The sequence below is a fragment of the Loxodonta africana genome, chromosome 3 (assembly GCF_030014295.1).
Source record: "Loxodonta africana isolate mLoxAfr1 chromosome 3, mLoxAfr1.hap2, whole genome shotgun sequence".
Classification (NCBI taxonomy): Eukaryota; Metazoa; Chordata; class Mammalia; order Proboscidea; family Elephantidae; genus Loxodonta; species Loxodonta africana.
In genome coordinates, this window is record NC_087344.1 from 193,186,067 (window position 1) to 193,330,245 (window position 144,179).

At 38.6% G+C, this 144,179-nt stretch overlaps 4 protein-coding genes and 1 non-coding gene across 5 annotated transcripts; 1 reads left to right on the top strand and 4 right to left on the bottom strand.

Moving 5' to 3' along the window:
* Positions 1 to 6,777: 6,777 nt before the first annotated feature.
* LOC100657263 (olfactory receptor 10Z1) lies at positions 6,778 to 8,461 on the top strand. The gene has a single exon (XM_003414970.2). It carries the CDS (start codon positions 7,508 to 7,510, stop codon positions 8,459 to 8,461), a length of 954 nt encoding a protein of 317 aa, XP_003415018.1. The 5' UTR covers positions 6,778 to 7,507.
* A 2,664-nt stretch (positions 8,462 to 11,125) lies between these two features.
* Positions 11,126 to 118,670, bottom strand: SPTA1 (spectrin alpha, erythrocytic 1). Its single transcript, XM_064282773.1, has 52 exons — positions 118,653 to 118,670; positions 112,713 to 112,952; positions 111,113 to 111,238; positions 108,801 to 108,941; positions 107,921 to 108,067; positions 105,972 to 106,105; positions 105,262 to 105,406; positions 103,580 to 103,734; positions 101,119 to 101,254; positions 100,928 to 101,029; positions 99,652 to 99,789; positions 98,932 to 99,042; positions 97,260 to 97,337; positions 96,956 to 97,111; positions 96,390 to 96,594; positions 94,641 to 94,822; positions 84,504 to 84,747; positions 83,046 to 83,168; positions 73,188 to 73,405; positions 72,206 to 72,298; positions 70,218 to 70,355; positions 68,600 to 68,751; positions 67,740 to 67,926; positions 66,973 to 67,074; positions 57,910 to 58,001; positions 56,873 to 57,017; positions 55,874 to 56,055; positions 53,773 to 53,872; positions 53,463 to 53,660; positions 51,578 to 51,721; positions 49,319 to 49,422; positions 48,821 to 48,983; positions 48,421 to 48,552; positions 47,703 to 47,840; positions 45,383 to 45,487; positions 44,069 to 44,277; positions 42,934 to 43,054; positions 42,221 to 42,342; positions 41,276 to 41,408; positions 30,517 to 30,615; positions 29,733 to 29,895; positions 29,074 to 29,150; positions 28,032 to 28,241; positions 25,573 to 25,869; positions 20,326 to 20,438; positions 19,112 to 19,129; positions 15,742 to 15,793; positions 14,441 to 14,628; positions 13,990 to 14,043; positions 13,462 to 13,608; positions 12,566 to 12,710; positions 11,126 to 12,023 (listed from the first exon to the last, which is right to left on the bottom strand). The coding sequence occupies exons 2-52, from the start codon at positions 112,947 to 112,949 to the stop codon at positions 11,898 to 11,900; spliced, it is 7,227 nt and encodes a 2,408-aa protein (XP_064138843.1). The 5' UTR covers positions 112,950 to 112,952; positions 118,653 to 118,670; the 3' UTR covers positions 11,126 to 11,897.
* LOC111751998 (U6 spliceosomal RNA) lies at positions 79,391 to 79,497 on the bottom strand. The gene has a single exon (XR_002787025.1). It is a non-coding gene; the product is annotated as a U6 spliceosomal RNA (small nuclear RNA).
* A 5,462-nt stretch (positions 118,671 to 124,132) lies between the features above and the next one.
* On the bottom strand, positions 124,133 to 125,324 carry LOC100657840 (olfactory receptor 6K2-like). Its single transcript, XM_003414972.3, has one exon. The coding sequence runs from the start codon at positions 125,136 to 125,138 to the stop codon at positions 124,182 to 124,184; it is 957 nt and encodes a 318-aa protein (XP_003415020.1). The 5' UTR covers positions 125,139 to 125,324; the 3' UTR covers positions 124,133 to 124,181.
* A 9,451-nt stretch (positions 125,325 to 134,775) lies between these two features.
* LOC100658129 (olfactory receptor 6K2-like) lies at positions 134,776 to 136,126 on the bottom strand. The gene has a single exon (XM_010594860.3). It carries the CDS (start codon positions 135,873 to 135,875, stop codon positions 134,910 to 134,912), a length of 966 nt encoding a protein of 321 aa, XP_010593162.1. The 5' UTR covers positions 135,876 to 136,126; the 3' UTR covers positions 134,776 to 134,909.
* Positions 136,127 to 144,179: the final 8,053 nt, after the last annotated feature.

Below are 144,179 nucleotides of genomic sequence, written 5' to 3' on the forward strand. Positions count from 1 at the left end.
GGTTTTAATTATGGAGTACTTCCCCCTCTTTGGAGCCCTGGTGGTACAGTGGTTAAGAGCTCAGCTGCTAACCAAAAGGTCAGCAGTGCTAATCCACCAGCTGCTCCCTGACAATCCTATGGGGCAGTTCTACCCTGTCCTACAGGGCCTCTATGAGTCAGAATCAACTCCCTGGCAGTGAGTTTCCCCCTCTTTGGGTAAAATTAATTCTAAGTGTTTTGATGCTATCAAAATTGTCATTTTAACATTTCATATCACATTGTTTGTTACTAATATATAGAAAAATGATTGATTTTTGTACATTGAAACTATGTCCTGAGACCTTGTTGAATGCACCTATTCATTGTGTAGATTTTTTTTTTTTAATTTTTTGTAGATTGGGTAAGATTTTGTGGGTACTAAATCATTCAACTGCACATTAAGACAGTTTTAGTTACTTCTTTCAAATCATCATGCCTTTTATATCTTTCTTGAATCATTGCACCATTTAGGACATATAGGACATGTTGTGTAGAAGTGGTGAGAGTGTATATCTATGCCTTACAATGAAGTGTGAGTTAGCTTTGGGCTCTTCATAGATACAGAGATTTTATCAAGATTGGCATTTATTTTTACAAATACTTTTCCTGCAAATTTTGAGAAAAGCAGATTTTTTTTTAATCTTTATGTTGATGTGGTAAATTATGGTAGTAGATTTTCAAATAGTAAATCTTTCTTGTATTCCTGGATTAAATCCCCTTTGTTATGGAATAGTATTCTTTTTGTATATTGCTGGAAAATATTTGGTCATGTTTGTTCAATTTTTTTTTTTTTAAACAATGTTAACATGGTTGTGGTCTGTGATATTTTGTTTTCCTGTAACATGCTTGTCAGGTTTAATTTAAATTTTAGTGTTATACTGGTCACTTAAAATGAATTATGAAAAAGTTTGTGTAAGCTTGTTTTAATTTTTTCCTTAATTATTTGGAAGAATTAACCATTGACACCATCTAAATATGGAGTTTTCTTTTGGAAAGTTTTATAATTAGAAATATTTTCTTATAAAAATTTGGGCTATTCAGATTTCCAATTAATTTTATGTCTCTTTGACATAAAACGTTGTGTTTTTAATTTTATTGAAGTTTTCTAATTTATTGACATTAACTTGTTCACATTATTTCCTTATTAAACTCTAATTGTCTGTAACATCTGAACTAATATTCCCTATTTCATTCCTGCTTGTTGTAACTATTTTCTCTTTATTCTTGACTAGTCTATATTTATAAATTTAACCAAGAAGTTCATAGACCCAAAATTCAGCATTTCTGATTTTTCCTTTTTTATTATTTTCTATTCTTATCTTTATTATTTTCCTTTTTCTCCTTACCTGTGGATTAATTTGACTTTTTTCCTAGATTCTTAATTTATTAGATCTGATCATATTTTTAAATCTTTCTCTTTTTATATATAAGAATCACTCTAAACTTGCCATTAGTAATTCTTCAGCTTAACTCCACAAATTTCAATGTTTGCTTTAATTATCATTTATTTATAAATATCTTGTTATTGAACTTGTGTTTTCTTCTCTAACCATGAGTTATATGTAAGTAGAAGAGATATTTACTAGTCAGGCTTTTTTTACCTGCCCACTACTTTCTCTTTGTAGCCAGTGACTTATATATTCTGACTAGTTCAACTAAGATAAAGATATCCCTCTTGGATCTAAGTGTGAGCTGAGGAGGTATAATATTTTACCACAAGTAAAGAGAGCGAGGATGTTGGACACAAACTAAAAAAGAACGAAAGGGGGTAATAATTATGTGAAGATATTAATTGATTACTACAATAGATTACAATTATGAAATGTGGACAAAATATTAATAACAATTATTTGAAGGCACTGAAAAATTACCAAAGGCAAGCAGAAACTTGAGAAAGAGTTAATCTTAAAAGACTGCTATTTCGTCACACGTGACAAGCTCTGTGATTTTGAAGCTTTTTTCCCAGGGAGCAGTCTCCAGCCCATCTCACCCCCTGCCTCCAGAAGTCAGATAATAGAGTTCAGAGCAGCACCAAAATTGAAAATTTATCAAATTTTGTAAATGAGAGAGCTACATGAGAGACATGAAAGCCCAAACATGAGCATTATGTCTGCCCCAAAACCAGATACAACCTAAAGAGAAATATGCTCTGATAGACAGAACTGCTTCTAGTAAGATTTGTGAGTGTATCCCCCTTTGACTGAGTGTGTTCCATTATCAGAACACAGATTTCAGGGCTGAGTTGCTGAAGAGTAGAACTGAGAAGTAGTAAAGCAACCAGAAAGTTAGGGAACTACAGAATGGGAGAGTTCTGAGAACTGAGAGTAAACTTTCTCCAAATCTTTGATGACAGCTAAACTATGCACAGACAGGGGAGATACCCAGGAGGTCAGATGTATCTGGAAGTCAAACACATTGAACAAAGACATAAACTTCTGAAAGCTGCAGGTGAGAAAGAGTTTCTATTTTTATTCCAGAGATATTAACTGCGACTAGATGAACAAAAGAAGAGCCCTCGGGAAAAAAACAAAACAGATTTCAAAGTCACTACAAATGTCTTACCCAAAATGTTCAGTTTTCAACAAAAAATTTTACACATACCAAAAATTAAGGAAGCATGATCTAAACACAGAAAAAAAGCAAAAGATTAGAAATTGACTACAGGTGAACCCAAAATTTGAATGTAGTAGGTGAAATACTCCTATAAAATATTCCATGAATGAAAGGGAAATATGGTATGCAAGAGTGAATATATGGAGAATATTAACAGATCAGTGAAAACTATAAAAAAGAACCATTTTGAAATCTACACATGAAATTAAAAACAAAAACAAAAAATCATGATACAGGTTCAACAGCAGCTTGGAGATGATAGAAGAATCAGTGAATTTGAAGATAAATCAATAACAATTATTCAATCTGAAAAAGAGGAAAATTCAGTCATCCAACATATATGTAATTGGAATCTCAGAAAGAGACAAAAAGAAAAAGAGGAAGAAAAAATATTATTGGGATAAATAATACTGAAAACTTCCCATATTTTCTGGCAAACAATTAACTTACAAATTAAAGATGCTCAACAAGCCACAAGTAGAATAAACACAGACATAAAAGCACAGCTAGGCATACCATGGTCAGACTGCTCTTATCTAAAGCTAAAGACAAAATATTGAAACATCTAGAGAAAAATAGCCCATTACATACAGTGGAACAACGATACAAGTAATGGCAGCATTCTTATCAGAAATGTTGGATAACAGAATTGAAAATTCTATATTGAAAGATAAAAGAAAAAGGATCTTTCAGCCAAGAATTTTGAGGTTAGCAAAACAATACTTCACAAATAAAGGCAAATTGAGACATTTTCAGATAATCAAAAATGGAGATAATTTGTTGCTCTCAGATCTGCACTATAAGAAATACTAAGGGAAGCTCTTCAAGCTGAAAAAATAAAACTTATGGTAACTCAGGTATACAGGAATGAATGTACATCACTAGAAATGGTAAATGTGTGGTTAAATATAAAATTATATCTGTCCTATCTATCATCTATCTATCTATCTATCTATCATCTATCTATCTATCTATCTATCTATCTATCTATCTATCTATCTATCTATCTGTCTGTCTATCTATCTATCATCTATCAATCATCTATCTAATCTCTCTATCTATCATCTATCTATCATCTGTCTATCTATCTATCTATCTATCTATCTATCTATCTATCTATCTATCTATCTATCTATCTATCTATCTATCTATCATCTATCAATCATCTATCATCATCTATCTATCTGTCTGTCTATCTATCTATCTACCTACTTACCTACCTACCTACCTGTCTGTCTGTCTGTCTGTCTGTCTCTCTCTCTCTCTCTCTCTATCATCTCTCTATCTGTCATCATCTATCTTTTCTTCACCACCCATCTATTAGTTTGCAATACTGTGATGGCTTGAGGCTTTCATGTTGCTATGATGATGAAAGGTATGCCACCAGTATTTCAAATATCAGGGTCACCCATAGTGGACAGGTTTCAGCAGAGCTTCCAGACTAAGATATATTAGGAAAAAAGGTCTGGCAATGTACTTCTGAAATCAGTCAGTGAAAATGTATGGAACACAACAGAACATTGCTCAATGTAGTGCTGGATTGGGCAATGTTTTCATTCTGTTACACAAAAGTAGCCATGAATTGGAGTCAACTTGATGGTAACTAACAACGTGTATATAAGTACATATATTTTTCACTGACTTTAAAGAGTCATATGGCTGCTTAAAAATTACATCAGTGTATTAGTGGATTTATAATGTGAGGTAATATATAAGCCCACTGCAGTCAAGTTGATTCCAACTCATAACAATCCTATAGGACAGAGTAGAACTGCTCCATAGGGTTTCCAAGGCTATAAATCTTTATGGTAGCAGATTGTCACAACTTTCTCCTGTGGAGTGGCTGGTGGGTTTGAAACGCCTACCTTCTGGTTAGCAGCTGAGCACTTTAACCACTGCTTCACCAGGGCTCTGGGGTAATTTATAGATGAAAAGTGACAGAAAATAGGACTGGGGGTAAATGGAAATAAATCATTGCAAATTTTCTATATCTTTAAGGGAAGTAATTCAGTATTAAGGAACCCTGTGGTACAGTGGTTAAAGCCCTTGGCTGCTAACCAAAAAGTTGACAGTTTGAACCCACTAGACACTCTTTGGAAGAAAGATGCGGCAGTCTGCTTCCATAAAGATTGCAGCCTTGGGAATTCTATGGGGCAATTTTACTCTGTCCTCTAGGGTCTCTAGGAGTGGGAATTAACTGGACGACAACAGGTTTTAATGCAATGTTAAATTTACATAGATTATGTTAAATTAAAGATGCATGCTGCAATTCCTAGAGTAACCACTAAAAAAAAGTAGTGCAAGGAAAATAGCTATAAAGCAATAGTTATACTACTGCTGTAAGAGTTTCCACATCTTAATTCCTTTTTTTTTTTTTTGGATCCTCATATCAAATGCTGGGTATCAATAATAGTGTGGTACTTAGAGTGAGTTTTTGACTACACATGCTGTCTTATCTTTGTTAAATTATTTAATTTTTTCATATCTCAGTTTTCTTATCTGAGAAATTGTTGTTAGGTGCTGTCAAGTAGGTTCCAACTCACAGCGACCCTACATACAACAGAATGAAACACTGCCCAATCCTGTGTCATCCTCACAACCATCTCTATGTTTGAGCCCACTGTTGCAGCCACAGTGTCAATCCATATCTCCTTGAAGGTCTTCCTCTTTTTTGCTTACCCTCTACTTTACCAACCACGATGTCCTTCTGAAGGACTGGTCCCTCCTGATAACATGTCCAAAGTATGTAAGACAAAGTCTCCCCATCCTTGCTTCTAAGGAGCATTCTGGCTGTACTTCTTCCAAGACAGATTTGTTCTTTCTTCTGGCAGTTCATGGTAATAGAAATAATAAAAATACTTAAGTGTAATGGATTTAGGAAAATGTCTGTCATTGGATATGTATTAACATTTATCATTATTGTTTCTATTGAATTAGTAAATGAATGAGGGTGTATGTTGTAACTCCAAGTATTCACATCATCAGTATATTAGAGTAACACACACTTTGAAAGTGAAGAGTCAGATAAAGCTATTCTTAAATTAACCTAGGTGGACTTTCTAGACATTTTGAGGCTTCAGGATGACCTGACTGGTGGAAAGTAGATTTGAAAGCTGGGTGCAGACATTATATCATTGTGGAAAGAAAGAAAGAGGATGAAAATAAGGTAATGTGGCTTTTAAAAAAAGATGTGTCTAAAAGAAGTAAACAGATGAGGATACAGGAAGAAATTGAGACTGATGGAGATGAAGATATTCTTCAGAATGACTTTGAAACTGGACTCACACTGAAAATGGTTACCTCAGGCTCTTAAGACAACAGTAGGGGAAAGGAGAATTCCTGTTTTTTGCTAGACATTTTATAGTGTGGATTTTGAAGCATACATTCTGAGTTCTGTGATCTTAGGCTGGTCTCTTAAACTCTATTAGACCAGTTTTCTCTCCTATGAAGTGAAACTATTAACCCTATTTCATTAGGTTGTTGTAAGTTTCAAAAGCGATTTAACATGTGAAAGTAATTACTTCACACCTAAAAGACATACAAACTATTCTTTGAATCAAGATCCTAACATCTCTTTGTTCATCGTTCCTTTTCTCCTTCCCCCAAAAGGATATTCCCAACTAATGACGAGATGTGCAATTAGGTGTACTTCCTGAAACTGCACCCACTGGGATGGGGCAATCCTCAGAGAGAGAAGCTGTTTTGATGGAAGCAGATACAATTCATCACCTGGGGGAAGGGGTGTGGGAGCAGGTTTCTTGCTATCATTTGGGAATGTGGCTCTTTGATCAGAAAGGAGTTTCTGAGATAGTTCTCCAGTCCTTTCTGCTGCTTGCAGGCCTGCTAGGCGGCGGTCTAGTACATGTCTACTGAGATACAGGACTTGCCCTCACTGTGTGAGCCCCCTCAGGTGAGTGGAGAAGCCTCCCTTGCCTCAACTCCCCCATGCCTTGGTTTTACAGCAGCTGTTTTGGAGGCAGCAAACCCTGATGGCTGAGAGATACTCAAAGCCCAACCTGCTTTGAGTTCTGATTCTCCCTGAATGCTTGCCATAGACTCACATGTAAAAGGAGCCTGCCCTCCTCTGCTCAGGCAGTTTTGAAATGATAAAGGAGATTATGAGATGGCCAGATGATGTATGAATTATTATTGAGTAAGATGATTCTCATTCTGTGTCCTGATAGCGAATGTCTCACAGTGTCTGAGGACAGTTGTGTAGGGGACATACGTTAGATTAGCATTAAAGAAACTTGTTCTCTAGTCCTGGCTCTGTGTGACTTAAGGCATGTCACTTCACCTGTCTTGGCCTGTGCTGCCTGGTCTATAAAATAATTTCCATCGAGCCCTCGCATTCCAGGTTCTTACTGGAAATAGGTATGTGTGTTGTGTGTCTGATAACATATGTGTGGTGCATGTTGCTCCATCTGGTATCTAATTATACATTCATTTGTAATGTGTGTGCATGCCTGATATATTTCTGGACATGTTCAGTAATGGTAAATGTGCAAAATGTGGTTTTGAATGTGTGAAATGTCCATATTTGTGTGGGAATGCTTTGTATGTAGTATGTACATCTGCATGTCTACACGTATGTTGTCACGTGTTTGTGTGAAAGTGGTGCATAAGAATATTTGTCATGACTGTATTTGTGCATGTGTGTATGCACATCTGTGCATGTGAGAATGGATCTATATATGGGTGTGTCTAGTGTAACGAATGTCTCCTCTTTGATTGCAATCTAAATCACAGCTTCCTTTTCAAGTTACAACAGGCACAGAGAAAAAAGAACCCACTTCATCCTGCCTTCTAAAGAAGCGAGGCATCTACCAATAAGATGGAAGGAACTGACAGATCCATCAGGGGTATCACTCAGAATGGGGCAGACTAATATAACCTCCTGGGGGGGCTTTGTCTTTCTGGGCTTCTCCAGCTTTGGGGAGCTGCAACTCCTGCTCTTTGCCATATTCCTCTCTCTCTATCTCATCACTCTGGCCAGCAATGTCTTCATTATCGTAGTCATTAGGCTGGACAGCCAACTGCACACCCCCATGTACCTCTTCCTTTCTTACCTATCTTTTTCTGAGACTTGCTACACCTTGGGCATCATCCCTAGGATGCTCTTTGGCCTGGCTTTGGGTGACCAGGCTATCTCCTATGTGGGCTGTGCTGCCCAGATGTTCTTCTCTGCCTCGTGGGCTTGTACCAACTGCTTCCTTCTGGCTGTTATGGGCTTTGACAGGTATGTGGCCATCTGTGCTCCACTGCACTATGCCAGCCGCATGCATCCTACCTTCTGTGCCCAGCTGGTTGGTACCTCCTTCCTGAGTGGGTACTTCTTTGGGCTGGGGATGACACTGGTCATTTTTCACCTCCGATTCTGCAGCTCCCATGAGATCCAGCACTTTTTTTGTGATACGCCGCCAGTGCTGAGCCTGGCCTGTGGAGATGCAGGCCTGAGTGAACTGGGGATCCTCATCCTCAGCCTGCTGGTCCTCCTGGTCTCCTTCTCCCTCATCACCATCTCCTACTCCTACATCCTGGCAGCCGTCCTGAAGATCCCCTCTGCCAAGGGGCAGAAAAAGGCCTTCTCCACCTGTGCCTCCCACCTCACGGTGGTCATTGTTCACTATGGCTGTGCCTCCTTCATGTACTTGAGGCCCAAAGCCAGCTACTGTCTTGAGCGGGATCAGCTTATTGCTGTCACCTATACTGTGGTGACCCCTCTCCTCAGCCCCATTGTTTATAGTCTAAGAAATAGGGCTGTGAAAGCAGCTCTGAAAAATGCTTTCCAAAGATTAGTGGGTAAAGGATCAGAGGGAGATCAATGAGACAGTCTCCTCTGAGTAGGCTGGGAATAGGATGGAAGCCCACCCAGTAGGCCAGATATTTAGGGACTTAGGCCAAAGCTGCCCCACCTTGAAGCTCCTGGAAGAGCTCCAACCTGCCTTCTGAACTTCCCCCAGGGCTGCTTAACTTTCTGCTCTACTTACCGAGCTCAGCTCATACTGAACTCAAGATGTGAATTTTCACTTTTAGTCTTCGGTGCCACCCTAGTTATGGAAACTCAATTCCCTGAGATATTTTCTAACTGATTCAAACAAAATGAGGAAGTTTGGAACAATCCAGTTCAAGGCAAGGCTGACGGGGCGCTATCAGGAATACTATAGAAATTTCTAAAACAATTGCAAAGTTAGATTTACATGAAACTGTAAGGTTCTTCTAAGATCTGAAAGTCAGTGAATATCAGTTTGACAGGTCAGTTAGAAGTTCTTGCTCAATTAAAAAGTAGGATATTCTCTCTCTCTCCCACCAGGTATCTTTTTATGTAGTGTCCTCTCTCCTGTCTGCCTCTGGCTCATTATTACTTTGCTCTCTTCCTTTTAATTAGTTCTCCTAGCTGGACACTACATTCTATTTTCAGGAAATGTATTTATTTCCTAGTTTTCTTGATATATGGTTCTGTTCTCTGGTAGCCACATAATCTTGAGTATCAAGGATCCACCTCATTTGGGTCACTTTCCAACATGCCTTCTTAAATCTGTGGCAGGATTACCTATCCTGCCTATTTCCCTATCTGCCTGCAATGCAGCCTGCATGGTGCCAGAAATTCTTAGGAAAATACAAGTGTAATTAACTCATATAGCATCAGGCAGGAGCTTGACTCTGGGCTCTGCTCTGGAACTTACTAGATGTATGATCCTGGTAAGTTCTTTAACCTTTCTCTTCTTTGATGTCTTCTATAAAATATAACTTCAGAGTTTTGTGTTGCTGACTAAACAAGAGTGTTAATGTAAAGAACTTTGTACAATAATCAGATTATAGTAATCTCCATATATATATATTTTATTTGTAATATGCTCAGCAAAAGACGGTGCCAATGGTTCATGTGCTCTGCTGCTGATCAAAAGGTTGGAGGTTTGAACCCACACAGAGGCACCTTGGAAGAAAGGTCTGATGATTTGCTTCCTAAAAATCAGCCATTGGCAACCACGTAGAGCACATTTCTACTCTGACACACATAGGGTAACTATGAGTCAGAGTTGATTAGACGGCAGCTGGTTACTGGTAAGAAAAGTGATAGTGGCGTTTAGAGGGACAGGTTGCTCTACGTGGAAGATCAGAAAGGGCTTCATGTCTGAAAGCACTTGAACTTGTCCCTAAAGGGTGGATGTGCTGAGTGAGGAGAAAGGACATTCTGAGAGAGCAACATAACTAAAGACTTGATAGCAAGACATTATAGGCCTATTTCAGAGTGTGGTGAATTGTCCAGACAGATTGGAAATCTCCCACCAATGATGCTGAAAAGTTAGATTGGGTCAAGACTCCTTTGTTGAGGACAGGCAGTGGTCTGAATACCTTGCTTTAGACTTGGTCCTTTTGGAAGTGGGAGTTAGGACACAGAAAACCTTTGAACAGAGAATAGAGTAGCATCTGAGAAATGATTTAGGAAAATTGATCCAGCAGCAAAGAAGATGATGAGTTTCAGCAGAAAGACACCAGAGGCTAGGAGATCAGTGAGAAATCCATTGCTGTCATCCAAAAGAAAAGAAAAGCAGGCCTGAATTTGGATAGTAGTGACAGAAACTGAAGAAAATGAAAAATAAAAGAGATTTTGCAAAGGTAGGATCCACATGATTTATCAGTGAATTAGAAGTAGGTCAAGACTAGAGAGAGAGGGAAGAATTTACATCAAAAGGATTTCTTTTTTTTAGAAAAAAATCCATAATTTTCCATACTCTCAGGAAATACATTCTCTACAAAAACTTGTACACCAATGCTCACTGAAGCACTTTCTTCAATAGCCAAAGTTGGAAATAACTGAAATATTCATTAACAGATGAATGGATAAACAAAATGTGGTTTACAAATACGATGGACTATTACTCAGCCACAAAGAGAAATGAAGTCCTGATGCAGCCCACAACATGGATGAACCTTCAAAACACCATTTCAAGTGAAATAAGTTTCACAAAAGGACAAATACTTATGATCTCACTTATATTAAATAAGCAAATATTTATATAGAAACCAAAGATTATTAGTGGTTACTGCAGATGGGAGAGAGGAGGAAAGGGTGAGTTTTTGGTTAAAGGGAATTGAGTTTATGTTATTGTGAGGGAATAATATGGAAAAGGCTGGTGATAATGGTTGCACATGAAGAATGTAATCAGTGTCCTTAAATTATAAATGTAGAAACTACTGAATTGGCAAATGTTTTGTTATACATAGTTTCACTACAATAAAAAGAAGGAATAATATTAAAAAAAAAAAAAAAAGGAATTGGTCTCTGTTTGTCTGGAGCAACAGAGGAAGGAGAGCCAGGAATAGGAGAAGAAAATGATTGTGTGGCAAATTGCTTCCACGAACAATTGCCTCGTTTGCCAGGAGACCAGAAGAACTGGATGGTGCCTGGCTACCATTGCTGGACATTTTGATCAAAGATTTTGTAGAATAATCCTGATCAAAAAGGGGAAAATGTAGAACAGAATTTCAAGTTTTCATGGAATCCAGATTTTCTGGAGCCATGGAGGCTGAATGAACCCCTGAAATTATTGCCCTGAGAATCTTTAAGCCTTAAGCCAAAAATATCCCCTGAAGTCTTCTTAAAACCAAACAGTGACTTAGATTAACTAGTAAAAAATGTCTGCCTTGAGCATTGTGCTCTTTTAAGATCTATCTATATGGGATCAAATTGACAACAGCAGCTCAAAAGATTAGATAGGAAATTTAGGGGGCAGTGACTTTATGTTAATGAAGGAGGAACAACTCAGAAAAGGAGGGTGAGAATGGTTTCACAACTTGAATGTAATCAATGTCACTAAATTGTATATGCAGAAACTGTTGAGCTGGTGTATGTTCTGCTGTGTATATTCTCAACAAAAACAAAAATAAAATAAATTATAAAGAAGAAATACTTTATTATAGAATCAGGAAAAAAAATATGTAGAACCTAACAAATAACAAAATAAAGACTTGGCACTCCTCTGCAATGACTAGTTACACACAAAATAAGCCCAGAGCCCCCTCTCCTCCAACTCTTTGAACCCCTTATGTCTCCCAAGCTTGAAATTTTTTAGGTCCTGCAATAAATGCAATGAGGGCATGCGCACACACACATACACGTGCGCACACACACATACACGTGCACACACACACACCCACCCCAACACTACCATTTTCCCTCCCTCTACCCTTGCTTGTCCCCATGATCCTCAATACTTTCCACCACACTAGTCTTTTCTATTATCCATGAAGAACTGTTTATCAGTTGCCAAAGTGGGAATTGGTGAAGACAACATAGTCATAGCCGGCACGGTGGCTTCGACCCTGTGGGTCCACATATTGCTGCATACGTGAGGTACAGAATGACACTTGTTCTGGAGTTAGGGCCTGAAAAGCATAAAAAAAAAAATAGCGACCCTATAGGACATGAAAAGCATAGAAAGAGAGAAATACATACTGAAGTTATAGGGATTCAAAGAAAGCTGGTTCCTTGAGCTTGCCCAAATGCCCTAAATTCAGGGGATGGAGCTTTGGAAGGAAAAACCAGCCTGTTCCCATCACACACTTCTCTCATAAGTTTATGGTTTCTAATGAAGAAGACCAACTCAGCTGTTTTCCAAAGAATCCAATCTGACTTCGACCACACTATTAATTCCATTCCCTAAATTTGGTTTATTAAATAAAAGATAATACCTTAAAAACTGAGTTGAAGTCTTTGGATTAAGTTCCATAGTCAACAGACAACCCCTGTAGGTTTTAGAGCTGGGTCAAGACAAATGAAGTAGGGACCAAAGAAAATGATATCTCATACAAGAGGAGGTCTAAGAAAAAAATAAAATAAGGGTCTATGGCAGGCATCCAGGCCTGAGATGACCAAAATCCAGATTGTGACAAGAGCATGATGAGAATGGAAGCAACCAAAATCTGACCTGCTTCATGTCCTCTTTGGTAATATAATCCTTTCCCTCTGCCAGGGCACGGAAGGCACTCTCTATATCGTCACTGGACTTGATGTTCTCTGACTCCTTGTCGATCAAGAATGAAGTATATTCTTCCAATGTGATATAGCCCTTTCTGTGGGAGAAATGGATCAGGAGCTCTGCCCTCTCAAGACTCAGAGAGGAAAGCAGGCCCCTTTCTTCATCCTACGCAGTGTCTCAAAGACAGAGGGAAACCAGATTCTCCACGTGCCTCTTCTAACTAAGTACTCAGAGGCTATGGCCAAGTTCTTCGTTTTGATCCCCCTCTTCACTCTTCTTATAGTGAAATAAATGCTGTTTGCTTCTTAAGTTCCAGGCTCTGTTTCATATGGGTCAGTCAGCCTGACTCTTTTCATAGAGCTTTGGAATTTCCCTTCAGTACTTTAAATAATTTCTAGTCTTCTCTGGTCCTTGGTGTTAGAAAGTATTAGTCCCTAAAAGGAACTTGAATCCTCTATGTCCCAACCGCACCATGACAACACATACCAACCCCCACCTATGTTTCTTAGGACTTCAAATACATGTTCCCTCCTCCGAACCAGCTGAAATTCATAGATCAAACACAAACCATAGATTGAACAAACTGCAAAACTGATGCCTGAGTTGGAGTTAGGACCATTGCCTTCTCGGCTAATTCTGAAAGGGCATCAAGGGCTGCCCAATTCATTTATGGTAGTCTATATGAGTCAGAGTTGACTTGATGGCAATTGGGTTTTGTGTGTGTGTGTGTGTATTCTTATTATAAATGTGTTTGTTTCAGGATGTTTGGATCATTTTTTAGCATCTGTGCTTGTCCTTCCAAGCCCCAGTGGCTGCCATGGTCTGGCCCTTGGTCACCCTCCTACCTCCCTGGGTCAGCGTCACTCAGAAACTTCTGAAACATGGGCTCAGGTTCATCCTCCTCCACCATAGGCAAGTAGAAATCGAGTCCTCTTAGGCAGGACCGGAACTCCTTGTAAGTCAAACGCCCTGTCAAATTTTCGTCAACGTGTCTAAAGAAGAAGGACATTGCATCAATATCAGTAGAGAACCAGATGAGAGCAGAAAAGAACCATTCTTGTTGGACCAGCTGGGGCTTTATTAACACTTTACAAGGTTGCCTGAGAACTGAACAGAGAGGCTGCGTGTGTCTCTACGTTTCTAACATAATGGGTGGAGGGAGAAGCATAATGCTTTGAACGTGGAAGAAATGCATTTTCTAAAATCCAGAAATCTCATAGGCATATTAAAAGCCATGACTGAAGCTAATTAACATATCTGGATATTCATTCAAGGCCTATTAGGTCTCACTGAGGAAGAAGAATATTATTTGGATAATCATTATTAAATGTCTGGAAAATACAGAACCAAATCTACTATGAAGTTATACTCACTTAAAGATTCTGCTAAACTCCTTTAGCCTCTCCTCACTCACACCTATTGTGTCCCTAAAAGAAAAAAAAAAATTATTCAATGAAATAAAATGTAAAAGATTTGCAGAAAACATGGCATGTAAAAAGGAAAAGGAATTTTAGTGGACATTATGGAAGATCAGGGGTTGGCAGAATCTGGTGCACCATCTGTTTTTGTACCATCCATGAGCTAAGAATGGTTTTTACATTTTTAAATGATTGAAAATAGTCACAAAGTAACATTTTGTAAAACATGAAAAGTATGTGAAATTCAAATTTTAGTATCCATAGATAAAGCTGTATTGGAACATGGCCATGCTCATTCATTTACTTGTTATTTATGGCTGCTTTTGCAATAGTACATCAATCTCTTGCCAGCCTCTTGGTGTTAAGTTGCTAATACCTATCCTCAACCTTCTGCAGCCCTCAGTACCTGGCTTGGATCTGTTGTTCCAGGTTGTGTTGCATCCGCATACCAAGCTCGTAAAGCTGGTCCCACTGCTGGGCCAGTCCAATGGTGCTGTATTTCATGTCGAGGATCAGTGCTTCCTCCATTTTGTCTCCCAGGTCCTCAATCTTGGTCAGCTGACGTTTCATGGCTTGGATCTCCTTCTGCTTCCTCTAGATAAGAACAGAGGAAGGAAAGAGACAGTCACCCAGGGCACCAACTCCAAAACCCGGGGTAGGAGGAGAAAAAAGAAACTGATGATTTGGAGTTTCCCCTAATTGCTTCATTTCAATTATTTTTAGGAATCTTCTAATCTTCAGTGAAAATGAACTATTCAGTAAAAACACTTCACTTCTGTAGTTCTCATTTATAAAACAGGGGCTAGATAAAATGACCTTTAAGATATCTGGAATTTTGTAATTATATAAATCTAAGGTTTGATAGTTATATACTGCAGATAAAGAAGAGTAGAATTTTCAGGATCCATGTGTCATCAGCTCCTAGTGATCTATATTGTGAATTACCTGCACTATTAATTATGGATGAACTCTCAGGCCCACTTAAGTGCCTGCTGTTCATTCCTGGGCCTCGTGCATCAGACTGGGCAGATGTCCACAGCCTGCTCCCTGTCATCCAGGGATATTATATGCCAAATTTCTTCATCTAGCCCATGTTTTCTCAATGAGGAATTGTTGTCCCCAAGGAGAAGAGGTGATTTGGTTTGGGGAGGAGGGAGGTAAAAAATCTTAGATCTTACAATGGCTTGTGGCCCACCAAAGATCAACCTTACCTGACAAAATTTCATTCTTTTGTTTTTAATTTATTGTATATATGGGGGAAATTAAATTTAATTAATTAAAATTTTATCCTGGGGATGAAATCATAGAAATAAGGTTGAGAAACACTGTTTAGCATATTGCTTCACCCAGTTCTTAAAAGATGTTCTAATATTCAACACATTAAATGGTCACAGAAATTTGCCAGTGTTCCAGGTTGTAGGCTAGGAGTTTTGCATGGGTTCCCTTATTTAATCCCTACTGAAACCCAGCAATGGAAGCACAAATTAAAGTTTAGAGATATAAGTAAACTGAGGTCCATATCCAAGAAGTGGTAGCATATGGTTAGACAACAAATTAATGGCAAAGTTGGGACCAGAATTTTAAACTCTTGACTTTCAACCAGAGAGTTTACCTAACAGTATCAAGAGAGTTGTCTCTGAGTTGTTTTTCTTACATTCTTTTTGTAATTCTGGCTACATCCTCAGATAATTAACAAACATCACTTACTTTATTTGCTTCCAATTGGGACTCCAGAGTTCCTGTTTCTTGGAGCAAAGATCTAGTTAAGAACCAGAGGAAAACATTACTCATAATATCAGATGTCCATATTTCACACAGACATACCGACTCAAAGCCCATACACTTCTCTACTTCCACTTCTCTCAAGTTATAAGTTCATGTGAATTTTCGTGGTCTCTGTTATGCATTGAATTGTGTTCTACAAAAAGATATGTTGACAGAGAACCCCTGAGGGAGCAGGAGAGCAGTGGGATGTAGACCCCAAATTCTCATAAGACCAGACTTAATGGTCTGACTGAGAGTAGAGGGACCCTGGTGGTCATGACCCCCAGAACTTCTGTTGGCCCAGGACAGGAACCATTCCCAAAGCCAACTCTTCAGACATGGATTGGGTTGGTCAATGGGTTGGAGAGGGATGCTGGTGAGGAGTGAGCTTCTTGGATTAGGTGGACACTTGAGACTATGTTGGCATTGCCTGCCTGGAGGGGAGATGAGAGGGTGGAGGGGGTTAGAAGCTGCCAAAATGGACACAAAAAGAGAGAGTGGGCTGTCTCATTAGGGGGAGAGTAATTGGGAGTGTGTAGCAAGGTGTATATGGGTTTTTGTGTGAGAGACTGACTTGATTTGTAAACTTTCATATAAAGAACAATAAAAATTAAAAAAAAAGATATGTTGAAGCCCTAAACCCTGTACCTGTGAATGTGATTTTTTGGGGGAAATATGGTCTTTCTTTGAAGATATTATCAGTTAAACTATACCAGAATAAGGTGGGTTCCAGTCCTATTCCCTTCTGAGGGGTATCTTATAAAAGGGGAGAGCAGACTTGGAGAGACAGACATAGAGAACGGACACAGGAGGAAGTCAGAGGCCATTTGATGATGGAAGCAGATGAATCTATAAGCAGCCTAAGAATGCCAAGGATTCCCTGTAGCCACTCGAAATTAGGAGGAGGCATGGAGCAGTTCCTTTCTCAAAGTCGTCAGAAGGGATCGACATGGTCAATACCTTGATTTGAGTTTTTAGCCTCCAGAACTGTGAGAAAATATAAATTGTTGTTCTCTAAAGCCACACACTTTGTGGTATTGTATTGTGGCATCCGTAAGTAACTAAAACAGTCCCAAACCTTCTGTCTACTGGCAACCTTGTCAGATTGAAGAGAAGGGAATTAGGCCTGCCCTCTCGCTCTCTGTCTAGGGGAGGGCTCCCACACCTCCCTCCTAGTTCTTATCCTCAAACATAACCCGGACCTAATGGAGACAAGACTGCACCTTGCTGGGTGTAGAGCCAGAATGATATATTCTGTGTTTCTCCTTCTCACCCCATATTTTTATTTAGGCACTATTAGATTGTGACAGGATAAAGATATCTCAGTACAAAAAAAAAAAAGTACAAAGCCCTCCCTAAAAAATTCCTCCAGAATAAGACATAGCAAAATGGACATAATACAATTAAAAAATGGGCAAAAGATACTAACAGACACTTCACTAAAGAAGACACTCAGGTAGGTAAAAGATACATGAGGAAATGCTCACGATCATTAGCCATTATAGAAATGCAAATAAAAATTACAATGAGATTCCATCTCCAACAAGGCTGGCATTAATCCAAAAAACACAAAACAATAAACGTTGGAGAGTCTGTGGAGAGACTGGAACACTTATACACTGCTGGTGGGAATGGTACAACCACTTTGGAAATTGATTTGGTGCTTCCTTAAAAAGCTAGAACTACCATACGATCCAGCAATCCCACTCCTTGGAATATATCCTGGAGAAATAAGAGCCTTTACGTGAACAGATATGTGCACACCCATGTTCACTGCAGCAGTGTTTAAAATAGCAAAAAGATGGAAGCAACCAAGGTGCCCAATGGATGAATGGATAAATAAATTATGGTATATTCACACAATGGAATACTACGCATTGATAAAGAACAATGAGGAATCTGTGAAACATTTCATAACATGCAAGAATCTGGAAGGCATTATGCTGAGTGAAATTAGTTGCTAAAGGACAAATATTGTATAAGACCACTATTATAAGAACTAGAGAAGTAGTTTAAACAGAGAAGAAAATATTCTTTGATGGTTACGGGAGGGAGGAGTATTCACTAATTAGTAGATAAGAACTACTTTAGGTGATGGGAAAGACAACACACAATCGAGGTGAGGACAGCACAACTGGACTAAACCGTGAGCAGAGAAGTTTCCTGAATAAACTGAAAGCTTCAAAGGGCAGTGTAGCAGGGGCGGGGGTTTAGGGACCATGGTTTCAGGGGACATATAAGTCAATTGGCAAAATAAAATCTATTAAGAAAACATTCTGCATCCCACTTTGGAGAGTGACGTCTGGGGTCTTAAATGCTAGCAAGCGGCCATCTAAGATGCATCAGTTGGTCTCAACCCACCTGGACCAAAGGAGAATGAAAAACACCAAGGACACAAGGTAATTACAAGCCCAAGAGAGAGGGCCACATAAACCAAAGACTACATCATCCTGAGACCAGAAGAACTAGATGTTGCCTGGCTTCAAGCAACGACTGTCCTGACAGGGAACACAACAGAGAACCCCTGAGGGAGCAGGAGAGCAGTGGGATGCAGACCCCAAATTCTCATAAAAAGACCAGACTTAATGGTCTGACTGAGACTGGAAGGACCTCGGTGGTCATGGTCCCCAGACCTTCTGTTGGCCCAGGACAGGAACCATTCCCAAAGCCAACTCTTCAGACAGGGATTGGACAGGACAATGGGTTGGAGAGGGATGCTGGCGAGGGATGAGCTTCTTGGATCAGGTGGACACTTGAGACTATTTTGGTATTTCCTGCCTGGAGGGGAGATGAGAGGGTAGAAGGGGTTAGAAGCTGGCAGAATGGACACGAAAAGAGAGAGTGGAGGAAAGGAGTGGGTTGTCTCATTAGGGGGAGAGCAATTGAGAGTATGTAGCAAGATGTATATAAGTTTTTGTGTGAGAGGCTGACTTGATTTGTAAAGTTTCACTTAAAGCACAATAAAAATTAAAAAAAAACCCTCTCTTTTTAAACCAAACAATAGTTTAATTAGTAAAAAAAAAAAAAGTCTGCTTTAAGCATTGTGCTGTTTTAAATAACAATCTATATGAAATCAAATTGACAACGGCACCTCAAAAGATTAGATAAGAACTTAGGGGACACTGAGTTTATGTTAATAGGGGAGGAACACTGGGTGAGAATGATTGCACAAGTTAATGTAATCAGTGTTACTGAACTATACATGTAGAAATTGTTGAAATGGTGTATGTTCCACTGTGTATACTCTCAACAACAAAAATAAAAAGAAATTATTAAAATGGGAAAAAATATGGACATAACATAAAATACTGACCCATCCAGAAAATAAGCCCTGGTCGTGGAGTTCCAAAACAGGAATCAGAAGAGAGAAAAAGAAAATCATCTGTTAGCATGAATTACTTCAAAGATCTTATTTCCTCAGATTTATGAACAGTCTTAATCCCTTTTAGGCATACAATATGAGCCTGTCCCATCCACTGTTCCCAAAGCCTTTCCCACTTGGAGAAAGAAGCTCAGAGCCTTCTGTGAAGCTCCTTGCTTTAGGACAAAGAGCACAAGGGTTACCTCAGGATATGTCAGTGCTGGGCCCACCCTGCAGGGGATCCTATGACAAAGGGACCGAAGCCAGAGGCAAAGAAGGATGAGCTGTGCTTCCTTTGCTTTCTGTCATATTTTCTTTAGCCATTAACACAGGATTGCCTTTTGTTTATGGTCTGATTTACCCTTGTCAATAGGTATGCAGGAATAGTAAATATCATGGATTGTCTAAATCACCATTTTAACCCTCAAAACTCCACAAGTCTGATCCCCCTACTGGATACAGTGTCCCAACCCTGTCCATTTATTCTAATGCATTGCACCTGCTAAGTCTCTTTTCTTCCAGATCATTTACCCCCAGAAGATGTGACAAATATTACCTTCACATATAGAACATTTTGCATTTAATAAAATCAACTAGCATATATTATCTCCCTTGATTCTCATTACAGTTTTAGTAGGTAGGCAGCATAATAGCTTCATATTAGGTGTTCACTGTAGGCTCTGCTTCTGGTTATGCCAGTAAATGGTTATGTGACCTTGAACAAGTCAATTTATCTATTTGAACATCTTTCCTCATTTGGAAACAGAGGCAATAAAATCTCTGCTGTCCACTTTTCAAGGTTGTTCTGAAAGTTGAGTGAGGTAATGGATACGGAAGTACTTTGTAAAGTACAAAAAGGCATGCAAACATAAGGAACTGTTAATAGTTTTAGACTGTAATTACAGGAAGAAAGGCAGGAATATTCAGGAAAAATACAGAAAGATAGACAATGAGTAGCAGATTGAAATTCCCGTTTCTTGATTTTTGCCAAGGATTGATTTAGAAAACAGTCAATTCCAACCATAAGACAGATACAGCACATAGTAATTTCAGGACAGCATAAATGCAATAGAAGTCTTTCTTCACCCCTCAGGCATGTGTTCAGAAACACATGTGAATTGGGTGTGCAGCATAGGGATCATGGGCTGGGGGGTAGCACAGCACACCTGGTCTCCATGATCCATTGCAGGAAGGTGCTGGCATTCTGTTCAAACTCCTGGCACATGTCAAAGTTCTTGACCTGTCTTTCTTCCTCCTTTTGCAGCTCCTGCTCCCGTTCCTAAAACAGCAAACCACAGATAGCGGGGCCCCATTCGAAGGCCATCCTTTGGAGTAAAATAACTGGTTCCTAGCATCAGCTGGGAAACCCTGGTGGTGTAGTGGTTAAGTGTTATGGCTGCTAACCAAAGGGTTGGCAAATCGAATCCACAAGGCACTCCTTGGAAACTCTATGGGGCAGTTCTACTCTGTCCCATAGGGTTGCCATGAGTTGTAATCAACTCAATGGCAATGGGTAATGGTAATAGGTAAACATCAGCTGAAATCCTCCCTCTTCCAAATCTCACCTGTTTTTATAGGCAGGAGAATTTCTACTCATATTTTTTCCTATCCCACCTCTTCTCACCTCCAAAATGTGAAGAAACCCCACATTATTTCTCGTTAATTCTTGAAGGAGACTCTAAGACCAAGCCCAGTAACAGGTACCTCACTCATCAAGGCAGATTTTACCTCTTCTCAGATTTTTTTGTGGGTAAAACTTCATTTAAGTGAACATAAGATCAACCTTAAAGGAAGAAACAAAGGAGTTGCCGTCTAAAGATAGTGTTAGGATTGAATCGTGTGCCCCAAAATATGTGTTGTAAATCCTAACCCCTACACCTGTGGTTATAATCCCATTTAGGAATGGGATTTCTTTGTTATGTTAATGAGGTAGTGTTAGGGTAAGGTATGTTTTAAATCAATCTCCTTTTGAGATATAAAAGAGCAAGATTAAACAAGCAGAGAAGCAAGCAGGCGCCACACTATGTAAAGATCACTAAGGAACAAGGATATTTCCCCAAGGCTGACACAGAAAGAAAGTTTTCCCCTGGAGCCGGCATCCTGAATTCAGGCTTCTAGCCCCCTAAACTGTGAGAAAATAAATTTCTGTTTGTTAATGCCACCCATTTGTTGTATTTATGTTATAGCAGCACTAGATAACTAAGACAGATAGTGATATTATGGCAGGGGTTTCCTTTGTTGAAATTTTCTATTCTTACCATAGTTTCTATTGTCAACATTGTTATATAAAAAAAAAAAAATTTTTTTTTGTTATAGACAGATAAAAATTAAAAATAAACACACAAAAAGTCACCCTTAGAGGTGTAAATAAAATAGGAAATTGTTGTTAGTTACCATCAAATTGATTCCTACTCATGGCAACCCTATCTGTGCAGAGCAGAATTGAAGCATAATGTTTTCAAGGCTGTGACCTTTTGGAAGCAGATCACCAGGCCTGTCTTCTGAGGCACCTCTGAGTGGGTTCGAACTGCTAACATTTTGGCTAGTAGTCGAGTGCTTAATCATTTACACCACACAGAGAGATTCTAAAATAGGGAACAAATGCCTTGGATAAAATATACATTTTTTATATATGTGTGTGTGTGTGTGTATATAGATATACATATATATCCCACCACCACATATCTGTCAGTTTGTTGTACTGTGGTAGCTTGCATGTTGTTGTGATGCTGGAAGCCATACCACCAGTATTCAAATACTAGTAGGGTCACCCATGGTGGACAAGTTTCAGCTGAGCTTGTAGACTAAGACTGACTAGGAAGAAGGGCTTGGCAGTCTACTTCTGAAAATCTTTAGCCCGTGAAAACCTTATGTATAGCAGCAGAACACTATTTGATATAGTGCCAGAAGATGAGCCCTTCGGATTGTAAGGTACTCAAAATACAGCTGGGAAAGAGCTGCCTCCTCAAAGTAGAGTCGACCTTAATGATGTGGATGGAGTCAAGCTTTTGGGACCTTTGTTTGTTGATGTCGAATGACTCAAAATGAGAAGAGATAGCTGCAAACATTCATTAATAATCAGGACCTGGAATGTGCGAAGTATGAATCTAGGAAAGTTGGTAGTTGTCAAAAATGAAATGGAACACATGAACGTTGATATCCTAGGCTTTAGTGAGCTGAAATGGACTCGTATTGCCATTTTGAATCAGACAATAATGTGGTCTACTATGCGGGGAATGACAACTTGAACAGGAATGGCATTGCATTCATTGTCAAAAAGAACATTTCAAGATCTATCTTAAAGTACAACAGTGTCAGTGATAGGACAATATCCATACGCCTACAAAGAAGACCAATTAATACAATTATTATTCAAATTTACGCATCAACCACTAAGGCCAAAGATGAAGAAATTTAAGATTTTTTACCAGAGTCTGAAGTCTGAAATTGATCAAACGTGCAATCAGGATGCATTGATAATTACTGGAGATTGGAATGTGAAAGTTGGAAACAAGAAGGATTGGTCGTTGGAAAATATGGCCTTGCTGATAGTAATGATGCCAGAGGTCACATGATAGAATTTTGCAAGATCAATGCCTTTTTCATTGCAAATACCTTTTTTCACCAACATAAACGGTAACTATACACGTAGACCTCGCCAGGTGGAATACACAGGAATCAAATCAACTACATCCATGGAAGGAGATGATGGAAAAGCTCAATATCATCAGTCAGAATAAGGCCAGGGGCCAACTGTGGAACAGACCGCCAATTGCTCATATGCAAGTTCAAGTTGAAACTGAGGAAAATTAGAACAAATCAACAATAGCCAAAGTTCGACCTTGATATCCCACCTGAATTTAGAGACTAACTCAAGAGTAGATTTGATGCGTTGAACACTAATGACTGAAGACCAGACAAGTTGTGGAATGACATCAAGGATACCAAACATGAAGAAAGCAAGAGGTCATTAAAAAGACAGGAAAGAAAGAAAAGATCAAAAAGGATGTCAGAAGAGACTCTGAAACTTGCTCTTGAACGTCGAGTTAGCTAAAGTGAAAGGAAGAAATGATGAAGTAAAAGAGCTGAACAGAAGATTTCAAAGGGTGGCTCGAGAAGACAAAGTCAAGTATTTTGATGACACGTGCAAAGAGCTGGAGGTGGGAAACCAAAAGGGCAGAAGACGTTCTGAATTTCTCAATCTGAAAGAACTGAAGAAAAAATTCAGGCCTTGACTTGCAATAGTGAAGGATTCTACGGGGAAAATATTAAATAACTCAGGAAGCATCAAAAGAATGTGGAAGGAATATACAAGGTCAATATACCAAACAGAACTGGTTGACACATTCAACCATTTCAGGAGGTACCATATGAGCAGGAACCAATAGTACTGAAGAAAGAAGTCCGAGCTGCACTGAAGGCATTGGTGAAAAACAAGGCTCCAGGAATTGATGGAATACCAACTGAGATGTTTCAACAAACAGATGCAGTGCTGGAAGTACTCACTCATCTACTGCCAAGAAATTTGAAAGACAGCTACCTGGTCAACATACTGGAAGAGATCTATATTTATGCCTATTCCCAAGAAAGGCAATCCCACCAAATGTGGAAATTATAGAACAATATCATTAATATCACACACAAGTACAATTTTGCTGAAGATCATTCAAAAGTGCCTGCAGCACTACATGGACTGGAAACTGAAGAAATTCAAGCCAGATTCAGAAGAGTATGTGGAACCAGGGATATCATCGCTGATGTCGGATGGATGCTGGTTGAAAGCAGAGAATACCAGAAAGATGTTTGCCTATGTTTTATTGGCTTTGCAAAGGCATTTGACTACTGTGTGGATTATAACAAATTATGGATAACATTGCAAAAAATGGGAATTCCATGAGGAACCTTTACATAGATCGAGAGGCAGTCGTTGAAACAGACTGAAGGGATACTACATGGTTTAAAGTCAGGAAAGTTGTGCATCAGGGTTTTATCCTTTTACCATATGTATTCAATCTGTTTGCTGAGCAAATAATCTAAGAAATTGGGCTATATGAAGAAGAGTGGGGCAGCAGGATTGGAAGAAGATTCATTAACAACCTGCGTTATGCAGATGAAACAACCTTGCTTGCTGAAAGTGAAGAGGACTTGAAGCACTTACTCATGAAGATCAAAGACCACAGCCTTCAGTATGGATTACACCTCAGCATAAAGAAAACAAAAATCCTCACAGCTGGACCAATAAGCAACATCATGATAAATGGGGAAAAGATTGAAGTTGTCAAGGATTTCATTTTACTTGGATCCACAATCAATACCCATGGAAGCAGCAGTCATGAAATCAGAAGACACATTGCACTGGGCTAATTGGCTGCAAAAGACCTCTTTAATGTGTTGGAAAGCAAAGATGTCACCTTGAAGAGTAAGGTGTGCCTGACCCGAGCCATGGTATTTTCAATCATCTCATATACAAGCGAAAGCTGGGCAATGAATAAGGAAGACTGAAGAAGAATTGACACCTTTGAATTGTGGTGTTGGCAAAGAATGTTGAACATACCATGGACCGCCAAAAGAATGAACAAATGTGTCCTGGAGGAAGTACAACCAGAATGCTCCTTAGAAGCAAGGATGGCGAGACTGCATTTTACATACTTAGGACATATTGTCAGGAGGGATCAGTCCCTGGAGAAGGATATCATATTTGGTAGAGGGTCAGCAGAAAAGAGGAAGATCCTCAAGGATATGGATTGACACAGTGCATGCAACAATGGGTTCAAGCATAACAACAATTGTGAGCATGGTGCAGGACCGGGCAGCATTTAGTTCTGTGGTACATAGGGTCACTATGTGTTGGAACCAACTCGACGGCACCTAACAACAACACCACGTATATGTATTGGAAAACCTGGTGCCGTAGTGGTTAAATGCTATGGTTGCTAACCAAAAGGCTGGCAGTTCAAATCTATCAGGTGTTCCTTGGAAACTCTATGGGGCAGTTCTAGTCTGTCCTATAGGGTTGCTATAAGTTGGAATTGACCCGCTGTCAAGGGGTTTGGTTTTTGTTTTTTATACACTTATGTATAAAATTTATAGATTCATTTATATATTATATCTATAAACATATATGATATACATATACACATGTTTTTGTGAATAGTCTCCTGAAGATTATTTCATAACTAAATACTAGAGCCACTGATTACTTCCCTGAATCACTCCTCAACACAGATTCATGAGACTGTCCAAACTATGGGACATTTCCCAGTTTTTCTTGGAGAGCCCTGGTTCATGCCGGTTGTCCCTGTGTAATTACTAATAGTGCCCCATTCTTTTACAGAATTCCCTAAACTTGTATAGTGAATTAAGTGATCACGCTCACTATAGCCAAAGAAAGGCTCTGTTGTGTCCCAGGTTACCTTGATGACATCAGATAGGTGGTTCCAGATCCTTTCTAGTGTCTTCACTGTAAACCAGGTATAAGGGCTAGAGGGGACATTTAAGGCCTTAATCTGCTTGTCTAGCTCCAGCAAATGGTTGAAGTCAGCTTGAGTCTCTACCAACGAGGCCAAGAAGGCCTCGTGGTCCTTCTTCAGCTGCCGAATCTCATTCAGGGAGTTGCAGTGCACTGGCTCAGACAGGTCCTCCTCAGCATTCTCACACCAGTTGTTGAAAGCTGAAGCTTTGTTTGCAAATTCCATGAACAGCTCTTCTGTCTGCAGAGAGAAAAGGAGATACTGCCATCTTTCCTGGCAAAGCCCCTTAGTGGAAGAGAAGACTGAAAATAAAAATAATGACCATCATCAAATATTTGCAGGGCCAGTGCTCCAAGAGGGCAGAAGTAAGACCAATGGGGGGCTGTGTGATCAAATGGGCAGACATGTGAGTCAGAGGTACACACCCTGGTCTTGGCATTTTTTCATTGTGGAAAGTTGGTTAAGCTTTCCATCATTTACAAATGAGGAGGTTAAATGACTTGTAAGATGATTTCAGCTCTAAGATTCCAAGCATGGTGAGGGTCATTTTCAATTATAAGATTTCATGATTCCTTATTCTTACAGATTTTAGTCTGTGTTCCTACCTGGAACATGTTATTATTATGTTGTTAGGTGCCATTAGCACTTCCAACTCAGCAACCCCATGTACAACAGAACGAAACACTGCCTAATCCTGCACCATCCTCAAAATATTGCTATGTTTGAGTTCATTGTTGCAGCCACTGTGTCAATCCATCTCATTGAGAGTCTTCCACTTTTTCGATGACCCTCCACTTTAGCAAGCATCATGTTCTTCTCCAGGGACTGGTCCCTCCTGATAACATGTCCAAAGTATGGAATTTATTTCATCAATGGGTTTGGAAACATGGGTAATGAGCCCTGGTGGTACCAAAATCATTAAAAACTCATAGTTGTCCAGTCAGTTCAGACTCATAATGACACTACAGGACAAACTAGAACTGCCCCATAGGGTTTCCAAAGCTGTAAATATTTACAGAAGTTGACCGTCACATCTTTCTCCCATGGAGCTGCTGGTGGGTTTGAATCATTGACCTTTTGGTTAGCATCTGAGCTCTTAACTACTGCACTACAGTCCTTCCGTCCATAAGGACTACAGCCTTGAAAACCCTATGGGTTTGCTATTAGTTAGAATAGACTCAATGACAATGTGTTTGGTTTGGTTTTAAACATGGGGGTTCACGAGGAGAAAATTGACCTGAATGGAGGGGGGATTGCAAAGGTACTATGCTATCATTTCTCACCCTGTACTCATTTTAGCAGCCAATATGGAAAATGACGGAATACTGACAAAAGTAATATGACCTCCACCTAGGAAGGACATGAGAACCTAAAAGGTACTTCATGGTATTTTCATAATTTTAGGTATTAGGTGAATATTTTACAATTATTTTATAATAAAAATATAATTTAAAAAACCCTTCAGTTTGAAAATTAAGCAAAATAGAATAAAATGAGAACTATCTTTCTATGAAGCATTACGTATGTGTATAAAGTTGTGCATTTAATTGATTTAATTTTTTCATTTAAGATTTATTTCCATAGGTCCTATGTCTTTTGATAAAGTAGAAATTAAGTAAGGGTCTAGACTCACTTTGAGTTTTATTTATGTGTTTGTTTCCTAATTCCCCTTTCTACCCTGTGCTGAATTGTTGCCAGGTTTTTTTTCTTTTTTTGTTCTAGGAGTGCTCAATAATTTCACTGTTCATCTTGATTTCCTTTACTTATTGGTATTATTTATGATCAATACCTAATGCTTTAGCTGTCACCTCTAGAGAGAACGTTTAATCACATATACCTGTACAGATCTTAGTGGTTTAGACTGCATTTTAGATCCATTGTGTTTTTTAATTGTAATAACCCAGATAAGGCAGGCAGGGATGGTAATATCATCCTCATTTCTTAAACGAGGAAATAAAGTTTCATAGGTGTTAAGTGACATATACATACTCCCTCAGCTAGGACAGGTCAACACAAGATGAGCACGCAAATTTTCTGAATACTTATCCAATGTACCTTTTACTTGAGTTAGAGAAAAGTACAGAGACAACCATGACTCCTGCCTGCCAGTTTGAGTTCTACCATACACAGTGGTTCTCCATCCTCTTGTTCCACCCACCTCTTCCACTACATGCACTTGGCTTCCAACTCCAGTCAGCTGGAGAATTGGTCAATCGATCAAAACAAAAACAATAACAAAAATTTCCCCAAATGAACTACTTCTTGCTCACCAAGAATGTCTTCCTAATCCCTCTCACTACACTCAAATCTCTATAGATTATCCAACCAGTGCTGTTGGTTTCTTATTCTGGATTCCATAGCTAATATACAATTAACAGAGGCCTGATCATTTTCTTTTTTACCTCCCGTAGGGGCAACTGCTTCTTTTGTAGCTTCTTTCTATGGGCTGCAGCAGCTTCCAGCAGCTGTTCCCAGTGCTTCAGCAGGGCAGCATGGCGCTCCTCAATGGCTTTGGTCTGGTTGTGCTGAGCTGCCACCAGCTGGTTCTTCAGGTCAGTAATCTCTGACAGCCTCTCTTGCTGGAAGCTCTGAAGACTAGCATCCAGGGTGTCCTGAGAAAGACCCACAAAGAGGTTATGAATGGGGAAACAGTGCAGGTTTAAAGGTATCATTCACACCTGGGTTCCACCAATTTTTGGTCACGGACAAGTTAAGGGTTAAGCAAGGGTTAGGGCTGTAAGCAAGAAAATGAAAATATGACTTAGTGGTTTAAGTGAAGGTTTGGGGTTGGAATTACATTTGAGTTCCAGGTGGATGTATGTATTATGTGCACATTTGAGGCTAGATGTAAATATAATGCTAAGGAAAGATTGGATCATGATATGATATTCCAAAACTTTCCAATCAAAACTAAAGACTTCCTACAGCACATATTCTCTCTAAAACTCTCTTATATTACTTATTACATTTTGTTTTCTGATTAGTTGTAGCACACTTCAGGGACCTCAGAAATATATAAACTAACAAAAGCTCTCCTGTGGGTGCCAGGCATATAAAAGAATTTTCTGCTGAAATGTTGGTGTCAAAATTACAAAATTCAGGGAGTTTCACTTACTGCTTTAACAGAGTAGCTTGTATTAGACCAATTATCCCTTTGAGGACAACTATAAAAAATGGGATATAAGTACAAAAGTTAGATGTTTGAAAGGGAACAGAGGGGAAAGGGGATAGGAAAGGAGATAGGAGAAGATAGGAAAGGAGAGAGGCAAGAGGTGAGAGAAGAAATTTAACAATATCAGGAATGAAAAAGGAGAACATATTACAGATTCTAAAAACAATATTAAAAAATCACAAAATTCAGAAATAATCCTGGAAGACTGAGCTGTGTGTCATGTGGGTCTTAGGTTTCACTGGCATCTCTCAACAAGGCAGCCCTGTACTCACCTGCTTTGTCAGGAGAGCATGGAAGGCAGCGAGGTCTTCACCATTGCCATTGGTCTTCAGGCTTGTTTCCTTCTCAGCTAAAAGGCAAAAACAATCCATAACTGGAGAAATATATTTGGTCTGTATCAGCCCTGGTAACGAGAAAAGGAATGTTGACGATAGACAGTCTCATGACTATCAAAGTGGGTGCTTCACTGGAATCTGGGAGTAGTGGAGACCAGTGGGTTGTTTTCCTAGGTTTATGTAGGATAAAACTGAGAAACAGAGCTAAGGCCAAGAGAATAGAGTATTTCATAGAACAAAGGGAAATTGTAGATTATCCATAAATTATAGTTGAATAAAACACACAGTTTATTTCCTAGAATGATTTTCTCTGGCCCTACCTTTCTACATATCACACATGAAATCATCAATTTTCAAAAAATGCATCCTCTGCAATCATCAGCATGTTTCTTTCTGTGTGTGTGTTTGTATATGTGTGTGTGTTTATATACGTATGTGTGTGCTTGTAAACGTGATTGTAATAGCATGTAGAAAGGATTGGGGTGATGGATGCTGGAAGCACCCCTTTTCCCCAGGTAAAAGAAAAAGCCCTCAGAAACCATTCTACAAATGGGATTTATCGGCATTTCTCAAACACAGGACCCCACACGTCATACCTATCCAGGACTCTACCACATCAGCCTTCCAGTTAAATTGCTGAAAGGCATAATCATTCTCCAATTGCAACTTCCAATCAGCTATTGCCTTGGCCAGAATCGGGGTCTTTTCATTCAGAGCCTGGATCTTGCCAGAAATCTTCTCCTTGTGCTGACTTTCTTCCTGAAATACCAAAGTTGTGGGGAGAAGGAGAGAGGCAGATATACTGATGAGCATCCAGGACTAGAAATTTGGATTTCTTTAGTATCGTTACAAAATGTAATCCCAAATACACAATTACTCTCCTCTTTGTCTAGTATAATTAGTCTAGTGTCTGTCTATGTCTCAGATGGTTATTTCTTTTCCAGCAACTTAAAAGTCTTCTCATGTCTGTTATATAATTATGACTTTCTTCATTGATGTAGGCTTCAAGACCATATGGAGTCATCTCTATGTAGCGCTTAGATCAATGAGGCTTTGTAAAACCAAACATTTAAACAGAAGAATGAATTTCAAATTACAAAGAGGTTTACACAGAAATTTCTTCAGATTCCTACAGTACTCTGTGGCCAAAGCCAGTGATAGGTTTTTATAAACACCACATTTCTCATACCAGTAAGAGTGTTAAAAGAATTTAAGGAAAATTGAAAGCAGGAAAGAAAAGAATTTCTAGAAGAAAAGCAACTGAACAGGCAACTATTTGCTGAGGGGCGGGGAAAAAAAGGCAGCACAAGAAAGATTAATAAAGTTGGGCCAATCCCATTTGAAAACAGAGTTAGACCTGGAATCTCTGGATTGTCTCACCTTACTTAGAATGTCTTCTCCTTGAGCACATACTTCTTGCACTCGGGTCTCATGGACACCAAAGTCAAATTCCAAAGCCTCATGCTTCTTTAGCAAATTCTGTGTAAATAAGTCAGTGAGAATGAAAATATCCAAGGCTAGAAAATCTATCCCACCCATGTTCTGGTTGGCTTTGCTGTCATTCACCAGGACTAATTGATCTAAACTGGAAGACTAGGTGAGTGTCCATTTCCTGCTGCATGTTGCTGTTGCTGTGTGCCGTCAAGTTGATTCTGAGTCATGGTAACCTGGACAAAGTAGAACTGCTTCATAGGGTTTCCTTGAATGTAATCTTTACAGAAGCAGATTACCTCATCTTCCTCCCATGGTGCTGCTGATAGGTTCAAAGAGCTGATGTTTCAGTTAGCAAATGAGTGCTTAACCACTGCAGCACCAGTGGTCCTTATTCCTGCATAGCTCTACTAAATGCATCCTAAAATTCTTCACTTGTCAAAGAGAACAATTTTACCAAAATGAGCCAAAAGAATACAAGGGAAACTGTTGCTAACTCACCATGTGACCTTATGCCTTTCTGGATTTTGGCACTACAGTGTTGATTGAGATGATATATAAGGATACTTCCATACTGAAATTTGTGAAGGTCTATGAACATTTTATCTATTGGGAAAATATTCAGTATTAAGAATATCGTATAGTAAGAATTGGCCTTAAAAACACTGAGCTCTATTTCCATATCACTCCAAATCTGCTGTTTCTGGTGGCTCTATGGAGCTATGATTCTTATTTGGCTGGAAAAATGGAGAGAGGAGTGAGGATGAGGTATGAAGAGCAGTACTCTTCCATATTCACTAGTATCCTCTTAAGATATATCTGTAACATTCCTCAGCACCACCACCACCACAACCACTAACACTGCTGCCTTTTATAACTGCCTCTTTTTTTCTAGTTATATATTCCATTAATTTTTTTTTCCTGTACCACATAAGCATCAGGAGCCCTAGTGGTGCAGTGATGAAGAGCTATGGCTGCTAACCAAAATATCGGCAGTTTGAAGCCACCAGCCACTCCTTGGAAACCCTATGGTGGCAGTTCTACTCTGTCCTATAGAGTTGCTATGAGTTGGAATTGACTTGATGGCAATGGGTTACATATAACTCCAGCCTAAAGGAAAAAAAAAAAACCAGAATCCATATAACTAATATATCTCTTATAAATCACTTTTGATAATAAACACATTTTTGATATATCATATTCTTAGGCATGAAAATAAAGTGGTTACTCCTTTTAATACAAGATTGCCTACATTATATTTTATGACTGCATTATATTTCATCTTTATGCAAAACTATAAATGGAGACTGGACAGATGATCTCATTTGGAAGATTGAGATACTTGGTTTAATCATATTTTTATGTATGTATAATGCATGAAATGTAGTCTCTTTAACATCTTCACCTCTGTTTCCAATTTTTTTCCAGAACTTCTTCTCCTTGAGCACCTTAGACAGTTCAGGTACTGCACATCTAATATACAGTTCCATTAAATAAAATATAGTCTTCTCTGTTTAAATATATTCCTAAATAGCCTCCATGGTGCCATATTAAGGGTAAAAAAGTTTGAAAGAGCGCTAAAGGCTTATAATATGTCTATTGTGGTTCTAATAGTTATAAGCAATTTATCAGGAACATTGTTTCTCTTCACATAGGAAAAGGAGAAGATAGGGTAAATTGAAAGAAAATCCTCATTTGCACATTTGGTGAACATCACTTCTTTCTGTTATCAGGCAATCTATGTGGACCAAGAACCTGAAAAAGCAGAAGGTCATTTACTTTTTTATGAAAGATGACAAAGAAGGATTAGGTGAATAGATATTTTAGTTAACTAACAAGGATTAAAAAAAAAAAAAAGCAGCACTAGTGGCACAGTGGTTAAGAGCCCAGGCTGCTAACCAAAAGGCTGGCAGTTCCACTCCTTGGAAACCCTGTGGGGCAGTTCTACTCTGTCCCTATAGGGTTGTTATGAGTCGGAATTGGCTCGATGAAAATGAGAAGTTTTTTAATAAGGATTATTATTAATAAAGCTTCATAATTTTTTTTAGCATTTACATGCTGGACATTAAGACTTTTCTTTAAAAGTAAACCTTTGAATGTAAATCGTCTAAATATACAAATTAAACCATGGAGGTTGGCAGAGTGGATTTAAAAATTTGACCCAATTTTATGTGCTGTCTACAAAAAACTCAGTTCAAATATAACAACATGGACAGGTGCAAAAGCAATTCAGTGGAGGAAAGACAGCCTTATCAACAAATGGTACTGAAGCAATTGGACATGCATAGGCAAAAATATCAACTTGGTCTAATGAGTATTGTATACATCTTACACAAAAAGTAATCCAAAGATGGATCATGGACTAAGTATAAAATATACAGGTAAAATTTTTTGGGAAAAGACATAGGGGAACATCATAATCGAGCATTAGGCAAAGAGTTTTGAGATGATACAAAATTAAAACCCATGTAAAGAACTGCTAAATCTCAGCAGTTAAAAAACAAAAACCCCAAGCAATCCAGTCATAAAATTAGCAAAAGACATGAAGAGCTATTTCACTAAAGAGGATATACAGATGGCAAATAAGCACATGAAAGGATGTTAAACATCATTAGCCATTAGGGAAATGCAAATTAAAACCATAATGGAATATCACTGAACACTTACTTAAGAACGGTTAAAATAAAAATGACAATACCAAATGCTGATAAGGATGTGAAGACACTGAATCACTCATACATTGTTGGTGACAGGGTAAAATTGTATAGTCGACTAGGAAAAGAGTTTGGCAGTTTTTTTTTTTTTTTTTTTAGTAAAATGAAACATGCAATTACAATGCATTCCAGTTGGACTCCTTGGCATTTATCACAGAGAAATGGCAACTTATATTCACAGGGGAATCTGTCCATGGACTTTTGTATTAGCTTTCTTTACAGGTAAAAACTGGAAACAACCCAGATATCTCTTAATGGTTGAATGCTTAAATAAACTGTGGTGCGTCCATACCATGAAATACTACTCAGCAACAAAAATAAAGGAAGAAGTGTCACATGCAACAACTTGAATGAATCTCCAGAGAGTTATGCTGAGTGAAAAAGCCAGTCCCAAAAAGTTATATACTGTATAATTTCATCTTATATAACCTTCTTAAAATGACGAAATTCTAGAAATGGAGAACAGAATAGTGGTTACCAGGAGTTAAGGAGGGTATGGGGACAGAAGGGAGGTCAGTGTGGCTATAAAAGAGCAGCATGGGGGATGATTGTGGAGATGGAAATGTCATGTGTCTTGATTGTATCAATGGCAATATCCTGGTTGTGATATTGTACTATAGTAATTGTTTGATGGTACCATTGGTAGAAATTGAGTAAAGGGAACACTGGATCCCTCTGTATTATTTCTTACAGCTATATGTGAATCTACATTCTCAAAAGGCTTATTTATTTATTTTTTTAAATAAAAGCCTTTTGAGTGTTCAGTATAAAACCTTAAAACACATGACCATGAATGGGGCCAAGATGTTGGCTTAGTTAGACACGCCATGCTGTTCCTCTATAGCAAAGACCCATGAAACCACGTGAAACAGATGTAGTTGACAATCCTGGAATCCTGAACATCAAATGGTAGGATAAAGAATAGAAGCAAACACTGACTGGAGGAAGAAATTGAAAGAATGCAGTGCATGAGGAATGATACTGAGCAGAGGTGCTCTACCAGCTGTTCCAGTTCAGCATGACCATTTTGAGACAAAACCAGTGGCAACCCTGGGAGAGGAGTACAGGAAGGCAACTTCACGATATTCCCAATTAATGAAAGAGAAACTATGTAGACACACCCAGAGGGAACCAAGGTGAGTGGAACATGATCTGGATATATATCCAGCAAAATTGTCTCTCAATAAAAAAAAAAACTTTTTCTCTCAATATGACGGTAAAATTAAGGCATTTCCAGATAAACACAAATTAAGGAAATTTGTAAAAACCAGACCAAACTTACAAGAAATATTGAAAGGAATTGTTTGGACAGAGAACCAACAACATCAGACAACAACCTGAGATTAAGACACATGACAGCATCAGTCAGATAACAACTCAGATATTCTCAAAAATATAGCTAAAAGACTAAAAACAGGGTGCCAGAGACATCAATCTGTAAATGACAACAACTTCAAAACAACAAGGGGGAATGGATGGTGTAGTTATAAAACTTCCATATGGAAAGGAAGTCAAGGCAATATAAAGAAATAAAAGACTTTTAAATTAGGAAGAGAAGGTAAATTTCAGGGTAACCACAAAGAAAATTAATAAACCTACTTATCAAAAGAAAAAATCATGAAGACTTGGTAAACACAAAATCAACAACAATGAAGACAAACAAAAAGAAAATCCATGAACAAAAATACTCAGCACAGAAAATTAAGAACAAAGAAACAAGACAAAAAAGGCATAACAAAATGACAACAGTAAATTCATACCTATCAATAATCACACTGAATGTAAGTAGTTTAAATGCATAAGTCAGCATAAGTCAAGAGACAGAAAGTGGCAGAATGGATTAAAAGAAAAAGACTCATCACTATGTTATCTGCAAGAGACACACCTTAGACACAAAGATATAAATAAGCTAAAAATCAAAGGATGGAAAAAATATATCTAGTAAACAGTAACCAAAAAAGGGTAAGAATGGCAATAATAATCTTAAATAAAATGGACATTAAGGCAAAAGACAAGGTAGGGTATTATACAATGATTAAAGGATCAATTCACCAAGAGGACATAACGGTAATAAAAATTTACACATGCAATGAAAGAACTCCAAAATACATAAAACTAACGCTAACAGCATTGAAAAGAAAAATAGACAGTTCCACAACAAGAGTAGGAGACTTACACATCACTTTAGGTGAAGGAGAGAACAACTAGAAAGAAACTCAACAAAGACACAGAAGATCTAAATAACACCATTAACCAACTTGATCTCATAAACATATACAGAACACTCCACCCAACAGAGGCACAATACATATTCTTTTTCAATACACATGGATCATTCTCCAGAACAGACCATATTTTAGGCCACAAAGCAAGCCTCAATAAATTAAATAACACTGAAATAATACAAAGCATCTTCACACTATAACAATAGAAATAAATAACAGGCAGAACAAAGAAAAAAAATACATGGCAACTGAATAACATCTTGCTAAAAAAAACACTGGGTAATAGGATAAATTAAAAATAAAATAAAAAATTCCTAGAATCAAATGAGAATGAAAACACATCATACCAAAATGATGAGACATAGCAAAAGCTGTACTCAGAGGAGAATTTATAGCAGTAAATTAATACATCGAAAAAGAAGGGGCAAAATCAATACCTTAACCCTGAAACTCAAACAGATAGAAAAAGAGCAGGAAAAGAAGTTCACAGTCATCAGAAGAAAGAAAATAATAAAGCTATAAGCAGAAATAAATGAAACAAATCAGAAAAGTAACAGAAAGAATCAATAAGACTAGAAGCTGGATCTTTGCAAGGATTGATAAAATTGACAAAGCAGTGGCCAAATTGATAAAGGAAAGCAATGAGAAGATGTAAATAACCAAAATAAGAAATGAGATGGTTGATATTACACCAGAACCAACTGAGATAAAAAGGATCATAACAGAATATTATGAAAAATTATACTCTAACATATTTGAAATCCTAGAAGAAATGGATAAATTTCTAGAAACATACTACCTACCTAAACAAACAAACTGAGGCAGAAAATTTGAACAAACCAATAACAAAAGAAGAAATTGAGGAGGTCATAAAAAATCCCCCCCCCAAAAAAAAAAGAAAAAAAAAAGCCTTGGCTTAGATGGCTTCATTGCAGAATTCTACCAAACATTCAGAGAAGAGTTGACACCAATCCTACTCAAATTATTCCAGAATGTAGAAAAAGAAGGAACACTGGAATTCATTTTATGAAGCCAGCACAGCCCTGATACCAAAGCCAGGAAAAGACACAACAGAAAAAAAAAAAAAAGAAAGAAAAGTACAAACCGATATCTTTCATGAATACAGATGTAAAAACTCTCAAAAAAAATTCTAGCCAACAGAATTCAGCATCTTATAAAAAAATTAATAATACATCATGTTCAAGTGGGATTCATACCAGGTATGCAAGAATGGTTCAACATTAGAAAATCAATCAGTGTAATCCAACACATAAAGAAGAATCTCATGATCAACTCAATCAATGCAGAAAAGGTATTTGATAAAACACAACACTCTTTCCTAAATAAAAACTTCCAGCAAGATAGGAATGGAAGGGAAATTCCTCAACATAATTAAGGGCTTATATATAAAACCAACAGCCAAAATTATTCTCAACGGAGAGAGACTGAAGGCATTCCCCTTGAGCACAGGAACCAGACATGGATTATCACTATTACCACTCTTATTCAGTATTGTATTGGAGGTCCTAGACAGAGCAATAAGGCAAGAAGGGGAAATAAAGGACATCCAGTTTGGTAAGGAAGAAGTAAAACTATCCCTATTCACAGATGATATGATCCTATACATAGAAAATCCCAGAGATTCCACAAGAAAGCTACTGGAACTAATAGAAGTGTTCACCAAAGAGGCAGGGTACAAGATCGACATACAAAAATCAGTTGAATTCCTCTACACTAACAAAGAGAAGTACAAAAAGGAAGTCTGGAAAACAATACTATTTATGATAACCCCATCCCCCAATAAAATACGTAGTAATAAATCTAACTACGGACATAAAAGACTTGTACAAAGAAAACTACAAAACACTACTTAAAAAAAAACAAAGACCTACATAAATGGAAAAACATACCAGGCTCATAGATAAGAAGACTTAACATTGTGAAAATGTCAATACTACCCAAATCAATCTACAGGTATAATGCAGCCCTGATCTAAATTCCAACAACATTCTTTAACAAGATGGAAAAACTAATCACCAACTTTATATGGAAAGGAAAGAGGCTCCAGATAAGTAAAACATTACCGAAGAAGAACAGGTAGAAGGCCTCACATGTCCCAATTTCAGAACCTATGATACAGCCATGGTACCCAAAAGAGCCTGGTACTGGTACAATGGCAGACACATAGACCAATGGAACAGGACTGAGAATCCAGAAATAAATCTATCCATCTATGGGCGGCCAGATGAATGTCCAAGAGCCCTGGTGGTGAAGTGGTTAAGAGCTGAGGCTGCTAACCAAAAGATCAGCAGTTTCAATCCACCAGACACTCCTTAGAAACCCTATGGAGCCGTTCTACTCTGTTCTATGGGGTTGCTATGAGTCAGAATTGACTCAACACCACACATCAACAACAACATGGGCAGCTAATCTTTGACAAAGTGTCGAAGTCCATTAGATGGAAGAGATAGTCTCTTTAATAAATAATGCTGGCAAAACTGGATATCTTCTTTCAGAAAAATGAAACAGGATCCATACCTCACACCACACACACACACACACACACACACACACACACACACACACAAACTCAAAATGGATCAGAGACCTAAATGTAAAACCTAAAACTATAAAGTTCATGGAAGAAAACATACGGACAAACCAAGGGGCCCTAAGTTATTGTATAAGTAGGCTATCAAACATAACTAAAAATTCACAAACAAGACAATATAAATTAGATAACTGGGACTTCCTAAAAATTATATAGTTATGCTCATCAAAAGACTTCACTAAAACAGTACAAAGAGAACCTATGGACTGGGAAAAAAATTTTGGCAATGATATATCTGACAAGGGTCTTATCCTTCAAATTTATAGAAAACTTCAACACCTCAACAACAAAAAGCAAATAATCCAATTAAAAAATGGGCCACATACATGAACAGACACTTCACCAAAGAAGACATTCAGACTGCCAGCAAACACATAAAAAGATGCTCTTGGTCATTAGCCATATAGAAAGATGCAAATCAAATGTACAATGAGATACCATCTCACCCCAGCAATAATGGCACTGATCAGAAAAGAAGAAAAACAAAGAACAGAGAACAACAAATGCTGGTGAGGCTCTGGGGAGATTGGAACTGTTATATACTGCTGGTGGAACTGCAAAATAATACAACCACTATTGAAAATGGTATAGCACTTCCTTAAAAAGCTAGAAATAGAAATACATATGGTCCAGCAATCTCACTCCTAGGTATACATCCTAGAGAAGAGCTGTGACACAAATAGACATATAGCTGTGACACAAAAAGTCATTGCAGCATTATTTGCAATTGCAAGAAGAAGGAAACAACCTAAGTGGCTATCAACAGATGAATGGATAACCAAAATGTGGTACATACATACAGTGGAATACTACAAAAAAATAAAGAACAATGATGAATCTGCAAAATGTCTTACAACATTGATGAATCCGGAGGACATTATGTGGAGTGAAATAAGTCAATCACAAAAGGTCAAATACTGTAGGAGATCACTATTATAAAAAGTCAAGAGTAGGTTTATACACAGAGAAAAGCATTCTTTGATGGTTACCAGGGATGGGAGAGGGAGGGAATGAGAATTGCTAACCAGATAGTACACAAGTCTTAATTATGGTGAAGGGAAAAGCAATACAGAATATAGGGAAAGCCAGCACAACATGACCAAGGCAAAGGAAGACACTGAGAGGTACCCAAGAATCAAGGGCAGTATGTAAATTCTGTAACATATACAAACCTGCAACAACCATAATAACAAACATTTTGTGAGTAGATACATAGGTAAATATGCTAAATAGGTGAGGGAAGTCGTAAAGGAGTACACCTGCGTACATACATGAGTATGGTTGTGGATATTTCTACATATAAGTCTGTAAATGCTGCATGTAAACTCAAATATATAATAGAGCACATAGGAGGCACAGTTATAGAAACTACTTAGACAAAGGGACTGAAGTACTGGACTTGAAGGCTAAGGACCTTAGTCTTGGGTGTCATCTAAGTCAACTGGCAACACACAGTGCATAAAGAAAACGTTCTACATCTTAGTCTGGTGAATAGCATCTGCGGTCTTAAACGTCTGTGAATGGCCATCTTAGAAGCAACTATTGGTCTCTTCCTGCCTGGAGCAAAGGAGAATGAAGAAAACTGAAGACTCAAGGAAGCAATTAGTCCAAATGACTGCTAATGGCCCACATAAACCACAGCCTCATCTAATTTGAGACCAGTAGAACTAGATGGTGCCTGGCTACCACTACTGACCAACCTTACCAGGACCACAACAGAAGGTCCCAGTTAGAATGGGTAAAAAAATGTAGAAAAAAAATCAAATTAGAAAAAAAAGAAAAAAGGACCAGACTTATTAGTCCGAAAGAGACTGGAGGAGCCCCCAAGACTATCGTCCTAGACAACCTTCTAACTTGAAATTGAAGACTCTCCCATAGGCCACCTTTCAGCCAAATAATACAGGGGCCCATACACAAAAAAAAAAAAAAACATGAAGAATGTGCTCCTTAAAACTATCAACTGTATGAGACCAAAAGGGCAACATTAGCCCAAATCCAAGGAAGGGAAGGCAGGAAGGGACAAGGAAACTGGACGAATGGAAATGCGGAAACCAGAAAGGAAATGGGGAGAGTGCTGACACATTGCAGGGACTGCAACCAATGTCACGGAACACTTCGTGTGTGAATTACTGATTAAAAACTAATTTGCTATGTAAACTTTCACCTAATGCCCAATAAAATGTTTTTTTTTTTTTAAAGCATGAATACATGCAGCCATGTTCACATGCCTTAAAAGATGTTTGTAACTAGAAGGAGTTGGTAGGTTGAGTTTTATGCTATAAAGGTTTCAAGCTTTCTTTTGATAGTCTAATAGCCCTTTCTTATATGTCATGAAACAATCTTTACAAAGAAAACCCCCAAGTTTTCTGGTTATTAGGTATAGTTCTCACGGTCCCTAGAGCAAGAGTGTTTTGCAATCACTCTCAAAATCTGTCAAAATCCATATTAACCAAATATCACAGAGAACTTGTCCATTTCTTTGTTGGGAAACACAATCTTGCATTTAAAAAGGTATCTCTAAATGCCGGACTGTATCCAGAAGGTCCTTCCCCTAAAATTATATTTTCTAGAAGCCATAGCTAATGGCCATTCATAGATTTTTTCCAAATTACTGTTAACATCAGGATTGGAGGAAACTTTAGAAAATCTAGGCTTTTCTGGGTGCTGCAAATGGTTAACACACTTGGCTGTGGGTTCAAAACCACCCAAAGGTGCCTCAGAAAAAAGTCCTGTCAACCTTCTTCTGAAAAATTATGCATTGAAAGTCTTATGGATCACAGTTCTATTATGACACACATGGGGCTACCATGGGTTGGAGTCAACTCTATGACAATTGATAAAAATGATACTTGTTATTAAATCTATCCCTATGAGGAAAGGCCTGCCCATCTTTAACCAAGATGACTTTGACTCATAGATCATAGGAATATGATTTGAGGCTTGCCTTCACACCTGGTTGGTTCCATGACCTTGGACAAGTCACTAACATCTTTTCATCTTGATTTTCCCATATTTGAAATTGGAAGAATAATTCATATTTCCCTCATCTCCTTCCCCACGATGAGAAAAGTTCGGACTTCTCAGGTGAGAACACTGACTGCTTAAGAAAAGGCCCAGATTAAAGAGAAGAAAATTGATCTATTCAGACTGTTGCTCACCTCAGTAGCAGCCAAAGTATCTCCAGAATCCCCTCGGGCAGCCATAGCTTGCTTTTCACTGATCCAAGCTTCTTCCTCCTCAGCATTCTCCATGAATTCCAAGTATTCCTTGGACTGTTCCAAACGAAGCCCTCTATAATGGGGTAGGAGTAGAGGTAAGACCCAATACAGAAAGGATAAGGAAAACTGGTAGCCAGTGAGAGTGTAGCAGGGCAACACAATCTCATCAAAACAGACTGGCTTATTGCAGAAGCCAGTCACAATGGAACTAGACCAGAGCCCAACCTGATATGTGCCTAGTGGCCATCTGTACTGATCTCCTGTGCAGCTGAGGAGACACCAGCCCAAGAAGCTCAGTTTCATAGCATTGTCTACTCTCTAGGAAGCTTTAAGGAAGCGCCTAGATTTCAGAGTTGAAGAATATCAGCAACTAAGCGGTGTCCCCCTCTGCTCTGATCACTGCATTCTTTATTATATCATGAAGGCACCACAAAGCTCCAGAAGCTCCTTCTTACTTCCCCAGGAAGAAATGTCTTCCCATTGCAAACAGACATGGAATAATAGGCAGAAATTGTTCAATCTTGGCTAAATGCTGCACACAATTAAAAACACAATTTTAAAACAGGAGATAACACAAAGTAAAACAGATAAGTGGCTAATAAACTGGTATGAAGAATAACATGTTATCAATGATAAAAGGCAGATAACTGCAAATAATGCAGGAGGAGAGGTGTATTCAAACACAGAGGTAGTGATCACTATTGGCTGGTGGAAATAGGTAAAAGCTTCATGGAAGACTTGGCATTTGAGCAAGGACTTAAAATATATAGAGGCACAGGTGACTGGGTAGAGGATCAATGCTAAGCAGACACTTAAGTATTCTTCTAACACCAACCCGATACCAGCAACCCAGGAAGAGCACTGAGCCTTTTATCCCTCACTCACCTAGCCTTGGCCAACTCTTTCAGTTGCTCCCAGTGTTGAACAAACTGAGCCAGCCGCTCCTGGATCTCTTCTCGTCCTACAGCAGCCTTGTCTCCCAGACTCTCTGCCATATCCAGCACATTCTGAAGAACATACCTCTTTCATGTTCTATCACCCCACAATCTCTCCCCATTTAGCCACAGTCCCCTGGCAAAATATCTATCCCTTCCTACTTTCCAGATCACTTACGAACTCCACGTGACTTGGGGTGGTCCTGAAAATCCTGGTAGAATGAAGAAGATCTATCATGCTAAACTTGTCCAGGATTTTTGGTAAATATCTCAGCACTTGCACTAGGCTGCCCTCTACAGAATGTTCTATGGGTTATTCAGGGTCATATGTTGACTCTGCTGCCAAGCCAGGTCGAGAATTACATTTTTCCCATATTGCTCAAGTACAACTTTCCCAGTCGTCCCAATCTGCATCTTAACTGTCAAGATCTGGCCCAGGAGTATTACAAGTGTTTTCTGCCAAGTAAGACCATTGGTGTACAGAATTCTTTTATTCATGGGAGATAAGATGTGGAGGAGAAAAGAACACTTGTAAACTCTATACCTATGTGACCTGCACAGGCTACCTTCACATCTTCTAGCCCCATCCTATTTATCCATAATAAGAAGGACTGGTACTAAGTGATCTCTGTCTATCCAGCTCAGATATTCTATGATTCCTACCTGGATGGCGGGCTCATGTGCCACCAGCTCTCCTTCTAAGCGTTTGTGTTTCTTCAGTAAGTTCTGAACGCCCTGCAAATCCCTCCCGTAGTCTTGGGAGCTCACTCTTATCAATTTCTCCCTGGAACCAAGGAAGAAAAAGGAAGCTGTCAGCCTAGAACAATTGTTTTCTAAGTGTGTGTGTATGTGTGGCTGGGACTCTGGGAGGGGTAAATTCTGCAACAACCCAGTGTCAATAAATAAAAATATAATTAGTGGCTATCAGCAAAACTTCTGACTTATTTCATTATGAGTTAAAATAACATGCTGATCTCTACCATATGCACACCATCCTAAATAATACATTTAAGTAAATATGGCAGGTTGATTTGATAAGAGTCATGGCAGTTGGGATGGTTCAGAGCATAAAAAGTGGAAATACTGTCATGAGGCACAGTCAGAAACTACGCAGAGAAGATTATCTTATGGTTTCTAAAATGGTTTAGGATTGTCCTACTTGCTGCCCTAAGAGTAAAGTTAACAGTCAGAGGGGAAAGCTCTATGTACTGTGCTTCCCTTAATTCATTGTCAGTAGCAAGAGTCAGCAGATTTGTAGGAGAGGAACATAATGAGGAAGGCTAAATAGGAAGTAAGAAAAATAATTTGATTTGCTAAGATATTCCCAATCATATTTTTTACAACAGAAATACAGTTAATAAGTAAACCAGGGCAGGTACTATGTAGTATTCTCTGTCCGGTGACCAGTTCAGAATCATATAAGATATATTTGATACAGACAGAATAATGACAAGGATCTCATCAACTAGGTGAGTGATGTAAATGCCCAGCTGTCTCCATGAGTATTACACAGTTTATGAACTATCTAGAACAAACATATATGGCCTTTTCATTTTGTTCCCAACATGTATGAGCAGTTCTCCAGTCACTGTATGACCATCTCTCTGTTTACCTGCATCCAGTGAGGAAATTTGAGAAAAACAAAATCAATGTTAACTTCAGGCTGAGACAAACATGATGAAGTAATACCAGCTGCATCCAATAATTGCATAGTTCATTCCAGCATTAAATAAATACATGTTTGGGGGATTATGTACTGTCTTGGATTATTCTCCCACCATGAGTTGGTGGTACATACTTTATCCAGGATTCCTCATCATCCAGGTTCTGGAAGAACTGGAACAAGGCATAGGTTTCTTTCAGGTTTTCATGGTGTGCAGCAGCCAAGTTCTGGACATTCAGGAAACGCTCATTGACACTATCCCTTTTCTGTATAATCTGGTCCTCATTGAAAGACACACTGGAGAGCAGTTCAGTAGCCAATTCATTCAGCTCCTTGAGCACTTCCTAAAAAACCCGAGTGTGCTCAGTGAACAGTACAGACACAGTAAGTAGACCCAAGACCTTTGACAGCCTCTAGTTCAGGTTCAAAGACTAAGTCAAATAGATTGCTTTTGAAGATAGTAAATACCATGTTGTATCCTGAGTTATCAGATTGGAGAAGGGGCAGAGCACAGAGCAGTATGGATAGCATTACTCTGTTACCCAAATTGCACATTTGGTCTTACATGCCTTGTTCTATCTCCTGATGTTTTCAGCTGTATTAGCCTTCTCTCCTCAACTAGAAAGTAAGATCTTGGTGAACAAGCACTCTGTCCCCGTATATGAATTTTTTCTCTCAACAGCAGTGAATTTGAGAGTCACAGATAGAAGGATTGATTGAAATATTCAAAAAGAACTACTCTATTGGCAAATTTTTTTGACTGGCCATACAACACACTCAGGAATTTTACAGCCTCTTTGGTATCTATTCCCATTCTAATCCTGTCACCTAGTGAAGTCACAGGGGACATCACCAAGTCCTGAAGCCATGTACCTAGAAAGCTTTTGACTTCCTGTCTTTCTGGTGTATCTGTATAATCTGTATAATCAAATAAAATTGGTGATATAAAAATTCTAACATGAAATTGGCACCTGGCAGCATGTCCTTCACTCCTCCCACCACCAATTTCTGGTGGAAATCAGGATGCAACTAAAATCCTTCATGAAATTTTCAGAGCGTATATATAGTTTTGAGTATACTTTACAACTTCATTTCATACATCTCCATCTGATTTCATTTTTCTATTAAATTCTGTAAAATAAACTTTTTTTTTCCAAAGACAAGGTCAAATAGCTTTAGAAGATAGTGAGTTTATATGCATGTACCAATTGAAAAAATAAACAGGATAACCATAGGATCCACCTTTTTATAGCTTAATGACGACTGGTTAATAGTGACTGTTAAAATGACTGAAACCCATGGATTTGACCTCGTTATAATGACTGCTGGCTGAGAATGCTAAGGTTAGTTTTGCGAGGCTGTGCTCTCAAATAGTCTCTTACAACAGAAGAGAGGAAAGTCAGAAGAACTTTCATTTTGGCCAGGGAGTGGAATTCCAGGACTACTGACCTCTTGAGCCAACATATCAGTTTCCAATAGCTGATGCTTCTTGAGCAGGTTGCCTGCTGTAGCCAAGTCCCTGGCCTGATCTTTCATGGCCAGCAGTGTGTCTGCCTGGTAATGGAAGAAATAAAACTGTTAGATAAAAACTGTTTTTAAGGAGAATATGATTAGTAACTATGTCCTCAAACTTTTCCCCAAAAAGGGTCAAAGAAAATCATTCAGGCATGCATTTGTTTACCTGACAAGTATTTATTAAATGCTTACTAGATGTCTGGCACTCTGTTTATTATTGGGGATAGTATAGTGAACAAATTTGATACCTTTCTTATGTAAAATCTCACGGATTTTACGCTTATGTTCATGCCACACCCCTGTTTTGGTGTTCACTTCAAAAGGCCATCATAAGGTACTGATTTCGTATAAAATTTTCCGTTTGAATTTCTAAAACAACATGCTCCAAGTAGTCCAAAGCCATTTGATCATTAAATATTTGGTAAATTATTGAATCAGTGGAATAAAAGACTTTCGACAAAGCCTATTTTCTAAATACTTAAGTATTAAAGCAAAGCTGGTGGTGAACAGCAACAGAAGACATGATTACATTTCTCAACCCCGGGAGAAGAGTAGTATGATGTAAGGCACATAGGCATTGGAGCCATACTTGATCAGAATTCCAGCTTTCCCACTTGGAATATTTGAGTTTGGGGACCAACTATCTAACTTTTCTGTAAGCATTCGTCTCCATATCAGTAAAATTTGGGCCTCTTATTAGGATTAAGTGAATTAACATATATGAAGTGCCTGGCACATAGTGATTGCTCAGAAATCAGTAGCTGCGTTCCAATGTAAAGAGTATTGATGTATTTTAAAAGAGTTTTGGAGAATAATGCAGCAGATTCCCAAGTGACACTCCAGCAAAGACAAGAACAGAAGGACACCTGGGCCTAACCTCCTGTCTCCATCAAGGGACCAGCAGTGATGGTAAACTAGACAGAGCTGTGGAACCCTCAAAAACTCTTGCATATGTTATAATTATGAGATTAGTAGACTTTGGAGAGACATCTTAATAGAGTTGCGAATTGAGTTCAAGAGAGTATAAGATGGAATATATGAGAACCTAGGGGAAAACTGCTCTAATTTAAAACTGGAAGAAGAAAAGGAAAGAGTTGTCTAAATTTCTTGATACCCATCTGAAAAATGAAGTTGTGAGATAAGACCCAATAAGATTTTTTAGAATCAACCAGACCTGCATTTATAACCTGGCTCTACCATCCACTAGCTGTCATATTTAACATTTCTGAGTTTCAATGAAAGATTGCTCTGTGTCTCTGTTTGATAAATTGCTCGCAGTGGTGATGGTAGGGCTAGTATCATTAATATTATTAAAATCCCTTCCAGCTTAGACACCTTAAAATCAACAAACATCTTGATGGGATACTAGTGAGAGAAATTTAGAAGGACCTATACTTCCATTTTATTCCTCAGTATGGAATCAAAGTTTGGATCTGGGCAGAACAGAATTGGAGCTCACTTTTTCCTAAGGTGAAAACTCCACTTCCCATTTCAGCTGATTTGTCTTTTTCCTAACACAACTTCTCTTTCATTAAGCCTTTATACTGGATAGATGTTGTCCTGTCACATTCCACCTAGCAAAGGAGTCACCAACAATCTGAGGCTAATTTGTATAAGGAGGGTATTCTGAACACTGAAAGAAATAGATGACTCTATCGTCCACTGATACTACCGCCTTTCAATATCAGGCCTAGTTCTGGTCACCATCCTTGGAGAGGTAGAATGAATTAAGCATCTTCAGAACAGAATAATCAGGAATGTAAGTGGATTTGAAACCAATCAATATGAAGAAAATGTTGAAAGAACTGAAGAGAAGAGCCAAGAAGAAAACTAGACTCATTAATTTATCCAGGGAAAATGCCCCAATGGTGAGATCTTCCCAAAGGTAGAATGATCTTCCTTCAAAGGTAATTGTAATGATTTTCCTGCCATTTGAATTATAGGCCAAAACCTTTCTTTATAGAGATTCACAGAAGGGATTTCTGGATTTGATGGATTATTGAATTAGATAATCTTCAAATTTCTTCCCAGTCATCTCATGATTCCCCATGACACAGATTTCCCCATGAGATCCTGGCATGGATTCCCACCATTTCTGTTGATTTGCCTGGTTACTGGGTAGTTTAGTGGATTACTTACATCTTTACTGTATGGAAAGACTTAGATTCTCAATTCTGTCTTATTACAAAACAAGGATTCCTCATCTTCACCTGCCTGAAGCTCCTGCGACTCAAGCATACCTAGGTGTAATTACCTCTGAGAGCCAGAATTCAAAAGCCCGGATTCCTGTGTTGAACCTCTGCTGGCGACTGGCCTCATTGAGCTTTTGCCCTTTGTCAATTGTTTTCTCAAACAGATTCTCCCAGTGTTCCTCCAGCTTTTCCAGTTTCTCCTAAACCAAAGAGAGTGAGGAATCATTTGAGTGGTTAAGACTCTGATGCCAGTGACAACCAGAGAGGACAGTGAAGGGAGGCTCTAGAGAGAAGAACGAATCCAAATTTGCTGGTACATGAATATCATATGTGTTAAACTAGTTATGCTTAACCTGGGAAACAACAGGGGGCATTGGAAAGACGGGAACATTTTAGGACATTGTCTTGGCCTGATTACAGGGATTGACCTCCGAATGTTAAAAGACTCTTGACAGCATAGATAGAAAATGTAAAACAAGCATTGCAAGACTTAGAAACTACCAAGCATGGTAAGAATTAGGAATTAAGTCTAAAGCTTTCTCGGAGTTCTAAGTTCTGGGTATGATGAGAGCAGAAGATTTGAGCATCGCTGTTTTCCTCCTTCTTTGTGCAGCAATCAGAGGAAAGGCTATTAACCACAGTATATGTTCTTTATCCCGACCTTTTGGTCAGCGGCCTAAGCTCTTAACTCAGGGCCCCACACGTGGAAACACTGAAAGAATAAAACATTTTTTTCATGTGCCTTTCTGGACAGAGCCTAGTCTGAGCAGAAACCCCTACCTTCACAGTCTCTTCATTGCCATCACATGCCCTTCGCTCAATCAGGGAGTTCCCCAGGTCGATGACTCCTTCTACCAGCTCAGCTCGGCCTTTGACCTCATTTTCAAAGGCCTGATGCTTCAGGTATTTCCTCTGAAGGCAAATGGAAACAAAGTTACCTTCTCATTTAGGAAAGCAGGATAAAGTAAATGCTGATGAAAAGGAAGAGTTAATACTTCTGTCATAGCATTTCTCAAGGTAGTGATGACTTCTGAAGGACCCACTGCACATCTGACTCAGAAGTCCATGCCAGCAGGGTCAGCAGCCTCAACAGTAAAGGAGTGGTCAGTATAGTGGGATGCCCATTCAACCAACAATCTGGGTATGGTGAAATTTTCTGAGATTTCTATTTTGAACTTACCTGAATGTTGGTAGGATCTTTGTAGGATTCATCACAGGCTGTGGGCAGCATCTCACTGATCCATTCTTCTAGTTCCTCAAAGTCAGAGTTAAATTTTTTCAGGTCAGCAGAGTCTCCAAGTTTTGTTTTCTCGGCTATTAGCTGAGCTTTGAGAGCATTCCACCTAGAGCGGGGGACTAGATCACTCTCTGCCCTTTGCCTTTCCTCTAAGCTCTGATACCATATCTATGAATCTTTCCATTCACCAGCCTGTCCCTTCCCCTCTCACACAGTCTCATTATTTTCAAATATAAAATGCAGTGGTTGAGCCAGATAATTTCTAAGACACTCTTCAGATCTTTCATTCTATGAGTCTAGGTCAAAAAGTTTCCCAAGGTGTTAAGATAGTTTTAGGCATCTGGAATGGAGAAGAAGCCAAAGTGTCACCTCCATTTTCTATCAAAGAAGTTTTTTTGTTACATCTTCGTGTAGCTCACAAAACAATCAATCAGGTCTGACCTGTCTAGCACCTGTTGAAGCCGAGCAGCAATCGCCTCCTTGGCATAGTGGTCATCATCTATGAGCTGCTTAGCAAAATGTTTCAGGTCAGTGATCTTCTCTTCCTAGTGAAAGGAAAAGGAAAGAGTCCAGATGTCTGGAGATTAGTCCCTTGGTACAATCCCAGATTCTCTCCGACAAAAGGGCAGACATGTTCTTTGTGGTCTGGGGGGCAGCACCAGGACCAAAGGTTAAATGTTTTTACAGCGAGGTGGATTTCAATTCAGCAAGAGAAGAAAGATTTAATAATCAGTGCTGGTCAACAAGTAAATCAGCAACTTGTGTGGAACTGAGTCCTCTGGAGAACAGCCATTTCCCAGGGTAATTTTAGAGGGTTATTCCTGCAATGAATGTTGAAATAGTTTATAAAATCTCTTTTAGTTCTGAAAGTCAGGGTTTTTTTTTTTTTTTTAATTCCAAATTCTGCCTATCTTTTGAAATTTTCTAGTATAAATATCTTGAAAGGTAAAACCAATTCTTACTCTCCCCACCTAATTATTGATCAAATATTGAAAGTAATGTTTCTTAAAATTCAAGCCTATTGTATGCTTTCAATGCTGAGTCAATATTTGCTTGTTATCTGATAAGACTATACATTTATGAGAACACTTCTAAAATACAACTGCTATATTTTTTGTGATCTGAATAACTTGTGTGAGCATCTTAAAAATGAACAAACTTGATTTTAAATTTAGGATGAGAGATGGGATAAAATTGATTACTGGTTAAGAGTCATTTCATAGAATCTTCTGTTTCATTTATTAATTTATAAGTACAATAAATAAAAATTATATTGAATGATTTATAAACTTTCACTTGAAGCACAATAAATAAAAAATAAATAAAAAGAGGGGGGATATGTTGAATGAAGTCCTTTCAATGAACTTGGTACAAATGTTGTCTTCCCTACTTTTTAGCTAAACAATCAGTCATGTGATTTCTCTGGGACACTTAGGTTCCTACTCTATAGACTGAGGATGACACTAATCTACAATCTAGAGTTTTTGAAAGAATTATTTGAAATATGTTTGTGAAACTGATGTATAAGCTACCATGTGCTAAGTGATCATTAGTTTTTGTATTCCTATAAGAAAATAAATTCATCTGTCTCTCTGAACCTAGAGGAGATGGAGACCTGTCTCTTTCTATCTACCTACCTACCTACCTACGCACCTTTCTGTCTATCTATGTATCTACGTATCTATCTGTGTATCTATATCTATCTATCGTCTATCTATCTATCATCTGTCTATCTATTTTCTAGACTTTTTTTTTTAGAGCAGTTTTAGGTTTACAGAAAAATTGTGTAGAAGTTACAGAGAGTTCTCGTATACCTCTCGCCTTGTACATGGGATCTTTACTTGTTAATTTTATTGTCACTGACAAATTTTGAAGCATTGCACTGAGCATTCATATAAGATGGTCACAACTTTAGGTTATCTATAAGGAAGAATAGGAAAATAGAAATGCTAACCCTTTAGTTTAAGAGGTAAGCTCTAGAGAAATCCCTTTAGACTGTGTACCAAACAGTTATAATTTTAAACATACGCAAAAATAAACTTCTTCACACCTCAAGCCTTGCAGGTTAGTGTGGCTCACTTTGGCAAATGAAGCTGTTTTAATGGGTTTAGCCTGGGGTGAATCCAGCTTTTGTGATATCTGAAGCTTAGACAATTTGAGGGCCCTCTTTCATTAAAAACAAAATGAAAGAAACCCAAAGCCTCAATTACAAAATTATGTACAAAATAAGTATCTATTTAGGTTGAGGAAAAAGGGGGCCTTGGTAAGGATCTGTGCAACATGGGGGCTCATTAGCTTCCCAGTATATTCACTGCTGGGCTCAATTGTTAAGCGGATTAAGTGGTTTCCACTTAATCCAGTCTAAGCACAGAGCCCTTTGAAGCTGCTTGTCTTTCCATTTCTGCTAAGCAATGAGCCCAGGGAATATTCATCACTATTGCACCACTTCTATAGCATATCTATGTTGGGTTTGGAGTTGAAGCCTGAAAAATAACAATACAAATTTAAAGTGAGAAATGCACGTGCCACATGTGACTTGGGCAAGACTAAACCACACTGCAATGCTGCCCTGTCTACCTCAGTTTTTAGGGAGAAGAAAATGAGTATCAAAATACTTATAAATCGTAAAACCACACAAATGTTGTTATTACTAATAGTTATTATTGGAATAATTATACTCATTATATTAGTTGTTATTACCTGGTCAGTGATTGCTTTGTCCAAATCATCACGTTGCTTGCTCAAGGCCTCCAGGCTATCTAAGGAGCCCTTGTCCTCTGATCTCAAGAAATTCTCACGTGCCACCATCCAGCTCTCAATTTGATCACAGTCCCCTTGGAACTCCTATGGGGAATGAAGTTAGAGGTATATGGTACATTCCACATTCATTCCGGGGTGGGGGACAGAGGAAATGATTTTACCTCTCTCTCGTGATATTGTATTGACATAAGAGATCCTGCAGGGGGTACTTATATTCTTCTAAGAAGTACGTGAGAGAGAGAGAGAGAACGATAGATTGAGAATTAGAGGGTGGGGTGGAGTATAGACCATCAGGTACTTAATCCCACCTCTACTTACCATTTCAATACACTATTCATCTTACTTAGGTGGCCATTAGTTCCCTGGGAACTTTTTCTGGGTTCTGGCCCCATTCATTCATTCACGCAATTGTTCAATATACACTTTTACATATGGGTATTTACCTGGAATAATTAACAAATGCTTTTAATTGTTTTCAAAATGTAACAGCAATATTTGTTATTGCCAGACTAATTCTTAGACAGGTAGTAAGGTCTTCAGAGAGGAGGGTAGGTTATTCCTAAGGGTCTCTAGGGACCAGAGCTTCAGAATTCTCATTGGTGGTTTGGGGGCTTTAGGGATAAGGAGAAAAGTCTCTTTCACCTCCTGGAAGCCTCCACTTCCAGGAAACTTTGACATTCTCTATTATTTCAAGCATTTAAAATTGGCAGGTATATCTGAGAAAGACCTGAGCTACGTAATTCTCAATAGCTGCTTCGTAGTAGTACCAGTGGCGAAATGAGCTGTGGACTTTTAAGAACAAGAAAGGGCCCGTGAAGCTTTGCTCAAGAAAAGAAGACTTTATTTTATGAAAACCTTCTAGTCATCTCTCAAGTCTCCGCAGGTCAGAGACATGTGAAATTTAGATGAGTTTGGGGAAAGTCTCCTCTGACCTAAGGTAATTTAAAGGTATTGAGATGATTAGGAAAATTAGGATTTGCCCTGTGAAAGACGGCCACAAATGAAAGGGAGTCACTGAGAGGTTTGGAAAAGAGAACAATTATCTCCATCAGTCAGGAACAGACTGGAGCTTGTGTGTTTTTATAGCCAAGACCCCAAATCCCGAACATCCATGGACACAGACAACACACACACACACACACACACACACACATACTTCATAGCATCCATACCTTGAATTTTAGCTATTTGGTTCTTTCACTATTCTCTAAACATGCATTTTAAGTTTTTATATAAGCTATATACCATTCTTGGGATGCCCTTCTCTATATTCTATACCTGGTGAATACTGGCCAGTTACTTCTTTAAAACTTTGGTAAACACTATCCTTCAGGGTAGCCGGTGACACTTCTACTCTTGATCCCTTCCCCGCAAAAGATTATTTGCTCCCTCCTCGTTAGTCTCCAAGCAAATTTTGTACATTTTGTTTTATTAATCATCATACTGTTGTACTAGAATGATCCGTCTACATGTCTGATTTCACTACTTCGGTAAAGGGATCCTATCTTACTAATCTTTGTGTCCCTAGGGTGCTAAACACAGTAGGTTCTCAATAAAAATAAGTCAGTAAATAAATGACAATGATCGTACTTAATGCCCAGAGCTCACCTCTATCGAGTTTGGCTCTTCTAACAAGGGTAAGAGAAAAGAATACCGCAGCTATTAGTCTACGAAACAGAGAATCCCGTATCAGAGAACATAAGATGCCCTTCTGCTTATAGCATGGAAAGGCCAGTGAGTTGAAAACCTGTATCATGTAAAACTGCATAGAAGAAACAGACTGAGGTTGATCCTACTTAATAGGATGATTGAGAATTTGCTGTACCTGCAACTTCAGACATTGTTCTAGCATCTTCTTGCGTTGTTCCCAAGCTTTCTCCAAATCATCTCTCTCTTGTCTGACATCTTGAAGCTTTTTTTCAATGACAACGCTGGCACGGTGTCTGCTGTCTATAAGTTCTGCACCGGAGTCCTCCAAGGCCTGAAAGGTGGGATCCTCAGCCTTCATGTCAGCATGTTGTTCCTATGGGAAAAAGGGGCAGAGACTGCTGAGGCCAATCCTACTGCTAAAAATTGCAAAATGAGGGGTGTCTGTGAGGTCCAGTGATCCATGGCTATGGCTTTTGTAGCTATACCTGGTGTCGCTGCAGTAAGATCTCTGTGCCAATTAAGTCCTCAGCCAGCTCCTGTGAGGATACCATGTCATCAATGCCACTGATCCAATTCTGTAGTTCCCTAGAGAATTAGACAGAATAATGGCATTGACAAGAAAACCTTGCAACTTGCTACACGACTGTCTACCTATTACTTTTCTCTTTCTAGAGAGGGATTGATGTCTATCTGACTTTATATGCTTTACGGATCTCAGGTTTGCTATTTGCACTGTATTACTTAATGATAGCAATCCCTTGCATTTGAAAATCTCTTCAAATACATTCTCTCTTTCACTTATTATAATCCTGTAGAGAGCATGAGTAATTTATTTGCTTCCATTTTAGAGATGAGAAAATCAGACCGGAAAAAGTGATTAGCCCAATGTGACATAACTAAAAGGAAATATCTGACTGGAACCCAGACTTCTGGCACCCTGAGCCAGTATGTATTTCATTTTATTAACTCCTCCCCCTTTTAAGTAACTTCTTGGGTTTAAAGACCTGTTTTATTATTGAGTCTCAAGGAAGGCATGTCTTTCCTTTCATTGTTATTCACCACAGAATTCAGTACGGGCTTCTGCTCACTAAACACACGATGTTGATTAAGTCATGGGTCTGTTTCCCATTCTCTTAGCAGTCAAGAAGAAGAATAATGCAGACCTAAGGTCTGTCCTCCCCAGAAGACAAATGTCAAGTAGCTATGCATTAACTTAAAATTATATATAGCAGTCCAATTAAACATAAAGCGTGCCCTGACCCCTGTTTGCTGAATAGAAATCATTAGCTTTGTTCTAGGGCTGTCTCCTATAAAATCATCCATTTATTTATTCAAGCAACTAAGTTTTATTGGCATTTACTAACTACCTAACATTGATAAAAAAGACATATTCTTGCCTTCTTGGAGCTTACACTTTACACTGAAAGAGAAAAAAAGCAAACAAAACATAGACAGTAACTAGCTATTAAAAAAAATAAATAAACCCTGGAAAACATAAGTGGAAAAACCAAGATTTTAGAGTTTTCAGAGGATGGGAATATTAATTTTGCAATCTTGAAGAGTAATGCTTCATACAGGAAAGGACACAGTATTTGGTCTGGAACCTGAAGCCTAGATAGAATCTATATCTGAAGAAACATATGCATTCGGGGAATGGACGTGGGTGGTATTTATTTATACTACACGGAAGACTACAGCTTTCCAGAGGTGATGCATGGTGGAGCAAGAGGCCAAGAGCAAGCACAACAATTTGCCAAAATGTGCCTTCTTTCTTCTCTAACATCATTGCATTGTGAGCTATTCCCAGACTCCCCACTCTAAATGCTCCTTCTATAGACTAATATGATGGGGCAGAATATAGGAATAGTTCCATAGATAAAGTATATATTTCCAGGTGGTTTTTCAACTCTATCTTTAAATTATTTAACAAAGCTTTCAAAATTCTCCAGAATTTGATCCCAATGTTTTAAAATCTCTCTCTTGCTACTTCTCCTTACCCTCTGACGTACAAGCTTATGCTCTAGCTGCTCCTGTTCCATGAACAACATTCTGTGCCTTTCTTGTTGTGTGGCTTTGTTTGCATAGCTCCCTCTACATGTGTATCTTCCTCTTCTGTCCCACTTGTTAAATCCTGACTGATAAGACCCAGTAAAATGTTACATTTTCTACAGCGTATCATCTGTTCTCCCCACCTCCAAGTTCACACTGTTGTTTGTTAGGATGTGCGTTTGGGGCCATATTATATTCTACCATGGTTCTTTGTATTCTCCTCCGTCTCCCCAACAGAATGAAGTCCCTATCCCCAAAACTCCTGACACATTGCCATATACATGCAATATATACTCAACAGAAGCTTAATTAACTGGCCTATATGGCCTCACATTTTTTCCAACTTCAATATTTTATGGTTTGGAGTATTGAGCCTCACATTTTTGTGTTTTACCAGAACTGGACATAGTGGTGTCCACAATACCCAGCAGTGAACAGCAAAGCACTTGTACCCAGACTTCTCCCATAAGCGCTACTCAGGGGACAAACATGGGGCTTACCCACTCCATCTGTGGAAGTCTACCTTTTAAGCTTTACCTGGCCTTGCTGAGGAACACGTGGAGTTTCTGGGACTCGTCTAAGTTCTCCTTACGATCCTTCGTACGCCCCAACAGGTCATCCCAGGCCTCATTCAGCTCTCTTCGCTGCCTCTGCAGGTCGTCGGTGGCATTTGGATGGGACTCACTGAGCCGCTCTGCTGTTTCGCCCAAGTTGGTCACCTGGGGAGGTGCAAGAGCTCTGCTAATCAGCCTAGAGTAATTACAGCCTAATTACAACTGAGTCCTAGCAAAAGAAGTGACCTGAGCCTTGTTGTTCATCTTTCAAAATAGATATCACGGATATAAAAAAGCACATCTTGTTACTTCATAAAATAATAATACTAATCCTTTAAGTTCACGCAATAATTCTGTGAAGTAGTCAAAATTGATATCACCATACTTCTTTTTAAAATAAGAAGGCAATGGGGCAGGGTAGTTAAGTGATTTTGCTGACTAGTGGCCCTGGTTCTTAATGGAACCTGAGGTACACATTCTTAATGTGAAGATCTTTCCAGTATAGACATCAGCACTTTTTGTTCTGCATGAAAATGCCAGGTTGTGCAATGCCTATGATTTATCCCAGAGTATTGCTGGTAAGCTCAAGAATTTGCTTTGGAGTTGGGACAGGATTGGGAAGCTCATGTGAATTCCGGTTGAAGAAATTCTGCACCATTCTCAGGCATAGGCCTGGCCGTCCTGGGTGTGGCCTCCAAATAGCTTCAGGCAATTTCTTGTCGTTTGTAATTCACTAAAGTGGCAAGGAAATATGGCAAGTAGGAGGTTTGCTTCCAACGTGATTTCCCTCTGTGTTAATGGTTGTGGGTCGTGTCCTTTTAGTGGCCTTGCCTTAAGGAAATAGTACAAAGAACAAGGATAGAATAAGATAAAGAGAAATGCGAGACCGAGAAGCTGGGGAAGAAAACTAAAGAAGGACATTGGTAAATGTAAACTTGAAGAGGAAAGTATTGGAAAAACCTGGGAGCACATGCTGTCTCACCTTTTCCCCCAAGGGCTTAAGGTCTCTCTCGAAGCTCTCGTGCTGTCGCTGAAGGGCCTGAACACTGATCAGGTCCTTGCCAGGGTCAGCAGCACTAAGGGCCTGGCACTTCTGCTCAATCTGCTCCTTCGTGTCATCTGCTTCTCTGGTACACAGGACAGTAAAGAGTGATTTTGCTGGTTAGTTGCAATGATGTGTGCTGTGTAGCAAAGGAAGACTAGCTGGGCTCACATGTAAGTCACCCCCACCATAGTTGTGTTTGTCATTGTAGTCAGCCTTACCCTCATCATCATTTAATCCTTACAACAACCCCCAGAGGCATACTTACTATTGTCATTCCCAGGCTTAATGAGGCTAAATATTTTCTCAAAGTTATATCACTGACAAATGTTGGAGCCTAAGTTTGAACCAAGTGGTCTGACGGCAGAGTCACATGCTTAACATCACATTCTATAGCTTCCCATTTTAAGTCCTTTTGAACAGCCAGACCAACCGACTCTCAGTTTTCCCTTCCCCAAATCTTTAAAAATGTATTTATATACAGCGAAGGTATTTGGCTTCTATTTTGTTTGTTCATTTGCTTTTTTTTTTTTTTAATGTAGACACAGGTTTGGAAATCAGATATAAATAATTGTTGAATGAACAGTTAGAGTCAATGTGGTATTTGTTGCCCTTTACTATCCATTTTTGGTTAAGCAGTGCAATTCATTAAACCACTTGTTTCTACTTAAGTTTCATTCAGTATAACTGGAAAATATATATATATATATATATTTATACACACATAGACTACCAATTATGTTCCAGGGGCTAAGCCTAGACAATAGAAAAATTGAAGTTGATAGTTGATTGTCTTGGAATATCCTATATGCCAAGTAAGGAATCTACTACTGGAACACCTGTTTTCCTACTGGCAAATTGTCTCTGTCTCAGGAAGAAGGGTTGCACTAAAAGCTGTGATTCTACCATAGTAAATAGAATTGGGGTCTTCGAGTGGGTATTAGAGCAGCACCACTTTCTGAGGTTAAAATTCTCACCTGTGAAACATCTCGACAGCGTGGGCACTGCCCAGCAGTTGGCTCTGTTCCTCTGCCAGCCTCTGCAGGGACCCCCAGCGGGCATTCAACTCCTGAAAGTGGGCCAACACATCAGACTTTAGCCAAGGAGATAACTCAAATAGCTCAGTGATGTCTCAAGACCAGATGGAATTTAAATCATGTTTGGTCTCATGTTACCTCCTTTAGAAATTGCATAGCTTAACTTCTTTCTTGGATATTCTAAGCTTGGGCCTCACTTATTCCGAGGTGGTAGAGAAAAGGATTTCTTTTCTTTTCAAACTGATGTTCCAGATTGGAACTACCAACCCTGGAGCAGCAGTCACTGAATGCTGCCAGAGACTTCATTGCAACCTCCAAAAAATGAGTGGAAGTTTGCCCAGGTAGTTAGAAGCTATCACATTTCTCTAGAAAAAAATCCAATACTTTTAGGCATCCTGAATTGAAGAAACCTAGTGACCCCTTAAAGGCCTACTTTCTACACAAAGTAAGTAAATTTTTCACATGCACACTCCTTCTCCTTCTTACCCCATGATATTCACCACAAAATGGAGCAGAGAGTTTGTTCTCAGTGGTTATGACAATCTAGAGAGCTGGACTGGACATTTCATAAATGTACATCAGACCTGTATAGAACCACAGTCCAGATCAATGAATCAGACACAGAATGCTCCCCCCTGCTGCTTCTACTAACCTATATTCATGTCTTTTTCAGTATGTTTATTAGAAACCACATCTTCTAGCAAGCTTTCTTGGATAATCTCTTTCCACTATAATAGTCCCTTTATTTGTTGGTCTATATTTTCTTTGCATTCAGGCATTTGAGCACTGGATTTCTTGTGCTTGTGCATCAGTGGTGATGGGGTGAGTAAGTATGTGTTGCAATTTAAAGTTTTCTGCTCACATTTCAATTAGAGAGTTAGATTTGGGGCAGGCAGGGCCAAGACGGTGGATTAGTCAGATGCTTCCTGTTGTCCCTCCTACAACAAAGACTCCCCCAAAAAACAAGAGAATTAATTACATATGATGATACAGGAGCCCTGAACATCAAAGGCAAAGTTGAGGAATCAGACTGAGGAGCAGGGGGAGGGACAGACAGGTTCAGAAGCAGCAAGGAGTTGCCAGACCTCACCTGGTGAGAACCAGCACCCTTCAGGCCAGATCCGCTGGCATGAGCGCAGTAAGGCAAGCAGTGGCATTCAGGACACATTTTTCACATCAGGAGAGACTGAGCGGCTGAGAGTCCACTCATGCCTCCAGAATTGGTGAAAAGCGGCACTCTTGGCCAAAGACAAGTACTGCATCTAATCTACCATGCAGACTAAAAAACACTCCTTTTCAGGAAAAACTCTCTCCCATTTACTTGCCCCCTTCCTGCTCTGCACTGGGTCCTGAGCTGGCTTCAGTGATAGCCACTTTCTTTGGGCCAGAAGTAGGATCTGTCACATACGCTGAGCCATTACCCTGGCCTTAGAGAAGGAATAAATTAACAAACAGGGAAAAAATAATCTACCAGCTCCCCTAAGATAGGAACTCAGGGCAGAAACATCTCCTTTGCCTAGGTGCAGCCATAAGGGGTCCATGGATTTTAATGTCTTTCACCCTTGCATAGACCTATGTGGGTCCATTTCAACAGCATAGGCCCTCTTTACCACAGTACAACAGGGTACACACCTGAAGTCTAACTTAAACTCTTTTAGCTATATGGTGGAGAGGTAGGTTCATGACTTTTGACAGTGCTGTTCCTATTAAGCAGCGTCTTCACTAGCCAATCATGATGGGGGTCCAAGGATAAGTGGTGCCTCCCAGCCCTTACAGCCAGCAGCACTGGGTGTCCACAGTCTGGCTGCAAAACCCACCCACCAAGGCACTGTAGGGAACAGGGACATGATTTCCTCACAATCAGGGGTGGTTGTCAGCCCCCTGCCTTGCTGAGTGCATGCCCCCCTACTGGGGCCAGATACCTGTGCCTACACCAATCACCCCTGTTCATCTAAGACTATAGGAGACAGCCTGAACTTCACACTTGGTGACCAACTACCTTGACACCTAAGCTGAATCCATACAAGAAAATTAAGTGGACTCCTGGGCTCATATACCTAGTAACAGCTCAAATGCACCGATAATCAAACTAGCCCACTCAAACATCCTATTGGAGTGTGTCAACAAAGAAGCTAGGACACAGTACGCAAACATAAAATAAATAAATACAATAACTTATTGATAGCTCAGAGACAACATCAATATCAAATCACATAAAAAGGCAGACCATGGTGGCTTCAGCAAGCTCCCAAAACAATCAAGAAATCTTCTGGATGAAGAAACATCCTGGAATCACCAGAGTTTGAATACAAAAGACTAATGTACAGAACCCTTCAAGAGATCAGGAAGATCAAGCAAAACACAGAACAAGCCAAGGAACACACAGACAAAGCACTGAGAAACTTAAGAAGATTAGGGAAGAGCATAATGACAAATTTTATAGGTTGCAAGAATCCACTGAGAGACAGCAAACAGAAATCCAGAAGATTAACAATAAAATTTCAGAATTAGACAACTCAATAGAAAGTCAGAGGAGCATAATTGAAGAAATGGAAGTCAGGATTAGTGAGACTGAAGGTAAAGCACTTGATATCAACAAATTTGAGGAAAAGCCACATAAAAGGATTAAAAAATGAAGAAATCCTAAGAACTATGTGGGATTCTATCAAGAGGAATAACCTACGAGTGATTGTAGTACCAGAACAGTGGGTGATAACAGAAAATACAGAGAAAATTGTTGAAGATTTGTGGCAGAAAACTTCCCTGATTGTGAAAGATGAGAAGATATCTGTGATGCACATTGAACCCCACACAAGGTAGATGCTAAAAGAAAGTCACCAAGAATACAATAATCGAACTTGCCAAAACCAAAGATAAAGAGATTTTTAAGACTGGCTAGGGATAAACGAAACATCACTTACAAGGGAGAGTCAGTAAGACTAAGCTCGGACTACTCAGCAGAAACCAAGCAGGCAAGAAGGCAATGGGATGATATATGTAAAGTAATGAAGGAAAAAAAAAAACTGCCAGCCAAGAATTATATATCCAGCGAAACTGTCTCTCAAATTGAAGGTGAAATTAGGACATTTCTAGATAAACAGAAGTTTAGGGAATTCATAAAAACCAAACCAAAACTACAAGAAACACTAAAGGGAGTCCTCCGGTTAGAAAATCAACAACTTCAGATAACAACCCAAGACCAGAACACAAGACAGAGCTATCAGACATCAACCCAGGTAAAGAAATCACAAAAAATAAATCAAAGATAAAATGCTGAAAACAAGGATACAGAGACATCATTACGTAAAAGATGACAACATTAAAACAAAAAAGGGACTAAAATATGTAATCATAGATCCTTCATATGGAGAGGAAGTCAAGGTAATATAAAGAAACAAAAGATTGATTTAAACTTAGAAAAATAGGGGTAAATATTAACATAACCACAAAGGAAACTAACAATCCTACACATCAAAATAAAAAACAAGAAAAATATAAAGACTAAGCATATATAAAAGCAATATCAATGAAAATGAGGAAAAGACAATATATAAAGGAAAATGACTCAGCACAGGAAATTAAGTGGAAAAAACAAACTCTCAATAACACACACAAAAAAGACACCAAAATGGCAGCAGTGAACTTATACCTATCAATAATTAAGCTGACTGTAAATGGATTAAATGTACCAATAAAAAGACAGAGAGTGGCAGAATGGAAGAAACAAAATCTGTTTATATGCTGTCACAGGAGACATGCCTTAGACTTAAAGACACAAACAAAAACTCAAAGAGCAAAAAAAGAAAATCACCCAAACAACAATCAAAAAAGAGCAGGAGTGGCAATATAAATTGCTGACAAAATAGAATTTAAAATAAAATCCACGACAAAGGATAAGGTAGGCCACTATACAATGATTAAAGGGTCAGTATACGAGTAGGATACAACCATAATAAATATTTATGCACCCAATGACAGGGCTCCAAAGTACAAAAAAAAAACTCTAACAGCACTGAAAAGAGAGAGAACTCTACAATAATAGTAGGTGACTTCAACACACTACTTTCGGTGAAGGACAGAACATTCAGAAAGAAGCTCAATAAAGACACGGAAGATCTAAATGCCACAATCAACCAACTTGACCTCATAGACATATACAGAACACTCTACCCAACAGCAGCCAAATATAATTTCTTTTCCAATGCACATGGAACATTCTCCAAAATAGACCACATATTACTCTATAAAGCAAGTCATAACAGAACCCAAAACATCAAAATTTTACAAAGCAACTTTTCTGACCATAAAAGTAGAAATCAATAACAGAACATGCAAGGAAAAAAAATCAAACACATGGAAACTGAACAACACCTTGCTCAAAAACTACTGGGTTATAGAAGAAATTAAGGACAGAATAAAGAAATTCAGAGAATCCAGTGGGAATGAAAACCCTTCCTACCAGAACCTTTGGGACACAGCAAAAGCCGTGCTCAGAGGTCAATTTATAGCAAAAAATGCACACATCCAAAAAGAAGAAAGGGCTAAAATCAAAGCATTAACGCTACAACTTGAACAAACAGAAAGAGAGCAGCAAAAGAAGCCCACAGGCACCACAAGAAAGCAAACAATAAAAATTAGCAGAATTAAATAGAGAACAGAAAACCAATTGAAAGAGTTATCAAGACCAAAAGCAGGTTCTTTGAGAAGACAAACAAAATTGATAAACCACTGGCCAAACTGACAAAAGAAAAACAGGAGAGGAAGCAAATAACCTGAATAAGAAATGAGATGGGTGATATCACACAGACCCAGCTGTAATTAAAAGAATCATAACAGACTACTATGAAAAATGGTACTCTAACAAATTTGAAAATCTAGAGGACATGGACAAATTTCTAGAAACTCACTACCTACCTAAATTAACACAAACAGAGGTAGAACAACTAAATAAACATATAACAAAAGAAGAGATTGAAAAGGTAATTAAAAAACTCCCAACAAAAAAAGCCCTGGTCCTGATGGCTTCACTGGAGAATTCTACCAAACTTTCAGGAAAGAGTTAACGCTACTACTACTGAAGGCATTTCAGAGCATAGAAAAGGATGAAATACTCCCAAATTCATTCTATGAAGCCAGCATAACCCTGAGAGCAAAACCAGGTAAAGAAACCACACAAAAAAAGAAAATTACAGACCAATATGTCTCATTAATTTAGATGCAAAAATCCTCAACAAAATTCTAGCCAATAGAATTCAACAACATATCAAAAAAATAATTCAACATGACCAAGTGGGATTCATATCAGATCTGCAAGGATGGTTTAACATTAGAAAAACAGTCGATGTAATCCATCACATAAATAAAACAAAAGACAAGAACCACATGATCTTATCAATTGATGTGGAAAAGGCATTTGACGAAGTCCAACATCCATTCATGATAAAAACTTTCAGCAAAATAGGAACAGAAGAGAAATTCCTCAGTATAATAAAAGGCATTTATACAAAGCCAATAGCCAACATCATCCTGAATGGAGAGAGCCTGAAAGCATTCCCTTTGAGAATGGGAACCAGACAAGGATGCCCTTTATCACCACTCTTATTCAACGTTGTACTGCAGGTCCTAGCCAGAGCTATTAGGCTAGATAAAGAAATAAAGGGCATCCAGGATGGTAAGGAAGAAGTAAAAGTATCTCTATTTGCAGATGACATGATCTTATACATAGGAAACCCTACAGAATCTACGAGAAAACTAACGAAACTACTAAAAGAGTTCAGCAGAGTATCAGGATACAAGATAAACACACAAAAATCAGTTGGATTCCTCTACACCAATAAAGAGAACTTCAAAGAGGAATTCACCAAATCAATGCCATTTACAGCAGCCCCCAAGAAGATAAAATACTTAGGAATAAATCTAACCAGAGATGTAAAAGACCTACACAAAGAAAACTACAAGACACCACTGCAAGAAACCAAAAGAGACCTACATAAGTGGAAAAACCTTCCTTGCTCATGGATAGGAAGACTCGACATTGTGAAAACGTCTATTCTACCCAAAGTGATCTACAGATACATTGCAATCCTGATCCAAATTCCAATGACATTTTTTAATAAGATGCAGAAACAAATCATCAACTTCATATGGAAAGAGAAAAGGGCCCAGAGAAGTAGAGCATTACTGAGAAAGAAAAATACAGTGGGAGGCCTCACACTACCTGATTTCAGAACCTGTTATACCTCCACGGTAGTCAAAACAGCCTGGTACTGGCACAACAACAGATACATAGACCGATGGAACGGAATTGAGAATTTAGATGTAAATCCATCCACTTATGAGCAGCTGATATTTGACAAAGTTCCCAAGTCTATTAATTGGGGAAAAGACAGTCTCTTTAACAAATGGTGCTGGCATAACTGGATATCCATCTGCAAAAGAATGAAACAAGACCCATCCTCACACCATGCACAGAAACTAATTCAAAATGGATCAAAGACCTAAATATACAATCTAAAATGATAAAAATCATGGAAGAAAAATAGGGACAATGCTAGGATCCCTAATAAATGGCATAAACAGTATCAAAACATTAGTAACGATGCACAAGCACCAGAAGAGAAACTACATAATTGGGAGCTCCTAAAAATCAAACACTTATGCTCATCCAAAGACTTCACCAAAAGAGTAAAAAGACAACCTACAGCCTAGGAAAAAGTTTTGGCTGCAACAAATCTGATCAGCATCTAATCTTTAAAATCTACAAGATACTGCAAAACCTTAGCAACAAAAAGACAAATAACCCTATTAAAAAATGGGCAAAAGATATGAGCAGGTACTCACCAAAGAAGACATTCAGGAGGCTCACAATCATTAGTCATTACAGAAATGCAAATCAAAACTAAAATGAAATACCATCTCACACCAACAAGGCTAGCATTAATGCAAAAAACACAAAATAATAAATATTAGAAAGGTTTTGGAGAGACCTGAACCCTTATACACTGCTAGTGGGAATGTAAAATGGTACAACCACTTTGGAAATCGATCTGGCATTTCCTTAAAAAGCTAGAAATCGAACTACCATATGATCCAGCACTTCCACTCTTTGCAATATATCCTAGAGAAATAAGAGCCCTCACAGGAATAGATATATGCACACGCATGTTCATTGCAGCACTGTTTACAGTAGTAAAAAGATGGAAACAACCAAGGTGTCCATCAAAGGAAGAACGGGTAAAAAAAAAAAAAAGTGATGGTATATTCACACAATGGAATACTATGCAATGATAAAGAACAACGATGAATCCATTAAACATCTCAGAACAAATATGAATCTGGAAGGCATTACGCTGAGTGAAATTAGTCAGTCATAAAAGGACAAATATTCTATGAGACCACTATTATAAGAACTCAAGAAAAGGTTTAAACACATAAGAAAACATTCTTTGATGGTTATGAGGGTGGGGAGTGACAGAAAGGAGTATTCACTAACTAGACAGTAGATAAGAATTATTTTAGGCAAGTGGAAGGACAACACAATACAGGGGAAGTTAGCACAACTGGACTAAACCAAAAGCTAAGAAGTTTCCTGAATACAACCAAACACTCTGAGGGACAGAGTAGCAGGGGCATGGGTCTAGGAACCATGGTTTCTGGGGACATCTAGGTCAACCAGCATAACAAAGTGAATTAAGAAAACATTCTGCATCCCACTTTGGTGAGTGGTGTCTGGAGTCTTAAAAGCTAGCAAGCAGCCATCTAAGATGCATCAATTGGTCTCAACCCACTTGGAGCAAAGGAAAATGAAGAACACCAAAGAAACAAGGAAAATATGAGCCCAGGAGACAGAAAGAGCCACATAAAACAGAGACTCCGTCAGCCTGAGACCAGAAGAACTAGATGCTGCCTGGCTACCACCAATGAATGCCCTGACAGGGAATCCATGATGGAGCAGGAGAAAAGTGGGATGCAGACCTCAAATTCTAGTAAAAAGACCAGACTTAATGGTCTGACTCAGACTTCAGGGACCCAGAGGTCATGGCTCCCAGACTCTCTGTTAGCCCAAAACTAAAACCATTCCTGAAGCCAACTCTTCAGACAAAGATTAGACTAGAATAAGACATAAAATGTTACTGATGAGGAGTGTGCTTCTTAGCTCAAGTAGACACATGAGACTATGTGGGCAGGACCTGTCTAGAGGCGAGATGAGAAGGCGGAGGCAGACAGGAGCTGGTTGAATGGACACAGGAAATACAGGGTGGAGAGGAGGAGCGTGCTTTCACATTGTAGGGAAGGCAACTAGGGTCACATAAGAATGTGTGTATAAGTTTTTGTATGAGAAACTGACTTGAATTGTAAACTTTCATTTACAACACAATAAAAAAAAAAGAAAGAAAAATAAAATCTTTTAGGACAAAAAAAAGATTTTGGGGTATGGGTAGAGACAAGCAGTTTAGTTTCAGTTTAGTGGAGCACAGAACAGAAAATTAAACCAAACTTAAAGACTGTGCTTTTAAGTGCTTTTGCTTTAGTGCTTTTAAGTGCTCTTGCTTTAGAGATGTGGAAATTGAGGTCCTTAGAAATGAAGTGCGTTGCCCAAGGATATGCAGTGAGACTGGGTAGAGCCAGGACTTAAACCCAATTTTGCTGATGTCCATTGCAATATTCCATGAACTACCTAATACTGTCTCTTGAAGCTAAATCTGAATCCCCTGTTCTGATACTTTCGCCTCCTTCCCAACACATCCACATAATTCCTATTCTGGGAGCACAGAGGACACTCAGTAGATGTAATAGATAAACCTGTTTTAATTAAGTCCTTTTTGACAGTAACAATGGCTGGACTATTTGTCCTTGATTTTTCCTGTAGCCATTTCCACACTGCCATTACTTTCTTCATGTTCCTGGCTAAACTGTGGAATATGAAGTTGAGTATATTGAAAAGAAGTGGGGACTCAAGAAGTCCAGGCTGGTGGTGAGAAGGAATGGAAGAGTCTTAGTTACCTGCTGGATTTGAGCTCCTTGTGGTGTTAGAAGACGTTCATATAGCAGTTCATCAGCCACCTTATTTATTTCTCTCAGCCGTGGCTCATTTGTCTTCAAATCCTGCATGAGACATTTGCCCAAAATAGTGTAAATCCCCTTCTCAAGAATTACCTGCTCATCTTTCCCTGTCTTGGCTGAATATTAAAGCATATTGCAATCTCAGTTACAATATACAATGACTGTCTTCCTCTAATCTGCAAATGAGTAGAGTACATTCAAACTCCCTGATGTCCAGTGGCTATCCAAAACTTGCCAAAAGAGCTAATATTTATCTAAAGTATGCATATCCATAGCATACACTTAGAAACTTTCTGGCTGTAAGGTCAGGTTATTCTTTCCCTCTTCCCACTCAACCCCTGCCCCATGGTTAGACCTGACACAGAGTCTCACAACACCCTATCTCAATCTGGGCATCAGGAACACATTATGGTAGTGGGAAAATTTTGAAGAATTCAGGTAGACTAACATTCCCAGCAGAATTTGGGGGTGTCAGAGACTGCAGCTTGTAAAGATGGGGTGACTAGTTTACTCTGCACTCTTTTTGAGTTTTTTTAATGCCTACAACACCCAGGGAAGTATTTGGGCTGTGGAGCTCTAAGTAGCTTTGGGAAGGATATTCAGCAAATATTAAATAAATTAAGAGGTCACATAGAAGGAGACATGGGATAAAGGAAAATCATGACATCTCTCCAAAGATGTCAAAGGAAAAGGGCTTTCTTTCTCACCGCTTGGAACTCATCAAATTTTTTCTGCAACTCCCAAACATCTTCTAGTTCCACCCCAGTGTTTTCTGCCTTCTTGTCTCGGATCCAGTCCAGCATGTCTCTCGCCTCATAGGCCAGAAAAAATTCTTTGTAACGTTGCAATAGATGACGTCTGCGTTCCTCCGCCCGATCAAGGAGGGAGCGGTACCTGAGTGGTGAAGTCAAGAGAATGGGAAAGGTGGGGTAAAAGATGGAGAAAACACAAAAGAGTAGAGATATGGTGAGACATAAAGAGAAGAAATCAAGAGCATGTAAATGAGAGGAGGAAATAAAGATAGAGGAAAAATAGTGTTAGAACAGAGAGACAAGCATACAGTTTTACATTTAAAAATGATCAAAAAGTCAATGTCCCAACAGCACGGACGGCAACATTCCTTTCTCCTTCTATAAAATGAAATTTTCACGTCATATGGCAACTGGACATAGCCTGATATGGTAAACAGAGTTCATATGGAAGTTAGGACCTTTGATAATCTTAAAAGAATCCTGTACGTATATTTTCCAATCTTTATAACAACTCTGTGAGGTAAGATTATAATTCCAGTTTTACAGTTAAGTAAGAAAATATACGTACAGGGAGTCAGAACACATGGTTCCATTCAGTTTCTGACCTCACACAATTGCCTTAATGGTTCTGGAGATCCCGTTCCTCATATGAAGGTATTTGAAATACTCTAAGTTTCCTTTCAGCTCCTAAAATCTGTGAATTTGAATGACATCTCTAATTTTCTAAAGGAAGCAAAATCAGAAAAAGAGTGTCTTTGACAGAAAAGGAAATGTTTGCCCAAATACTGTCCAGGTCTCCCGCCTTCGGAATTTACTGGTTCTCAATCTTCTCCTGACGCTGGGTAATGCTGCCTGGCTTTTCTCGACGCCTCCGTGGAAGCTTCGGGAACTCATCAGGGGCCAGTTTCTTGACATAAACAGCTGGGACAAAGCCCTGGCGGTCACCAGCTTCCACCTTCCACCAGTCCTGAAGGGAGAGAAAATTCCCATACCTTCCTTAGTTCTGGAGAAAGCCAAAATTAGGAAAAGCTTCAACTCTCATATCTAAGTAGGCACAGGCACAGGTTTGATGGCCAAGGGAAGCAAACCATTGCTTATGGGTGGCATATACTTTTCACGTGTTATAAAGAAAGTAGAAGAAAAGGGCATGAGTTCCAGAGATAAGTCTCTGAAATCTAGGATTCAGATGTTTGCTGCTAGAACTTTATGTTTGAGAAGGCTTTCAAAACCAAAGACCGTTCTCTAATGATGGGGCACTTCGTCCACCAAGGAATTCGTACATGCACATGAACACACACAGACATACACACACACAGCAAGATAAAATTTAACTAGGCTTCTTGTGGATGAAGCAGCTATATATGATAATGTTACACAACATTTATCATCTCCCCTATTCCTCTCCCCTACCCTACGCCCAGAGCTCCTAAAAATTGTGGATTGCCCTAAAATTTACTTCTCTGAATGGTTTTTACTTAAGTATCACCCTGATACCTACCGAGTATTTTGGAGGTATGACTATACCACACAGAAACCCTGGTAGTGTAGTGGTTAAGTGTTATGGCTGCTAACCAAAAGGCCAGTAGTTCGAATCCACCAGGCACTCCTTGGAAACTCTATGGGGGCAGTTCTACTCTGTCCTGTAGGGTTGCTATGAGTCAAAATCAATTCCATGGCAATGGGTTATGGGTTTGGTTACTATACTACCCACTCTGGAGTTAATGTTATCAGAGGATAATGTGGTAAAGTGGACAGGCCTGGGCAAAGAGAGAGGAGGACTGGGGCATAGCTTATTTGAGAAGGAAACATTTTGTCTCTTCAAGAAATTAACTTACTCTCACAGTAATAATATCCTAAACTTTCTTTCTCCTCAAGTATTTTTGGAGATTCATTGGGTATTAGAATAAAAAAAATACTTGAGCTCTTATGAAAAACATGGCCAATATTTTGTCACTGTACTCAGGTATAAAGTCTAAAGATAAAAGACTTAGAATAAACTGAAAATCTTTTCTTAGGCTCTTCCTAACCCCAGGTATTTTTACCCCATCACTAGGATCACTGGCGCAGAAAAGCAAAGGGCAAAAAGGCAGGAAGGAAAGGGCAATTTAGTTCTTTAAATATATTACAGAATTGCCACTCATGGTTTATGTGTCATCGGCAAACAACTTAAGCTCTTTGAAACTTCCTTTACTTAACTGTAAAACTGGAATTATAATCTTACCTCACAGAGTTGTTATAAAGATTGGAAAATATACGTACAGGATCTTATGCAATATCTGGAAGAAAGATACTACTTAATAAACTATAGTTATTTAAGAGATAAAGTGATAGAAGAATGTTGGCTGGCCAAAATGTGAACACCTGATAGTGTTAAAAGCGTTGGCGGTGAAAGAGATCCCTTCTGGTGGACAGAAATTTAGAAAGGAAAGTCACCTTGTTGATGGAACTAAGCAGGGTTAAGACATCATTTTTCTTCACGGTGACTTCTTGGGGGATGCGGGCCTGGAAATCATATAAAGCCATAACCCTCGCTTCTGGACCAGCTCCCTCCACTGGTGCAGCCTGTTTTTGCTGAACAAAAACAGTAAACAAGCATGTCAGTCACTTCTTGGAAATATCTCCCTGGATCCTCCCTCTCGAGCCTACAAGTGTTGGGCAGTCCCCGGGCCTGATAGAAGAGGATAATCCCTGAGAGGAGCCTCTTTATAGGCTGCTAGCTCTGGTGGCTTAGTGGTTAAGAGTTTAGCTGCTAACCAAAAGGTCAACAGTTCAAATACACCAACTGCTGTTTGGAAACCCTAAGAGGCAGTTCTACTCTGTCCTCTGGGGTCACTATGGGTCAGAATCCACTTGAAAGCAGCGGGTTTTTAGCAACAGGGAAATTGCAAAATGTGATCTTCAGAGATACTTCCCTACCTAATACTTCTCAGAAGATCAGCTGGCTGGGAAATGTGAACACAGGGTACACAAATGAATACATAGTTTGTCCACATCATATTGAGCGTTCTAAGCCACTGGTTTTCAAAAGTAGGAGGGGAGATATACATTTTTAAGAAGTTCAAAAAGGATTATACACATCAAAGTTTCAGAAAGTTGTGTCTTAAAGTGAAAGGCCCTCTATCTCTCACCACCTTCCCCATTCCCTGGGTCTCCACTGATAATCCTTTTCACCCCTTGGCCTTTAAGTTATTGTGCCAAGGAACTGTGGACTTTCTTTTTAGGAGATAGGTGATCTACAGCCCATGAAAGGTTACCAGATTTTTGAAAATAAGAAGAAAGTAAACTAATATCATGAAAAATATACTACATCTCTCTTTGGCAAGTAACCTACTCTTCAAGGTAGAATCTTTTTTTATTTTACTTCCTGTAAATATTGTATCTCTGAAAGAATGAGCAAAATAGACACCCTCTTCCTAAGCCATGATGCAGCTTTTCTTTAGATTGGGGTTCAAGATGTATTTCCCCTTACAAATCCCTCTGATGCCATCCTTCAAGTACTATGTTTACTCACAACTCTTGTTTGGGCACCCACTATGCATAGGCTGGTAAAGGCGCAACAAAGGAGTTTGGTACGTATATCATTGACTTCACATGCTGATCCCATGTCTTTTGTTTACTCCCAGGATATGTATTCAGAATGTCTCCTTAGAAATAATTTCTTGAATACAAGAAATGTCTCTTTTTATCTTCCAGTACACATTGGAGACACTGTTATATCATTGTCTGACTCTGACTTGATTCCACGTTCTTCAGTCTTCATGATATTGCCCATCACCTTGCACCCTAGCCATTCTCATATTCTCAATGGTTTGCATTTTCCGTTTCCCAGGTACACTTGATTGTTTTATGCCTCTGTGCATTTGTTCTCATAGCTTATTAACTAGAAGAGACCTTCCTCCTTGACTTCAAGTAAACTACATATTTTTTTGTAAACTCAGATACATTGGTTCACCTCACTTATGAAAATTTTCTTATCTTCCAGCACTCTAATTTCAGAAGAATTTAAATATCCCTTTCTTTGAGGCCATTTTTCTGGTTTGTACAACCATTATATGCTAATATATTTAAATTTCTGACCTTCTAATTGACATTTTATAAATCTTTGTATACAAAACAAGGGAAGGAAGAAAATTAAGAAAGAAAAAAAGGAGAGAAAACAAAGAAAGAAAAGTGGAAATAGAAAAGGAAGGGATAAGAAAGGAATAAAAAGAATCAATGAACACATGACATTTTTTAGAACATCTTTTAGACTATATCTTTGTAGAGGCTGCAAAGATGCTTACAATTCCTGCCTATAAACATCATAGACCTTAGTGTTTTCTTCACAATTGTTTTCTGGATTATAGGAAGTAGAAGTCCATGATAAAAAGAATTCCTTTTCCTTGTGGTAGGAAATGTGGATTCCTGTTATCCCTCCTTACCTCACAGTCTTTTGCCTGATCTCGCAGAGCTTGCATACTATTTCCAAATGCTTTGAGATCCACTAGGAAGGCCTCATGCTTCTTTAGAAGAGCCTGAATTTGTTGATGGGAAGATCATCAGAGGAAATACAAGAGGAACACCAAACACCACTGGGGGATGCTTCAACTACTATTATTTTGGGCTATGCCAGTTTTTGTCTAAATTCTGAGTAAGAGCCAAATTCCATCCAATGTGAAGTTCTTTTTCAACCTAACTTTCAAAGCATCAAGAAAATAAGGGTTAATAAACAAGTAATGATTTCAATATACTTGCTACAATCAAAATGAACTAAAAGTCACGCAAGTGTTTTATCAATACAAATCATAGCTGAAAAAGAATACTGCTGATAACATTGATTTGTAGGATGAAACATTAACATAAATGTAAATGCCAGTGTCAATTATTTCTAGTGCCAAAGGTTTGTAAAATCATATACCAGTTTCCCTTTATTTCCAATTAACAAAGCAAAGAAATTCTTATAAAGGTCAGAGATGACCTTTGAGTTTCTTTTTACCCCAATGTATGTGTCTGATTGTATTTCAGTAAATTAATTAATGTGTTTATACCTTAAGTCCCTGATTGCTTTGTGAAACCCCAAGGTTACTCTGAAAAGTTGAGGTTGAAACCAATACAGTCATAGATCTCTGGTCATACCTTTCTAGATTTAGATAATCTCTAAAAAGTTTGTAGATCTCTGATTAGAAAAAAGTGGTGTATCTCTTGAGATCACTGTCAACTCGGAGAATATTCCAGCAGAAGAACAATAATGGTAGTCATTCTGGAAATTATAAGTAATCTAGCAGAATACTTAATGGTCCCACAATCCAAGCAAACCCTGCATTATTAATTTGGCACCATTTGATGAGACAATGGTATTCACTGAGACAATTAATGTCTCAATGGTATTCATGAGACAATGTCCATCCCCACACTCCACCTTACCCCAGCTGCTTCTTCGTCAGCCCCATAGTTAGTATTGTTCACAATAGGCTCCTTCTCTCTAATCCATGCTTCTGCTTCACGCAAGTCAGCCAGGTATTGCTGGAACTGGACGTTGGCCTCAAGGTCACTCTGCCGCCTAGCAGCTCGAGTCCGTAGAGACTCCATACTCTCATTCAAATGCTTCACTCTAGAGGCCACATCATCTGAAGCAAAGTGTCCTGTGGAGTAGTTACAGAAAAGGTGAGTGTGACCCTCATTAATGTCAGCCATACTCTAATCCTTTTGGCAAAAGAAGGAAAAGCAAGAACGGGTTGATAAAGTCTACTCCCACTCAGATGAAGCAAAACTACTGTCTCCATTTATTTTCTCCAATCAAAGAGTGTAGAAGTTCTCAAACATTTTGCTCTTGGAATCCCTCCATAATTTTAAAAATTGTTGAAGTTCCCCAAAAGCTTTTGCTTATTTGGGTTATATCTATTGATAGTTGCCACATCAAAAATTAAAAAGGAAACTTAAAAAGAAGAAAATACACAGGTTTATCTTCCATTAGCCATGAGATAAATAACATCATCACAGCTCATGTAGGTTCTGGTAAACTTCACTGTACACTCATGAAAAGGTGAATGTGAGGAAAGCAAATGATGCCTTATCATTAATGTAAAAATATTTTAAGTTTGTGTTCTCCTTGAAAATATCTCAAGGACCTCAAAAGGTCCCCAGACAACAAATGTGCCATAGAAGAAGCACACATACACAAACACACATATGCACGAACACAATAGAACCATAGCTAATAAAGTGATATGGAGATAAAATGGAATCATAATCTAAAGCTCCAATCCAAAAATCCATATCCAAATTTTAAAAAAAGGAAAAAAAATGATGGCAAAAGAGATAACAAATAGGGAGATGCTAGATTTAGTTTCAACCATATTGATAATTGCATTAAGTGTAAATGGTGTAAACACTCTCATTAAAAGGGAACAAACACTGGATAGAATAAAATAAAACCAAGACCTAACTATATGCTGTCTATAAGAATCCACTTTAAATATATACATATATTAAAAAATAGAGCTCAGGTAAGTGTGGTGAAGTATGTGCCACGCGAATATCAATCAAAAGAAGCTGGCATTGCAATATTAAAATCTCAGTAAGCAGACTTCAGAACAAGGAACATCCCTGAGAATAAAGTGGTATTTTTTACAGTGTTAAAGATTTTAATTTATGAAGAAGACATAACAATCCAAAAAGTATATTTGCCTAATAACAGAGCTTCAAAATACATGAAACAAAAGCTGATCAAACTGAAAGGAGAAATAGACAAATCTATCATGATATTTGGAGTTTCAAGAAAAAAAAAAAAAAAAGTAAGTCTCTATACCCAGTGCCGTCGAGTCGATTCTGACTCATAGCGACCCTATAGGGCAGAGTGGAACTGCCCCGTAGAATTTCCAAGGAGCGCCTGGCAGATATGAACTGCCAACCCTTTGGTTAGCAGCTGTAGCACTTAACCACTACGCCACCAGGGTTTCCGAGTCTCTATAGTAACATAAAAATTGCTGTCAAGTCTACTTTGGCTCATAGCGACCCGAAGAGTATCAGAGTAGAACTATACTCCACAGAGTTTTCAATGGCTGATTTTCCAGAAGTAGATATCCTGGCCTTTTTACTTGTTTGAATCTCTCAGTTGGGATCTGAATTTTTTCTTCTTTTTTTATATTTATATATATTTTTTATTCTGCTTTAAGTGGAAGTTTACAAATCAAGTCAGCCTCTCATACAAAAATTTATATTCATCTTGATATGTACTCCTAGATGTTATCTCCCTAATAAAACAGCACACTTCTCCTCCCCACCCTGTATTCCCCTTGTCTATTCAGCCAGCTTCTGTTCCCCTCTGCGTTCTCATCTCCCCTCCAGAAAGGAGCTGCCCACATAGTCTTATGTGTCTACTCGAGCCAAGACGCTCACTCCTCACCAGTATAATTTTCTATCTTATAGTCCAGTCCGATCACTGTCTGAAGAGTTGGCTTTGGGAATGGTTCCAGTCTTGGGCTAATAGAAATTCTGGGGACAATGACCTCCATGGTCCTTCTAGTCTCAGTCAGACCATTAAGTCTGGTCTTTTTAAGAGAATTTGAGGCCTGCATCTCACTGCTCACCTGCTCCATCCGGGATTCTCTGTTGTGTTCCTTGTCAGGGTAGTCATTTGTTATAGTCAGGCACCATCTAGTTCTTCTGGTCTCGGGCTGATGTAGTCTTTGGTTTCTGTGGCCCTTTCTGTCTCTTGGGCTTATAATTACCTTGTGTCTTTGGTGTTCTTCATTCTCCTTTGATCCAGGTGGGTCAAGACCAATTGATGCATCTTAGATGGCTGCTTGCTAGTGTTTAAGACACTAGATGCCGCTCTCCAAAGTGGGATGCAAGATGTTTTCTTAATAGATTTTATTATACCAATTTCCCTAGATGTCTCCTGAAACCATGTTACCCAGACCCCCACCCCTGCTACTCTGGCCTTCAAAGTGTTCAGTTTACTCAGGAAACTGCTTTTGGTTTAGTCCAGTTGTGCTGACCTCTCCTGTATTGTGTGTTATCTTTCCCTTCACCTAAAATAGTTCTATTCTGTTATCTAATTAGTGAATACCTCTCTCCAGCCCTTCCTCCCCACCTCTGTAACCATCAAAGAATATTTTCTTCCCTGTTTAAACTATTTCTTCAATTCTTATAATAGTGGTCTCATACAATATTTGTTCTTTTGCAACTGACTAATTTCACTTAGCATAATGCCTTCCAGATTCCTCCATGTTATGAGTTGTTTGACTGATTCATCACTGTTCTTTATCAATGCGTAGTATTCCATTGTGTGAATATACCACATATATTTATCCTTTCATCCATTGATGGGGACCTTGGTTGCTTCCATCTTTTTGCTATTGTAAACAGTGCTACAATGAACATGGGTGTGCATATATCTGTTCATGTAAAGGCTCTTATTTCTCTAGGATATATTCCAAGGAGTGGGGTTGCTGGATCTTCTGTAGGATATATTCCAAGGAGTGGGGTTGCTGGATCGTATGGTAATTCTATTTTTAGCCTTTTAAGGAAGCACCAAATTGATTTCCAAAGTGATTGTACCATTTTACATTCCCACCAGCAGTGTTTAAGTGTTCCAGTCTCTCCACAACCTCTCCAACATTTATTATTTTGTGTTTTTTGGATTAATGCCAGCCTTGTTGGAGTGAGATGGAATCTCATTGTAGCTTTGATTTGCATTTCTCTGATGGCTAAGAATTGTGAGCATTTCTTCATGCATCTGTTAGCTGCCTGAAATGTCTTCTTTGGTGAAGTGCCTGTTCATATCCTTTGCCCATTTTTTTAACTGTGTTATTTGTATTTTTGTTCTTGAGTTGTTGCAGCATCATGTAGATTTTAGAGATCAGACGCTGATCAAAAATGTCATAGCTAAAAACTTTTTCCCAGTCTGCAGGTAATCTTTTTAGTCTTTTGGTGAAGTCTTTGGATGAGCATAGGTGTTTGATTTTTAGGAGCTCCCCGTTATCTAGGTTTTCTTCTGCATTGTTAGTAAAGTTTTGTATACTGTTCTATGCCATGTATTAGGGCTCCTAACGTTGTTTCTATTTTTTTCTTCCATGATCTTTATCATTTTAGATTTTATATTTAGGTCTTTGATCCATTTTGAGCTCGTTTTTGTGTGTGGTGTGAGGTATAGGTCTTGTTTCATTTTTTTTGCAGATGGATATCCAGTTATGCCAGCACTGTTTGTTAAAAAGACTGTTTTCTCCCCATTTAACTGTTTTGGGGCTTTTGTCAAACATCAACTGCTCATATGTGGATGGATTTATGTCTGAACTCTCAATTCTGTTCCATTGGTCTCTGTATCTGTTGTTGTACCAGTACCAGGCTATTTTGACTGCTGTTGTGGTATAATAGGTTCTAAAATCAGGTTGTGCGAAGCCTCCCACTTTTTCTTTTTCAGTTTGCTTTACTTATCCAGGGCCTCTTTCCCTTCCATATGAAGTTGGTGATTTGTTTCTCCATCTCATTAAAGAATGTCCTTGGGATTTGGATTGGAATTGCATTAAATGTGTAGATCGCTTTTGGTAGAATAGACATTTTTATAATGTTAAGTCTTCCTATCCGTGAGCAAGGTATGTTCTTCCACTTATGTAAGTCTCTTTTGGTTTCTTGCAGAAGTGTACTGTAGTTTTCTTTGTATAAGTCTTTTACATCTCTGGTAAGATTTATTCCTAAGTATTTTATCTTCTTGGGGGCTACTGTAAATGGCATTGATTTGGTGATTTCCTCTTCGATGTTCTTTTTGTTGGTGTAGAGGAATCCAACTGATTTTTGTATGTTTATCTTGTATCCCGATACTCTGCCGAACTCTTCTATTAGTTTCAGTAGTTTTCTTCGGGATTCCTTAGGGTTTTCTGTGTATAAGATCCTATCATCTGCAAATAGAGATACTTTCACTTCTTCCTTGCCAATCTGTATGCCCTTTATTTCTTTATCTAGCCTAATTGCTCTGGCTAGGACTTCCAGCACAATGTTGAATAAGAGTGGTGATAAAGCGCGTCCTTGTCTAGTTCCCTATCTCATTGGGAATCTCTTCAGGCTCTCTCCATTTAAGGTGATGTTGGCTGTTGGCTTTGTATAAATGCCCTTTATTATGTTGAGGAATTTTTCTTCTATTCATATTTTGCTGAGAGTTTTTATCATGAATGGGTGTTGAACTTTGTCAAATGACTTTTCTGCATCAATAGATAAGATCGTGTAATTCTTGTCTTTTGTTTTATTTATGTGGTGGATTACATTAATTGTTTTTCTAATGTTGAACCATCCCTGCACATCTGGTATGAATCCCACTTGGTCATGGTGAATTATTTTTTTGGTATGTGTTGAATTCTATCGGCTAGAATTTTGTTGAGGATTTTTGCATCTAAGTTCATGAGGGATATAGGTCAATAATTTTCTTTTCTTGTGGCGTCTTTACCTGGTTTTGGTATCAGGGATATGGTGGCTTCATAGAATGAGTTTGGTAGCATTCCATCCTTTTCTATGCTCTGAAATACCTTTAGTAGTAGTGGTGTTAACTCTTCTCCGAAAGTTTGGTAGAACTCTGGAGTGAAGCTGTCCGGACCAGGGCTTTTTTTTTGTTGGGAGTTTTTTGATTACCTTTTCAATCTCTACTTTTGGTATGGGTCTATTTAGTTGTTCTACCTCAGTTTGTGTTAGTTTAGGTAAGTAGTGTGTTTCTAGGAATTCATCCATTTCTTCTAGGTTTTCAAATTTGTTTGAGTACAGTTTTTCATAGTAATCTGATATGATTTTTTTAATTTCAGTTGGGTCTCTTGTAATATCGCCCATCTCATTTCTTATTTGGGTTATTTGCTTCCTCTCTTGTTTTTCTTTTGTCAGTTTGGCCATTGGTTTATCAATTTTGTTGATTTTTTCAAAAAACCAGCTTTTGGTCTTGTTAATTCTTTCAATTGTTTTTGTTTTCTATTTCATTTAATTCAGCTCTAATTTTTATTATTTCTTGTCTTCTGGTGTCTGTGGGTTTCTTTTGTTGCTCTCTTTCTATTTGTTCAAGTTGTAGGGATAATTCTTTGATTTTGACCCTTTCTTCTTTTCAGATGTGTGCATTTATTTTTATAAATTGGCCTCTGAGCACCGCTTTTGCTCTGTCCCAAAGGTTCTGTAGGAAGTGTTTTCATTCTCATTGGATTCTCTGAATTTCTTTATTCCGTCCTTAATGTCTTCTATAACCCAGTCTTTTTTGAGCAGGGTATGGTTCAGTTTCCAAGTGTTTGTTTCTTTTCCCTGCTTTTCCTGTTATTGATTTCCACTTTTATGGCCTTATGGTCAGAGAAGATGATTTGTGATATTTCAATGTTTTGGATTCTGCTAAGGCTTGCGTTATGTTCTAATATGTGGTATATTCTAGAGAATGTTCCATGTGCACTAGAAAAGAAAGCATACTTGGTTGCTGTTGGGTGGAGCATTCTGTATGTCTATGAAGTCAAGTTGGTTGATTGTGGCATTTAGATCTTCCGTGTCTTTATTGAGCTTCTTTCTGGATGTCCTGTCCCTCACCAAAAGTGGTGTGTTGAAGTCTCCTACTATTATTGTGGAGCTGTCTATGTCACTTTTCAATGCTAATAGAGTCTGTTTTATGTAAAAATATGGAACGCTTCACAAATTTGCGTGTCTTCCTTGTGCAGGGGCCATGCAAATCTTCTCTGTATTGTTCCAATTCTAATATATGTGCTGCCGAAGCAAGCACCCCACTTACTTTTTTGTGCTGAATAGTTTTTCATTGTATATTGTCTTTTCCTCTGATTTTTTCCTGTCGATTTTGTTTTTGTGGAGTGTTTATGTTTTTCTTCTATTTTATTTTGATGTTTAGGATTGTTAGTCTGCTTTGTTGTTACTTTAATATTTACCCTTATTTTTGTAAGTTTAAACCAAACTTTTATTTCATTATATTGCCTTGACTCCCTCTCCATAAGAAAGATTTATGAGTACATTTTTTGTCCCTCTTTATTGTTTTAATGCTGTCATCTTTTACATAATAACAGTGTTGTTTCCCTGTTTTGAGCATTTTTTTATCTTGATTTATTTTTGTGATTTCCCTATCTGGGCTGATATCTGGTTGCTCTATCATGTGTTCTTGTCATGGGCTGATATCTGATATTATTGATTTTCTAACCAGAGGTCTCCCTTTAGTATTGTTGTAGATTTGGTTTGTTTTTTCACAAATTCCCTAAAACTTCTGTTTATCTGGAAATGTCCCAGTTTCACCTTCATATTTGAGAGACAGTTTTGCTGGATATATGATTCTTGGCGGAAACCCTGGTGGCATAGGGGTTAAGTGCTATGGCTGCTAACCAAAGGGTTGACAGTTCAAATCCACCAGACGCTCCTTGGAAACTCTATGGGGCAGTTCTGCTCTGTCCTATAGGGTTGCTATGAGTTGGAATCGACTCGATGGCACAGGATTGGGCTGGATATGATTCTTGGCTGGCAATTTTTTTTTTCCTTCAATGCTTTATATAAGTCATCCCATTGCCTTCTTGCCTGCATGGTTTCTGCCCAGTCGTTTGAGCTTATTCTTATTGACTCTCCTTTGTAGGTGACTTTTCATTTATCCTTAGCTGCTCTTAAAATTCTTTATCTTTGGTTTGGCAAGATTGATTATAGTATGTTTTGGTGACTTTCTTGTAAGTTCTACCTTATATGGGGTTCGAAGAACTTTTTGGATAGATGTCTTCTTATCTTTCACAATATCAGGGAAATTTTCTGCCAACAAATCTTCAACAATTCTGTCCATATTTTCTGTTATCCCTCCCTGTTATGGTGCTCCAATCACTTGTACGTTATTTCTCTTGATAGTGTCCCACATGATTCTTAGGGTTTGTTCATTTTTTAAAATTCTTTTATCAGATTTTTATTCAAATATATTGGTCCCAAGTGTTTTATCTTCAATCTCACTAATTCTGCCTTCCAGTCCCTCAATTCTGCTCTTCTGACTTTCTATTGAGTTGTCTAATTCTGAAATTTTATTCTCAATCTTCTGAGTTTCTGAATCTCTCTATGGATTCTTGCAGCCTATTAAATTTTTCACTACTTTCTTGATTAACCTTTTTAATTTCTTCAAGTGCTTTTTCTGTGTGTTCATTGTATTGTTCTGCATTTTGCCTGGCTTGCTTCCTGATCTTTTGAAGACTTCTGTATATTAATCTTTTGTATTCTACATCTGGTAGTTCTTCATCTGATAACATCTTCATCTGGACTATTCCTTGATTCTTTGATTCGAGAGCTTGTTGAAGTGATTGTGGTCTGCTCCTTTATGTGATTTGGTATTGGGTTTTTTTTCTCTGAGCCATGTATGTTATTGTATTAATTTATTTTATGTTTGCTTACTATATCCTACCTTCTTGCTTTGTTTTGATGTGCCCAAATAGGCTGCTTGAGTGAGGTAGCTTGATTATTTGCACCTTTGAATCTCTAATGTCCTGTCACCAGATGGCTAGAGCTGTTACCAGGTATATAAGCCTAGGAGTCCATTCAATTTTCTTGTATGGATTCACCTCAGGTGTCTAGGTTGTTGGGCATCAAGTGTGTAGTACAGGCCCTGTTCTACAGTCTTAGAGGGGTAGGGGTGATTGGTGTAGGCACAGATATCTGTTTGCAGCAGGGGGTCATGCTCTGCACAAGGCAGGCTGCTGGCAACCATCCCCCGAGTGTCTGTGAAGAAAGTGTGTTCCTGTTCCCTAAAGCACACAGGTGAGTAGGTTCTGCAGCCATAGTATGGGCACCCAATTCCCTGGGAGGCACCATTTATCCTTGGACCCCTGTTGTGGGTGGTTATGTGACATGGGTGGTGCCACCAGTCCTCAGTCCACTGATGTGGGTAGGTGAGGACCCTGTTTAATAGGCAAAATGGTGTCAAACATCAAAAAAAAAAAACAAAAAAGCCTCCACCACATGGCAGAAACAGTTGAAGTCAGAACTCAAGCACATGCACTTTGCAGTCTGCCAACAAGGGCCTACTATTCTGAAATGGTCCATACAGGTCCATGCGGGGGTGAAAGGTATTCAAAGTTCGTGGACCATTTGTGCCTGGACAGGAGCTGCTCCTGTCCTGAGCTCCCCAGCTTAGTGGAGCTGGCAGATTATCTTTTCCCCTGGTTATTAAATTTATTCCTTCCCCAAAGCCAGGAGAATGGCTCAGGACAATCAGTAGGACATATCTCAGGCCCAAGGGATATCAACAGCCACTGAAGCTGGCTTACAGGCTTGGGGCATGGTAAAATCAATGCAATTACTTAGCTTTTGCTGAGAGCACTGTTCTTGTCTGGTTCTGGAGGTGTGAGTAGAGTGTGTGGCTTGCTGTCTCTCCCTGAGGAAACTGCATCCCAAACACTACCACCAACCTCGCCATGGTTGCTCCAGGGGATTGTGCCTGAGGTGTGCTGGTTCCCACTGAGTAAGGTCCAGCAACTCCTTGCCACTTCTGAACCATCTCTCCCTCCCCCTGCCATTCAGTCCGATTTCCTAAGTTTGCCTTTGATGTTCAGGGCTCCTAGCTTGTCATATATATAATTGTTTCATTTGTTTTGGGGGGGTCTTTGTTGTAAGAGGGATCACCAGAAGCGTCTGACTATTCCACCATCTTGGCTCCACCCGTCTGGGATCTGAAGTTTTGCTCAACTGTCTGAATGTTAACCTATACATTTTTTAAAGCTGGACATGGGCTGGCAGCAATTTATTCTTCAATTAATAGATGTAATCTGCATTGCCTATACCAAACCTAGCCTATGATGTTTAGTTCTGAATATCCTATTTAAGCAGCTGGAGTTTCTGAAGATGGGAAACCAAGATAAGGAAACGTATTTACACTGTATAAAGTGAAAAATTAAGGAATGCATACTGTTTAACATAAAAACAATAATGTACTGGGAACTTCAGTGTTGTCTTCACAGATCTGGAAGCTACCAAATGGGAGTGGGATCTGATTTGTTTTATGAGGCTTTGGAGCTTAAATTCTGAATTCCTCTACAGAGGAGCATATTTATGATTATGGTAAAATACATTTTATTTTTAACAGTTTTGGCTTTGCAAAAGAGAGGAAGGACTGGCTCATGAGATAGGGTGATTGTTATTACTGGAATATGCAAAGATGTATACCTAGCTGTTAAAAATGTCCAAAGGGAATTTCTGCATTGAGTAGGAAGATGGAAGCCCTTTGAAGCCCTAAGATTCTGCAAGCTTCTTCACAGAGGTCTGGGATAGTGATGATTTAGCCAACCCAATTTGCACCATACATACCTTCCTCTACCATTTTGTTTCCTCTCTCTGTTATCACTTGAATGTTTGGCTCATGGCTGGCAATATCAGCCAAGATAACTTGATGCCTGTTCAGGAGATTCATGGCGGCAATCACGTTATTACCTGTATAGGAGAAAGATTTCAAGTTATGAGATTATCCTGATGTATGGAATGAGAAAAGCCTATCTCATTTTATTAGAACTCTTGGGCCAACAAGTTCTTCCATTTGAGGTTATACTCAATGAGTGGGTTTCCTGAAACTTATACCATCAGAATTAACTCCACTCAGCTTTTTTCTTGCTCTTGTCTCTTCGTACTAAGAAAATTCAATTAATTTTTCTACAGAAGATAATGAGGAAACCACTGTTTTCTTTGAAGATAGGTAGGGAGGAGACTTCTAAACTCAAATTTCTAATACCATGCAACTAATTTTCTTTTCTCATATCATAGCATAAAAAGCAATATCTACCACTTGCTAATTTCTATGGACTTAAGAAAGTTCTTAAATCATTTAAATGTAAGTTTTTTTCACGATGATAAGGGCATCCTTGAAGTTTTCTTTGTAAGGATGAGAAATAATAATGTGTCTCACTTTATGCTTAACATTAACAAATAAACACACAATAAGTACTACCTATTGTGAATTTCCTACACCTTCTAATATTCCCAGTTCCTGCTGTCTACTTCATCCTGCCTGTCTCCCATCCATGTGTCACCACTCTTTCCTCTGAGCTTTTCTTCCTTCTACTTTTCATTCAAACTGCCTCTCCAGAAAATCTCTGCCAAAGGCTCATCTCTCCCACTCTTCAAGTAAGGCTCAGACTTCTCTCTTTTAGGAAGCATTCTCAGACTAACCTCACCATTGTCATCATTGTTCAGTCCCTCCTATATACTCCTAGTACATGTGTGCAAAATTTCCACTGTATTTGTATGCAGCTTTTTCTGTCTTGCAATGCAAGCACCTGGCAACTAACACCGGTGAACTGACAGCTTCCAAGTAAAGAACAACATGTACTTTATCTGCTTCATCCTTTTTTATCCCTGTAATAGCTCATATAATTTAAAAAGGGGGTCATAGACAAAAATATAGAACAAGGAGAGTGGCACTAACAGCCTAGATGAAAATATCTGGTACCTGAAACATTAACCGTAATTACTTTGCCAAGGACTTTCACAATAACTAAAGGTACAGCAAGCTGCAAGAAACACTGAGCACTTTAGCTCTTCCCAGAGGCCCAGAAATCATTGCACTGTTCGTGTCTGCTGTTTTAGAGGTGGATTCTTCAGTCTGAATTTGTTTTACAAAATCTTCCTATGGAAGACTGGACAAATTCTCATGAGTCTGAAGGAGAAGAGCTGAGAGCACTTTCCACCCCCTCACTGTATCTCAAATCTCTCCATCCATCTGCAGACACCTTGGTCCTTTCCTGTGGCACAGCCAGCTCAGCCTGTACTAACCAAGGTAGGTAGAAGCTGCTGAGGGTTCTGTCTCTTCAATCCAGGCCTCCTCATCCTCAGTGTCTCTGCAAATCTGCTGCAAGTGCAAGAGGTCGATGAGCTTCTTTCTCCGGGTGGCCAGAGGCTCTTTCAGGGCTTCATATCGGGAAACCAAGGACTCCTGCCTGGACCGTATGTCCCCAGCATTAGGATGGTCTATTTTTTCAAAATATTCAGCCAGATCTGTGAGGATGTCCGCCTGATCCTGAGGGAGAAATAGAAAAGATTATAAAGGCAGAGATTGGGGCTTGGGGGAGGAGTGCGTGGGGAGAATCAGCTCTCATATATACCATGTTACCTGTTAAAAACCCCTTGCCATGGAGTTGATTCTGAATCATATAGACCCTAAAGGACAGAGTAGAACTGCCCCATAAGGTTTCCAAGGAGTGCTTGGTGGATTCGAACTGCCAACCTTTTGGTTAGCAGCCGTAGCTCTTAACCATTATGCCACCAATGCTGCTATACCATGTTAGAACCTCTAATTTAACTAGTGGAAAAGAGTAGGAGAAGTTACTACAGCATGGAATACCTCATCGAGCTGAGAGTAATAAATGAGACAGTAGTTCTAAAACTACATTTCAAAAAGGACAAAATGTTTATAGGGATGCAAAGCTTAAATATTTGGGAGTGTTGGTAAATCGTGGCTCTGAGAAAGACACTGGGAGGTTTTTGTCACCTCAGTTCCATTTCCATCCTGTATTACTCTCTTTAAAATGAACTACAAATGTAAATAAAATTGAAACTTCTAAGGCTTAAATTTGTTGTATAGCAGGAACAGGACCTATGAGCTGAAACATGATGCTAAGAAAACAAATTTCAGAAAATGTCAGAACCACAGAAAAGAAATGCAAAGGCATAGCCTTAGCCAGTACCTCCTTGTATGAACTTGAGAAAATCATGGTCCCCATTTGGACCATGTTGGAGAAAGGAAAACAATAGAAACAGGGTTTTGAAGTGTCTTCCTAGAAATAAGACTTTGGTTGTATGTCTGTATGGTAAAATAGATGCAAGAGACATATTTCATCTTCACTAGTCAACCATTACTGGCCTGGCAGAAACACAGTACTCAGGTTTACTGTTTGTCTATTTGTTTTGTTTGTTTACTGTTGTTGGTGATGGGGGCGTGAATTATACGTAAGAGAAATAGTTAAGAGACAGGGGAACAGCAGACGTTGGTTTTACTTATTCTATTTTGCCATCCAGGGCTCAACCTGTTAAGAGTTTGATCTATGTTTTCTCAGTGTAGAACAAAACATTGACCATCAATAACTTCTTTGAACACATACCCACTTCTTCATAAAAAAATTAAAGGCTACATAAAGAATTAAAATAAAAGTCTTTGACTAGCCAACAGTTAGGTCACTTTGACTTTGGAGCATATCGTAGTATAATAGAATGATTTTCAAATGTCATCATTATCATCAACATGGATCCACAATGCTCTTTTGCTATGGATTGAAATGTATCTCAAAAAATATATGTTGTAAATCCTAACCTCTATGCCTGTGGTTATAATTCCATTTGGGAATGAGTTTTGTTTTGTTAATGAGGCAGGATTAGTGTAGGGTGTGTCTTGAGTAAATCTCTTACAAGAGATAAAAGGAGTAGATTAGGCAAGCAGAGATGAGGGAAAGATTGATGCCAAGCTACAGAGAGACCTCCAGCAAACCAGGAAAAAGAGCTGAAGAGACAATGACGTTCCCCCAGAGCCAACAGAGAGAGAAAGGCTTCCCCTAGAGCCAGAACCCTCAATTCAGACTTCTAGCCTCCTGAACTGTGAGAAAATAAATTTCTGTTTGTTAAAGACACCCACTTGTGGTATTTCTATTGTAGCAGCACTAGATAACTAAGACAGAATTTGGTACCAGAAGTGGGTGTTGCACTAACCAATACTTAAAATGTGGAAGTGTTTCTGAAATTTGATAATGAATAGAGACTGGAAGAGTTTTAAGGTGACTAGTAGTAAAAGCTTAGATTGCCTTGAAGAGAATGTTGGTAAAATTATGGACATCAAAGATAATTCTGGTGAGTGCTCAGAAGGAAGTAAGCAGAACTATGGAGAAAGTATCATCATAGAGAATACATATGGTACCAGATACAGAATGTTACTAGAAATGTGGACATTAAATGTGCCTCTCATGATGCTTTAAAAGAAAATGATGAACATGTGATGGGAAAATGGAAAAAGAGCAATGTTTTTTATGCAGTGCCAAAGAATTTGTCTAAATTATGTTCATATTCATAAGGTTTTCACTGGCTAATGCTTTTCAGAAGTAGACCGAAGACCAGACGAGTTGTGGAATGACATCAAGGACATTATCCATGAAGAAAGCAAGAGGTCATTGAAAAGACAGGAAAGAAAGAAAAGACCAAGATGGATGTCAGAGGAGACTCTGAAACTTGCTCTTGAGCCTCAAGCAGCTAAAGCAAAAGGAAGAATTGATGAAGTAAAAGAACTGAACAGAAGATTTCAAAGGGCCTCTTGAGAAGACAAAGTATTATAATGACATGTGCAAAGAGCTGGAGATGGAAAACCAAAAGGGAAGAACACGCTCGGCGTTTCTCAAGCTGAAAGAACTGAAGAAAAAATTCAAGCCTCAAGTTAAATAGCAAAGGATTCCATGGAGAAAATATTAAATGACGCAGGAAGCATCAAAAGAAGATGGAAGGAATACACAGAGTCATTATACCAAAAAGAATTAGTCGATTTTCAACCATTTCAAGAGGTGACATATGATCAGGAACCAATGGTACTGAAGGAAGAAGTCCACGCTGCTCTGAAGGCATTGGCAAAAAACAAGGCTCTAGGAATTGATGGAATATCAATTGAAATGTTTCAACACAGATGCAGTGCTGGAGGTGCTCACTTGTCTATGCCAAGAAATATGGAAGACAGCTTCCTGGCCAACTGTTTGGAAGAGATCCATATTTATGCCTATTTCCAAGAAAGGTGATCCAACTGAATGTGGAAATTATAGAACAATATCGTTAAAATCACACACAAGCAAAATTTTGCTGAAGATCATTAAACAAATGGCTGCAGCAGTATATTGACAGGGAACTGCCAGAAATTCAGCCTGGTTTCAGAAGAGGACATGGAACCAGGGATATCATTGCTGATGTCAGATGGATTCTGGCTGAAAGCAGAGAATACCGGAAGGATGTTTACCTGTGTTTTATTGATCATGCAAAGGCATTCGACTGTGTAGATCATAACAAACTATGGATAACACTGCAAAAAATGGGAATTCCAGAACAGTTAATTGTGTTCATGAGGAACCTTTACATAGATCAAGAGGCAGTTGTTCAGACAGAACAAGGGGATACTGATTGGTTTAAAGTCAGGAAAGGTGTGCTTCAGGGTTGTATTCTTTCACCATACCTATTTAATCTGTATGCTGAAGAGATAATACGAGAAGCTGGACTATATGAAGAAGAACAGGGCATCAGGATTGGAGGAAGACTTATGAACAACCTGCGTTATGCAGATGACACAACCTTGCTTGCTGAAAATGAAGAGGACTTGAAGCACTTACTAATGAAGATCAAAGACCACAGTCTTCAGTATGGACTGCACCTCAATATAAAGAAAACCAAAATCCTCACAACTGGACCAATGAGCAACATCATGATAAATGGAGAAAAGATTGAAGTTGTCAAGGATTTCATTTTACTTGGATCCACAATCAACAGCCATGGAAGCAGCAGTCAAGAAATCAAAAGATGCATTGCATTGGGCAAATCTGCTGCAAAGCACCTCTCCAAAGTGTTGAAGAGGAAAGATGTTACCCTGAAGACTAAGGTGTGCCTGACCTAAGCCGTGGTTTTTTCAATCACATTACATGCATGTGAAAGCTGGACAATGAATAAGGAAGACCGAAGAAGAATTGACGCCTTCGAATGGTGGTGTTGGTGAAGAATATTGAATATACCATGGACTGCCAAAAGAACGAACAAATCCGTCTCAGAAGAAATGCGGCCAGAATGCTCCTTAGAGGCAAGGGTGGTGAAACTGCGTCTTACATACTTTGGACATGTTGTCAGGAGGGATCAGTCTCTGGAGAAGGACATCATGCTTGGCAGAGTTCAGGGTCAGCGGAAAAGAGGAAGACCCTCAAAGAGGTGGATTGACACAGTGGCTGCAACAATGAGCTCAAGCATAACAACGATTGTAAGGATAGTGTAGGACTGGGCAGTGTTTTGTTCTGTTGTGCATGGGGTGACTATAAGTCGGGACTGTCTCGACGGCACCTAACAACAACAACATGTTCATATATTTGGTGGAAAGTAGAACCCATAAGTGATGAACTTAGATATCTGTCTAATGAGATTTCTAAGCAAGAGCTTGAAGGAGGCACATGGTTTCTCCTTGCCTCTTACACTAAATGTGAGAGGAAAGAGATGAACTTAAAAATGAACTGTGCAAAATCAAAACAGAGCTTAAAAATTTGGAAAATTTTGTTGTACAAACTAAGAACACGTGTCCTAGAATGTTCACCAAAGATGTGGCTGTACAATCTTTTTTTAAGCAGATTAAACCTGTGACTGATGGATCAAATCAACTACCACAACAGAAAACACATCAACTTAGACTAAAAGTGATGGAGACAGGACTAAAGGAAAGAAAACTTTCTGCCTGTTGGAATTCTACAGACAGAAAACAGGCCAAAAGAACTTCATCTGTTGTTCTTCAAGAAAAGAAACGGACCATCCCTGGAGCAGCTCAGAGATGAGCAGAACTGTTGGAAGGAATACAGGAAGCAGAGCCTTCTTGGTTTCAAAGGGAGTGGCCATGGTTTCCTGGATCTCAAAGGGTGGGACCACAGACTCCTAGGTTTCAAAGAGTTGGATCTTTACCAACTGGGCTCCAGAGTGTGGGTCTGCTGTTAAGGTGTACCAGGGGGATGAGGCCGCCACCCAAAACTGTGGATGTGGGGCTGCCTTGCTCAAGGAGCAGAAAACAGGACCTGCTGGGGCCAAGGGGGTGGAGTCACCACTCAGATGTACTAGGAAAATGGGGCTGCCATAAGCTCATGGAGCAGAGTTGCCATCCCAGAGGGCCTGGATGGCAGAGCCCAGGGCCAAGGGACCTCCACCCAGAATCCAGAGGGCATGGCCAACACCCAGAGTTTGGGAGGCAGAGCCATTGCCCAGCTGGCCCCAAAGAACAGAGAATTATTTTCAAGCCTAGAGAAAAAAAAAAAAAAAGCCTAGAGAGCTACTGTAAATTGTTCTACTGGGATTTAGACTTGCTGGGTGCTGTTATTCATTTTTTCCCTCCAATTTCTCCCATTTGTTATGGAAATGTCTACGTTGTACATGTTCCCCTATTGTACTTTGGAAACAGATAACTTGTAAATCTAGATTTCACAGGTTCTCAGATGAAGAAGAATTTGGCCCCAGGATGAAATACGCCTTACATCTGACCCGTATTTGATGGACTTGGAATTGATTTAAGACTTTTGGCATAATGTGATAGGGTGAATATATTTTGCATGTGGCAAGGACATGATTTTTGGGGTGCCAAAGGGTAGAATGTTATAGATTGAATTGTGTCCCCCCAAAATACGTGTTGGAAATCCTAACCTCTATGCCTGTGGTTATAATCCCATTTGGGAATAAGTTTTCTGTTTTGTTAATGAGGCAGGATGAGTGTAGTGTGTGCCTTGAGTTAATCTCTTGCAAGAGCTAAAAGTTGTGGATTAGGCAAGCAGAGGTGAGGCAAAGACTGATGCCAAGCCACATGGAGATCTCCAAGGAACCAGGATAAAGAAGCTGAAGAGATAATGACCTTCCCTCAGAGCCAACAGAGAGAAAAAGTCTTCCCCTAGATCTAGCACCCTGAATTCACACTTCAAGCCTCCTAAACTGTGAGAAAATAAATTTCTGTTTGTTAAAGTCAGCCACTTGTGATATTTCTGTTGTAGCAGCACTAGATAACTAAGACATCTTTGAAAACCACTAATGTAGTGGTTGACGCCCCACACTAAGGAAATAAGAGACCTGGATTCTGCCCTTGGATGTCACTCAATACCCATGTAATATTGGGAAAGAACTTTCATCTGTTTTGACCTTATTTTCCTCAACTATTTTTTTTTTTTTTAGAATGAGGAGTTTGAACTAGAGCATATTAAAAATCTTTTCAAGCTTTAACGCTTTGCACCAAAAATTTCCTTTGAAAGCATCATGTCTTAGCATCCACCCCTACAAGGAAAACCAATTCCCAGGAATGGTTGCCCTACCATTCTCAGGTAGGGGCACATATTAAGTATTTACATATGCTGTTTCTCCTGTCCCTCTGGATAACTTTTTTTTTCTTTTTTTTTTTTACTTTTCTCCAAATCTCATCTTTTCTTTCCTTCAAAAATCTGTTCTCCCTTTATCACCGCTCTTATTCAACATTGTGCTAGAAGTCCTAGCCAGAGCAATTAGGCTAGACAAAGAAATAAAGGGCATCCGGACTGGCAAAGAAGAAGTAAAATTATCTCTATTTGCAGATGACATGATCTTATACACAGAAAACCCTAAGGAATCCTCCAGAAAACTACTGAAACTGAGAGAAGAGTTTGGCAGAGTCTCAGGTTATAAGATAAACATACAAAAATCACTTGGATTCCTCTACATCAACAAAAAGAACACCGAAGAGGAAATAACCAAATCAATACCATTCACAGTAGCCTCCAAGAAGATAAAATACTTAGGAATAAATCTTACCAAGGATGTAAAAGACCTACACAAAGAAAACTACAAAGCTCTACTACAAGAAATTAAAAAGGACCTACTTAAGTGGAAAAACATACCTTGCTCATGGATAGAAAGACTTAACCTAGTAAAAATGTCTATTCTACCAAAAGCCATCTATACATACAATGCACTTCCGATCCAAATTCCAATGTCATTTTTTAAGGTGATAGAGAAACAAATCACCAACTTCATATGGAAGGGAAAGAAGCCTCGGATAAGCAAAGCATTATTGAAAAAGAAGAAGAAAGTGGGAGGCCTCACTCTACCTGATTTCAGAACCTATTATACAGCCACAGTAGTCAAAACAGCCTGGTACTGGTACAACAACAGGCACATAGACCAGTGGAACAGAGTTGAGAACCCAGATATAGGGAGCAGCTGATATTTGACAAAGGCCCAGTGTTAGTTAATTGGGGAAAAGATAGTCTTTTTAACAAATGGTGTTAGCATAACTGGATATCCATTTGCAAAAAAATGAAACAGGACCCATACCTCACACCATGCACAAAAACTAACTCCAAGTGGATCAAAGACCTAAACATAAAGACTAAAACGATAAAGGTCATGGAAGAAAAAATAGGGACAACCTTAGGAGCCCTAACACAAAGCATAAACAGAATACAAAACATTACCAAAAACGACAAAAAGAAACCAGATAATTGGGAGCTCCTAAAAATCAAACACCTATGCTCATCTAAAGACTTCACCAAAAGAGTAAAAAGACCACCTACAGACTGGGAAAGAATTTTCAGCTATGACATCTCCGACCAGTGCCTGATCTCTAAAATCTATATGATTCTGTTAAAACTCAACCACAAAAAGACAAACAACCCAATCAAGAAGTACGCAAAGGATATGAACACACGCTTCACTAAAGAAGATATTCAGGCAGCTAACAGATACATGAGAAAATGCTCTCGACCATTAGCCATTAGAGAAATGCAAATTAAAACTACGATGAGATTCCATCTCACTCCAACAAGGCTGACATTAATCCAAAAAACACAAAATAATAAATGCTGGAGAGGCTGCGAAGAGATTGGAACTCTTATACACTGCTGGTGGGAATGTAAAATGGTACAACCACTTTGGAAATCTATCTGGCGTTATCTTAAAGAGTTAGAAATAGAACTACCATACAACCCAGAAATCCCACTCCTCGGAATATACCCTAGAGAAATAAGAGCCTTCACACAAACAGATATATGCACACCCATGTTTATTGCAGCTCTGTTTACAATAGCGAAAAGCTGGAAGCAACCAAGATGTCCATCAACGGATGAATGGATAAATAAATTGTGGTATATTCACACAATGGAATACTACACATCGATAAAGAACAGTGACAAATCTGTGAAATATTTCATAACATGGAGGAACCTGGAAGGCATTATGCTGAGCGAAATTAGTCAGAGGCAAAAGGACAAATATTGTATAAGACCACTATTATAAGATCTTGAGAAGTAGTATAAACTGAGAAGAACACATACTTTTGTGGTTACGAGGGGGGGAGGGAGTGATGGGGGGAGAGGGTTTTTTACTGATTAATTAGTAGATAAGAACTACTTTAGGTGAAGGGAAAGACAATAGTCAATACATGGAAGGTCAGCTCAATCAGACTGGACCAAAAGCAAAGAAGGTTCCGGGATAAAATGAATGCTTCAAAGGTCAGCGGAGCAAGGGCAGGGGTTTGGGGACCATGGTTTAAGGGGACTTCTAAGTCAATTGGCAAAATAATTCTATTATGAAAACATTCTGCATCCCACTTTGAAATGTGGCGCCTGGGGTCTTAAATGCTAACAAGCGGCATCTAAGATGCATCAATTGGTCTCAACCCACCTGGATCAAAGGAGAATGAAGAACACCAAGGTCACACGATAACTACGATCCCAAGAGACAGAAAGGGCCACGTGAACCAGAGACCTACATCATCCTGAGACCAGAAGAACTAGGTGGTGCCCGGCCACAATCGATGACTGCCCTGACAGGGAGCACAACAGAGAACCCCTGAGGGAGCAGGAGATCAGTGGGATGCAGACCCCAAATTCTCACAAAAAGACCATACTTAATGATCTGACTGAGACTAGAGGAATCCCGGCAGTCACGGTCCCCAAACCTTCTGTTGGCACAGGACAGGAACCATTCCCGAAGACAACTCATCAGACATGAAAGGGACTGGACAGTGGGTAGGAGAGAGATGCTGATGAAGAGTGAGCTAATTATATCAGGTGGACACTTGAGACTGTGTTGGCATCTCCTGTCTGGAGGGGGGATGGGAGGATAGAGAGAGTTGGAAGCTGGCAAAATTGTCACGAAAGGATAGACTGGAAGGGCTGACTCATTAGGGGGAGAGTAAGTGGGAGTACGGAGTAAGGTGTATATAAACTTATATGTGACAGTCTGACATGATTTGTAAACGTTCACTTGAAGCTCAATACAAGTTAATAAAAAAAAAAAAAATCTGTTCCTCCATGTAGACTTCCAAGCGACCTTTGTATGGCTTTGCTACCTCCAGCCTTTTATTTTATTTAGAAACTGATTAAGCTATCCTTAAAGTTATATTAATGACTTTTGTTTTTCTGTTTTCTGTAGATTATTCTGTATTTTACAATTGACTCTGAAGAATCAAAGAGAAGACATTATAAATGTTCATTTTAACCAGACAGATAGTGGGGCCTTCTAGTAAACAGCATAATCATTTTTAAATCCAAGCCAGGATTTCTGGAATGAGAAATCAAATCAACTGGAATTGGACTTCCACTGAATTCTCCAGAAACTCTTATGCAGTATCCATGCTCTAGAAACTTACTGAATAAGTTTACTTAAGTAACAGTCTGGTGGGGAGTAGGAAGAAGAATCCCTCCCACAAGTAGCTTAGATATCTGCATCATAGTTCTGGTGCTGCTGTTAATTTTCTCTGTGACACTGGGGAGGTCACTATTTCTCTGGCCTTTTTGGGTGTTGGGTTTCAGTTTTCTTAATTAAAACAATAAGAGAGTTCAAGATATTTTCAAGCTTTAAATCACAGAAAATCAGAACAGGAAGAGGCAATTTTATCAAAAACCCTTATCTTACAGCTGAGAATACCAAGGCACAAAAAGATGAAGTTGCCTACAAAAGATCATGTAACTGGTAAGTAACAAGACTGTATACAGAATCCAGACCTCTGGATTGAGAGAACACCGCTTTGTTTAGAAGAGTCAGAGGAGATACTGAAAAGGGGAAGCTGGCAAACTTAAAAAAAAAAATGAGTTTTGACCTTTAGTCCCTTTCTTTCTTGGCATTATTTCTTGTGGATCTTTTTAGAGTTTATATACCAATTTCCCACAATCGGTGAAAGAGCTAGCAACAAACCTGATGAGCAGCCACATTTGACTCCAGAAATCCATGTTTCCTGAGTAGATTCTGGACATCTGCCAGATCTTTCCCATAATCCTCCGAGGTTACTTGCTGCTCCACCTCCGTCAGCCAGCGCTTTAGATCTTCTGCATTGTTTTCAAATTGTAGCTGCTGGCTAGCTTCATACAACTGTGTCGCTGGGAGAAGACATACGATAAAAGGCATTAGGTGCCGTACTGCTCCTTTCTGCAGTATAATTTACCTTCCCTCAACTTAAAGAGCAATATAGCATTTTTATATTCCAAAGGGAGAATATGTATATATATATATATATATATATATATATATATACACAACTGTCTCACTTGAGATTGTATCTGAAATCACCTTAAATTTGTAGAATTTTGATGGTATTTGTTTTTGAGTATAGTAATGTTCTCAAAACAAAATTAAACAGTTAGGCTCTATTTCCTGGTGAGTTATAGCACTGCTGTGTCAAGGTTTTTTAACTATCTCAGGTATTTTCATATGGTATTTGTTCCTCTCTTATCAGATCTCATTTTTAAACAGATTCAAACCCAAACACCATACTCTCCAAGAGAGGTGGAAAACTTGGGATTGGCTCAGTGTAAAATTTAAAGTGTCTCTTCCAGAAAATCTGTCTTGATTACTCATACTGTTCTAAATTCTTTATTCTATGATCTTACAATATTATTTACATTATATCCACAATGGCTGTGTCTCCTGATGGTGGGAAAGTTAGGGGTAGAAGCAGAGACTTCTTATTGCTACAGTCAAGTTGGATTTTTTTCCCTAACCAAAAATCAGAATGATATCAAAACAAATCAGTCTGACATAACTTCTGTAACCACAGCAGAGTCTTATCTATAAATGATCTTCATAACAAGGGGAAGATTGATGGCAAAATTTATCACTTGCTTTTTTTTTTTTTTAATTACTGTAAGAATTGGGGTTAAATACAAGTAGAGACTATTCAGAAAGATGTGGAATTTTTTTTAAGAGCATACAGCAGATCCTGAAAACTTTCAGATAAAAAGCAACAATTGTCAAGTCCTATTCACAAAAAAAAAAAAAAAATATTGTAGGAACAGTGCACGTGGCATCGATAATCTTTTAATGTCTAGTTTAATAACCTAAATCATAGTACAGGCTGTAGACTACAGTCTATAGACTGCAGTGTATTGTGTCCTGAGTTTTTTTTTAATTAGTGGCCTAATTTAAAGGCATTAATTTTAGATGGAGCCCTGGTGGCACAGTGGTTAAGAGCTCAGCTGCTACCCAAAATGTCGTCATTTCAAAACCACCAGCCACTCCTTGGAAATTATATGGAGCAGTTCTATAGGGTCCCTATGAGTCAGAATCTACTCGACAGCAATGAGTTTGTTCGTATGTTTGTTTTTAATTTTAGATACATAGCTGATAATGAGTCCATTGTTCCTGAATATTTATAAAAGAAAGAAAGAAAAAAGTAAGAGAAACATGAAAACAAAAGTAATTTCAGTTAAAAAACAAAACAACTCTATATGAGTGAAGAAAACAAAATTGTATTAAAATATCATGTGGTGAATTTATGTTGCACTTTAAGAGCTTCTTGACCAACAAGAAGGAAGACACCAGGAGGACCAGCAAACAGGTAACATCCCTTTGTGCAGAGGTCATCAGGTAAATTCATGGTGGTAAAGATAAGAAAGCTAGGTTTCAGAATTTAAGAAATGTCTTTTCACCAAAACTTCTGCTTCCAACCTTTTTGTGCGGTAGCTTCCAACAACTCCTCCCAGAGGCTGACAACTTCACTCACAAGAGCAGCCACTTCGTCAGAGGCGTAGTGACCATCCTCAATCATTTTCTGGCCAGTTTTCTGTATGTTATTGAGTAGGATCTTATTATCTGCCAATTCCTTTTCAAAGACTTGCTGCTTTTGTACTCGACTCTTCAAATTCTGTGTATCCTGAGACAAGATATAAAACAAAACAAACAAAAACAAAAGGACATCATTCCTTGAAAAATGAAGAACAGAGATTTTGAAGACAGGGTTATTTCTCACTATAAATATAACTGTGTCAAGATTAGGATGTAAGAGAGGACTGGTCTAGTACAAGTATGGAGCCAGATATTGCTTGGGACACTCATACCAGCACTCCCTGCTTCTAGACACATGGCAGGAATGGCTAATCAATCCCAGCATTTATTTATACTTGGAGTGGATATGACTGAAGCTTCTTTGGAATATGGCCACTTCAGCTCTAAGACTGAAATTCCATGAAACTAACTCCCAATGAGTATGTCCAGGGCTGGAACACCCTATCTACCTTGTAATCTTCATCATCTGCCAACTTTTTCTTCTTGTTGATCCAGTTCTTTAGGTCATCTAAGTCTTGATACAGTCGCTGCAGAAGCAATGAATCCTCTAGCACTCTACGTCGAGTGGCAGCCCTTTCAAATAGGGCATCCCTCCAGTTCAACAGCTGCAAAAAACCATAAGCAACCTTACTGTCAGCAAAACCAAATGTGGACATATGAGCTTCAATACCCATCCTGGTCACCACAACCCCAGTACTTTCTTTGACCCCAATTCACAGGCAGACCAGTGAACATCTGGGGCCTTGGACATACCTTATCCCGTATATCAGCAATTTTCTCTGAATCATAATGGTTATCGTCAATCAGTTTTGTTGCTGTCTTGTCTAAGTTCTGAAAAAAAAAGGGGATAGTTCTCCTTCAGTTATTTGACAACTGTTAGCTTTTATCAGTGAGAATCAATAGGACAGACATATGAATTAACAAATAACTATATTAAGCTCTGTATTGATTAAAGATTATTAGTGAAACTTTTAATTTGTTATTGTTGTGGGCGGTGGTAGTTGTGGTTATTTAAAGCCAGCACCATCTTAGAAGACAGTGAAAGGTATACAGTATATTGGACCCATGAAGTCTTCCTTATAATACTCTGAGCCCTGCTTACATATTGACCAGCTTTCTGGGACATTAAACTTAAGGATCACAGGAAAACTCTGTAGTAGTATTAGAAGAGAAATACAAAGATAATTCTATAAATGAAAACAATAAATATTACTTTGATATCTAGATATTAATAATGAAGAGAAAGCTAAGTGTAGATTTTACTGTTGTATTGTTATGTGCCATCGAATTGGTCCTGACTCATAGTGACCCTGTGTATGGCAGAATGAAATACTGCCAGGTCCTGTGCCATCCTCACGATTGTTGCTGTGTTTGAGCCCATTGTTATAGCCACGGTATCAATCCATCTCATTAAGGGTCTTTCTCTTTTTTGCTGATCTTCTACTTTACCAAGCATGATGTCCTTTGCTAGGGACTGGTTCCTCCTGACAGCATGTCTAAAGTACTTGAGACGTGTGCATACTTCTTTCAAGACAGGTTTATTCATTCTTCTGGCAGTCCATGGTATATTCAATATTCTTCACAGACACCATAATTCAAAGACATCAATTCTTCTTCTGTCTTCCTTATTCATTGTCCAGCTTTCACATGCATATGAGGCAATTAAAAAATCCAATAGCTTGGGTCAGGCACGACTTAGTCCTCAAAGTGACATCTTTGGTTTTTAACACTTTAAAGAGGTCTTTTGCAGTAGATTTGCAAGCCACCATGCAAGCCACCACAGTGTGACAAACTGACAGATGAATGGTGGATGGAAGGTATTACTAGAGAAGAAAAAACTAAAAAAAATCTAAGTAATGCATTTCAAATGCTTATGTAATGATTCTATATTGAACATAGATCCAATAGCTTCTGTTCACACTGAAGAAAAAAACAAGACACAATCATGCACTACATCAAAAAATAGATAAATAAAAAGGGCCTGACATTCTGAAAAGCTTTCTAAATATGCTTTACAGAACTAAAAGCGTGTCGTTGAGAACATATATGAACTTATTTTTCTCTGTGTCATTTCTTTTAAGAATCATCCTCACGTGATATCCGGTGGTTATAAAATAATACAAAACAAAACCAGTTGCCATTGAGTGGATTTCAGTTCATGGTGACCCCAAGTATGTCAGAGTAAAACTGTGCTCTTTAGTTTTTTCGTCACTGATTTTTCAGGAGATTGCCAGATCTTTCTTCTGAAATGCTTCTAGGTTGACCTGGACCACTAACTTTTTGGTTAGCAGTAGAACATGTTGACTGTTTGTATTACTCAGGGACTCCTTGGTAGTTATAGGGTGGCTTTATCTAAGGTCAGGTGTTATATGGATGAATTATAAAAACATGGATCCCAATACCCAAGCCAGGAATCATTTCTTACCGTGATCTTCTGTTCTTGGGCAGTAAAAGCTCTCTCAAAGTCATCATGCTTCTCAAGAAGGGCCTCTGCGCTTCCCAGAGAGTGTCCCAGTTCCTCATTATCCAGGAAGGCCTGTAGGAGACAGACAGATATACTACATGTGTGTCTCAGTGGTAAGAAAGAGTCCCCTTTAAATATCCATGAGACAAAGAATAAGGAGAGAGGTGAGGATCCGGAGAACAAGGTTAGCGTTAGCACAATGAGGGGTAATAGGTAAAGACAAACCTCAAATACCAGAAGCTTAAAACCTCCTTCCCATTCCTCTCATTCAACTTTCTTACCTATGTCTCTGGATCTGCCCCCATAGCATTCTCCCAATCAGTGTAGGCACTATTCTGAGCCATCAAAGCTCCCTCAAGAGGACCGCTCACCTCCTCCAAAAATCCTTTCTTGATTAACCTTGCCTGACTCATCATAATTTTTTCTTCCTGATCCGTTAGTAATTTGGTGTTCATTTTATCTTATGTTAATTGTTATAATAGTTTCTATGCTATGTATTTAAGTATTCCTCTATGCATTTGTCCAAGAAGAAATTGTAGAATCTTCTTCTTGTGGATCACCCTCCAATTCTCAGAACAAGCTTTGATCCAGAAAAGTAGTTATGAAGATGGTGATGGTGCTCATAGTGGTATTGAAGGGGTGGGAGCAATGATTTATGGATTGTTGGGCTTGTTCTGTTACCTCTTGTCTGCTCATCCAACTGTCTACTTGCTCACTGTCTCGGTAGAACATGTGCAAATCCAAGCACTGCTCATATTGATGCTGACGCTTGTCCCACAGGTCCAGCAGGGCAGTCCAGCTACTGGCAAGTGTTGTCATCTTTGGAAAGGAGGAGAGAGTGTAAAAGAAAGATATTTAATTAATTCAATGTATCCTACATTTACTGAGCATCTAATAAATGCAAGACTTTTTGAAGGATACAAAGATGAACAGGAAATGGGCTTTTCCCTTAAAGGCTGTAACATTTAAGCAAATAAGTGTAGTACAGGGAAAAAATGGGATAAATGCCATAAAAGAGGTATAAGGCTCTTAATATGTATAAAGGAAGAAGAAAAGATTAATTCTGACTAGAAAACTCAGGTAGTGAAAGTATGGGAAAGATTGTCCAAACAGAGATTTAAAGAGCGGTAGGGATTGGGACTGTAGGATGACATGATATCCTGAAAAAAAAAAAAAAAAATCCTGAGCAAGTGGTATTATTGGAACTCAAATAACTATTAGATTATACAATGCGCTTCAGAGGAAAGTGCAGTGTCTCAAAAGGCTGTGCATTTGATGAAGTTCAGGTTCATATAGCACTTAAAATGCCAGACTGAGAAGTTTCATTTTATTCTGAAAGCAAATAAGAATCATCAAAGAAAGGGAAACTGAGCACTCTTAAGCTTATAAAAACCTTTGTTGCTGCCCAAGTATTTGCCCAAGGAATTTCATCTTATTATAGATGCTGTCATGTTAACTTCAAGCTGTCAAGGACTTAGAGACTTCCCTATTCCTTCTGCAGAAAATCGTTAATAATAAAAATCCATATTATAATGTTACCGCAGAGTTCTGGAGGAACCCTAAACATTGTTATCTCAACCTCCTGCATCACACACTGCTGAAGACTGTCCTTGAAATCTAGGGAGATTAAAAACAAGATTGTAAGTCATATCCTTTTCGATGGCGAAGTAAAATGAAATGGGGGTTTCAAATTATGTAAAAGTCAGGGGGTTGATTAAAAAAAAAAAAACAGGCACAGAGGTGAGAAAGCACGATGCGTGCCTGGGAATTACAAGTGACCCAATTTAACTAAAGCATGACATACTGGAAAGAGAGCCATATGAAAGCTGGGTCATATTATTATCATGTTTGGATGGTTTCTGTTCCTTTTCCATTTGAAGTTTACTACGTTATTATGGGATTAAGCGACGGATAACTATGTCATTGAAATCTCACACACTCTGTTAAACTAGGTTACCTTTTCCTTAACTTCTGCAGAGGCTTCATGACTGGCATCCAGCAGGTCTTTACCAGTCTCTTCAGCAAGTTGAAATCGGTGATCATAAGAGTCAATCTCATTCTGTGGTCACAGGACAAAATGTCTCAAAATGTAGCGAGGACCTTGGTTACCACCCTCCTCCTCTTAATGGGGAGAGCTTCCCCCTGCACCTTATGCTGCTGATGCCTGTCCAGTAGGGCTTCCCCCCCGGCCACATCCGCAGGCAGCTCATCAGCACTGATTAGGGCGGTCTTCTCCTTCATCCAGCCTGAGAGTTCATCATAGTCAGATAAAAACAGGTGATACCTATGAGGAAGGTAAGAAAAGGGCAGGAAGGAGAAACCAGACGTGAAATGATTTTGAGCAGAGAGTTAGGGTTGAGTTCTGCCAGGCACTCCTAATCCTAACCCAAGCCCCTCCTATTCCCCTGATGTCCTTCCTGCTGTTGACAGTCCAAGTTCCCTTAGTGGCACAGGTTATAAATCTTTGACTCCGGTTTGTACATTCCTACAGAAGGTGTGGTGCCCTGGTGGCACAGAGGTTAACAGCCTGGCTGCTAACCAAAAGGCTGGCAGTTCAAATCCATGAGCTGCTCCTTAAAAGCCCTATGGGGCAGTCCTACTCTATCCTATAGGGTCACTATGACAGCAACAGATTTGTTTTTTTGCAGAGGTGTGTACTTGTGTGATGGTATGTGTGACTGTTATGTCCACACAATACTACAAACTCACATTTACCCTACAGATCATTCCCACTATAGAACTGCAGCAAAGTCATAAATGGGAAAGCACAATAGAAACAACAGCTGAAGTTTCTTTACGTTGTAACCAGCTGCTGTTGAGTCAGCTCTGACTCATGGCAATCCCATGTTCATCAGAGTAGAACTGTGCTCCATAAGGTTTTAATAGCTAATTTTTCAGAAGACGATCACCAGACACTTATTCTGAGGTGCCTTTTGGATAGCAGCCAATCAGGTTAACCATTCCCACCATCCGGGGGCTGCAATGATAGCTCTCTTTCTCTCCCCTTCTTTATCTATCATCTATCTATCTATCTATCTATCTATCTATCTATCTATCTATCTATCTATCTATCTATCTATCTATCTATCTATCTATCTATCTATCTATCTATCATCTATCTATCTATCATCTATCTATCATCTATCTATCTATCTATCACCTATCTATCTATCTATCTACCTACCTATCATCTATCTATCTATCTATCATCTATCTATCTAATCTATCTATCATCAATCATCGATCTATCATCTATCTATCATCTCTCTCTATCTACCTCTCTCATCTATCTGTCTGTCTATCTGTCTATCATCTATCTATCTAATCTATCCATCTATCTATTATCATCTATCTATCCATGCATCCATCTATCATCTATCTATGTATCTATCTATGTATGTATCTATCATCTATCAATCATCTATCTATCATCTATCTACCTGTCTATCATCTATCTATCTATCTATCTATCTATCTAATCTATCTATCTATCATCTATCTATCTATCTATCTATCTATCTAATCTATCTATCATCTATCTATCTATCATCTATCATCTATCTATCTATCTATCTATCATCTATCTATCTATCTATCATCTATCTATCTATCTATCTATCTATCTATCTATCTATCATCTATCATCTATCTATCATCTATCTACCATCTATCTACCTATCTATCTAATCTATCTAATCGATTCTATCATCTACCTACCTACCTACTTGCCTGTTTATCCACCTATCTGCCTATTCACCTATCTCCCTGTCTACCTATCTACCTACCTATATATCTATATTATCTATCTCACAGTTAGCCTTTGTCTGGCCAGAGATTGCAAACTTATTTTAAGTAAATGAAGTTTAATCCACCTCTATCTCTTTCCTCTACAAAGAAGAATTATACGATGCATCCCCAAACCCTTAACTTCAAAGATATATGAAATGGAGTCAAGTGCACACAAGTAAATAAGTACATGCTGTGTAAATAAGAAGAAGCACCTTGGGGGAGAGTGAGGCTAGAGTTAGAGTTAGGAGCACCTCATATCCCTTAGCTCACCTTTAACTCTATTAATAAGAATAAAAAGTTACTTATTCAACAAAATGAAGTGTTCACCATTTAGTTTTAAATAACAACAAGAGGAACACTATCTTCTGTTGATTTAATGACTAACCGTAACTACTGAAATGATGCCCATTTATGAGTTTTTTTTTTACTAAGTTTTTAACCCAAATCCACGAAATAATTTTAGGTTTATTTTGATGTTATTTGGCTTTGAGATTTTATTTTAGCTCCAAAGCTATTGACAGGGATTTGAAATGTTCCTTCAGCTCCTTTTCCAGCTTAATGGGTTACTTCATAGCAACCTACAACTATACAGACAGGGAAGACAGAAAGGGTGGAAGTGAAGGGAGGTGTGAGGCTAAGGATTAGGCCAGCCTGCAAAGGACTTCCCTTGGTGAATACAAACTTCTTTTGCCTCTGCTAAGCAGGCAGGAGGACTGGGCCCCTGGTTGTTGTACTCCCTTCACTCTTTTATTTCTGCTTTTGGTATTACACCTGAGCCCTGTAGAGACAGGTAAAGAAATAGGAAACAGAGATTTCCTACCCATAAGATGTCTGCAACTTTTCATATCTGCTGGTAGCCAAGGCACGGATATGATTCCAGTTGGAGACCAGATCCTCTTTCATCTGCTGGATCTGGGGTGCATCCGAAGGATGGGAGACCACCAGCTTGTCTGCTTTGGCACATAACTCCTTCACCTTTGGGGTGAAAAAGAAACTTAGTATGAAATCCAAGCACTCTTACTCCTCCTAGCAAAAATGTACATATGTGTGGTGTAGTAAAACAGTAACATAAATAATTTATTTATATCATTATTTTCATATTAATATACTAACGCTCTGTATTAATACTAATAATTTCCTGAGTACATTTTGTCTAACATTGTGCTAAGTGCTTTATGTGTACACTCTTATTTAATATTCTTCATTTAATAATATTACCAGACAGATACTATTCTTAATTTCCTTTTACATATGTGAAAACTGAGGAGTAATTTATTTGCTCAACTAGCAAGTGTCAGAAGCAAAGTTTAGGTCCAAGCCTATCCTTCACAGCCTCTCTGTACTATTTCTCAATATATTACTGTGAGTCAGAAGAACATTTTTTTCCCAACAGGCTAAGAAAATTCCAGTAATGCCAGATCATTCTGAGTGTAATTTTTGAGGGACAGAGTTTCTAGGACAAAAATCTGGACATGAGTGACTTTTCATCTGCTACCATTAGGCTCTCTCATTATACTCAGCCATAATCAGGAGTTGTCTAAGGTTTTGGATTTCATTATTCGTTCTTTATGAAAAAAAGACCAAAAACCAAGAATGGTGGAAGAGTTTTCAGAAACTGGATACAGAGACAGAGTTATGATGAATACATGACAAGTATGGATCTCTCTGTGGGCTGGCTTTCCTGTCGGCACTCAGTAGAAATTGGTTTAAGTTATGGATAAAGTTTTGAGAGGAAGTAGTAAAGGATATGAATCATTCAGAAATATTGGCTTGCTTCAAGTTCTAGCAAGTCTATGCCTATTTCTCCATGTAAAAGAGCTGAGATTTTCCAGCATTAAGAAGGGAACTCAAAGGTGCATTCAGTAAAGCGTTTTAAGTATCTCAAAGTTTATTGTAAAAGGAGAAGAAGAAAACACCTAATTTATCTACTTGGTAAAGAACAAAAAGAAATGGGATTTACCTGCAGCAGAAGAAAGTGTGGTTAGATGAAAAAGAAAATTTCCTGGCCTTAGAAGTATTATATTTTACTGAGTGAGATTAGGAAACCATCCTTGGAATTATCTTTTTTTTCTTCTTAATTGTGAGTTATATCAGAATAAAACCACAAGACTATATAAATATATATGTAAATTTAAATCAAAATATTAAATAAATTAAGTAATGGACTAGAATGATGAGGTATTTTTAAGTACCACTATATTAAAATGAAGCCCTGGTGGTGCAGTGGTTAAGAGCTACAGTGAGCTATGGCTGCTAACCATAAGGTCAGCAGTTCAAATCCACATACCAGCTGCTCCTTGGAAAACCTACAGGGCAATTCTACTCTATCCCATAGGGTTGCCATGAGTCAGAACCGACTTGACGGTGAAGGGTTTGGTTTTTTTGGTTTTATATTACAAACACTGAATTTACTGTGCCCTCTGGAGGCATAGTATAAACAAGATGACCACCATTTGCCTCTTCTAGGTCAAAGGGACAGCCATTCCTCAAGTAGTGGCTTACCTTGTCATCCATGACTGCAAGGTTCCTCTCAAGTCCTTTGTGACTGTGGAACAGTGCCTCAGAGTTAACAAGGTCTTTGCCATAGTCCTCAGAGGTAAGAAGAGGCTCTTTCTCCTTGATCCAAGTGATGGCTTCATCCACATCCCTGCCAGACAGCCACATGAGCTCCAACAAAAGAAAACGGCAGCATCCCAGGAACAGCAGAGCAAAGAAGCACACAGCAAGGACTGCCCTGGTTCACCCAGCGTGACAATTACACCGCCCTCTTGCACATAAGCAAAAAGCAACATAAAGGGTTTTTGCTTGGTAGTGGTTCCCACTGAGATACTAGAGGCCTGAGCCTTCTGATGGTTGAGCCTCTGGAGATACTACCCATATTTGGGTCAGCTCTTCATGAATGCATTTCTTCCCAACTTTCTTCCTCCACCCCCATCTGATTCTTAATCTGCTTTCTTTGCCTCTGCAAAGCTTCCATGACTAATTCCCTGGTACTATTTCTATTGCTTCGGGTTTCAATCTCCATACACCTGGCCATAGTGAAAATCACAGTTTTCTTAACTACCCCTTTTTTTGCTGCCACAAAGGCAAGCACACAATCCTCTTCGTTTAGAGTATTGGCTGCTACTTACTAGTGGGAGTAGACAGAAGCTAACAAACATAAGTATGGTGCAATTTCAAAATTTTCCAAAATGTAGTGGCCAAGTCCATACCTTTTAAATCGTTGGAGGTCTGTAGCATCTGATAGGGCTTTCTGTCTCTGGAGAGCCAGGCTATAGATACGATCCCAGGCAGTATTTACCTCATCTTGCTTTGACTTAATCAAAGGCAGCTCAGGGTGTTTCTCCTGTAGATGGAAACCCGTGCTGGAGTTACGATGAGGGGAGATTACACCAAAAAGCAATTAAGCACTTCTCAGCTCACACTGGCCCATACTTCGTTAGAAGTGGAAAATAACCATGGTAGCCAGCCACTGAGCTTCACTTTACCCCTCCCCCCAGCTCTGACCTTATCCACATTACCAAAACCTAGAAAACCAAACTGCCGCATATTGCATCTTGTGCTTACGGTATTAGACTAGCCTAATAACAAAGATTGCTCAACCCTAAGGTTATTTGGTCATTTTCAGAATGCTACTTTTTTGATGCCTGCCAAATCCCTTGGAAATTCTGGAAAGGAAGAAATAATTCTCTTTATGGAATCTAATTTGATTTTCCAAAACTCTAGGACTGTGGTTCTTAATACTTTTGGGGTCCTGATACCTTTGAGAAGCCAATGAAGATATTTTCCTCTTTCCAGAATAATAAACACATGCATATACATACAATTTTGTAGAAAATATCAGTCATTTTTGCCAACCATCTGAAGCCATGGGATCCAAGAATACTAGGATAAACTTTCAACATCAGAATTTGGATAGTTGGCAATTTTGAGGAGTTCCCATATGTCCAAGTCTCCCTACTCTTCCTGCTCCCATTTCTTTGCACTGTCATTCCCAAAACTCCAGACAAAAAAATTCCACATTCCCGTTTCTTGAATGGGTGGTCCTTTCTATTGTAGTTGGATGGGCCTCACTCCAAAAGAGCAGAAGATTTACTCTTCCTGTGTTAGTACATACTTCCTGTGGTCATGCTATTTTGCCTCTCCTCCTTCCAAGAGATGGAGTCTCTTTCTTCACCTTTTGGATCTTGGATGGCTTTGTGACTTTCTTGAACCAATACAATGGCACAGAAGTGACATTCTATGAGCTCTGGGAACCAGGCCTCTAGAGGCATTTCAGCTTTTGTTTTTACCCTCTTGAAACACTTACATAGAAATAACCACAGTCTACTGAATGATGAGAGACCACATGGGGAAAGTCTTCATCATTCTTTCCAAGGCCCCAGACATGTTAGCTCCTCCACTCCAGCTGAGCCATCACGTAACTGCAGCTACCGGAGAATACCAAGTGAGGCCAGGAGAACTGCCTAACTGAGTAGTTCCAATATCTGGCTCACTGAATGAGGAACAAATAAGATGTTTGTTATTTAAGTTTCGTGGTGGTTTGTTAGGTAGTTAATAGATAACTAAAAAACTTTCTCAACCAAGGAAAAGTGGTAAAGGGGAAAAATTTAGATTCTGTTAGAAAAGTGGCCTAGAAAAAAAATGGGAGACATGAGTTATTTTCCTTGCTTCAGTAACCATTTGTCTAGTCTACAATATTGGTTCTGTAATACAGAAAGATCATTCCACTACAAAGCTACAGTCAAAATAAATTTAAACCACACATGGGAAAGCACAATATAGCCAACTGTTGAATTTTTTTTTTTAATTTTATGCCTATATGGAGAGAGAAGATTGCAAATTTATTGAAGTATTTTCTTAATTAAATGAAGGTAAATCTGCCTCCTTTCCTTCCCCCGGCAAAAAAAATATCGGATAAGGTATTTCAAAGCTTAACATTATTTTATACTCTATGCTACTTTATTCTTGTTCCTCTTCATAAAGAAAGACTGCATAAGCCTGAGTGACCTGTGAATTGTGCAGTGTAGGTGTTAGGAATGTGCACTCTTCTGTTTTCTTACTACTTCCTATCTTCCTCCAATCCCGTCTACTATTGGCCACAGGTTCTCCTTGAAGATCAAAACCCTATTCTGGAATGACTCTGTTAGCTCTACCTCACCTCAGCACACTGATTGGCATACTGGTTCACTTTATCCACTTTCCTCTTCCGAACTTCTAGGTCTGCTTGGAACTCTTCAAACTTCTTATGTAGAACCTCTGTGCGCTCCCAGTCCTCACCCAGCTCCACTGATGTCACTATGGCCTCCTATAGACATAGAAAAGTCTACTGAGTTACCAGAAAGAATTTAGGAAATTTTGCAGGTCAAAAGCCCAAGACACGTGCCTACATTTCCAGAATTACTTAGATGGAGATGCTGGTGGTGCTTGAGAGGGCCCCCGCCAGGAAGACCCAGAAGCAAGAGTGTATTACCCTGCCCCAGGGGACAGGAAGCTTTGGGGCAATCCTTCAGAAGGGCCAGAGGGCATTATTGGGCAGAACCCCTGGAAGCACCACTTTTGTGTTTTGGAACATGAACAATAAATTCTTCCTGATTTTACTCAATTCAGCATACTGAGTTATCTATAAAAGCAGTATGCAAAGAACTTCCTTGAATAAATCTTCAGTGCTAACTATAAGATTATTCTGTAGATAATAGGCACTAGGGGACAAGGGATTAGGGAAAGAGCTGGCTATAGTCTCAGCCTGGCCCCAGAGTAAGAGCAAAAACCCATGGGAAGCAGCCAAGGATTATGGGAGATAGATCATCTTTCAGCACACAGTGTTCGTGTCTTTCCTTCTCCATACTCAGATTCATAAGTTTAGACTCATCCTCTACAAAATTAAGAATCTCCAGGACATCTATAATTCTTTGCCCAAATCCCCACCTTCTAAGAAACAAAGCCCAGAAAAAGATCCCGGCTTCTTTACTAATAACCTGCAGTAAGGTGCCTGGGACAGATGATTGGGAAGTCCTATGTGCAGGTGTTTGGTCCTATACCTTTTCTCCAATCCATTCCAAGATGTCAGCACACTCCTGTAAGTACTGCTGTAGTTGCAGGACCTGCAGCAGAAGGAAGCCCTTCTCCTGGGCCAGCTCTTTCAGAAGGTCCCACAGGCGGCGCAGTTCCTCCAGGTGGGCCTTTGGGGAGGAGAGGAAGAACCACTCAGGCACAGAGGCTGTGGAATAGGTAGACTCATAGGCTTGGACTCACAGAGAGGGACTTGGATAAAAATTCTTCCTCCATTCACCCATGCATTAATTGCTTAACAAATATTTAAAGGCAGAAATAGAATCTATATGGAAATAGCTATTAAACCAAGCCAAATATGATCTTCCATAAGAGAAAAATTTTTTAAAAATGATTTTGAGTTTTAGAGAAGGGAGCGATTACAAACTGTAGAATAGGAAGGAGGAAAGATTCATGGAAGAGTACTCAGTTGAACTGGGGCTTCAAGAACAGATAGAATTTTGACAGGCAGATGATGGGCAAAGGGTCTTCCAAGCACAGCAAACAACACCTGCAAGGGCACAGAAGAAACTTAATATGAACTGTTTCCCAGAAAGGATAAGAGATACAGTTTTACTTAGTAATAAAAAAATCAGTGGCACCAAGGCAGTAAGAGTATCATGAGACTATATAGTTGAAGGCTTTGAAAGCCATGTTAACGCATAAGATCATCTATCATATATCTTGTGAAATTGAAGTTATCATCCATGTCATGTTTTTAAGAATCTTATATTTTTTAACTATTCCATTGCTCCAGGTAGCATATAGAGCTCCTTGTTCTCTAAACCGTATGGCGGTACAGTCTGACATACCACGATCATACAAGACTCTCATACCAGTGATTCCAATAGATGTGAGGATGTCTTAAACATTTCTCAAATATTTTAATTAATGTGAATAATACAAATCTGTAAATAATACAAAAATAATTTCTATTTTATATCAGTGAATAAGTCTTGAGATTTTTCTGTTTTAGATAATTCTTTATAATTAAGATTTGCTCTGGTTAAAAGTCTGTGTTCCCTGACCACATTTTGTTGACAGTAAAGTGGGCTGGACTTTGTACACTAAATATGGAAAGACCAGTTGCAATTTTAAAATATGCAACACAAACTTGTTTTGACAAGTACAAGAAAATACATATACAGTAAAAAAATCCTGTCACACAAAAAGAGATCCTGAAATGACTATCAACATAAACTTATTGGAAGAAAACTGGTACATGGATTGTTACAAAATAGCTGTTACATTAAAAATGAGTTCCAGCATGATAAATGTTTATTAAAATCAGTGATCTTCAGTTCTAAGTATTCAGAGAAGATTTTATGAAGACATGGGATTTCAGGAGTTTCTCAAGGCGAGCAAAAGAGGGTTCAGAGAACTGCAATAGTAGTTCTAGGGTGTGGCGGTATGAAGAGAAACAGGCGTCGTAGACAAAGTTTCAGAGAAGACCTAAATGAGAAAACAACCCTTGTGTGAAGTGAGGGGTAGGAGAAAAGGACCTTGAGATTAGAAGAAAGAATTAGAAAGGACATTGTGAAAGCCAATTCATCTGGGAAATGTGAAATATAGTGGGAGGAGGATCTTGATCTTGAGCCAAGATATCCTCCAGTGGCATAAAGAGGAGTGTGATGTCATCTGTTACGGGATTTAATTGTGTTCCCCCAAAAGACGTTGAAGTCCAATCCCCCTGTACTTGTGAATGTGATAATATTTGGAAATAGCGTTTGCAATCAATTTTTAATCAAGTTAAAATAAGGCCACTTGGGTGGGCTCAAATCCCATACGTCTGGTGTCCTTATAAGAAAAGGAGCAGAGACACAGACACAGAGGGAAGATAGCCATATGAAGACAGAAGCAAAGATTGGAGTCATGCTGCCTCAAGCCAAGGAACACCTGGAAGCTGGAAAAGGCAAGGAAGGATTCTTCCCTAAAGGATTCAGGGGAAGACCTGCCCAGCTGAAAACCTTGATTTCAGGCTTACAGTCTCCAGAAATGTGAGAGAATAAATTTCTGTTGTTTTAATCCACTCAGTTAGTGGTAATTTATTACAGCAACTCTAGGAAACTAATATGACATCTAACGATAGCTTTCGTATCAGAGCTCTTCCTTCCACCCCTAGGAGAACAAGGAAATTCAATTATCGTATTTTTCCTGCCCCAATTCCAATAGAAGATAGGAGGCAGGAGCCCTCATTCCAAGCCAGGTACTTAAAGCTTTATACCCGTAAGAATCAACCAAAAGTCTGATGACGTAATCAGCAATTAGAAACTTCTCCTCCAGAACCCTACCGTACGTTTACCTTTGTGTCCTCATGGGCAAAATGCCCCTCAGGAAAACGTTCTTCCCTGATTTCTTCCAGTTCAGGAAGGACCTTTGACTTTGCTTGCACCTCTGCTTCGAAGGACTCATGTTTCTGGTATTTCACCTGCAATTTAAAATAAGAGTTTATAGTTAATGAGCCTAGTCTCCCTGAACCATGAAAACGTCCTTTTGTTCCTCTTCTTATTTTCAGACAAAACTATGCATTTGTGAAACTACATTAAGTGATAACCTAAAACCATGCTAGAATGGTCACACCCTAAAAGAAATAAGCACTTTAGGTAGAGGTTTTCAAAAGGTCCTAGACTCAAAGTCAGAGACAATAAAGAAAGACATTTTCCTATCCCCACTATTTTGGGGAACTTCTTCGTAAATGTCCTATTATTTTAAAGGCTCAATCCCCTTCTATGAGAATAGAAGATTGTAGCATATAGTGCTTCTTCTCTAGTGGCTAAGAGCTCTGGTGCTAACCAAAAGGTCAGCAGTTCAAATCCACCAATCTCTCCCGGAAACCCTATGGGGCAATTCTACCCTGTCCTACAGGGTCGTTATGAGTTGGAACCGACTCAACAGCAGTGGGTTCTCTTCAGAAAAGAGGAGTAACTGCTATCGAAGGTAGAACACAATAAAGACGATGACGATTATAATAATGATTTTTTTTTTTAATTTAGAAGTTGCTAAATGTTAGGCTCTGTCCTTGTCATGTAAGAATTAACCCGTTTAACAGACCTCATTTTGCTCATTTTATGAGTGCTCCCTCTCCAACATCAATTGTCCCTTTTAGGCATGTAACCCTTTCTTCTGATCTCACTATGCCACATCCACATGCAACAGCACTAGGTGTGGGGTGCTTCCACCAAACTTCTCTTCTTAGGACTTTTCATTTAGACTAACAAGGACATGAGTAGCCACTTGAGAAAAAATGGATACCCTGGTTGCATATGTCTTTCTGAGTGGTGTGGAGAGCAGGTACAACAGAGGTATTGATATCTCTTTATTCCATCCTTAATGCCACCAAATATTGAAATCACCTGGTATGCCATGAATTCCTTGAATTGTTCACATTGAATGATTTGCTCATGGTTTAACTTCAGATGAATATTGTATCCATTGAATACTATCTAGAATGACATTTTTTGGTCCAAATAAGACCATGAAGCTTAAGAAGTTGAAGATCTGAGCTGTTCAGAGGCAGAATTACTGCCCCTGACAGATAAGTCTAAACTTTCTATTACATTGTTCTTCTACAGTTAACCAGATATATACTTATTAGAATGTAAACTCTGAATATAAGTTCAACAATCCACAAAGTGCCTCCTTCTCTGGTTTTTTCTTGTCCCATCCCTCCAAAGTCTTATCTTACCATTTAATAATGAAAAATGCAACTTTAGATTTTTTTTCTTAGTTCAATTCCTTCAACTTCCCATTCCACTAGATTATTTTTGTTTTTCTAAATGGAATCTGATTGTACCCACACTCACTTTTTAATATTAACATACACTTCATAACCAAACTTCTTTTTTTTCCCCTCCTTAGAGATCTTATTGTCTATTCTGAGGAAGTCAATGAAACTGAGTGACCTGTATGTTAGTCGGGTCTTCATAGCTTTTTTCCTCTGCAATCTTTAGTTTCTCCAAGATCCACTTTTCCAAGTCATCTGCATCCCGCCTGAAAACCTGGTAGTAATAGGACTCTTCGAGCTTCTGACCTCTCTCCGCAACCAGTTCCTTGAACTTCTGGTAACGAGTCAACACCTTCTGACGCCTCTTTTGGATCTCTTCAGCTGTTTCCAACAGCTTTGGCCCAGTGCTCTCCATAACCTGCAAGTCAAAAAGCTTTTATCCACTGCTCCAAAAAACCAAACCAAACCCAGTGCCGTCGAGTCAATTCTGACTCATAGTGACCCTAGAGGACAGAGTAGAACTGCCCCATAGAGTTTCCAAGGAGCACCTGGCGGATTCGAACTGCTGACCCTTTGGTTAGCAGCCGTAGCACTTAACCACTACACCACCAGGGTATCCACTGCAAGTTCCAGTTATATAGCATGGAGCCCCTCTTATTCTTCCCAAAGTATGTATATGTGTTACTACTATGTTCCGGTTTCTTTACACCTGTAAAAGAGCCTTAAATGTTGTCAGATGAACTATAGTACATGCATATTATTTTAACCATATATAGCTAATACTTAGGCTAGTAATTCTTTTTTTTTTCTCTCTCTCTCTCTTATTTATTGTGCTTTAAGTGAAACATTACAATTCAAGTCGGTTTCTCATACAAAAACTTACATACACATTGTTATGTGACCCTAGTTACTCTCCCCATAATGTGACTACACATTCCTCCTCTCCACTCTGTATTTCCCGTGTCCGTTCAACCAGATCCCATCCTCTTCTACCTTCTCATCTTGCCTCCAGATGGGACCTGCCCACATAGTCTCATCCGCCTGCTTGAGCTAAGAAGCACACTCCTTATCAGTATCATTTTATGTCTTACAGTTCAGTCTAATCTTTGTCTGAAGAGTTGGCTTCAGGAATGGTTTTAGTTTTGGACTAACAGAGAGTCTGGGGGCCATATCCTCTGGGGTCCCTCCAGTCTCAGTCAGACCATTAAGTCTAGTCTTTTTACTGGAATTTGAGTTCTGCATCCCACTTTTCTCCTGGTATAAAAACCAAACACCAAACCCACTGCCATAGAGTCAATTCCGACTCATAGTGACTCTATAGGACAGAGTACAACTGCCCCATAGAGTTGCCAAGAGTGCCTGGTGGATTCGAACTGCCAATCTTTTGGCTCTTTACTACTACATCACCTGGGTTTCCACTCCTGGTATATTGACACTTTAATCATTATATAGTGTCCTTCCTTATCCTTTAAGGTGGATTTTACTTTAAAGTCTATTTTGTCAGAAATTAATATTGCCACTCCTGATCTTTTTTGACTATTGTTTGCTTGATATATACTTTTCCATCCTTTGTTTTTTGTTTGTGTCTTTAAGTCTAAGGTATGTCTCTCGTAGGGAGCATATAGGTGGATCATTTTTTTAACCCATTCTGCCCCTCTCTGTCTCTTTATTGATACATTTAATCCATATAAATTCAGTGTAATTATTGATAGGTAAGAGTTTAGTGCTGTCATTTTGAAGTCTTTTTTGTGTGTGTGTTGTTGACAATTTCTTTGTTCCACTTGATTTTCTGTGCTGAGTCATTTTTCTTTATTTTCTTTTCCTCTTTTTTTGTTAGTTTTATGTTGCTGAGTCTTTATGTTTTTCTTGTTTTTTTTATTTTGGTGTGTAGAATTGTTAGTTTCCTTTGTGGTTACTTAATATTTACACCTATTTTTCTAAGTTTAAACCAATCTTTTATTTCTTTATATTGCCTTGACTCCCTCTCCATATGAAAGCGCTATGACTACATCTTTTAGTCCCTCTTTTCATGTAACGACAGCTCTGTTTCCCTATTTTGAGCATTTTAGTTTTGATTTATTTTTGTGATTTCCCTATCTGGGTTGATATCTGGTTGCTCTGTCCTGTGTTCTAGTCTTGAGTTGTTATCTGATGTTATTGATTTTCTAACTGGAGGACTCCCTTTAGTTTTTCTTGTAATTTTGGTTTTGTTTTTGCAATTTTCCTAAACTTCTGTTTATCTGAAAATGTCCTAATTTCACCTTCATATTTTAGAGATAGTTTTTCTGGATATGTAATTCTTGGAGGGCAATTTTTTTTTTTTTCTTGAAAGCTTTATATATGTCATCCCATTGCCTTCTTGCCTGTATGGTTTCTGCTGAGTAGTCCATAGCTTAGATATATTGACTCTCTTTTGTTGGTGACTTTTTGTTTATCCCTAGCTGCTCTTAAAATTCTCTCTTTATCTTTGGTTTTAGTGAGTTTGATTACAATATGTCTTGGTGACTTTCTTTTGGGATCTACCTTGTGTGGAGTTCCATGTACCTTGTGTGGAGTTCCTTGTGTGGAGTTCCATCTTGGATAGACATCTTCTCATCTTTCATGATATCAGAGAATTTTTCAGCCAACAGATCTTCAACAATTCTCTCTGTATTTTCTGTTACCCCCCACCCCCCCAGTTCTGGTACTCCAGTCACTCATAGATTATTCCTTTTGATACAGTCCCACATAATTCTTAGGTTTTCTTCATTTTTTTACATTCTTTTACCTGATTATTCCTCAAATAAGTTGGTATCAAGTGCTTTACCTTCAATCTCACTAATTCTGACTTCCATTTCCTCAATTCTGGTCCTCAGACTTTCTATTGTTTTGTCTGATTATGAAATTTTATTGTTAATTTTCTGGGTTTCTGTTTGCTGTCTCTCTGTGGATTCTTGCAGCATATTAAATTTGTCATTTTGCTTTTGTCTAGTTTTCTTAAGTTCCTCTAAGGCTTTATCTGTGTGCTGCTTGGCTTGTTCTACATTTTGCTTGATCTCCTTCCTGATCTCTTGAAGAGTTCTGTATTAATCTTTTGTATTCTGCCTCTGGTAATTCCAGGAAGTTCTCTTCATCTGGAAGATTTCTTGATTGATTGTTCTGGAAAGTTGTTGAAACCATCATGGTCTGCCTCTTTATGTGGTTCGATACTGACTGTTGTCAGTATCAATAAGTTATTGTGTTTATTTATTTTATGTTTGCTTACTGTGTCCTAGCTTCTTGTTTTGTTTTGATATACCCAAATAGGCTGCTTTTGTGAGCTAGTTTGATTACTGGTGCCTTTGAAGCTCTAACATACTGTCACCAGGTGTTAGAGCTGCTACTGGGTATATGAGCCCGGGAGTCCGTTTGCTTTTCTTGTATGGATTAAGCTAAGGTATCCAGGTAGTTGGTCACCAAGTGTGTGGTCAAGGCTCTCACCTAATTCTTAGATGAGCAAGGGTGATTGGTGTAGGCACAGGTATCTGGATGCAGTACGGGATCATGTGCTGAGCAAAGCAGGGGGATAACAACCACCCCTGAAAGTGCGTGAAGAAAGTGTGTCTCTCTTTCCTAGAGCATGTAGGTGGGTAGGTTTTGCAGCCAGACTATGGGCACCCAGTGCTGTTGGCTGTCAGGACTGGGAAGCACTGCTTTTTCTTGGGCCCCTTTTGTAGGTGGCATGGGTGGAGCCACGAGACTTCAAGGCCCTGATATGGGTAGATGAGGACCCTGCTTAATAGGCAGAGCAGTGTCAAACATCATGAACCTGACTGTCCACCACGTAGCTGAAACAGTTGAAGTTAGAGTTCAGGTATATACGCTGTCGTACTTTGCTAATGAGGTCCTATGCTGTTGAAATGGGTCCACACAGGTCTATGGAAGGGTGAGAGGCATTCAAAGTCCATGGACCCCTTATGCCTGTGCCTAGGCAAAAGAGTTTTTTCTGTCCTGCGTTCTCCTCTTAGGGAAGCAGGCAGATTATTTTTTCCCCTGTTGTCAATTTGTTCCTTCCTCAAAGCTTGGAGAGTGGCTCAGGAGGCGTGACAGGTCCTAGTTTCAGCCCAGGGAAAGCAGCTATTACTGAAGCTGACTCAGGACCTGGTGCAGACAGTGGACGAGTCAGGTAAATGGGAGAGAGTTTTTTCCCAAAGGGATATTTTTTGCTCCATGTGGTGGATTAGATTCAAGTACTTATTTTTTTGCCAGTTGCATCCTGCTTTTTTTTGATTCTGGAGGCGTGAGTGGACTCTTCACCGCTCGGTCTCTCCTGATTCGGAAAATGCATCCCTAATGCCACTGTTTGCCTCATTGAGCTTTCACCAGTGGATTTGGCCTGAGGGGTGCCGGTTCCCACCAGGTCAGATCTGGCAACTCCTTGCTGCTTCTGAACCGTGTCTCCCTCCCTCTGCCACTCACTCTGACTCCTCAACTTTTCCTTTGATGTTCAGGGCTCCTAGATTTTTATATATAATCGATTCATTTGTTTTTTCGGGTCTTTGTTTTAAGAGGGACCACAGGAAGCGCCTGACTACTCTGCCACATTGGCCCCACCTCTAGGCTAATAATTATTGGTTGTCCAGAAGACTTTCCCAACTTTTCACATAACCTTGTGCCAATATTTATGAAGTTTTATAAATAGAGTTACTTTGGGCTAATAATAGAAGATGAGTTTAATTTAGTAAAATCACAGAATTTCAGATGGATAAAAATGAAATATTTTATTGCTTTCAAAGGTTAAAAAAGTGTTGACAAGTAGAGATCATTCTAAACTGAATTTAACAAATAATTTAAAGTGGCTTGCAATTAGTGACTAATATTATACACAAGGAGATTGAAAACTTTGTTTTCTTCATATTTAAAAATGCACCTCATATAGTGTTTACTCTTTTAATTTGTATTATTCACAGAAACTATAAAACAAAAGTTCAGACCATCTTCTACCCAATTATCACAAATGTCAAATAATTAGGATCTCAGTAATTAGCTCCTAGACCATAAAACTCAGTACTGTCAAACAACACAAACTACCCCTTTCATACAGAGGAATCAGATCCGTTTGTTACAAATTCCAGCAAAATACCCATAAAGTCCACCTCATTCATTAGATTTGGGCACAGTTTCTCCAAACTTACCTTATCCAGGACATTAATATAGAGTTTAAATTTTTGTTTCTCTTTATTTCTCCTAAATAATAATTGCTACTCTGTGGGTGGCCATTGTTAGTGTGGCTATAGTATTAAATCATCCTATGGAGATTCATATCTCTATTGAGTATTATTTTGTTGCAGGTTACCTCATTGCCTTCTATATGAACTGCCTTAAACAGGTCATTATTGGATTTTGATGCTGTTTCAAGACATTAGCTCAAGGTCATTGTTCAAAGTGAGACATTCAAAAAAGAGAGTTAAAATCAAACCAATTTTTTAAAAAATTTGTGGTAAGTACATATGTAATAGAAGGAGCCTTGGTGGTGCAATGGTTAAGAGCTCAGCTGCTAACAAATTTCGGCAGTGTGAACCCACCAGCTAATCCACTAGAGAAAGGTGTGACAGCCTGCTTCTGTAAAGATTATAGTCTTAGAAATCCTATGTGGCAGTTCTATTCTGTCCTATAGTTTTGCTATGGGTAGGAGTCAATTCGACAGCAATGGGGTTTTTTATATATCTAACAAATTGTCTTTCAACATTCTTTACCTGTACAATTCAGTGACAGTAGCTATGTTTGTCATGTTCCATCATTACTATTATCCATTTCCAAATTTTCCCATCATCCTTAACAGAAGCTCGATGTCCCCTAAGCAGTGAGTCCCCCTTTTCCCCTCCCTTCCATCCACCCCTGGTAACTATTAATAAACTTTGGTTTCTATACACTTGCCTATTCTAGATATTTCATATAAGTGGAATCAAACAGTTATACTGATACATGCTACAATGTAGATGGACCTTGAAAACATTATGCTGAGTGAAATAAACAACATCTAAAAAGTAAAGAAAAAAATTCTTAATGTCCCTGCCAAGGATAGTATAGAAAGTTCAAAGAACAGAGCTTTCCTGATTATATTAGCAACAAATTACACTACAAAGAATTCTGTACTCACAGTTTCCTTTGGAAAGTGCTCTATTTTTTCTTAAAGATCTAGAACCTGGCAACATAAAATGTATCCACAAGAGAGAAAGGGAGACAATTCAAGTAGAACTGTCTGGTCTAATTCAGATAGAGATGACAGAAAACGTTAAATATTTGGCAGAGAGAAAAAAAAAAAAAAGAAGCTTCTTTCTTGGGCCCAGAATCCTGCCAGCCATAGACAAGCCATGTTATCTTCAGGAGACAGATTCAGCGGAGGCAGCTGCTAAATTTCACAGATGCTTGGTGACTCAGCAGTTCTGGAGGGCTAAGGCTCTCAAAGTTTCTCAACAGGACTTCAAAAAAAAAAAGAAAAAGAAGAAAAGCTTTTTAGGTGGAAAAAGGGAAGAAAAAACAATTAATGACATAATATAAAAAGGCTATGTTAAGATCGTGCTTTGTTTTTTTGATTAGTTTTAGATTTAACACTGTCTGGGTTCTCACTCCTCAAACTGTCTGCACAACTGTAAGAACACAGAGCATACGTATGTTCTTGTTCCAACATATATGTAGGAAATACAACTCAGTAACTTCATCAAAACCCAAATGTAGATTTTTAACTACCTTTAAAATAAGTCAGTAATAATCTTGATGTTTGATATAGACCCCTTTCCCAAAATAAGGAAAAGATTATATTCCTGGTCTCATAAATTGCTTTTTAAATTCTATTTACCTGTACCATTTATCATTTAAATAGGAGGAATAAAAGAAATAAGAGATATGAGTGTGTGTATTTCATGAAGCAAAAATTAGGATATCTCATTTGATAAACTATGTATTGAAGTCACAAACATTTGAAAATGAGGCAGATTTCTAAAGTGTGGGATAAAAGTCACACTATTTTACATATAATTTTTTATGGAAAAAAAGGAAGCAGAAATTCTCCAAAAGCAGAGTTCTGTTAAGCAACTTTACAAAAGCAAAACAAACAGAAAGTAGTGGGGTGCTTTAAAGACCCTCCCACAAAACACTGGCGCAATCCATGTCAAACTTCATTTCAATGTAAATTTCAATTTGAATAATCTACTTTTTATGGCCCATGGAGGGAGATTAAACTTCTATATTTTTGGTTTTCTTCTTCCTGGATCATCTCATCCAGAAAAACTGAAAGAACTTTAAGTTCTCTTCCTGAGAGCCTAGTATTATTTTCCTTTTCCTGATGGTTTCATTATATTCAAATCAAATTTAGCTACTAAAGGCAGGAACACCAGTCTTAGAAAAGGTGCTATATCACATATCGCCAGCAGCCTCTGGAGTTGGATGTGATATTATTCGACCTTTACCCAGGAAATAAGAACCACCATCTACTGAGTATCTAACCAACCCAAACCCATTGCTGCCGAGTTGATTCCAACTCATAGGGACTTAATAGGACAGAGTAGAACTGCCCCATACGGTTTCCTAGGAGTGGTTGGTGGATTCGAATCGCCAATTTTTGGGTTAGCAACCTAGCTCTTAACCACTGTGCCACCAGGGGTCCATTGAGTAGCTAGTTTATGTTAATTTACATACTGAAATAATTAATTTGCTTTAATTTTTAATCTTCAGAAAATTCTGTAAGGCAGATATTATTCCCCCCCCCTTTTTTTTAAATATAAGAAAACAGTCTCAGAGAGGTAAAGTCTGATCCCGTAGGCATTTGGCTTGTAAATATTTAAACAAAGAGTCAAATCCATGTCAATACGGCCATTGCGCCTTTCTGTTCCTCATCTGTTGTAGTGTATCTTCTCTTAGCTCATCAATATTTCTGCCCACCCCTATTCTTGGACCATCTGAAGTGCCAACATGAAATAATATGGCCTGACCATCAGGACTGGTGATCATGAAATAAAAGGGAATAAGAGCCATAGTGTTTAGAACAACGTAGCAATGTGAAAGTCCACAGGAGACACTCGGGGGACAGGTTTGGTAGATAACAGGCTTCTGTTCTCTGAGTTTTCAGCCATTGTAGTCAGGAGAGACCCATGGTAATAGTTGTTCTGACAGTGCCCTGGCTTTTATTCTGTCAGCTGCTGACTTTAAATTCAGTCCTACTCTGTCCTCCCAGTCCCAAGGGAGCATCTCCTCAGGATTGATAGAGGGAAAGAATGAGAAAATCTTACACTCTTGTGACTTTACACATGGACCTTTGACCTTCTGCTTGTCACTTTTATCATCTTCCAAGAATGCTCATTGGTTTTGATCATAGAAACCCTGATTAGAGGATTAGTAGAGAAGACAGAGCTCCTCGTCTTTACAAAGTTTTAGGAAATAGAGGAAACTGGGTAAAGACTCAGGTAAAGAGTGCATGACAGATATTATGGAGGTATAGAAACATGTACAATCTATTGCATACTGTACATAAGTGAGTGCTAAGAAGCTATACGAGGAGGTACATTCGATCATAGACAGCGTCATTAAAGAGAAATCTACATGCAGTTTTAAAAGGGCAGGGGCAATTTGGAGGGCCGTTGTATTTGGCCATGGTTATCAGCTGTGGGCAGATCTGAACTTCACATAGTAGTTTAATCAGCACTGTCCAGCTTGACACAGCCTCTGCTCAGGCATCAGAATGAAGCAACATGTTTGATCTCCTCTGAACTTAGAAACTATAGGAGATGCTTTACATCTAAAAATTCTTAAGTCTTCCCAACCTAGATCATTAAAATTCATACCTGCTTACTGTGAATTATTTTTAGTGTTCCACTTTCTCAGCTCGTTTACCAAAAAGGACAAATAATTTAACCTTAATGAAAAATTAAAATTTCTTCCTTAAAATAGGGAGTCATCATTTTATTATTTACTATTATCATTTATTACTTTGAAATTTATTTTTTGTTTCTCCAGAATTATTTCTCATTTAAAAATTTCTCCTATTTTTATCTCCTAAACAGATCAGAACAGTAGATAAATAGCATTTCACAAACCAACAAAAGACCTTTTGCCGTTAACTGTATCTACTTTGACTCATCACTCCAGGTCTTCTGAGATTATTTGCCGTTTAACTCTAATTGCAAATTTATATATTACTCAAGTTTAGAATTCTCCAAACAAGGAATAGAAATCTTTCCTCATCATCTCTCATTCTCCCTATTTAATTTATTTATATATTTTTAATTTTTTCTGTTTTCTTCATTTGGTTTTACTACACTAAGTAAAGAAAAACAACAATAACAACATGGTGTTTCCTTTGTACAATGAACTATGTAATTTAAGAGTTTGAAATAATGGAAAAGACACTGAATTTGAAACTGAAACTTCTGATTTGAAGGCTTGATTCCACCACTTAAAGATAAGATCATTCCTGAAAATTTATTTAAATTTTGTTGAGCCTGTAATGGGAATAATAAAGACTAACATGCCTTTCCAGAGAATTGTTATATGGCTCAATTCAGATGGTAGCTTAAAAAGCAATTTGTAGTAAATTCTACACAGTAAAAGAATTGTTATTGTTAAATGAAGTGAATAATACTAGCCATGTATATTTTAACTATTCAAGTCAGGGATTTCATTCTGAATCATTAATTTTGAAAATTAGAATGTAAAGGGTAGAAATCTAATACAGGAGAATTTTTCGTAAAGCTAAATGCTTATCTTTTAAAGCCTGGTTTGCAATGTAACTTCAGCTAATCTTACATAAAATTGCTTGGTGCTCCCATCCACTAATAATTATTTCATAGCTCAGCAACCACAAAGGAAACCATGTAAGCCTAAATCCCTTATAAACATTATAAAACCAACATATATGATGACCTGTTCTCATTCAGAAACAAACTTAGAAAGAAATCAATTGAAAATTATGATCTCTCATTAGAATAGTAGAAACTAGGAAATAGAACTGAGTGCCAGGACAAAACATATTATTTTTCTTCACAACCATTACTAAACTTTGAAATTTAATTTTTATATTTAAGTGACTAGATTCCCAAAATATCAGTGGAAGTCCTATTCAACATCTAAATACATGCCAGTAAGTGGCTCATCTGTTGCTTGGCTTCTTTCATTGTTAAGAATTGCCTGTATGTGCAAATATACTATGATTTTGTCTTCATCCATTCTCTCTCCTTCCTCTGCCATTCTCTCTTGAACCTGAAAATAATCTGATTTTTTTCATCATAATATCATAACTTAAGAGGCATATAAGATGTGCAAACTGTTGTATGATGTAGACTAAAAATTATGCTAAATGCACATGAAGAGAGGCTGAATGTCATTAGTTATTAGGGAAATGTAAATTAAAATCCGCAATGAGATATCACTTCACATCCACTAAGATGGCTATGATTAAAAAAATAGAAAACAACAAGTGTTGGCAAGGATTGTAAATGGTACAGCCACTGTGGAAAACAGTTTGGTGGTTCCTCAAAAAGTTAAACATAGAATTAACGTATGATCCAACAATTCCACTCATATATATGTATGCATATATATATATGTATACATACATATATATATGTATACCCAAAATAGTTGAAATCAGGAACACAAACAGATACTTATACACCAGTGTTCATTGCAGCACTATTCACAATAGTCAAAAGAGAAACAGCTTAAATTTCCATCAACAAGCGAATGGATAAACAAAATGTGGTACATACATACAATGGAATATTACTCAGACATAACAAGAAATGAAGTCCTGAAATAAGGTACAATGTGGATGAGTGTTGAGAAAATTATGCTGACAATTAAGTTAGTCATAAAAGGACAAATATTGTGTGATCCCACTTTCATGAAATATATACCCAAACCAAACCAAACCCAGTGCCGTTGAGTCAATCCCGACACGTAGCGACCCTATAGGACAGAGTAGAACTGCCCTATAGAGTTTCCAAGGAGCGCCTGGCGGATTTGAACTGCCAACCCTTTGGTTCGCAGCCATAGCACTTAACCACTATACCACCAGGGTTTCCATGAAATATATAGGATAGGCAAATGTATAAACATCAAAGTTTATTAGTAGTTACCAGGAGCGAAGAGGGGAGAGGATAAAAAGGAATGTCATTGCTTAGGGGACACTGAGCTTCTCTTTAGGGTGATGTGATATTTGGAAACAGGTAATGGTGATGGTTGAATAACATGGTAAGTATAATTAATGTCACTGAATTCTACATGTGAAGAGTGTTGAAATGGCATATACTTTGTTACATATATATTTAACACAATACAAAAAAAAAAAAAAAAGCTAAATAGAGGCCCAAGCAATGTTTTATAGAAACACAGAGTAAAGCATATTTGTTACAGTTTTATTACATTAGGGAAGATTTCAGGGCAGAGGCAACATTTTCTGTGAGTCCTTCTGGATTCAAAGAATGAGTAAACTAGGGAACTGTGTGAGTTTTTAATCCCAATTCCTTTGGATTTGATGATTATTTACTAAGTTCTCAGAGATAGTCAGAATGGCTGAAGGTTCCATTTACTACCAATGCACAGAAAAATAAACACAGCAGCAGCAAACACACTGAAACATTAATATAGCTATTTTATGTATATACTTTCTTAATTAATAGGTGTGCATTTTGTCTTATTTGATATGATGTATAAATAGAGTCAGTTGGCACATATGCTTTTTTATGGCTTCCTGGATCTCCTTATTCCTTAGACTATATATAATTGGGTTGAAGAATGGTGACAACACTGCAAAATTTAGGCTGATGGCTGTGTTCCAGAAAAAGGAGTACTTGGCAGAGAAACGCAGATACATCAGGGCCACACTTCCAAAAAATATCAAGAAAATGGAAAGGTGGGAAGCACAGGTGGAAAAGGCCTTCTGGCGTCCATCAGCAGAGTGGATACACAGGATTACTGCAATGATGCGGACATAGGCCAAAGCCACAAGCATTACAGCGGTGATGATCTCCATAGCATGTACAACATCCACAACCTTGATTAACACAATCGTGCCAGTGTCCATACATGCCAGATTCAAGATGGGGTCAAAGTCACAGAAGATATTCCGAATTTGATTTGGACCACAAAATGGCAGTGTGGATATCCAAGCAATTTCAGGGAGTGGCGTGAAGAAACCACAGAAGCAACAACCCAGAGTCAGCTGAGTGTACAGCTGAGATGTCATGATTGTAGGGTAGCGGAGGGGGTTGCAGATGGCCAGGTATCTGTCCATCGCCATGGTGGTGAGCAGGCAAACCTCAGTGATGCCGAGGGAATGAAAGAAATACATCTGCAGGAGGCAGCCCGCAGGAGAGATGGTCCTATGTTCACTCACTAGGTTGGACAGCATCTTGGGGATGGTGGTAGTGGTATACCAGATCTCCAGGAAGGAGAGGACACTGATGAAAAAATACATAGGAGTGTGGAGGCGGGAATCCAGTTTAACAGCAAAGAAGACCATGAGGTTCCCAATGATGATGAATAGGTATATGAGGACCAAGAGGATAAAAAACAACAGACCACCTTCCTGAAAATGAGGAAAACCAGTGAACACAAATTCGGTCACTGCCGTATGATTCTTATTTGTCATCCTCTTAGCTGTAGGAATAAAAAGAAGAATTAAGACTTCTGGCCATCTAGTTTAGAGAATTCATTGAATAATCAATTCATTTGTTCAAATTCAAATATTTGGTATTTGATGTGTTGTGGAAACCCTGGTGGTATAGTGGTTAAGTGCTATGGCTGGTAACCAAAAGGTCAGCGGTTCAGATCCACCATGCGCTTCTTGGAAAGTCTATGGGACAATTCTACTCTGGCCCATAGGGTCGCTATCAGTCAGGATTGACTTGTCGGCAACGGGTTTGGTTTTTGATATGTTGTATGCACTGTGCAATGTACAATATGCTGAAATGTAAGGATAACTGAAAAAGAGCCAAGGTTCTAAATATATAAATTACTGTATTTCTTCTAGCCAGTCACACCATGAGATTGAATTTATATTGTCAATTGCCTCTGCTACCTAAGAACACACTTTTACTATTAGTAGATTTTTTTCTTCCTTGCACTTCTTTATTGTTTAGAAGAAATGTATACTCTTCACCTTTTTCCTTCTACTTTCTGTATTGGATTCTGTCCTGCTCAGAAAAATAATAAATCAAGACTCAGCTCAAATAGTACCTCCCCACAAATGCTTCTAGTCGATTTATTTATTTATTTATTTTTGTCTCCTTGCTACTCCCATGACAATTGATTTTTCAAATCCTATATCTTGACTTGTATTACAATATCATGTCTGTTTTCCCAAATTACTGTGTATAATATATTTCAACCTGATGTTTTGCACCAGTAAGTGTTCAGTAAATGTTGATGGCAGTGAATTGTATGGAATGTGGAGAGATAAGTAGTATATGCCTAAACAGGCTGGTCACACAACCATGGCAACTGCTGCCTGAATTCTGAAAATTCAAGAAGTTTGTCATCTTTCCTTTTGCCTGGAGATTGGTGTAAGAAATTAAATTCTTCTTTGTGGAGAGTCTCTGACAGAGCAGGAGAAAAGTGGGATGCAAAACTGAAATTCTAGTAAAAAGACCAGACTTAATGGTCTGACTGAGACTACAGGGATCCCAGAAAACATGGCCCCTGGAATCTCTGTTAGCCCAGAACTGAAGCCATTCTCTAAGCCAACCCGTCAGACAACGATTAGACTGGACTGTAAGACATAAAATGATACTTGTGAAGAGAATGTTTCTTAGCTCAAGTAGATAAAAAAAAAAAAAAAAAATTTTTTTTTTTTTTTAGGCAACTCCTGTCCAGAGGTGAGATGAAAAGGCAAAAAATGAAAGGAGCTGGCTAAATGGACATGGGAAACACAGGGTAGAAAGGAGGAGCGTGCTGTCACATTATAGGGAAAGCAATTAGGGTCACATAACAATGTGTGTATAAATTTTTGTATGAGAAACCAGCTTGAATTATAAACTCTCACTTCAAGCACAATAAAAAAAATGCAAAAAAAAAAAAATTCTGTGTGGGCATATCCTAGTGGAGCCGGCAAATAACAGAAAAAGAAAGATAAAATTGGGGGTTCGGAAAAGTGATTTACTACTTGATCACCAATACTTTTTCGGAAAATGGTAGGGAGTAAATAAATACATAAATGAAACAAATACCTTAACCCAGTTAATAGAAACTTCATTCTTCCAGTTCTTTAGGCCAAATTCCTTGAAGTCAATCTTGTCTCCTCTTTCTCATATCCTATTTCAAATCATTAAGCAAAACCTCTGTTATACTTTCAAAACATATCCAAAATCCAATTACTTTTCACCACATTCACATTGTACCCTGGTTCAAGCCATCAACCCTTGCCTGGATTCTTCCCATAGCCCCCAAACTTGTATGCCCTTGCTCCTTTATAGTCTATCAGCACTACACTGAGAGAGATCCATTTAAAGACAAATTAGATAATGTTACTTCTCTGCTGAAATCCCTCCTGTTGGCTTCCAGTTCACTCTAAGTGAAAGCCAAAAGCTTTAATAATAGTCTTTTTAGTCCTTTTAATACCTGGTACCACAATGATTTTTCTAACTTTATCATCTACTTCTCCACACCCACCCTAGCCCCTCCATCCACACAACACCTGGAATGCTCCTACCTCACAGCCTTTGCACTTGCATTCCCTTACCTAGAACATACCTCACGGGAATATCTTCATGGACAACCTCTTTTCCTTCACTTCTTTGGATCATTATTCACATATCACCTGCTAAGGGAAACCATTCCTTATTCATGATACTTAAAATTAATCACACTCAGCCCAAATTCTTTCTAGTCCCTAACTGTATCTTCTTATTTTTTTCTCCATAATATTTCTTACTACCGAACATATAATTATACTATATGTAAGTTATTATACCACCTACTCATATGTAAACTTCATGAGGACAAGGATGTATGCCTTTTTTGTACACTTGTATCTCTAATGCCTACAACACCGATTGGAACACTGTAGACATGTAATAAACATTTTATTACTTACTTAATTGTAATTTAGAAATAGTATGAAATATGTCTTTCTACTCCTTCGAAGTTGCTCTTGTGTGTAGAGCAATTTCCTCTAATGCCCAAAACCCAAAACCCAATGCCATTGTGTCGATTTTGACTCATAGTGACCCCATAGGGTTTCCAAGGCTGTAAATCTTGTAAATCTCTATGGAAGCCGACTGCCACATCTTTCTCCTGTGGAGCCGCTGGTGGTATTGAACTGCCAACCTTTTGGTTAGCAGTTGATCACTTTAACCACTATGCCAACAGGGCTCTCTAGTGCCCAATATAGAATTATTTCAAAATCTTTCTGGCTCATGGGAAAGTTGTAATTAGGAAACTGTGCTCTCAAATTATAGTGGAAAAGTAGTAGAAGTAATAGCGGTATCATTTTATGAATATGTGGATATGTTAGATTGGTGATAGAAGGTGAAATTCTGGGCTTAAGAGTAAAATATCTAAGAGAGATATAGATAGCTTCCAAGCCCTCAGCTTTCTATAAAGTTTTGGAGTGTTAGTACATACATTCAGGTAACTGAACGTAAAGCTGTTAGTACCAATGACTCCCTTTTTCCTGGGAGTCCAGGTACCCTGTTTGAATAGCCATGTCTCTAAAAATCTGGTATTCAAGCTGCAGAACAGTTAAACAAGAACAATAAAATGGTAGAATTGGAGCGGCAACACTTACTACCTTCCATTTGTACTCTATATAGATACAACCATACAGAAAATCATAAGTCATGAATTAATTCAACAGTCATTTGTTAGGTTATTGATTTGCAGAGCCAAGTGCTAGAAATGAGGTACAACGGAGATATTATCCAAAAACCACTGTGTCTCAAGTCAGGTATACGACTGATAATTCAAGGTAGAAAGCAATTAGTGTTACAGATAAAGTTCAGTGAGATTTCAGAGAAGTTACTGGTCATTGAAGTTCATGTCCTGAGTCTACTACATTTTTGGGAAAGTTATTCATCTGCTTTCTATCTCTGTTTTTCATCTGCAAACTAGAAATGATGAAACCATTCACCTCATTATATTGTGGACATTAAATAAAGTAGCAGATGTAAAAACACCATGTGCATGGCACATAGAGACAATGAATGTTAACTAATCATCATCATCATTATTATTACCTAGAAGGATGGGAATAATGATGATGATGATGATTAATATTTATTGTTATTATTATTACCTAGAAGGATGGGTGTGTGCCTGACCCAAACCACGGTGTTGTCAATCACATCATATGCATACAAAAGTTGGACGATTGATAAGGAAGACCTAAGAATTGATGCCTTGGAATTATGGTGTTGGCAAAGACTATTGAACATATCATAGACTGCCAGAAAACTCTGGTGGCGTAGTGGTTAGGAGCTATGGCTGCTAACCAAAAGGTAGGCAGTTCCAATCCACCAGGCACTCCTGGAAACCCTATATGGCAGTTCTACTCTGTCCTATAGGGTCGCTGTGAGTCAAAATTGACTTGACGGCAACAGGTTTGGCTTGGTTTTTTATGGACTACCAGAAGAAGGAACAAATCTGTCTTGGGGGGAGTACAGCCAGAACACTCCTTAGAAGTAAGGATGGTGAGACTTTGTTTCACATACTTTGGACTTGTTATCAGCAGGAACCAGTCCCTGGAAAAGGACATCATGCTTGGTAAAGTAGAGAGTGAGCCAAAAATAGGAAGACCCTCAACTAGATGGATTGACAAATTGGCTGCAACAATGGGCTCAAGCATAACAATGATTGTGAGGATGGTGCAGGATCAGGCAGTGTTTCATTTTGTTGTACATAGGGTCACTATAAGTCAAAATTGACTTGAGGGCACCTAACAACAACAATAGAAGGATAGGTAACAATATAAATGTGTTTACTGGGGAGACTTTAAGCTTAACATCCTCAGTAATACTGAGACAGCACTACCGTAATTTGTTTTGATGAGGAAAACACTCAATTTGAAGACTGGACCTGTTTTGGTTACTTGTTCTATTATTAGCCGACCCTGTGACCTTAGACAAGTTAGCCGCCCCCCACCCTTTTTTGTTCATACAATGGATATGGTAATACCTAACACATTTGTTATGAGGATTAAATAAGGCAGCACAATGAAAAATCACTCTATAGGCATTTTTGCTCTTGTTAGGTGCCATCAAGTTGGTTCTTACAGGCATTAATTCTTGTTAAAACCAGGCTAACACTCTCATACCCATGTGAAGAGGAGCAGACTTTTGTGTGCAACCTACAAAGTGAAAGGGCAAGTTGTATTTGTTCACATCGCCCCACATCTTGCTCAACCACCAAATACAAATACATCCTTTTTGTCCTTGATATGTTTGACCAAAACCAGTTATTTTCACCTACTTAAAGTGTTCTAGGTTCTATCTCATAGTCAATGAAGCTACAGTTGAGGGAATATATTCCCTTCTCAGTCCATGGTACTGCCTTCAACTCTCTGACATCTAGCTCCATACTTACCTCTGACTAGCACACTCTTCTGCCTTCTTCTAGTAAAGAGGATGAGAACATGCACCACAGATTTCTTGGAGATTATAAACGACTCGATTCCCTCCCCAACCCCGAGAGTTTTTTCTAAGGTGTCTGGGGATTTGGAGCATCAAAACAAAACAATCTATTCCCATAAGAATAGTTAGGGAAAGCATTTGACTTGCTAGCCTTCACTTTACTCACTAATTCCATAAGTCATAGTACAGTCAGGACTTTGAAAAGACAGGGAAAGAGTCAAAAGGGGAAGATGTAAAGGAAGAAGGGGAAAAGAAAAAAGAGGTTATAAGAGAGGAAGGACAAAGAGAGGCAGAACAATCTGTCTTATCTTTGTATCTTCTTTGATTCTCCAATGTCTAAGCCAGCTTCCTTTACTTAGCCCTGCATAGGTCTTTATACCTCAGGTTTCACTTTCTTCCCCTAAGATGAAATCTAAATTAAGTTGTGCTTAATCATTATGTCCTTTTGTCTTCTATGACCTGATCACTTATCTTGAGCATGTGTGCACTGAGGGGAAAGATCTGAGTGGGTAGAAAGCAAAAGGTATTTTGTAAGCATGTGCTACTAATTTTTCTTACAGCAATCTCCCCAAAATATAATAAGTAGTTTGGTAAGGTGGGAAGCACAGTGAGAGAACACTGCTATCAGCAATGTGAACTGAAAGGATCACTGTGATACGGAGATCAGCACCACTAGCAGGATGTTACAGTGACCTGCAGTCTGAATGGCATTCTCAGCCTTGACCATCACACACTGCTACTGTACATGCAGTCCATACTCAAGATTATAGCAAAGACCCAGAAGATACTTTCAATTGGGTTTGGGCCACAATATGAGATGTTGGTTGATAACCATGTAATTTCTGGGAGGTGTATGATAAAAACCGCTGAAATAGCAGCCACAATTTAGAATTGTAGAGTTATGAGCGTTGTCCAGGATATGACACATGGCCTTGGTGATCAGTGTGGCCTTTTCTGAGATTTCAAGTAAGTGGGAAAAAAATATGTTTTCAAGATAAAGTCTGTGGCACTTCTTTTCACCGATCAATTTGGAGAACATCTTTGTTGTAGCAGATTTCTAGGAATGATAAGGCACTGTTTAAAGAACTCATGGGGTGGGGAGACTGGAATCAATATCAAAACAGTAAAAATCATTAGATTTTCAACAGCAATGAAGAGCAAAGAATTACTGAGTAATTCTCCATCACCTTAATAATATCCTCCTAAATATGAACAGTTTTTTTTTTTTTTTTAACCATGTTTCATGCTTTAAACAGTACTCACGTAGCTGAACTCCATCAGGCAGAAGGTGGGGAAGAGCAAATGTTAAGCCCGTTTCAATTTTTAATAAAAATATTTCATGTTATCCTATCACTTATGAAAGACTTTACTAATCTTTAGCATTCTGTTTGTTTTTTCCTTTTCCCTTTACTGTGGATGGAGTAAAGAGTGATTGCTTACTGGAAGAGGAAAAATAAAAGGACCATTCCAGTTTCTTCCTTTTCTTAAGCTCTGGTTCCTACTAGACTGTGAAATTCAAGATATCAGGAAATTTACTTACACATGGTAAATAATTTGAAATTTTTCCTTGAAGAAATAAATAAAAGTATGTCAATCATACTAACAATAAGTTCAGTGTTTTTCTTGAAGGTTGTCTGTGGTTCTTAGTTGTTGAGAATATCTTTCCTATGTCTCTTTTTCCTCAGGAAAATGGCCACAGTGTTAGGAAATGTAGCATAGTGATTATGAAAGAATAAGGCTTTTGAAGTAAGATAGGCCTCGACTCAAATCACTGCTAGGTTTCTTACTAAATGTATGTCCTTAGACAAATCATTGAACTCCTAGAAGCCACAGTTCCTTCCCTTATAAAGCAGGAAGGATAGTAACAGCTATTGCATTAAAAAAAAAAAAGTTACTATCAAATCGATTCCCGACTCATGGGTACCCTATAGGGAAGAGTAGAACTGCCCCATAGGGTTTCCAAGGAGCAGATGGCATATTCTAACCGCCAACCTTTGTTTAGCAGCTGAGCTCTTAACCACTAAGCCACCTATTACATAGGGTTGCAGAAAGTAGCATACAGAAGACATTTAGTACAATGTCTTAAATATGGTAAGTGCTCAATAAATGGTAATTATAATACTGTTTTTATCAACAAATGCTACAATTGTAAATATATTGCTATTTTAGTAATATAACAAAAATATGATTAAATGCATCAGAGTATTCATTATTCATGGTAGTTTTGGTCTATGAAGACCTCTGGAGTCGGAATGCTGAATTAACAAATACCAAACCAGCCTTGTTCAACTGCAGCTGGGGAGCCCTTGACACTTTGTGCATACACATGTATGTGAATATCCACTAGAGTGCTCTGGGAGTTTTCGTTTTAGCAAATGGATTTCTCAAATAAGAAATCCTTGGATATGGAGACTCAGCTGTATACCTAGTAAAATTACTTTATATTCATGATTTGTAGTGAGGGATGGTTTACTCATAGGAAGTTTTAAACCAGGATGGTATGATGACTGGAAACTCTGGTGGTGTAGTGGTTAAGTGCTGAGGCTGCTAACCAAAGGGTCAGCACTTCGAATCTGCCAGGTGCTCCTTGGAAACTCTATGGGGGCAGTTCTACTCTGTCCTATAGGGTAGCTATGAGTCAGAATTGACTCAATGGCACTGGGTTTGGTTTTTTTCTTAGTATAATGACCAGATCTAAGTTTCAAAAAATAGCTCTGCCTGCAGTGGAGAGAGCAGTTTGAAGGAGCAGCTTGAAGTAAGGTAGAGTGGGAAAGAGAAGTAGTTTTAGTTACATTTTTAGGTCGTTTGATATCTGGGAAAGAATTACACAGTATAAAATGAAAAAAGGGAGAGAGCAGAAAAAAATGGTGTGTCCCTTTCCAATTCTGGAGATTTATGTGTATAAATTCTGTAACAATATTGCCCTTAGGAAAGTGTAGTAAAAATAATCAGTAATTTCATTCCTTATGTCTTTTGAAGGGCATTAAAGAAGATAGGCTATTTAAACCCAGCAATGTTTCTTGCATCTCTTTTTCACTCTTCCTTCATGTTTCCATTGCTGTTAGACATCCTTGACTTGGTTCCAACTCATAGTGATCGTATATACAACAGAACAAAACACTGCCCATTCCTTTGCGATTCTCACAATCGTTGCTACGTTCGAGCCTATTGTTGCAGGCACTATGTCAATCCATATCATTAAGGGTCTTCCTCTTTTTCACTCACTCTCTGCTTTACCAAGCTTGATATCCTTCTCCAGGGACTTGTCCTTCCTGATAACGTGTACAAAGTATGTGAGAAGAATTCTCCCCCATCCTTGCTTCTAAAGAGCATTCTGGCTGTATTTTGTCCAAGAGGGATTTGTTCATTCTTCTGGTAATCCATGGTATATCCAATATTCTTTACCATCACCATAATTCAAAGACAGAGATACTTTGTCTTCCCTTATTTATTGTCCAACTTTCACATGCATATGAGACGATTGAAAAGACCATGGCTTTTGCAACAGATTTGCCCAATGCAATAAGTCGCTTGATTTCTTGCCTGCTGCTTCCATGGGTGTTGACTGTGGATCCAATTGGGGATTTAGACATTTTATGTAAGAGGTCCATTGTTTGTGCTTGGTTTGTTCTAAGAACTCTCCTTAAATTAAATTTAGGGAAATATTTAAAGGTAAATATATAGTAAAGGCTCTTCAAGTCTCAGAAAACATACAATTTTACACAGATTGTGGAGGCTCAAATTCTTTTACCAAGTATTCTCGGAAGCCTTTCTTTGACCAAAACTACTCAAACCACAACCTATGATTTTTTCTGTCATTTTCCTTCTCTTCTCCATTCTAGCTCTTTATTAAAAACTATTAGCCTCTTTTTATAAAACCTTTCCTTTTACTTACATCTTTCCAACCAATTTTTAATTTTAAGCTTTAGGGGTTACTGTGCAGGAGGTGCTGTGGTACAGGAGTGGGGAAATTAGGCCGACAATTCTAGGACTTGTGTTGATGAGCAAAGAAAGAGTAAAAATCCACCTACATTGGCACAGTGATAAGATTTATCCCATCCCAGCAGGGGCATGAGCCCTGAAAAAAAAAATCCTTCTTTATGAAGCAGGCATTAGAACTCCACAAAAGAAACAGATCTTGACAAAAGGCAGAAGAAAAAAGATAGGCTAAGAGCATGAAAGCCAAGGGAGGAGAGAGCATGAAAAGTGAAGAGTTGAGTCCAGTAGAGTTTATCAGTGAGCTGAAACAATCAGAATGCAGCGTAGTGGTAGTGATGTATTCACTCATCAGGTATTTTATTATTTATTACCTAATATATGCAATGTATTTAATCACAGCGAAAACAAAGTTTAAGTTTTATCATTAAAAACTGGTTAATTTTAGGAACTGTTAGATTAATTACTGATCAACACATGAATACCCAATTTAGAAAATAGAACCATTCTTGAGGCACCACAGGAGAGCTTAGTCTTAAGAAGATAATTTTTTAAGTACCATGTCTTACAAAAAAAGGCTTTGATTATTTTTAAATTAAAGCGAATATTAACCCAGATTATTTCAACAAAATGAATTTACCTAAATAAAGTGGGATGGCAGAATGTTTAACAAAATCAGATCCAAAAAGATGTCAAAATGAATAAGGATTGAAAGGAGGTTATTGAATTGAGCAATCAGTGGATTTTGTTTATTGGTGACCATTGGGAGACCAGTTTCAGTAAAAGGCTGATGGGAAAAAAACAGAGCTGTTGAAGATGAAAAGGAGCCGGGAACTGTATAAACTTTTCACTATAAGATCTTATTTGAGATTCCTCGTCTTATGAAAAAAGGTTTTAGCTTGACCCATGTGCTTCTTTATAGCTTCTTTTATTTCTTTATTCCTCAGGCTATAGATGATAGGGTTAAAGAAGGGGGACAAAACTGCGAAGGCTAGAGCAATGGCTGTATCCCAGAATAAAGAGTAGGTGGCAGAGAAGCGTAGATACATGAGAGCCACACTGACAAAGAACAGCAAAAAGACAGTGAGGTGGGAGACACATGTGGAAAATGCCTTGTGACGACCTTCGGCTGAACGAATACGCAGAATCACAGCCACAATACCAACATAGGACAGGACAATGAGTATCACAGCTGTAATAATCTGCACTGCATGGACGATGTCCACTACCTGAATCATGACAATGGCTTGTGTGTCTGTACAGGCCAGGCGTAGCACTGGGAGGAAGTCACAAAAGATATGCTCAAGGTGATTAGTGCCACAAAATGGCAGCGTGGAGATCCAGGCAATCTCAGGGAAGGGTGTAATAAAGCCACAAACACAGCAACTTAAAGTCAGTTGGGCACATAACTTGGGGGTCATGATGGTGGGGTAATGAAGAGGGCTGCAGATGGCCAGGTAGCGGTCAAAGGCCATAGCTGTCAATAGACAAACTTCACTGATGCCTGTGGAATGGAAGAAATACATCTGCAGCAGACAGCCATTTAAGGAAATACTCTTCCTCTCACTAAGCAGACTAGAGAGCATCTTTGGGATGGTGGCTGTGGTATACCAAATCTCCAAGAAAGAAAGGGCACTAATAAATAAGTACATGGGTGTGCGCAAGTGAGTATTCAGCTGGACTACTGTGATGATGACCAGGTTTCCAACAACAATGAAAGTATAGATGATGAGCAGTGGTACAAAGCAGAGGACAGAATCTCCCCAGGAATAAGGGAAAACTGAGAAGATAAACTCCCAAGCAGTGGTCTGATTAGGTCTGTCCATCTCCTGGATATGAGGATTTCAACTCCCTGTAGACTCAAGACTTCTATGAGGTATCTACCACTGGTCAGAGGTAAATGCACTTAACAAATTTCAGTCTCTGGATAGATCTCTGTATTGGGAATGAAGAGGAAGAAAAAGGAGGCAAGAAATAGTCCATATTCCAAAATTGTCACATGAAAAACATTCAGGCAAAAAGCACGTCTAATATTTTAGATCAATCCTCCATTTCTAAAAACACAAATTTCTGGGCCCCATCTTCAGAGTTTCTAGTTCAGTAGGTCTAGGGAAGGGTTCAAGAATTTGCGTTTCTAACAAATTCCCAGGTGTACTGATCTTGCTGTCAAGGGGCCGTATTTTAAAACCACTGCATTCAGAAAAATATGAAAGTAAACAAAGAGCTGAAAGGATAACAAATGATTAAGGTTTTTTTTTTCTGCATATTCATGTGTCATTGATTCCCTAACAATCTTCCCATAACTGTTTCAAATTTTTTTCTTGAATTTTCCCAGTTCTTCATCTGATCCTTGGCATATGATTTTATTGAATATTTTAAAGACAAAGCCATCACTAGTGAATTCTACCCTTTCTGCCTCTAAATGACTGTCCCTCCATATATGTGTGTATATATATATGAGCATTGGTGCCATAGTGGTTAAGAGCTTGGCTGCTAACCACAAGGTCAATAATTCAAATTCACTAGCCACTCCTTGGAAACCATATGGGGCAGTCCTACTCTGTCCAATAGGGTTGCTATGAGTTGGAACACACTGGATGGCACCTAATAACAACGAATATATACATACTTATTTATATTCATATATATGTATTCCTTGTTAACAATGACTCAGAGGAGCAATACATATATGTTGTTTTTTCTTCTTTTAAAAGATGGGCCAGTCTACCTCCCCCAATCATTTTATTCTGTATCCTCTAGGTAAGTGGTTTTCAAACATGTTTTGTACTAGAAGTCACTGAACAAATGAAACAATTCAAGGAAATGGAATATAGTAAACAATAAAGGCAGAGCTGATTTAGTAAAATTTGATGGGGAGTGACGGAGATGGCAGAACTTTTCTCTCTTGCTTTATGGAATACAACTTAAAAGCCACACATTATAAGATATTGTCTTATTACTTTATTCCTTTTTCAGGATGTTTTCTTTTTCTCTCTTCTTTAATTTCTTCTCTTTTGCTGTCATATATGCACAAATTTCCTTATGTGGGAGAAAAGTACAACTGAACCTTTTGCTCTTCTGTCTCTACTTAGATTATTTTTCTCCTTTCTAGCAACACTGTTTTTTTTTTTCTTTTTTCCCAACATGTAATATATATTTATTGTCATCATTCCCTTCTGAAACTCTTTGAACGGATTACCTACTCTAGACTTTCCCTATCTCTTTTCTTAAGATATACCAATGCCTTTCTGATAGAAAGTCCAAATGGTCTCACTCTGTCTCCATTACCACTAACATCCAAAGAACAAGCAGCACATCCTTGAAAGTTTCTCCTTCCCTTGCATCCTTGACACCATACTATCCCTCTTTCCGTCATTGGCTTTTCTCTCTTCCACTTCCCAAATTTGGTGATAACTCAAAATTCTGTCTGTTTCTTTTCTCTGTTCATTTCATATTTCCTTCCACAGAGATAACACTCATTCAAGATATTTTTCAGCTTCTATTGTCCTTCAACTCTCATCTATTTATGTGACTTCAGAATCCCCTGAGTCTCTCCTGAATCCCACATTTTCTGTAGAACTCCCCCAGTCAGAAGCCTCACCTTGACTCAAACTTACCACCTCCACCTTACCCTCAGCACTCACTTTCTGAAGTTGACTTTTTTATTTTCACCTGGATACCAATTTTACTCATTTTTACATCTATTGTGTATTGTTCCCTCAGTCTTCAAATCGAGTGAATCACCACGGTTTACTTAATTTATTTTTTCCTTTTGCTATGTCACTTTTATTGTTGTTAGGTGTTATTGAATCAATTTTTGATGCATAGCAACCCCATATGACAGAGTAGAACCATCCCATGGGGCTTCCTAGGCTGTAATCTTTACAGAAGCAGATTACCAGCTCTTTCTCCTGCAGAGGCACTGGGTGGATTCAAACTGCCAACCTTTTGGTTAGCAGCCAAGTACTTAGCTGTTGCACCACAGAGCTCCTTTGCTGTATCACTAATATGCTTCTATTTCCACTATCTTCACCTTAATTTTATGCCTTGTCGTACTGCTCCCACTAGATCTCAAAAAAAAAAAAAAAAAAATCTGCTTCCAGTCTTACTTTTTTCTATTCAAGCCTCCATTCTCTCAAGTTTACTTTATAGGGCCTCAGTTTCCTTACGTGACTCCCCTTCCATAGCTGTGTACACATTTTACATTCTTACTATTCTTTCTCCAAATTGCTTCTCTTTAAAAAGGAAACAGATCTCAAATCCTTTGGGTAACTCTTTTGTAATAACTAAAACAAGATATGATAAACTTCCCTTATTGTCAGTCGTTGATGGTTATCTTGCTTTGTGCATGTCTTAGGAAAGAACATTTTATTAATAGTTTCTTATTTATATTAGCTGATTAAGAGCTTGGTTGCTAACCAAAACGTCAGCAGTTTGAATTCACCAACCTCTCCTTGGAAACATTATGGGGTAGTTCTACTCTGTCCTGTACTGCCACTATGAGTTAGAATCAGCTCGATGGAAACATTTTTATTGTTGTTTTTTTTATGGATCTATTTGTTTATTAATTACAAGATTCAACCTCATCAAACTCCTAACTTTTCTACTTACAACAGCTAGCATCATCTTACTTTAATATTCTACTGAAATTTATGTTGAATTATTTTTTGCAGAAAACAAAGCTTTATCTCTGGTTGCTATGGTGGCTTGTTAATTACCAATCCAGTATAGCAAACCTGTTATTATTATAAACACATCTCTTCCATTTTCTAGTTTCTGAATATTTCTAAAAAGAACCTCTACCTGAAATATCCTCCTCTTGCCTCCCTTCCTACCTTTGTCTCCTTTTTTCCTTACCAAGTTTCACATGTGTCTTCTCTAGGTTTGAAAAAGCTGAAAACTAATATCACCTATTTCTAACAACTCTATTTCACACTTTTTCTCTCTTACATATTAATTCTTACATATTCATCCTCTTCAAATATTTTTAAGTCTCTAACATTAGTCACCACATCTTCTAACCATGACACTCAGGACAGGGTTCTACAAGTTAAATCGAGCTACTGGTTCAAGAAGGTGCCTTCTGTGCAGACTCAAGCCTGATTCCCTAATCTCCTAAAGGGATGTGGTCAAGCCAAAGAAAAGATAGGTAAGATTTGAACCAAAGAGCCAAGCCTGCTCCCCCCACCCCCTCCCACACATCAGTTTTATTCATTGAACACTATCTTCATCCAAAATTCAGTACCAATAAGTCTAGTGCAAATGTCACTGACACAAAATGCCCGATAGCTAACTGAAGATTTCAGATCTGTGTCTTGAAACACTGATTCTAAATGATTTCAGAAATCAGTTCACAATGCTTGTGCGTGATTTTAAAGCAATCGCTTGAGCTTTAGCCCTGTTTGCATCCTACCATTTCCTGGGAAATTAAGTAATAGAAACCTTTATACTTGTGCTAATTTGCCCTACACCATGCTTTTCTAGCCCTTTCTTGCTCAAAACCTTCCCAATAGCTACTCATGATATCTCCATGCCCACTGGGACTGTCTATTACTATGGAGGTGGGTTGTCCTCTCTCTGAATAACTCCCATTCCCACAGGTTAGTTAATTCACTGACCTTGCTACTGTTGGGTTCAAGAGTTGGAATAAACAGATTGAAGACTGTCTTTCCCTACTCTGATGTGGTCAAACTTATAGAATTACTAAGACAAACTTACTTTACTTTTCTGCTTTGTTTCTTCCATGAATCCTTCAACTAAAGTATGTATTCTTCATCAGTAAGCAGTATATAAACATGACTCTCCCTGTAGAATTTTTTTCTTACTCTCTTTCCCTCCCTCTGTTTCTACCCCTCCCCACACCATTATCTTTTCCTGAGTATAACTAGAATGGGGAGAGAGGCTCTATTGGGAATTCTACTCAACTGACTCAAAATAAGTAAGAAAACAACAATTTGCATAATGGCTTCAATTAGGAAAGAGTTCAGGCTGGTTATTAGAAGAATCTAAATCCCAGGAAACTACAATCCAAGACAAATGAGATAGTCTGGGTGCTCTAGGCAACCAGAGCGCTTTTTCTTCTTTTCTTTTCGTTCCTGTACTACTTGTGAGTGGATTGGCTTTTTTTTTTTTTTTTAATAATTTTTCCTGAGCTTTAAGTGAACGTTTACAAATTAAGCCAGTCTGTCACGTATAAGCTTAAATACACCTTACTCCATACTCCCACTTACTCTCCCCCTAATGAGTCAGCCCTTCCAGTCTCTCCTTTCGTGACAATTTTCCCAGTTTCTAACTCTCTCTACCCTCCGATCTCCCCTCCAGACAGGAGATGCCAACACAGTCTCAAGTGTCCATCTGATACAAGTAGCTCACTCTTTGTCAGCATCTCTCTCCAACCCATTGTCCAGTCCCTTCCAAGTCTGATGAGTTGTCTTCGGGAATGGTTCCTGTCCTGGGCCAACAGAAGGTTTGGAGACCATGACTGCTGGGATTCCTCTAGTCTCAATCAGACCATTAAGTCTGGTCTTTTTATGAGAATTTGGGGTCTGCATCCCACTGATCTCCTGCTCCCTCAGGGTTGTCTGTTGTGCTACCTGTCAGGGCAATCATCGGTTGTGGCCGGGCACCATCTAGTTCTTCTGGTCTCAGGATGATGTAAGTCTCTGGTTCATGTGGCCCTTTCTGTCTCTTGGGATCGTAGTTATCGTGTGACCTTGGTGTTCTTCATTCTCTTTTGATCCTGGTGGATAGAGACCAATTGATGCTTCTTAGATGGCCGCTTGTTAGCATTTAAGACCCCAGACACCATATTTCAAAGTGGGATGCAGAAAGTTTTCATAATAGAACTATTTTGACAATTGACTTAGAAGTCCCCTTAAGCCATAGTCCCCAAACCCCCGCCCTTGCTCCGCTGACCTTTGAAGCATTCAGTTTATCCAGGAAACTGCTTTTGGTCCAGTCCAGTTGAGCTGACCTTCCCTGTATTGAGTATTGTCCTTCCCTGCACCTAAAGAAGTTCTTATCTCCTAACTAATCAGTAAATAACCCTCTCCAACCCTCCCTCCCTCCCCCCTCGTAACCACAAAAGAATGTGTTCTTCTCAGTTTATACTATTTCTCAAGATTTTATAATAGTGGTCTTATACAATATTTGTCCTTTTGCCTCTGACTAATTTCGCTCAGCATAAGGCCTTCCAGATTCCTCCATGTTATGAAATGTTTCACAGATTCGTCACTGTTCTTTGTCGATGCATAGTATTCCATTGTGTGAATATACCTCAATTTATTTAACCATTCATCCATTGATGGACACCTTGGTTGCTTCCAGCTTTTTGCTATTGTAAACAGAGCTGCAATAAACATGGGTGTGCATATATCTGTTTGTGTGAAGGCTCTTATTTCTCTAGGGTATATTCCGAGGAGTGGGATTTCTGGGTTGTATGGTAGTTCTATTTCTAACTGTTTAAGATAACGCCAGATGGATTTCGAAAGTGGTTGTACCATTTTACATTCCCACCAGCAGTGTATAAGAGTTCCAATCTCTCTGCAGCCTCTCCAACATTTCCTTTTTTGTGTTTTTTGGATTAATGCCAGCCTTGTTGGAGTGAGATGGAATCTCGTCGTAGTTTTAATTTGCATTTCTCTAATGGCTAATGATCGAGAGCATTTTCTTATGTATCTGTTAGCTGCCTGAATATCTTCTTTAGTGAAGTGCGTGTTCATATCCTTTGCCCACTTCTTGATTGGGTTGTTTGTCTTTTTGTGGTTGAGTTTTAACAGAATCGTATAGATTTTAGAGATCAGGTGCTGGTCAGAGATGTCATAGCTGAAAATTCTTTCCCAATCTGTAGGTGGTCTTTTTATTCGTTTGGTGAAGTCTTTAGATGAGCATAGGTGTTTGATTTTTAGGAGCTCCCAGTTATCTGGTTTCTCTTCGTCATTTTTTGTAATGTTTTGTATTCTGTTTATGCCTTGTATTAGGGCTCCTAAGGTTGTCCCTATTTTTTCTTCCATGATCTTTATCGTTTTAGTCTTATGTTTAGGTTTTTGATCCACTTGAGAGTTAGTTTTTGTGCATGGTGTGAGGTATGGGTCCTGTTTCACCTTTTTGCAAATGGATATCCAGTTATGCCAGCACCATTTGTTAAAAAGACTATCTTTCCCCAATTAACTGACACGGGGCCTTTGTCAAATATCAGCTGCTCATATGTGGATGGATATATATCTGGGTTCTCAATTCTGTTTCATTGGTCTATGTGCCTGTTGTTGTACCAGTACCAGGCTGTTTTGACTACTGTGGCTGTATAATAGGTTTTAAAATCAGGTAGAGTGAGGCCTCCCACTTTCTTCTTCTTCTTCAGTAATGCTTTACTTATCTGAGGCTTCTTTCCCTTCCATATGAAGTGGGTGATTTGTTTCTTCATCACGTTGAAAAATGTCATTGTAATTTGGATCGGAAGAGCACTGTATGTATAGATGGCTTTTGGTAGAATAGACATTTTTACTATGTTAAGTCTTCCTATCCATGAGCAAGTATGTTTTTCCACTTAAGTAGGTCCTTTTTAGTTTCTTGTAGTAGTACTTTGTAGTTTTCTTTATATGGGTCTTTTACATCCTTGGTAAGATTTATTCCTAAGTATTTTATCTTCTTGGAGGTTACTGTGAATGGTATTGATTTGGTGATTTCCTCTTCGATGTTTTTTGTTGATGTAGAGGAATCCAAGTGATTTTTGTATGTTTATCTTATAACCTGAGACTCTGCCAAACTCTTCTATTAGTTTCAGTAGTTTTCTGGAGGATTCCTTAGGGTTTTCTGTGTATAAGATCATGTCATCTGCAAATACAGATAATTTTACTTCCTCCTTGCCAATCCAGACGCCCTTTATTCCTTTGTCTAGCCTAATTGCTCTGGCTAGGACCTCTAGCACAATGTTGAACAAGAGCGGTGATAAACGGCATCCTTGTCTGGTTCCTGTGCTCAAGGGAAATGCTTTCAGGCTCTGTCCATTTAGAGTGATGTTGGCTGTTGGCTTTGGTTTTTGTTTTTTTTTTTTTTTTTAAGACGTCCTTTATTATGTTGAGGAATTTTCCTTCAATTCCTATTTTGGTGAGAGTTTTTATCATAAATGGGTGTTGGACTTTGTCAAATACCTTTTCTGCATCAATTGATAAGATCATGTGGTTTTTGTCTTTTGTTTCATTTATATGGTGGATTACATTAATGGTTTTTCTAATATTAAACCAACCTTGCAATCCCACTTGGTCGTGGTGGATTATTTTTTTGATATGTTGTTGAATTCTATTGGCTAGAATTTTGTTGAGGATTTTTGCATCTATGTTCATGAGGGATATAGGTCTGTAATTTTCTTTTTTCGTGATGTCTTTGCCTGGTTTTGGAATCAGGGATATGGTGGCTTCATAGAATGAGTTAGGCAGTATTCCGCCATTTTCTATGCTTTGAAATGCCTTTAGTAGTAGTGGTGTTAACTCTTCTCTGAAAGTTTGGTAGAACTCTGTAGTAAAGCCATCCGGGCCAGGGCTTTTTTTTTGTTGGGAGTTTTTTGATTACCATTTCCATCTCTTTTTTTGTTATGGGTCTATATAGTTGTTCTACTTCTGATTATGTTAGTTTAGGTAGGTAGTGTTTTTCTAGGAATTCATCCATTTCTTCTAGGTTTGCAAATTTGTTAGAGTATACTTTTCGTAATAATCTGATATGATTCTTTTAATTTCAGTTGGGTCTGTTGCGATATGGCCCATCTCGTTTCTTATTCGGATTATTTGTTTCCTTTCCTGTATTACTTTTGTCAGTCTGGCGAATGGTTTATCAATTTCGTTAATTTTTTCAAAGAACCAGCTTTTGGCTTTGTTAATTCTTTCCATTGTTTTTCTCTTCTCTAATTCATTTAGTTCAGCTCTAATTTTTATTTTTTTGTTTTCTTCTGGTGCCTGATGGATTCTTTTGTTGCTCACTTTCTATTTCTTCAAGTTGTAGGGACAGTTCTCTGATTTTGGCCCTTTCTTCTTTTTATATGTGTGCATTTATCGATATAAATTGACCTCTGAGCACTGCTTTTGCTGTGTCCCAGAGGTTTTGATAGGAAGTATTTTCATTCTCGTTGCATTCTATGA

Bases quoted from the DNA above. Each gene is read 5' to 3' on its own strand.
- LOC100657840 (XM_003414972.3), bottom strand. From the start codon at position 125,138: ATGACAAATAAGAATCATACGGCAGTGACCGAATTTGTGTTCACTGGT.
- LOC100658129 (XM_010594860.3), bottom strand. From the start codon at position 135,875: ATGGACAGACCTAATCAGACCACTGCTTGGGAGTTTATCTTCTCAGTT.
- LOC100657263 (XM_003414970.2), top strand. From the start codon at position 7,508: ATGGGGCAGACTAATATAACCTCCTGGGGGGGCTTTGTCTTTCTGGGC.
- SPTA1 (XM_064282773.1), bottom strand. From the start codon at position 112,949: ATGGAGAGCACTGGGCCAAAGCTGTTGGAAACAGCTGAAGAGATCCAA. The intron at 53,661-53,772 runs GTATAGCTACAA...TTTTTCCCATAG, and splicing joins TCTTACTGCAGCGACACCAG to GAACAACATGCTGACATGAA. The intron at 13,609-13,989 runs GTGAGTATAACT...CTTCTTCTTTAG, and splicing joins GAGTTTAGCAGAATCTTTAA to ACACGTTGACGAAAATTTGA.